General features: G+C 42.3%; 1 pseudogene; it reads left to right on the top strand.

Annotated features, from left to right (window-relative positions):
* The first annotated feature begins 11,121 nt into the window (after positions 1-11,121).
* Positions 11,122-109,072, top strand: LOC125353668 (annotated as a pseudogene).
* The last annotated feature ends 35,107 nt before the right edge of the window (positions 109,073-144,179 follow it).

Raw genomic sequence — 144,179 nt, forward strand, 5'->3', positions numbered from 1 at the left:
CCTAACGTGTCCAAAGAATAATCAAGTTAGAGGAGGGCATGAAGCCAACAGCTGCTTCAGCCCAGTTACAGATCTCCTAAGCCACTCAGTTATGGAGGGGAGGAAAGGCAGAAGGGAAAAGAATCTTCCTTCCTTGGGTTAAAGAGCTATACAATCGAGTCAACTCACCAGAGATCTGAGAGGCAGAAAGCACAAAATCCCAACTAGCATTGCTTTCATTTTCTGAGTTGCAGATATTGAAATAAGAAAATTGAAATGCGCTCTTTGATTTACTTGTTTATCCAAAGTGAACATGGAAAGAAACACATCCATCTTTCCCTGTTGTTTATTGTTATGTGGAAAAATAAAACAGAGAGAGAGAGAGAGAGAGAGAGAAACACACACACCAATTACAAACTCAACTCCTAACATCACATAACCTCTCATCCCAGAAGAACTTAACCACAAAATACAGCAGATAATATCAGTTCTCATACCTCTACCTCTGTCTTAAGATGCTTTGGGATAGTGTCAATGAACAATTGTTTGCTATACAGAAGTTGATTTAATGCCTAACATGCACAGGTCTCTCATCCTAGCTTTTCTTCTTCTTACTGTTTGTAATGACACCACTAAGTGACCTATGTCAGGTGGGAAAGTAAAAAGGTGTGGATCTTTTATGGGTTCCCTCTAGCACACACTTATCTTGGAGAATACCCTTTGCCAAGGTCACCAGGAGTCCCAACCAAAGAGGTCAGCAATGATCAGTTAGTCAACTATTTCTCCAAAGGTAGAGATAAAGTAGTTCAAGGCGAACAATTTATAAACAGTGATCATGCACAGGAATAAAAGCTACATCGATTTCTTTCTTCTACCATAAAAGCCCAAATGTGTCTTTGTCAGCAAGGCCTAGATTAGATATAGTCCTAATCAAATCATGTGATTAAGGTCTCATCTCCAAAGAAGTAACTGGTATTTCCCATGGCAAACAGTGGGGTTGCCATCAGAGATGGAAGAGAGGAAGAACATTGGGATGGAAAACTATGGAATTTATGTGTATGGAAAATTCCCAAGTTTAAGACATGCTAATCTGTTCTGAGTGGTTATGATAGACAATAAAAAAGAATAGAGGGAGGTTGAAATTGATGGTCCTAAAACTAAAAAGTGTTGTTCCCGTATAAGACTATATTTTTTATTTTATCTTTGATGACTGAAAAGGAGTAAAATCAACTGAAGTTCCGTAGAAGTTTATTTCCATATAAAACTAGTAATGCTTAGCATATTGTTGGAGAATTCTAGAATGAGGCCCAGGGCATTGAGATGACCACAGTGGCTTGCGCGTAGGATAGGATCTCTCTCTCTCTCTCTCTCTCTCTCTCTCTCTCTCTCTCCTCTTCCTCCTTCCTTTCCCCTTCCTTCTCTGCTTCCTCTCTCAAATTAAAAGTGATGTTGACATTCTTGGGGAAATCGTTGTGGATTGTCTTTGACTTTACATGTTAACATGTCCTTAGAGGTGGGAATATTTTCAGCTGCATAGTAGGATGTATTTTAAGGGCCCCAATTGGCATTTTGCTTTGGCCTTGATCATTTTTCTACAGAAATAAAGGAAATGACCTGGAGCTGAGGGTGTAGCTCAGTAGTAAGAGCCCTGCCTAGCACCAGGGAGGCACTACCTTCCATTCCTCGCATTTCAAAAAGAACAAACAAACAAACAAACAAAAACCACATATTTCGAATTCCAGTCACAATCTTCAACACAAACTTTGGAGATGATAATGGTAGAGCCTCTTAGCCATCTATCTTGATTTGAAGTTGACTTCCTCATGACTCAGATTTTACAAGGGAGAACACAGGCCTATCTTGCTTTTGTCTGGGAAGGAATATCTGGAAAATCTGAGTGCTATCACTTAGCACCTTTCTGAAAATCAAACCTATCACAAACATGTGTGTCCTGTAGATACATAATGTTTTATACATATTCAAACAAAATTTAACAAATATAGTTTATATATGTATATGTATATGTATTTTCCCCCCAGGCACTGAGTTAATGCTAGGATCAAATTTCCATTTGCTTTGTCAGCTACCAAATCCTATTTCAGGATGCCCCCTGTCTTTTTTGGAGCCCCCAAGTCTGGGCTGCGCTTTTGTCCACAGCATGGAATCGCTCCCCAACGGCCTAGCTCAGCTCTGGGCTCCAGGACCCCTGCCTGGGAGGAGGCGGTGTCTTCCGTACCCCCTGACCGGGTCTTACCCAGCTCATCCCTGGACCCCTGCCTGCCAGCCCAGGCTAAATTCCCCCCAAAATAACCCTGCCGCGAGCCCCCCTTTGTATTAGGAGCAGCTCACCACTTCATTCGGATGGTTTAGGGGCTGGTGAGGTGTGGGTTAGTGGGGACCGAATAGAGGGTTTCAACTCTGCCTGGGGTTGGACAGAGCGGGCCAGGCATTGCCTGGGCCTGGGGGAAGCCTGTAGGAGGTGTAGTGGCCTGGGTCGCGGCCACCAGCACTGGTGTCCAGGTTAGACCCAATTAAAGTGCAGTAAAACCCCGAGAAAGAGTTTGGGGATTTACCTGCGCCTCCCACCTCGCTGGTGTGCTTGGGGGTGCTGTGAACGAGAGCCCCAAGGTTTCAGGTCAGGGTTTTAAGGGCCTTCCCCCCCACCTCCCCTCAGGAACGGCACTTTAATTAATGACTAGAGGCAGATCTGGGGAACTTTCTGGCTCCTTGACTCCCTGGATGGCTCGAGGTTTCAGATTCCCAGTTCAGACTCACAGCAGATAGAGCCGCGTGGGGAGTCCTGGCCAGGGCATCTTTCTCTCCCACCTCACCTCTCTGGGCTTTGCACCCTCAGCCCAGGTCACCAAACATCCACGTGACACGGTCACCTGCCAGCGCCTTCCAGTCCAACGAAGTGACCACTGGCCACTTGATTTTCTTTTATCTTTTGGAGGGGGCAGGATACAAAATCATTAAGATCTTAGACTTTATTGCAACAATTTGCATGACCTTCCAATATTGGTGGGAACTGTTGTGCCTGGATAAACAACCACTGTAGAGGGACATTCTACGGGGGAGAATTTATCTGACCCCTGCTGGGTCTCCACACCCAAACCTAGAAACTTACTAATCCCTAGACCCAAGGAGGAATTGGGTGGTGTCTTCAGGCTACCCCAGGCCCAGCGTCACATCGTAGCACTCTCTCTCTCTCTCTCTCTCTCTCTCTCTCTCTCTCTCTCTCCCCCCCCCCCCCACCCCCCATTCCTCCCCCAGCCTTCTCTCCCCACCCTTTGTAAAGCATGCACACTGACTTTTTGGGGGCGGGGGCGGGGCGGCTGGCTGGGCCGGGCTGGGGAGGGGGGCTTGGTAGATAGTTGATATTCCGTGTCCAGCCGCTCTCCGCGCTCCCATTCTCTAAGCTCAGCCGGGGGGAAGTGTCGCCCCGGGCCAAACATATGCTTCTTTCCAGCGCGCTAATCCACCTTCAGCGTGGAGGCATAATTGCTCGAGTGTCCATGGATTCTCTGCGCTTTGCCCCTCGCTGGCTCCCATCAGCCCTGGCACACGCCATTTCAATCAAATCTTTTCAGAAAACTGTCTCCTTTTATCAAGTCCCAGCCCCTGCGAACCACGGGGGCATTTAACAAAACACCCCACGTCTTCCGCCCATATCTCTGAGCTGGGAAAGCTGTGATTATTACAACAACTTTTCACAGAGTTCCGTCTCTGCGATAGAGAGATAGAGGTAGAGAGAGAGAGAGAGAGAGAGAGAGAGAGAGAGAGAGAGAGAGAGAAAGAGAGAGAGAGAGAGAGAGAGAGGCAACCTTAGCGTGTAGCTGTAAAGCCAAACAGGTCTTTTCTAAGCCCTTTAGTGTCAGGTGTATTGGCAGGAAAGGTCAAAGGTCAGCCTCAAAGCGAAAACATGTTTCATCTCAGTTATTATTTTTTTTTTTCGTTGAAACCTCAGAAATCGACTGCCTCTGAGGAGGGTTTGGTCAGCCCAGTGGGATAAAAAGACAGATAGAAATCGGCTCAGCAAAATGGGCAATGCAAGGGTTTTTTGTTTTTTTTTAATTGATGGGCTCTGATTCTGAAAGCTGAGACAAAAAAAAAAAAAATCCCTTGCACGCATTGAATCTCTTTTGTTTCATGCCAGGCAAAAATAAAAGTTGAATATGGAGATCTCTGACTTATGATGATACTCTGGTAAATATGGATCTCTCTGTCTCTGTGTCTCTGTCTCTGTCTGTTTGTCTGTCTGTCTGTCTCTCTCTCTCTCTCTCTCTCACACACACACACTCCTGACTTAATATTTTGAATTCTTAGCTTCAAGAGAGAAAACCCTTCCAGTGGAGAAAAGAAAAAAAAAAAGAGTGACAGTAACTCTAGAAAGACCTGAGTAGCAAACATAAAACTATTTCTGATGCTTGAGGAAAAAAATAATGAAGGCAAATGCAAAAGAGGAGGTTTGATTTTGTGTAGCAATTATTATGCAAATACAACCAATAGAAAAGATTGTAGTTCTATTATGTTTTGCTGCTTTTTTATAAAATGAGGACATCAGGCCAATGAACACTTTTCTTCAAAATCTCAAATCAGCCTGTATTGAGACTGATTTCAATGATCTAGGTAGTTTTCCTTTCTGCAGCAATTTATTTCATTATGACAAGGGAAACCAGTCAGGGTTAATGGACATGTCCTCTTAGCTGGCAGTTCTAAAAGGCAGTAGGTCTTTGTGGCATGAAAGTGCATGTAGCTTTTTGCTACTTGCTTACAAGGCTGAGCAAAGAAGAATAAAGCATTTGCAAATATCAAGGTCTTCCCCTTGGCATGAACCTTCAGTGCCGACCACACTGGCACTTCTGGAATCAAAGGAATTTCTTGAGGTGTCTTGGGTGGACTAAATTGATGAGTCAAATTTTTATTCATGTCAGATGCCCATGGCTCATGTCTTTAATCCTAGCTACTCAGGAGACTGAGGTCTGAGGATCATGATTTGAAGTCAGCTGGGGCAGGAACTACCAAACAAACAAACAACCCCCTCCCCAGAAAGTGGAGTTGTGGCTCTAGTCCTCAAGCAAAAAAAAAAAAAAAAAAAGCTCAGGTTATAGCATGCAGGCCTGTGTTCAAGCCCTAGGACCAGCACAGAATTTGTCTATTCACTTGCTTAAATTATGATCATTTTAAACTATAGGACAAACAGAAAGACTGGGTAGCAGTAAGACCTCCACCATTCTTTTCTTGTCTCTGAAGTTAGGGAGGAGGCGGATTCAGAAAAAACAATAATATTGGGAAGAGAGAGAGAAAGAAGTTCAGTACTAACCACTCAAGAGCTATTAAGGCAAGGGCTATGGGGATTCCCTATTGGGGAGACCATGCTCAATAAATATAGTTTGTGTTTATTCTCTCCATTTCCTACCACTATCTTTCATGGCCAGTTGGGTCTAAGATAATAGCTCTCCGAAAGGAGGAAAGTGATTCCTTGAACTATCAGGGAGCCTGGGAGTGATGGGTCTTAAAGATAAGAATGTTTCTCCCAAGCTAAAATGGTCTTGAAGATTCCTGTGAAGTCAGAGGCTGAGAAACTTGAGTGAGTTTTTCATTTGGTGCAAAATGAGACATAATCAGATAGTTCCAGCTTATTGGATCCACTGGAACAAGGTGGGCTTAGGGGAGACCCATTAGCAGGAATTGATGACCTGAAGGGGATTTTGAACCAGCCCAACTATACTCTGTGAGAGCTTTTGAAACAAATGCATAGAATGTGTACACAATACAAGACCGAGGAAATGCATGGAAGAAGTAGTATAACAAAAGTCACTGGGAAAGTGTGGGAGAAGAGCAAGGCTTGCCAGAGCATCAGCCACAGATGAGGATGATGGAGAAGGTGGAGGACAGAGCAAGAGCTCTGGCTAGTGTGTGTGTGTGTGTGTGTGTGTGTGTGTGTGTGTAAAGAAAGCCAGTGCTCACTTTTTGTATGTAAATATTTTATATTAATTACAGCTTCATTTACTTTAATGCTTTTGTAGTGTAATTGAATAACCACTACTATCCTCAAGTTCATCTTTGACTAGCATTGCTATCTTCACTAATACGTTAAATCAGAATTTAATAAATGTTCTTTTTTGAAGCATTTTTTCTTTATTGTCAAAGTATATATGTAAATATTTTAAAAAATGATTTAACAGAAAAGAATAGAGAAAAGTTCGGATTAGGAAGAATCTAAAATGAAGACCTCAACTCAAGGCCTCATCAAACCTCACCTATATGGTTGCTTTCCAGTTCTTCTGGGTTGCCTTCAGAAAACCAGGAGAGGACTGCCAGGGACATCATCAGGCCAGAAATCTTGGTGCTTTTCAGTGACAGAGCTTACAAGGAGAGGTACCTGCTGGTTTCCCAGGTGACTATTTGCTAATGACCAAGAGGAAGTTAGGACCTGACTGAGCAGGATGGTTTCTCAAAGGAATCCTGAGTTTGCCAAAATTCCTCTGTATTCCCAGATCCTGTACATTTAGAGAATAGAATAGAATAGAATTGATGAGTAACTGAGATGTTAGAGCTCCTTGGGGGAAAAAAGCATGTCAGTAGGTGTTAGCAAGTTTGAGAAAACTCTTCCAAGGAGACAAGAACTCCAACCCCAACATCTACCCTTCTTGCACTGAGCCTTTTGGCTGAACTCAGTGTTTCTTTGTGTTTCCCTCTTCTGTTGAGAAAAACCTTAAAGACCTTCTACTAGACTTAGATTTAACCACAACCTTTACTGAATCTGGCTTATGAAAACCAGACTTCTCTAAGAGACGGGTCTTCTGGCAGCAATTAGTCTGACTTTTCTTTAACAAAATTCTTTGTAATGCCATTCAGAAAACCAGTCAGTAGGAGTTTGTGGCAGGGTGTGTGTATGTGTGTGGGTGGGGATGGGAGGAGGTAGTTGGGGTGGGGGGTGGTGTTACAGAAAGCCAATTTGTATGATTTGGTGGAAAAAATTCTTAATGTTAGCACATTAACTTGGGGGAGCTGTGAAATATTTAATTAGTGCTCTGGGTGGGATCCTATTAAAACTGGCTCTATTTTTGAAAATTTTGCTTGTACTTTTCCTAGATACATTGCTCTCTTGCCCTGCCATTAAATGATTTTGAGTGGTTCACCCAGGTAGTTTATCTTTAAGAACAGGGTTGCCAAGAATGAGTGAAAGAGCCTATTAGTGAATATTGGAATGTAGAGTACCATATGAGTAGATCATAGGAAGAGAGAACACCTAGAGAGGGAACTGTAGTTTATCTTTAGTCCATATTGGGGTCTCTGAATCAGTGGGGCAGCAATATTTCCTTCCCCCTCCATACACTTAAAAATCCAACTCCACAACACACACAGACACACATACACACAACAAACAAGAGACCTATTCATTCCGTCTGCAAAGCCACCTTCTTCTCGTGGTTATGCAAATACTAAATTGAATCAACCGGCTAGAACGTTCAGCCCATTGCTGAAATATGATAGAAAAAAAAAGTTGAGTGTTGCAAGGAAATAGATTCCAAACAGCTCGTTTTCCATACGGTGAGGAGGTGTCTCGATATCTAAAGGTGGAGACACAAATGCATGTTGTTGGAGTAGAGGCTGCCATTCTGAAAAGCCGCCTACGGTTTTATAAGCGCTCCCCCCCCCCCCCCCCCTCGCTCTGGGAGATAAGAATTTGAACCATTTCAGATGCAACCCAGAAAACTCCCGAGTAGCCCATCCCTCAGGCAGCGAGGACTCTTCTCTGAACTCGCTCAGCGCTAGCTTTCGCTGTTGACAGGAGGCGAGGTCCGTAAGGCCAATTTAATTGAGAGTCTACCCCAGGCGGGAAGGCAGCCAGCTCCCGCAAGCGATCCTGCCGAGAGGGAAGAAGGATTCAGACGGGCCCGCGAGCCCGCTGGGAGCAAGCACTCGTTCTCCTTCCCCAGCAGACCTGGGCACAAGGACTTTCTTTAGGACACTGAAAGAGTTGAGTCTTGTTCCCTCAAACCAGGGCGTTCTTTCTCCTTCTAGGCCTCTGGGGTTTCTGATTTCCCAAACTTTATGCAGGACCTCAGTTTCCCAGATTCAGAGACCAAAGTGGGGAAGTTTCTCAGGGGGTCTGGGGCAGGCTGGTTTCTCAGGAAATCAAAATGCGGGAGGAGGAGCCGAATCAGCTACTCCTTTCTAATCCAAAGGGCTGTTCCGGGGCGCCGGACCCTAGGCAGAGCCCCAGTCACAGCCCAGAACAACCAGGGCGAGACCCAGCGCCCCCCACCCCCAACCCTACCGCCACCAACTCCGTTTTAGGCCTAATTAAAAAAAAAATCTAATCTTTCTTCAACCCAATACATCATTTCAATAAGAATGACTTCACTTTAATAAAGATTTAATACATTAAATCTGTCTTTGTCGCTGATTGATGCTCCTTTGTCTTGCGAACGATTTGGGTTTTCGGGAACCAGAATTCCCGGGGAACTGCTGTAATTCCGAGTCGGAGGTTGTTATGATCGTTTGGGAACACTTTCTGTAGAGAAACACAGTCCTGCGTGCGTCCCAACACGCAGTCGGGCTCCAACGCACCAGAGGCCTGCTGGGCTCTGCTCTCGGGGTTCTGAGATCTGCCTGGGATGGGGAGGAGGTGGGGGGAAGGGGCGCGCCAGGAGGGGAGGGGCGCGCCAGGAGGGGAGGGGCGCGCCGGCCCTGGGGAGGGGGCGCGGGCCTGGGAGGGAGGGGTGAGGTGCGGAGAGCAGCGTCTGTTGGAGAATCATTTGCCCTGAATCACAAATTTTCACGGCTTAGAAAGAAAAGGTAAAAGCTAATGTCTGGCTCAATTAATAAACATGGTAATTTCACACCCGGAGAAGGACATAATTTCATCCGAGCGCTATCGGCGCCATCACAAAGGGTCAGGGCGCAGCTGCGGAGAAGCCGGGTCATTACGGAGTCGCCGAGCCGCTCCCCGCGCCCCGGCCCAGCGCGCGCCTCCAGGCGAGGGATGGCTGCGGGCGAGGCCGAGGCTTTCCCCGATAAAGGACTTACCCACCGTGCGGGAAATGGAGCCGCTTTCAGAGGACCAGTAATCAGCTCGCAGACGTAGTGCCCGCCACGGCCCCCCCTTCTCCATTTACTTAAAAAAAAAATCAAAGATAAAACATGCAAACACCCTCTTCCCTTCGTCCCAGTCCCTCCTCTTCCTTTATGACAATACCACGACCAACACACACACGCATACACACACATTCTTATTTTATTTTACTTTATTTTCTTGGGAGCTGCCTTTGGTTCGCTGTCAATAGAAAGAAAGCTATTGTATCTGTAAATTTCAGGACAGTTGTAGTTGATAAATTTCTGATGTCAAGATTTGGGGCCAGGAGCTGGGAGACAAGATATTAGCTTCAATCTCATAATCTCTTAATCACATTACACTTTAAGTGAGCATGTGTAATTTCACCCATCAATGATTTATTTAAGCATTTGGAGCACAATTACTTGTCTCACACACAAATACTGACTGCAGCATTGTTCGCTAGAAAGAAACCAGGAGCTTTAGGAAACACGACCTATCTTTTCCCGGTCCATGACTTGCTCTACCTCGGAATCAAAATTCATCCGTAATCGAGACCCTCAGGGTCCGTTTCCTCAAAGCCAGAGGCTCCCCAAAGGCAAATCCAGCTGAACCAAAAGGCGGGGCGGCGGGGTGGGGGTGGGGGGAGCGGCTTTCCTCCCTTCTCGGGATTTAGATATTTAAGCAGATCCTCAAAGCTAAAATAAATGTCTATTAAATAGCCGCATGCAAATAGGAAGACTCCGGGCAGCTAAGTACACAAAGGCCATCTCATATAAAACAAAAGCATGATTGAGGGCAACTCGGATGTTTGTGTGCTTGGAAAAAAAATATATACTTGTCCTGTGTCTCAGGTGTCCGAATTATTGAAGAGCAAAGTGCATATTTCAACGAGAGAAGGTGGCCAAGGTGTGGGGCCGGCAGTACACCGTCGAACGTTCCGCGTGGTATATTTGAGGCGTGGGAGACACCGGGTGCAAAGAATTTTAACACATTCTCCTCCTTGGCGGAGGAGGAGGCGATGCTAACTTGACAGCTCTGGGGCAAATGGTTAGAGAAAATGGATCGTTTTCCCCGGCCCAGGGCTTCCCCTTCCTGGCTAGGGGGCGGGGGACGGCGCGCCCCACAGCCCGGCGGACTGCGGGATCCCAGGTCCAGCCCCGACCGGGTTGGGCTGGGGCAGTGCGGCAGCCGGGCCGGGTCTGCATGGCCCTAGGTGCCCAGCAGTCTTTGATCCCAAAGGGTCCTGAGGTCGCTAGGTACCCAGCAGGCTGCGCTCAAATCTCAAAGACAGCTTCTACCTCAGGGGCCTGAGGTGCTGGGTTCCTGGCATTTTCAGGGTCTCTGGATGGGGGTAACTGTGAAGAGGCGGGAGAGGTCGCCCTCACGATTGGGAAGGAGAGCCCAAGTAGGTTGGACTCTGAGCCCGAGGCATGGTTTTGGAGATCAGTGATGGAACGTCACTGTCCTGGAAGGACTTTACTAATGCAGGAAGGTGGGTTACCGACAAGCGGAAATAGATGGAACTTTCCAATATCTAAGAATATGTCTCTTCTAGTCTCAAGTCTTTAGTCTGTATCACCGAGTCTGCTCCCCTCTACTCTCCTCTGCCCTCTTCTCTCACCTCCCCATCTCTCCCTCTTCTTCCTCTTTCCCTTGCACCCCTTTCTCTCAATGTAAATATGCCAGAGACAGGCAGAAACAGAAGAAAAACCACAGAAGAATCGAACCACAGCAATTTCTCCCCATAGTCAAGAGGATCTGAGATATTGAGGAACAGGCTTGATAGATGATGGCCTTTTGCCACTGAGGGAACCCCTAGGCCCCCCATCTTGTTTGCTGGGGGCGTCTCGTGGGCCCGACATTGTCCTCGCCTTGGGGAGAAGCCTGGGTTTCCCAGGCGTCGAATCCCATCTCCAAACTTGAATCCATCTTGCTGCTCCAGTCAAGCTCGGTGGATTCATAATAGCGACGACAAAGAGTAATTACATATTAGAAAACAAAACAATAATTACACCACCAAGTCGACACACTAGACAGCGAAGCGCAGTCGCTCAGGCTGGAAGCGGCAAAGCCCCATGGCGCCCGCGGCGGACTCAGCAAATCGGGAACGCCCCCCAGCCCGGGTCTACACCGACCCAGGCCAACGACTTCTCCCTTCTCTGGAAGGTGGACGGCAGATGCGCTTCTGCCCTGGCTGGGGCCACTCGCTCACAGGCCATAGAGGTCCTCATTAATAAGATCTGATTTGGGAGTTGTGTGGCCGAAACGCCTGTCCTGACCATCAAATACCAGAAGTACTGATTTCGTGTGTGTGTGTGTGTGTGTGTGTGTGTGTGTGTTGATAATGGAGTTTGGAATCAGGGCCTTGCTTATTTTTGTTTTTCTTCACTTTAGACGGTCGCCTTACCACTTGAACCACAGCTTCACTTCCTGGCTTTTTGGGTGGTTAATTAGATGTTAAGAATCTCAGTCCTGCCCTGGGTGGTTTCAAACCTCAATTCTCAGATTCCTGAGTGGCTAGGAGTCACCTGCTACCAGCGGTAACCGATTTCTTAAGAGAGCTGAGTTTTTCTTCTCCCATTCCCTTTTTCTTTTCCCTTTAGGCTATCGCTCTATCACTTGAGCCACAGCTCCACTTCCAGCTTTTTGGGGATAAACTGGTGATAAGAATCTCATGGATTTTACTGCCTGTTCTGGCTTCGAATCTTGATCCTCAGATCTCAGCCTCTTGTGTAGCTGGGATTACAGGTGTGAGCCCCCAGCCCCTGGCTTTGATTTTTCAGTCAAGGTGGACACACGGATTCTTGAGTTTGAACGCGGATTAGAGAACAACAGTCTTGTCAATTTCCCCCCGGCACCTGTGCTCTGGTTCCTTGGATAGGTGACCTTAAGACCCAAGGAGGTGCCAGGTTCCGATTTCCGCTATATTTCCCCAGTTGTCCAGGCTGTTGAGGGGGTTTAACTCCCCTCTGCGGGACCCTGAGGCTAGTCAGTGTCTGTGTCCCATCCAGAGAGAAGCGCGTCCATAATCAAGACCCCTCATCCCTATTTTGCTTGGAGTAACTGTGGATAAACCTCCTCTCTCAAGGGATCTACTCGGCTCATTCGCTTGGTTCGTTTAGGGGACTAGGTCTGGTCGCAGTTTTTTAGGGGATGGGTGAGTGGGTGGGTGGTGTTGGGAAAGACAGCCAGCATGGGAGGTGAAATCATCCCCCACTGCCTGGAGCCCGCTGTGGTGGGCAGTGTGCTCCCTCTGCAGAGACTGTGAAAAGGAACACAATGGGTTTGGACCTCCAATTTCGCTGCCAACATCCCCAACCTGGGTCTGGAAAAGACGCAAAGATCGATCGGGGGTGGGGGTGGGGTGGGGTTCCACTTCAGCCTTCTCCTCCGGTGTCCCCAGTCTGTCTTCTCCTAGGCTAGACCTTGCTCGGAAGTCCAGGCGGCTCAGAAGGGGCGCTCGAGGGCTCCCCGAGCCCAGAGGGTGTCACAGAGTTGGAGCTTCGCTGGTGATGGTCTTACACCCGGCCGCTCCGGGGTTGGGGAGGTGGAGTAACCTTTAGGCCCTAGGTGGGAGCAGCATTGAAGCCCGGGGCCCGGTTTCACGTAGGTTGCGCTTAGCCAGGAATTACCAACAGGAGTCAGATTTGACCAAGGCAAGAAAAGGCCAGAGAGGCTGGGGAGCCGGAGGCAGGCTAAGCCCGGAGGCTGCAGGCGGGAAGACCGGCCCTGGGTCTCGCGCCCTCTACAGGGCCTGGGCGTCCCAGCTGAGCGTCAGCGGCTCCTTCCATCCCCCAGGGCCCAAGAAGGACAAAGGACCTGTAAAAAAAAAAAAAAAAAAAAAATCCAACAACAACAACAAAATATCAGCTTGACCCCCAAAAGAACACTGTTTAATGAGGTGGAAAATTCTTCCACACAAATTGCTTTTTCTACTACTTTATGAGAGTTCATAAATGTTAATGAAATCCAGTTACCAAAAAGTAACATACATCATTGCCGCTGAAGGGAAGCAAGAGGAAGAAAGGTGGTTGGTTAACGGTACAATCATAATTAAAATAACAGCAGCGCAGCAACAATGCAGCCCCATGGCTAAGGTTGTTGGAGGCCCAGCTCGTGGCACCATTCATTCCATGGGATCTAGGCTGACCACTGGCATTTTCACCGGACAGGACAATTGTAGTCTAACAAGAAGTGAAAGGAAGTAACATCACCACCAAAAAATACAAAAGAAAAACCCTCCAAAACCAAACAAAAAGCAAAAACACCCCCGTCAAAACAAACAAAACCAGAGCTGTGCAGAAGCAATGGATCAGAGTGGAAATGAAATCATGAAATGTCCTTCTCTTTTCTCTAGCAATAGGAAGTTTGTTGTAGATGGGGTCGTTTCAAATTGTACGCAGATAATAATAAAGACCAGGAAGAGGAGAGAGGACACTAGTGCATTATTTTTCCAGCTTCAGTCCAAGTATGTTTGCTCTGTGTGTGGGTATGTGTGTGTGCATGTGTGTATATGTATCTGTGTATGTGTAGTATTGGGCCTTGAACTCAGGGTTTTGTTCTCCGCATTTTGATTCAAGGATAGTGTTCTGCCACTTGAGTCACAGTTCTACTTCCAGCTAGGAGAGAAGAGTATCTTAGATTCATCTGCCCGGGGTTGGCTTTGAATCCTCAAATTTCAGCCTCCTTGAGCAGCTAGGATTATGGGTTAGGCATCAGCCTTGGATAATATGTTTGCTCTTTTCCCTCCCTTTGTGCATACCACTGGCAGCTCCTAAGCAAGCTCTCTGGTTCTGGCTTTTCTTTTCATATTCCTTTCTGTCTTTCCTTCTCTCTCCCTCCTTTCCTCCCTCCCTTCCTCCCACTCTCTTTCCTTTTCCCCCCTCTCTTCCCTCTTTCCCTCTCTCCCTCCCTCCTCCTCTCCCTCCTTTCTTTTTTCTTTCTTTATTCTAGAGATGGAAACCAGGGCCTGCAGCCAGTTCAGCACCTCTGAGCTGCATCCTCCTTTTTATCCTGGCATTTCTGTGTTGGGCTGGGTGAGTAGGTAGCACATCGTGGGTCAGATAGGCCTGTCTTGAATAAGTGAATGATGGGAGAGACCAATGACAAAAAGTGAAATAACTTGAGGGATGATCTATTTGATCACTCAAAGATGAGACTTCAGTATTCATTCAAGAACTTTATATTTTCACTCATCAGAAATATTTTTTGTTCATGAGAATATACTAAGCAAACAAAACAAATTAAAATGCCTTCCCTCATGAAACTTACCTTTGATTTGGCATATTTTGGTACATTTATTATCATTTTATGCAGCTGATCAAATGGCTTGTTGTCTAATTTTTGGAAAACATTTACATTTTCATCTTCTTTACTAAATGAAATTGCAAAGAAGAGATGGAAGTCTTCCAGTGAAAGTAATTATATCAAGAAGATATTTTTAAGGAAGATATTTTATATTTTGTTAATGGAACGCATTTGTCTATGACCTTATTGCTGAAGGAGGAAAAAGGACTTATTTAGGACAGTTGGATATTTTCCTGTTCCAATTGAGAGTTTTGAAATCAAGTCATTTAGAATTTATGCACAGTGCTTAATATTTTATGCACTGCCAATACAAGTATTAAAGCTGTACACTGTAGCTCCTATCTTTTGTCAGCTACTGTAGCCAGTGTCTCATAACCATCTCTTAACATCAGCACTATGACTGGGTCTGGTGGCCCGTACCTGTAATCCTAGCTACTAGGAAGATGGAGACCAAGAGGACCTAGATAAAAGGCTCAAGAGACCCATCTCAATAGAAAAGCTGGACATGTCCCCTCCTATAATCCCAGGTACAAGGGAGATTAAATAAGAGGGCAAAATGCCAGGGCAAAATCCCAAGGCAAAATGCTTTTGAAAACTTAACTGAAAAATAACTAAAGCAACAAAAGCTGCCCTGGGGCAGGGCAATAGTGGAGTGGAATTTGACTAACCCATATACAAGGCCTTGAGTTCAAGCTCTAGTACCATGGGTAATTTTTTTTTAAATGTGCTGGCCCCAGGGCTTGAACTCAGGGCTCGAGCTCTGTGTCTGAGCCTTTTTGTTCAAGGATGGTGTTCTACCATTTGAAACACAGCTCTACTCCTAACGTTTTGGTTGTTCATTGGAGAGAAGAATCTCACAATCTTCCTGCCTGGGCTGGCTTTGAACTGCGACTTGAGGATCTTAGTCTCCTGAGTATCTAGGATTACAGGCCTGAGCCACCTGTATCCTGTGAGTTTTAGTGTATGTATGTATGTATGTATGTATGTATGTATGTATGTAATTTGTTTGTTTGCTGAAGGCTGACACTCTACCACTTGGGCAGCTGCTCCGCTTCTGGCACTTCAGTGGTTAATTAGAAATAAGAGGTTTCCATGTGTGAGCCACTGGTGTCTGGTTATGTTGCTTTGTATCAGTAACTGCTAGTTAGTACCATAACCTACTCTAACAGAAGCATTTGCTGTTTCCATTTCAGGCTGAGTATTGTTTGGGGATGCTGGTGGTAATGGGTTTGGTGAGAACCAAGAGATGGAGAAAACATCATTGTTGGAGAGTTGTCCTGCATCTTGGGGGGTCTCAGCATCTGGCAGGACCACCTCCACATGATCTTCTTTGTGGATTTCCTCCCTTCTAATTGCAGGGTCCTCTGATCCGCTTTGTCCACGCCATTAGCCCAGCTCCTGACTAAACTCTTAGTAACCCGGTCCAGGCCCAACATTGAGAAAGGTTAAGTGTTCTTTTTTTTTTTTTTTTTTTTTGGTGAGTAAATTTCCAATGCTGCTTTGAGACAACATAATTGCTACTTTCCATACCTTATTGTGTCTAGTAGAGGAAGGGTCACAAAGACATCAAACAGACAGGGTCTCTGTTACTGCCTCCTGCACCTGTCATCCTTCAAAAAAGTGGGCAAGACCTGGTGGATTTTGAGAACGTTTAATGCCTGTGCACACTAGTCACTTGTCTGGGGCAACACCTGGAGATGCCTTTCATGTTTGGAACTCCCGTCAACCAGTCAAGGAATAAAGAGGCAGAACTCCCGAGGACACACTGGCTTCTTAATTGTTACAGTAATCAGCCTTTGTATTTCATCTTTTTACTTGGTCATGCACTTATTCAATGCTGTGGCATCATATTTCTTAGAAATTCAAAAATCCCATTGAGAAGTTTCCAGGCTGCTGGCAAATGGGGAAGAAATGAGAGAGAGAGAGAGAGAGAGAGAGAGAGAGAGAGAGAGAGAGAGAGAGAGAGAGAGAGAGAGAGAGAGGAGAGAGAGAGAGAGAGAGAGAGAGAGATATAGAGCAGTGAGGTAAGATTCCATGGAGATTTATCTAGAGAATAAGGCTGGGTCAGTTAGTCATTTGGATATATAGAATTCAGCCAAGAAATACATTTCCAATTGGGGTAATAGTGCCCTCACAGGGCCAACAACTGCCTCTGGGGGCAGGGAGAAAAAGAAAAACCAAACAAACCTTATCAGCTATTTCAATGACTTCTGGTCTTTCAAGCTCAACTCTACCTGATATTTTATTCCTTTGTGTTTAGTTTTTCTTATTAGGCTTGAAACTATATTTATTTATGTTTTTCCTCCTCAGAGGAGGTGATAATGAAAATGTAACTCTCACTCAGGCTGAGTCTGCTCAAGGTTACCTCTTTGGGTACCCTTAGTGGTAGAACATTAGCCTGCCAAGTGCAAAGCCCTGGGTTTGCTCCCTGTATTATAAGAGCACAACAAAACAACAGAACAAAACAAATAACAACAAACAGATGAATAGTTTAGCTGTTGTGGTGGAGGTGGACTTAATAGTTGGTTCAAGAGCAGCAATTGATTCAGCTGATTTGTGTAAAAACATTTGCCATTATTTACACATTAAAAAAATAGTCCCAGCTGGGCACAGATGGCTCACACCTATAATCCTAATTACTCAGGAGGCTGAGATCTGAGGATCATGGTTCAAAGCCAGCTCAGGCAGGAAAGATTGTGAGACTCTTAATCTCCAATTAACCACCAGAAAACTGGAAGTGGCACTGTGGCTCAAGTGGTGTAGAGCTAACCTTGAGCTGAAGAGCTCAGGGATAGTGCCCAGGCCCAGAGTTCAAGCCTCATGAGCAACATCAAAAATTTAGAAGACATATATGTATTCCTGGCCAGAGGGGCTCATGCTTATAATCCTAGATACAAATAGACAGAGATTTTAGGGTTATGGTTAGAAGTTAGCCTGGGCAGAAAAGCTTAAGACTCTTTTTTTTTTGTAATTTAGTTAAATAAATTTATTCTTTTAAAATACTTTCAGGGCTGGGGATATGGCCTAGTGGCAAGAGCGCTTGCCTCGTATACATGAGGCCCTGGGTTCAATTCCCCAGCACCACATATACAGAAAATGGCCAGAAGTGGCGCTGTGACTCAAGTGGCAGAGTGCTAGCCTTGAGCAAAAAGAAACCAGGGACAGTGCTCAGGCCCTGAGTCCAAGGCCCAGGACTGGCCAAAAAAAAAAAAAAAAATCAAATAAAATACTTTCATGTAAAGCCTAAGACTCTTAATCAGCAAAAAGTTGGAAGTAGAGCTGTGGCTCAAGTGGTAGAATGCTAGCCTCGAGAGAGCCAAGTGAGTGTGGAAGAATTTGAGTTCAAGCCTCAATATTGGCATATACATACACATACGCACATGCACATGCACACGTACATATATGTAAGATATATGTATATACACATATTTATGTTTTATATATATATAAATGTGTGTGTATCATTCTGGCTAGGGTGTAGCTCAGTGGTAGTGTGTGTACTTAACATGGATGAGGCTCTGGGTTCAGTCCTCAGTACTGGCACACACACATGCACACGTACATTTTTTTCTTTCTCTTTGTGTATACATACCCATATGCATATTCATGTATGTGTATATATACACACATTTAGGTATCTAGAGTGTAGCTCAGTGTTAGAGTGTGTACTTAGCATAAGTACACACCCTCTTCCTTCCATGCTTTATAAAATAAGTACATGAAGCCTTAACTATTCCTCCCGCTTCCTCAGAAATAAGTTGATCTTGCCAACCGTGGAAAACCAACTTTTAGCTTTATTCTTCCTGTTTTGAAAAAAATGCTGCTAGAAGAAACATCTAGTAGTAGTAGGAGGTCATATACAAATGGACTTCCATGTTTTTGCTTACAAACAGATAAATGATTGTTAAATTGGCAAACATGTGCCCTTTCACTTATGCAAAGATTAAGAGATCAACTTTTGTTGTTGTTGTTGGTGGTGGTTGTGGGGCTTGAACTGAGGACCTGGCTTGCTGTCCCTAAGCCTCTTTGTGTTCAATGTTAGAGCTCTACCACTTGAGCCACAGTGCTACATCTGGTTTTTGAGTGGTTAATTGAAGGTAAGAGTCTTATGGGGACTTTTCTGCCCCGGATGGCTTCAAATAATGATCCTCAGAAGGAGATCAACTTTTAATACACAGAAAAAGCAATAAAATTCTTTCACAAGGTTACATGGGATTTATTCCTGTGGTTTGCAATTTATCCTTTGGGCTAACTGAAATTGCTCAAAGCTTAACCTAAAAATTTCCCAGCTCAAGATCTGAGAGACAGTTTGCAAGGAACTTTTCTCTAATTAAAGATGTTTCAGAGCTGGGCACCAGTGGATCATACCTTTAGTCCTAGCTACCCAAGAGGCTGAGATCTGAGGACTGTGGTTTGAAGCCAGACTGGACAGGAAAGTCCGTGAGGCTGTTCAGTTAATCACTAGAAAGCTGGAAGTGGAGCTATGGTTCAGGAGGTGGAGAACTAGTCCTGATCAAGAAACCTCAGGGATTAAGCCTACACTCTGAGCTCAAGTTCCAGGATCAGGACACACACAAAATGAAGTTTAAGTAGTAAAACACAAAAGACGAATTTGGAGAAATGTATGAATAGCTATAAGCAGAAGTAACACTACTGCGTAACAAGAGTGAAAGGTGGCTGGAGATGGAGAAGGGGGTGAAAATGGCCACAAAAATTGCCCCATTTCCAAAGAGTAATAGGAACTCCTGTTCACCTTTTCACCAAAATTTAAAAGAATAAAAGACCAACCACTCACAAAGACATCCTCGGTAATTAGGAATCATTCCAAGAAGCTTATGAACACAATGTGTGAGGGTAATCAAAATACAAAAAAAAGTAAGCAAAAGACAAAATAAGTCAGCTGGAGTTGGTGACTTCCCAAGGGATAGTGTGTGTGTGTGTGTGTGTGTGTGTGTGTGTGGTGTAGGGGGTGGTGGTGGTGAATACTCAACCCACAGTGCTTCTCAGGAGCATTTCAATCCACATAGGTCAGAAGGCCCCTAGCCCCAGCTATGAGTATATAACCTTTCTATAGAAACCCTTCTTGTGTTGGAGCAGTTGCTTGTCTAGTTACATACCATAGTCACATAGATAGGGACACAAAAGCCATTTGTTACTGCTGCAGACAAGGCTGTAGGGGAGGCATGAGAAGGTTGAGCCACATTCCTTAGCCAATGGAATAAACAATTCCTCTCATTCACACCAGATTAGTATTGACTGTTTTATTGTAGTCTTGTTATTGTGGCTGTTATTCCTTTAATGACACCATTTCCAAAGTTTCAAAGTTGACTGCTAACATTTGCTTCACTCTAAATCTTAGTGTTAATACTTTTTTTTTGGGGGGGGGGGAGGGTGGCAGATAGGTGTGGAAGATGCAATTTTGTTTAAAGGAAACTTCTCAACATTTCAGACTTAAAAAAAAATCATAATATGAGCTATCTTTGTTCCCAGTAGGAAATAAGATGAACTTATTTGGAGTTGGCTGAAGTTTGATGGAAAGAATGGACTTGAAGGTTGAAGAATTGTAATTTTTTTTGTGTGTGTGTGCTAGTTCTAGGGCTTGAATTTAGGGCCTGAGCTTTAGTGCTCAAGGCTAGTGGAGCCACTAGCTCCACACACAGCTCCACTTCTGGTTTTCAGTGGTTAATTGGAGATACGAGTCCCATCATGATGGCTTTTCCTGTTCAGGCTGCCTTTGAACCTCTATCTCAGATCTCAGCCTTCTGAGTAGCTGCGATTAGAGGCATGGACCACCAGAGCCCAGCTAAAATTGTCAGTTTTTGATGGTAGTCAACCTGCTTACTGGGAATGCACTTCCATTTTCTCACCTGGAAAGTAGGCACAATAATACTAATAATAATAACAAATAGCATATCAATAATGAATTATGTATGTCTCATGAGATGGTGAGTGGATGAGATGGACTAAAAGCTACTGTAAAACCATAGAGTACCTTGAAAATGTGAGACAGTTATATAATAGTTGGAAAACTAGCTAAGACTTCCCATCCAAGATCTTCTTATCCAGATTCTCTTCACTCCTGTGCACAGTTGGGCTTGTGTACAGTATTTTATTATAGCCTAAAGTCAGATTCCTGAACATGGATCCAATTATATCATTTATTGTTCTACTAAACTCTAACACTTCCCTTTCCTTCCAAACCTCAGCCTGGCAGGTAAAGTTGACTCTGATTCCACCTTAAACTGCTCTTCTGCACTGGTCCTATGAATTACCTCTGTACACCCAGTGCTGTTGCTGACCTAACGGCCTCAGCCTTCAGTGCATTTGGCTCTTCCTGGCTGGTCGTAGGCCTAGAAAGCCTATCTTCCCATTAAAGACAATGAAATAAATTCTTACCCTTTCAATCTCAGTTCCAAAATTATCTCTAACAGTATTGTGTTAAAAGATGAAGAAGGGGTGCCATTCTCCAAAAAAAGAAATGTACTCATTACCTTACTTATGAAATGATAACCCTTTTGTATAACACCTTAATAACAACAATACAATTATTTTAAAAAGCATTGTTTTGTTTATTTTACGATGCTAGTGGTGGAACCTGGCCCTTTGTGCAGTGTTGTCAGAAGCAATTGTCTTTTTCTCACTTTGTTTGGGGGTGAGATTCAGCTTGCCCAATGTGCTTGCTCATAGCTAGTGTGCTACCACTTGAACCACACTTCCAGCACTGCTTTTTGCTGGTTATTTTAGAGATGGAGTCTAGTGGATGTTTCTGTTCAGGCTGGCTTTGAAGAAGCTCCATTTTCCAAATTTCAGCCTTCTAGGTAGCTAGGGTCACAGGCATAAGTCACCAGTGGCTGCCTAGTTTCCTGGATTTTTATAGTATATGTCTTGTGATTTTATTTAATCCTGCTTGAATTCTGTTTAAAACCTCCCGCTGTGAACCTGGAATCATATCATTATTTATTGAACATACTTTATCTTTATCATAAATTAATAAATGTCATAGAGCTCCAAGGACAATGAGGCTCTGTTTAGTAGAGCATGAGAAATAGGGTCATTCTGATTTGTGTTTGGTCAGTTGTTTTTTATTGGTTTCCTTTAGTGGATGACAAGTTTACTGAGGGCAGAACTATACTGTTCTCCATAGTGACCTGCACAGGGCCTTAGGTATAATAGTAACAACAGCTGGGCACAGATGGTTTACATCTGTAATCCTAACTACTCAGGAGGCTGAGATCTTAGGGTTGAGGTGCAAAGCCAGCCAGCCTGGGAGGGAAGTCCATGAGACTCTTATCTCAAATTAACTACCAAAAAGCCGGAACTAGCACATTGGCATGAAGTGGTAGAGCAATAGTCTTTGAGCACAAAAGCTCAAGGATGGCACCCAGGACTTGAGTTCAAACCAAAGGATCAGTGTGTGCACACACATGATATGTTGCAGTCCTCAGAATGCAATCTGATTAGGAAACAGGGTTGTTGGATAATATGTTACTTAATTTGGAAAAAGGGTAGCCTGTTAATACAACGTGACTATGACCTCACAGAAAGATGGGCATTTATATTACCTGGGGAGAGAGGCAAAGACTGGAATGATGTAGCTCCAAGCCAAGGAGTACTGGGGATTGCCAATCACCACCAGAACTGAGGAAGAGGCCAGAAGGGTCTACCAAGAGTTTATAGGAGGCAAAGCTTTGCTTATGCCTTGATTTTGGACTTCTAGTCTTTAGAACTGGAAGATAGTAAATTTTGGTTCTCATAAGCTACCTCATTTGTGGCACTTGATGACAGGAAGCCCTAGAAACAGACACCATTTTCTTTTTCTTTTTTTTTTTTGGCCAGTCCTGGGGCTTGGACTCCGTGCCTGAGCATTGTCCCTGGCTTTCTTTTTGCTCAAGGCTAGCACTCTGCCACTTGAGCCACAGCGCCACTTCTGGCCGTTTTCTATATATGTGGTGCTGGGGAATTGAACCCAGGGCTTCATGTATACAAGGTAGGCTCTCTTGCCACTAGGCCATATTCCCAGCTCCAGACACCATTTTCTGTCTTTTGATTTCTTTATTCAGAGGCCATCAATACCAACACCTTCAGATAATAACATTTTATTTCCAGTTCTGGGGCTTGAACTCAGAGCCTAGGCTCTTTCCCTGAGCCTGTTTGTGCTCAAGGCTTGCACTTTACCACTTGAGCCACAGTGCTACTTCTGGCTTTTTCTGAGTAGTTCATTGGCGATAAGTCTCAGGTACTTTCCTGCTTAGACTGGGTTCAGATGATGATCCTCAGATCTCTGCCGCCTAAGTACCTAGGATTACAGGCATGAGCCACTGGTGCCTGTCTGTTAATACTGTTTATTACTATCTAGAAATCCATGTGCTGGCTTTTTTAATACATAACACATTCACATGGCTTAAAATAAAAATCTATAAATATTATATAATGAAAAATATCTCTGTCAATCTACTAAGTATCTATGTCCATCATTTCTCATCCTAACTGAGCTTGTTTTGCTTCCATGATCATTTATGTGATTAGTTAACTTATGTACATATCTATTAAAGATTGTCACCCTTCTCTTCATAATGTTGTATACATTGTTCTTTACCTCATCTTTTGTTGTCATTTTTGGAGTTTAAACTCAGACCCTGTGCTTGCCAGGAAGGTGTTTTACTGTTGAGCCATGCCCCAGCCATTTTGATTACAATGTTTTTTTTCCAATAAAACATTCTGCAGTATGGAAGCAGATGCATACTGTTTCTACTTCACCATCAAGAAGAGACGAAAGGGGCTGGAAATGTGGAAATGTGGCTTAGCAGTAGAGTGCTTGCCTTGCATGCATGAAACCCTGGGTTTGATTCCTCAGCACCACATACACAAAAAAGCTGGAAGTGGTGCTGTGGCTCAGGTGGTAGAGTGCTAGCCTTGAGCAAAAGGAAGCTCAGGGACAGGGTCCAGACCCTGAGTTCAAGCCCCAGGACTGGGGAAAAAAATAAAAGGAAAAAATGGGCTTCTTCTTCTTCTTCTTCTTCTTCTTCTTCTTCTTCTTCTTCTTCTTCTTCTTCTTCTTCTTCTTCTTCTTCTTCTTCTTCTTCTTCTCTTCCTCTTCCCTCTTCCCTCTTCCCTCTTCCCTCTTCCCTCTTCCCTCTTCCCTCTTCCCTCCTCCCTCCTCCTCCTCCTCCTCCTCCTCCTCCTCCTCCTCCTCCTCCTCCTCCTCCTCCTCCTCCTCCTCCTCCTCCACCTCCTTCTTTGTTAGTTCTGGGCCTTGGACCCAGGGCCTGAGCACTGTTCCTGGCTTATTTTTGCTTAAGGCTAGCACTCTGCCACTTGAGCCACAAACCCACTTCCGGCCATTTTCTATCTATGTGGTGCTGGGGAATCGAACCCAGGGCTTCATGTATACAAGGCAAGCACTCTTGCTAGTAGGCCATATTCTCAGCCCCTCTTTTTCTTTCTGTCAGTTGTAGGGTTTGAATTTGGGGATTGGGTGCTGTCCCTCATCTCGCTTGCTCAAGGCTAGCACTCTATCACTTTGAGCCACAGTGCCTCTTCCAGTTTTCTGGTGGTTAATTTTTTTGGTGGAGATAAGAGTCTCATAGACTTTACTTGCTGGGATGATTTTGAGCCATGATCCTCAGATCTCAGCCTCCTGAGTAACTAGGATTATAAGCATGATCTACCAGCTCCTGGCTTAAGCATGGGGTTCTTTAAGATTGGCTTCCATTCTAGTGTCAAAATTAGGCTTGGCTTTTTTTTTGGTTGTTGTTTTTTAGACCAGTCCTGGGGCTTGAACTCAGGGCCTGGGTGCTGTTCCTGAGCTTTTTTGCTTAAGGCTATAGTCTTAGTGTCTAGTTGTCTGCATGCACAGGCTCATAAGTTATAGAAGAAATGCATCAGGCAAGTCTGGGAACACTAGAGAGCTTTTATACTATAGATTCATGGAAGTTAGGGTAGTCTGAGGCATAAGCTTCAAGTCCTGAGCATCCTCTTGAGGCTGGTGAGTCTGAGGAGGTTGGCCCTTTGTGTCTCTGCCATGGCCTGGAAGTTCCATGGCAGGCTGGGATACGCAGAGGTAAAGGTATTCAGGTCTGGATAGTCATCCAGGTCTGGGGAGCTTTGGGCATTGTGATTCATGCGGTTCATTGTAAGTGTTGATTTTCCAGTCAAAGGCTTGAATTTTCTTTGCTACCTGGATGACTTGGCCTAGTTGCTCCTCATCTTTTGCAAAGTGAGGACTGTCGTGAGGTACAAAAGCGATTATTTGTTTGTGTGTTAAATCTTTACCCGTGATAAATGTCAAGAAGATTAGGAGAGGGTTGAGAGTGTAGCTCCATGGTAGGCTGAGTGCTTGTATAGCATGCATGAGGCACTGCGTTCAAGGGTGTAGGAGAGGGAGAAGATAGCTAAGAAAATGAAGGGGAGGGCTGGGAATGTGGCTTAGTAATAGAGTGCTAGCCTAGCATGCATGAAGCCCAGGGTTTGATTTCTCAGCACCACACAAACAGAAAAAGCTGGAAGTGGCACTGTGTCTCAAATGGTGGAGTGCTAGCCTTGAGCAAAAAGAAGCCAGGGACAGTGCTCAGGCCCTGACTTCAAGCCCCAGGACTGGCAAAAGAAAAAAAAAATGAAGGTGAGATGAGATGTCTAGTGAGACAGCAATAGTATAGGGTGAAAACTTAGCCACTGGCTTAAACTGAGCCAGGGCACAGCTCATTTTGGTTTGGTGCTAGGGATTAAGCTCAAGGCCTTCCTGAATTCCAAGCATGTGCTCTAGCACTAAACTATACCCCAGTTCCAATTTTCCTTTCTGCACAAGTCAACTTGACCTCCGGAAATACAAGCTGGAAGGAAATTGCAGATATGTAAGACCAAGGGGAATTTATATTTGTTTTGACCTCAATTAACTTACAAAACATATAAGAAGTTCTATGCAAATAAGTACTAATTATTTTCTATCTGGATCTTTGGTTGTTTCTGCAATCTTGACACCTACATTTTGCTGGGTCACTTGATCTTCAATGTCCTATGATGAACCTTCATCCTCACTGAATTTGGTGCCCGCCAATTGACACGGACAGCAGTGCCAATTGCAGAGCAATCGTCTTCATATTTATTCTTTGTTCATCTCCTGACTGCCCTCATATAATTCTTCATTGCCTAGAATGAGTGATACAGCACTTCATCAATTAATAAACACGATTGCCTTTTAACACCACATCAGCAAAATGACAGGGGTGGGGGTGGGAGGTGTTGAATCCCAATGTGTGCTCTTAGCAATTTTCAAAGCATCTCTTATGGCTTTGATGCAAAATCTCCATTAAAGCCATATTAAACTGAACTTTAACTCTTCAAAACCCCTTATGTGGCAGCTTTCTTTCTTTTGGTCTCTTTTAAGGGAAAAGGATTCTGAACTTAGAGATCTGGAAAATTGATGTGGGCAAGGAGCAATATAGTAACACAGGAAACACATCAATTTGTCTGATCATACTGATCAATTACTCATCATTCAGTCATTTTTTCACTGGGTGTCTAACATGTGCCAGGTTTCTCAAGGATGATAACCATGAGAGGGAGAAAGTACTGGGATCTCTAGTAACTATAAGATATTTAAGTAATATATTGTGAAAACGAGAAACCTCTTAGGCTAATCAGCATTTCGCATCATCCATGTCATACACTTCTGTTCCATTACAGGGTCCTAGTTACCAGCATCTCCTCAGTCCTAATGCTCCTTAAAGGGCAATAGAGATACTCTAGTGTTGTTTATCTCATCAAGGGAAAATATCTGTGAATGAGATAGCAGAAATGACAGGAACAAAAGGAGCCAAGAAGAAGCCTTTCCCTGAATATGAACGTTGAGCCTCCTCTGGGACAATAATGTTGAGTTAAGAAGAAATTGAGGCTAGGGGTGTAGTTCAGTGATAGAGTATGTTATTAGTACACACACACACACACACACACACACACACAAACACACACACACTTCTCACCCAGAGAGTTGCAGCTGAGGGAGCTTATGTCTAAGGACCATCTACCTACCCATAGAAAGTAAGTACTCTTGATTAAATTTTTATTTGAGGATGGTACTCGGGTTTTGAACTTAGAGCCTCATGCTTGTTAGGCAAGTACTCTACCATTGGGAAAATTGTTAGATTAAGTTTAATTATGTCAGAACTATAACATCATCTGGTCTACATTTTTCTATCAGCATCACAAAGGCAAGAGATATTTTATCAAAATCTTTCAAAAAGTAAAAAAAAGAACAATTATTGATATTGAAAGCATTCTGTAGGTTCGTAATCTTGAATGTGGTAAAGAAACAAGTTTAATCTTGTCCTGAATGTTCCCAGTGAATCCTTACTGACTTGGGTTCTATCTTCTTTATCATTTTTTTTCTTTTCTTGTCAGTCATAGGGCTTGAACTCAGGACCTGGCACTGTCTCTGAGCTTTTGTGCTCAAGGCTAGCACTCTACCACTTTGAATCACAGCTCCACTTCCAGTTTTTGGGTGTTTAGCTGGAGATCAGAGTCTCATGGGCTCTTCTGCCTGGGCTGGCTTCAAACTGCAATCCTCAGATCTTAGCCTACTGAGTAGCTAGGATTGCAGAGGTGAGTCAGCAGCACCAGGCTCTCCTTTGTCTTGTGTGTAGTTTTTCTCCCCTTTTTACTCTCCTAGAATGTTTTTGTTTTTGTTTTTTTGTCCGTTGTGGGGCTTTAACACAGGATCTGGCACTGTCCCTGAGATCTTTTGTTCAAGGCTAGTGCTCTACCACTCTGAGCCATAGTGTCCTTTCCAGTTTTTGAGTGGTTAATTGGAGATAAAAGTCTCCTGGGGACTTTTCTGCCTGGGTTGGCTTCAAGTGATCCTCAGATCTAGCCTCCTGAGTACCTAGGATTACAGGTGTGAACCATTGGAGCCTGGCTCTTTCCCAAGACTTTTTTTTTTCAGTGGATGATGTGCAATTCATGATGTGCAGGAAATCAGCCTTATTTCCATTACTATAAAAAGACTATAGCAAATGTTCAATTTATGAAGAGAAATGGCTTGTTTTGGGTCACAGTTTTGTAGATTTTACTCTGTGATTAGATGGCCTTGTCATGTTGGGCTTATGGTGGCATTGCATTTCAGGATTGTGTGGTGAAGCCAGGAAATCAACAGAAGAGGAAGGAGCTAGAGTCTCAACATCACCTTCAAGAATGCATTCCCAGAAATGGAGGGACAGAGGGTGAACAAATTCAGCAATAGTACTCACTGGACACTGTGTTGAAAATGTATTATGCAACTTGTGGGTGGGATGGAAGAGAAAAACTGGGAGAGAGTGAAAAAAGGGGTGACATTGTCCAAAAAAGAAATGTACTCTTTACCTGACTTATGTAACTATAACCCTTCTGTATATCACCTTTATAATAACAATAAAAAAAAACATGAAAAAGAATGCACTGTCAGTGACCTAAAGTCCTCCCACAAGGCCCCACCTCTTAAAGTTTCCACCATCTCCCCAGAGCATCACTGTAGGGACTCAGACTCTTTAAAAAAAAATTAAATTTAATTGACAAGGTGATGTACAGAGGGGGTACAGTTACATAATAAGGTAGTGAGCACATTTCTTGTCATATTTTTTTACACCCTCCCTCATTTTTCTTTCCCTTCCCTAGTTCAGGTAAGCATATATACAATATCCAGTGTACCAAAATCATATACAGTAACCACGTGGAGTACGCCAAAGGAAATTCACCTAGAACATTAAACATAATGACAACAATAAAGTCCTCCTGTGTCCTTCTCTAGGACACATCTCTCTCATTTTGCTTAGCCTCATCTTATATAATCATATGTACACAGCTGTTGCGTGATTGTGATCCTCTGATAGGTCTATCCTAGACTTTTTAAAAAATGTTTGTTTAGTAGTTGTTTGGTGTTAGATACATAATATAAAGTCTCTGACCTAAACATGTAGGAATACCATTTGAAAAGAAGTTTGTTATTTTGCAGACCTGGTCTCTACTGTTCTCCCCCCCCATCAGTCATATATCAAGGAGACCATGCACCTTTGTTCTCTGTGCTCTAGGCTTGTCTCACTCAACATTATTTGCTCAAGATCTAACCAGTTCCCTGCGAATACCATTCTTTTATCATTTCTAGTCACTATGTAGTATTCCATTGTGTACAGGTACCACATTTTTTGGATCCATTCATCTGTAGTGGGGCATCTGGGTTGTTTCCATATTTTGGCTATTGTGAATTGTGCAGTGATAAACATGGATGTGTCTTTATGGTGTCCTGGGACCTATTGTTCAGGATAGATGCCTAGGAGTGGTATGGATGGGTCATAGGGTATGTCTATGCTGAGCTTTTTGAGGAACCTCCATACTGTTCTCCAAAGTGGTTGTACTAGTTTGCCTTCCCATCAACAGTGGAGAAAGGGGACCAAGACTCTTATATGAACCTTCAGGGACACTTAAGATCCCCCCCCCTCCCCAAGCAGTTATCTTTTGTGAAACTGTGCTTTGAATGGATCTTTCAGGATTTCTTCTGATTTCCAGTACCTTCTCAAGGAAAATGTTGCCTTACTGTTTCATTGTTGAAATTCATTTTGTTTTGTTGATACCGCAAAACATTTTTTTCAATGGTTTTTTAAATGAAGAATATTTTTCTTCCTCCTTTCCTCTCCCCTTCCCTTCCTACCTCCCTTCCTTTCTTCCTCTCTCTCTCTTCTGTATGTGTATTTGTGTATATGTGTGTGTGCGTGTGCACATATACCCACCCACATACCCACACACCAATCCTGGGCTTGAACTCAGGGCCTGGGTACTACTGTCCCTAAGCTTTTGTGCTCAAGGCTAGTGCTCTACCACTCAAACCACAGCTCCACTTTCAGCTTTTGTTCTTGGTAGTTAATTGGAGATAAGACTCTTACTGCCTGGACTGGCTTCAAACTATGATCGTCAGATCTGTGTCTCAAGTAGCTAGCCACCAGTGCCCAGCTGTTAATAGTTGTGTGTGTGTGTGTGTGTGTGTGTGTGTGTGTGTGTGTTTAATCATAAATGTTATTTTCTAGCATGACAGCAGTAGCTACTTTGGATGTGAAAGAAGTTTCAAAATCTACCAATAAATTGTAATAGGCATGGTCAATAACCTTGATGTAAAAATCAACAGCAAAAATGAATCAGATTCTTTTAATGTGAATGTGAACTATCAGAATATGAAATATCAGAAATGCCCTGGCATTGTTCTAAACGCTGGGAAGTCTTTAGTATGCAGAGGAGTAACATGAAACACAGAACCATTGAACAGTGAGCTTGAAAGTGACTCCTACCTGATAGGAGAGATCACAGCTGTCAATGAAGACTTTATTCTGCACTTGCCTATCTCTGGTGGTTGGGACACTCACTGTCTTGTAGGTTCTAGAGAAGCAAGCTTTTCAGGAGTGTTGACACAGAGCTAACTACCACAGGCAAAATGGCAGCAGTAGACATCATCCCCAGGTGAATCAGAATGAGGTGAATCACATGCTGTTGGAGGAGTTCAGGAACTTGACGGATGAAGGACTCAGAGCCTTGGGAAACATAGGTAGACGATGAGCCCAATTTCCCTGCCTCGGGCTGAGGGCGGTTGGGCTGTTTCAACTTGTGCTGACAGTGGAGAACTGTCTCCCTCCCTCATCCCTTTCCCTGCCCTGTGATTGGATGAACCCACATTACCTTCAGCTGCTATGTAACACCAGGGCTGGGTCTGGAACATCCAAAGGTAGGGATTTTCTAGGGCTCTCTGTTGGGTATGCTTGTTTCCCTTTTCTCTGACCTTGAAAATTGGCTCATTTTAAAAGATCTCCTTCCTTGCTATAATTTCTCTCATGAATATTCCAATATCCATTGATCTGATGCTCATTTATTCTCTGGGAATAATTGTCATGGCACATTTCACTGAGCTATTAGTTCATTTTAGTAACTCTGGGTTTTACCTTCCTCATCTGTTTTTCAGTTTCTAATCGCACTGGCTTGATACTATTTACTTTATATATTTTAGTGAATGAATTAATGTATGTTTGATATTTCAATATGTAACCCTTGGAAATTTTAGACATACACACACATACACATATAGGGGATTATATATATATGTATACATATATAGGGGATATATATACACACATAGAGGACACACACACACACACACACACACACACACACACACGTTTCCACCATGAAAACCCTGAGGTTTCTTCCTTTCTTCCCTTAGGAGTCTGCATTGTCGATGTTCTGTCAGCAGGACAGGTTCTTCTGTGGACCTGGGTGTGTTTATGATCACTGATTCATGGAATTAAGGCTGCCAGAGTGTGGGGACTGAACTTGATGTCAAAAGCTAATTGAGGTCCCTGGGTCTCCAGCTGAAACTGACCAATGATGATCAGCTCCAGTACAAAGCAGAGGCTGCTGCCTGTATACCAGAGAAAACAGGATGAGATCAAGAAAGCATTTCTTAGTTCAGGAGTCTCAAATTCACATGGCTGTGAAGATAGACAAGAGCACAATTCATATGATGAGTTTCAATTTTGTATAAAACAGAATCCAGATCAGGTACTGGTAGCTCACACCTGTTATCCTAGATACCCAGGAGGCTGATACGTGAGGATCAAAGTTTGAAGTCAGTATAGGTAGATAAGTCCTTGAGACTCGTATTTTCAATTAACCAGAAAAATCTGGAAATGGAGGTATGGCTCAAGTGGTGGGGTGCCAGTTTTGAATGGAAAAAGCCAAGGGAGAACACAAGGCCTTGAGTTCAAGCCCCAGCACAAAAATCCAGAATCCTTTTGAGTATAAAGAGAGTTACTAAAAACAACTCTTAAAAAATAACAGAACCACAAAGGAGCATGCTGGGACTGTTCCAGGAAGTGTATTATTCAAAATCACCAAATATTTTCTAAATAAAAATTCAGTTGCATTTGTTAACAAAATTATGCACATGAGTTATAAGTTTTATGGAGACCTCCCGAAGCCAGTCCAAGAACCAAACTGGATTTAGAGAGGGGAAACGAAAGCCTCAAATCTGCAATGTAAAGATTCTGCAATTCATTTTGTGCCAGAAACCCTTGGTGTCAGTCATCCTTAGTATGACTTAGAGTGATAGATCATCTTTCTGTCACTATGACATAATTCCTGAGGTAATCCTCTTTGTAAAGAAGAAAGCTTTATTTTAGCTCCTGTTTCTGAAGTCTCAATGTATGGTGAGTTGGCTCTGTTGTTCCTGTGATGAAGTGGAGGAGGGCTCGCCTTGAGTAGAGGAGTCTACTTGAGTGGGAGGTCAAAGACAGGAAGGAGCTGTGTCCCAAAGTCTCCTTTGAGGGCATGCCCTCAGTGACCTAACTTCCATCCACTAGGTGTCCCAGCAATGCTACTCTGAGGATCAAGGTTTTAACATGTGGGGTTAATTCACTTTCTGGGTTCTCTTTGGAACTCATCTTGGTGGATCTAGCAGTGGAGGTAACATCCGAGTAGGGCTTTGAAGGTTAGATGCAGTTGAACATAGTAGAAGGGTGATTGGAGTCTCCAACTTGTGTGAAGTAGATGACCCTTTATATTGGCTCCACAGCAAAAAAGGTAAGAACTTCCCCAAGCTTGCAGACCAGCACCTTGGCCCAGGGTGAAGAATTTAGCTTGCTATTAGGGTGAAAGACACAAGTTTAAAATGTTAAACTGGGTGCTGGTGGTGTGGGTGGCTCAGGCCTGTGATCCTTGCTACTCAAGGGGCTGAGAACTGAGGATCACAGTTCAAAGCCAGCGTGGGTGGGAAAGTACGTGAGGCTCTTACCTCCAAAAAGTTGGAAATGGAGTTGTGCCTCAAAGTGCCAGCCATGAGCATAAATGTTTAGGGAAAACAGCCAGGCCCTGAGTTCAAGCCCCAGTACTGGCACACACACACACAAAAAGTTAAAATAGTAACTTTTAATTGCTATTATTCTTTTGCAGCATGGGAGTTTTCAATTCAAGACTTTATGCTTGATAAGCAGGCACTCTTAAACAACCTTATTTTTTTTAAGTGTTTTAACTTAAAAAAAATTTTTTTGGAGATAAAGTCTTGCTATGTAGCTCAGGCTAGCCTTGAACTTGAGGTCTTTTTGCCTTGTCCTCTCCAGTGCTGGAATTATAGTCATATGCAACCATTCCAGCCTGAATGCTTTAACTTGAAAACATAAGTATTAGTATTTTAATTATACTTATATAATTTGTAATTATATTATATATTTGTGGGGCAAAACATGATAATTTGGTGCACCAATAGAATGTATTGTGATTAAAACAGGCTAGTAGGGCTGGGAATATGGCCTAGTGGTAAAGTGCTTGCCTCGTATACATGAAGCCCTGGGTTCGATTCCTCAGCACCACATATATACAAAAAGGCCAGAAGTGGCGCTGTGGCTCAAGTGGTAGAGTGCTAGCCTTGAGCAAAAAGAAGCCAGGGATAGTGCTCAGGCCCTGAGTCCAAGCCCCAGGACTGACAAAACAAAACAAAAAAAACACAAAAAAAAAAACCCACAAAAACAAAACAGGCTAGTACACATTTTTCATTTCCTTAAAAATTAAAAAATATGGGTTGGGAATATAGCCTAGTGGCAAGAGTGCTCAGGCCCTGAGTCCAAGGCCCAGGACTGGCAAAAAACAAAAAACAAAAAACAAAAAACAAAAAAAACCTCCCAGGATTCCCTGGGCAATAAAAAAATTTAAAAAAAATATTAAAAAAAAATAGGACTGGGGTGAAATCCAGGACAATGCCTATGAGAGGCAAGCACTCTCCCATTGAGCTAAATCTCTAGCTACTCTATGTATGTGATTATCACATAAAACTTGTGCATCTTTATGAGGTGCAGTGTAATATTTCAGTGCATGCGTGTCAACTTGGCTAGACAAGAGACCCTAGCTAATCGAAGATTTATTGTTACGTTACATGAATTTGGTAGAGATAGGTAACATTTATAATCAGTTAACTGTTAGTAAACATGAGAGGCCTCTCTCTGTCCAATCATTTGAAGGCTTTAAGAACAACACTGAGGTTTCCTGGGGAGGAAGAAATTGCTTCAAGACTTTAAGAGCAACTTCTGCCTCAGTTTTCAGTGGCTCTATAGATTTTAGTCTCTGCGATAGCAAGCAGAACTTCTTTAAAAGAAATCCTATTGAGGGATTGCATAGCTGTGAAGACCCTTGACTGATACACCAGGTCTGAACCCAGTGGTGGAATCCTGGCTTTCAATCCTGATTCCTGTACTTTCTACCTGTATCACTTGGGGGCAAATTGCAATCTTTTCACATGCAAAATGAGGTAATAACAAATCCCTCCTAGGGTAGCTGAAAGGATAGAATGAACTAGTGAACTGCAAGCATTTAACAAATAGCCTTGCATGGGTTAGCAATGAGGGTAGGTCTCCTGCTAATTTTAGTTACCTGTTTTGTGCTTCAACTTTATTTGGGGGATGGAGGTAATATGAATTGCACAGCATGCTCACCTGAGCTGTTCTGAGGGACAAGGTGTCATGTCTGTTTGTAGAGGGACTCTTGGTCTTGCATTTCCCAGAAGCCATGTGAATGATTACAGAAATGTCCTGGCTGCTAGTGAATATAAATAGTGGGCAACCCCAACCAAGTTGGGGGAAATGTCCAAATGAGATGGAGACCTGAAGCAGTACCTGTGATGAGTTTGTTGCAGTGACTCAGGGCTCAGGTTAGCCATTGGGATTCTATTTGGGCCAAACACGGTGTGAATAACTCAAGTAGTACTAGACTCAGAATGCATGAAGGTTCCTTACCACTGGCTACAGTGGACCACCTTAGAGTGGCGCCCAGCTAATAGGTCCTATGTTGAGCCAGTCAGTGTTTTCAGTGGGTGACCATGCTGCATTTGTTTGTGTATATGCCTAAAGTGCACAGAAGGCTCTGTATGTCATCAATTAACGGAATGAAAAAACCCAGTGTCCAGTCTATAATATCCAGTGCTGTGGATGCCTTTAGAAAGGTTTGTGCACCCCCGGGGCAAACTGATGGGCAGGTGCCAGGTATCCATCTATAAAAAGTACAGGAATTGGGTTGGAATGGAGCCTTCCTCAGAGAGGACATCTAAGAAAGTGGCTCAGTGCTGCTCTGAGTACATACATGCTGGATGTTTAGCAGAAGCCTGTAAAGAGCTGGCAGTTGCTTTTGATGGTGGTGATATTTACTTAAGGTTGCTTGGATATAGGTTAGTGACATTGTGGATACTTGAGAAAATAGCCTGCCTAAACTGCAATTTTCAATGTGTGTGTGGGGAGAGGGGTGGTTTTAAATGATAGGGTTTGGACTCTATTAAAAGTGGGAATTATAGGTACAAATTATTTGATCCCTTTCCTAAATGCTTTCAATAGTCAATAAGAAGTCAAATGATGATTAGAGCAATTCTTTTCTTGGTGGAAACAGTTGAAATAAATGTGACAAGGTATTTGCTGTAAGTTTCAGCCTGGGTGAGGTATTATAGCATACCTTAATTGTGGCTACAAGGACAGTCTAGCCTGGGTGGGCTTGGGCCCATTTATCTTCCTGGGTCAGGATGGACACATTTAGGATTGATCTTAGGGTAAGTGGTGTTCATAGGTCTATGCAGTAAACATTTCTGGCTTGCTAGCCATAGTAGGTCAAGGAAGCTTAGTTCCCAATGTAACAATATGGAGAAGTAGTGGGACCTTTAAGAGGAGTGGTCTACTGGAAGGTGATTAGGTCATGGGGTTCCATTCCCATTAATACCTCAGTATCTCCCTGAGAATGTTTTAGTTCTGTGGTCTCAAGGGACTGGGTCATTTACTGTGAGAGTAGGTTTTTATAAAGCATGTCAACCTCCTCTCTCTCAAACACACACACACACACACACACACACACACACACACACACACACACTATTGGTATATACTAGCTTTCCTTCTCTTCCAACTATGTCCTGATACAGCATTAGGCCCTTACCTTACCATGCTTTTAAATTGTTCTGCCCTGCCCTGCCCCCCGACCCCCCAAAACTGCAGGCCACATAAGCCTCTTCTTCTTCTTCTTCTTTTTTTTTTTGCCAGTCCTAGGCCGTGAACTCAGGGCCTGAGCACTGTCCCTGGCTTCTTTTTTGCTCAAGGCTAGCACTCTGCCACTTGAGCCACAGCGCCACCTCTGGCCATTTTCTGTATATGTGGTGCTGAGGAATTGAACCCAGGGCCTCATGTATACGAGGCAAGCACTCTTGCCACTAGGCCATACTCCCAGCCCCAAGCCTCTTCTTCTTTATGAGTATCATAGTCTTTGGTATTTTGTTATAGAAACAGAAAATAAGATTAGGCAGTAGTAGTAAACTTCTTGGCTCTTTCATAGTTGAAAGGTCTACATGACAAATTCTGTCAAATAAGGTGGAATGAAAGTGGGATGAGTCATTTCTGAGCTGGACTTCTTAATTACCTACATGAGGCTCTTTGAGGCTCACTTTTCCTCCTGGCTAGCCACAGGCAATTCTGGAGATAGTGTCTTCTTCATTGGTCTCCATTCCTGAGTGGTTACAATGAAAAGAATGTTCTTTATCACCAGAAAATGACAGAGCCAGACCAAGGAAAAAAATCCTTTTTGGAGCCCTCCATGGTGATTAGAGGGTTGTTATGTAGCATAAACTGAGCTATCCTAAATGCTAGAGAAACTGGCCATTGAATCAAAGTATGCAAGGTAACCAAACTTTCTTACATAGCTCAGATGTGTTTGAAAGTTTGTCTAACTTCTACAACAGACCTTTCTTCTGAGCTAAGTCAGGATGGAACAAAGGCATACCTCGAAGCAAGAGTGCAGTTCTCATCTTGTTCTAGAAACAAGCATTTAAGGACTTTCCTGGATTTTAGTCAGGTTGTAGAAGTGAGAAGGTAATTTTTAAAGTTATCAGTTATCAGAGCCCCTTGTAGTCAAAGGTTCAAAACTTTAATTTTACCAAGAAGAAAATTGAAGCTCACAGAAATGAAGACAGGGACTTGGCCAAGGCTACACACAGCTTGCTAGTAGGCTGGACTGAAGAGGCAGGACTAGAACTCAGGTTTGTTATATAGATTTTTTTTAATATAGTACTTTAACTATCGGGCTAGCTGTGAAGGTGTAAAAGGGGACCACTAGACTCTCAATCAGCTCTGTCTACCACAAAAACAATGCAAGTGCTGGGCATCATCTAATGGCTGTAATCTTAGATAGTGAGGAGACTGAGAATTGAGGATCAAAGTTTGAAGCCAGCCTGGGCAGAAAAGTTGTCAAAATTCCATCTCCAGCTGGGCATGGGTGGCTCATGCTTGGCTAGCTACTCAGAAGACTGAGATCTGAGGACTGCAGTTTGAAGACATCCCAGGAAGAAAACTTTGTGAGATTATTATCTCTAATCCCCAAAAAGCTAGAAGTGAAGCTGTGGCTCAAGTGGCGGAGTGCTACTCTTTAGCAAAAAGGCTCAATGACAGTGCCAAGGCCCCAGAACCATCAAAATAAAAATAAAAACACCCCCTACATACGCACACTATCTCCAATTAACAAGCAAAATGCTGAACTTGAGGTATGGCTCAAGTGGCAGAACGCTAGCCCTGCCCAAGAAGGCTGAAGAGGAATTTGAATCCCTGAGTTTATATGCTCTTATCAGCACCCACAAAAGGAGGAAAATAAAGCAAGCTACAAATGGGGCCATTTTTCAGTAGCTTCATAAAAAGGTAGAAAATAGTTGAAATTAATTTTAGTAGAATTTTTGTTTAAACTATCAAAAATAGTACTACACATGTAATTACTGTAAAATTCTTAACGATCCATTGTGCATTTTCATCTGGTCTTTAACATTGTCTTGCAATTTACACTTACAGCAAGTAACCATTTGACAGCACACCTCTCAATTCTTGGAGTGCTGGGGATTTCAACTTAGCTCCCTTTGTTGAAGATGTAATCTTGTGTCACACCAAATGACATGTTTCTGAGTTTTTTTTTTTTTAAATCTGGGTGCCAGACATTATAATCCTTGGCCTCTATAGTCACTTCACAGGGATGTAAAGGTTATTAATGAGATAATGTCTGAGTTCAGCAACAGGTCCTATCTGTCCAAGTTCAAGGGGCTATTCTCTTTTATGGGTCTGTGGGGAAGTCCTATTAGCACCCTTGGGAACTATGTGAAAACAAACAAGTCATCATCAGGCTGGGAATAATACTAGGGTAAGACAAGGGTGGCTCTTCCGTGTGGGTGGGGACTTTCTGCTGAGAGCTGGAGAGTTATAGAGTCTCCTTGTGCCATTACAGGGTGAAGATCTAGCTCCTGGCAGGCTGCTGAGTAGGAAAGGTACACCCAGAGAATGAAAGGCTATTGTTTTCAGCACTCACCTATGTCCACTGTCCCATCTAATGGCAAGGAACTTAAAGAAGGACAGGCACAATATTGTTCTTTCTTTGCCCAGAATGGCTAATTCACATTTTCTTCCTGGTACTGGGGCTTGAACTCAGGGCTTGAGTACTGTCATTTAGCTTGTTATTTTTTATGGCTGACATTTTGCCATTCAAGCCACAATTCCACTCCTGGCTCTATGGGGGTTACTTGGAGAGAAGAGTCTCACAGACTTTCCTGCCTAGGCTGGCTTTGAAACTTAGTCCTCTGATCACAGCCGCTTGAGTAGCTAAAATTACAAGCATGAGGCAATGTCACCTAGCTAAGTTTCTTTTCTTTTGAGACAAGGTCTTGCTGTGACCTAGGCTGTCCTCAAACTCATCCTCCTCCTGCCTCAGCCTCTTGAGTGTTGAGACTACAGGTGTGTCTCCATCCCCCAATGCCTAGTGAGTTTCCTTTTTTTTTTTGGTGGTCTTGGGTTTGAACTCAGGGTTGGGGCACTGTCCCTAGCTTCTTTTTGCTCAAGGCTAGCATTCTAGTGTTTGAGGCACAGCTCCACTTCTGGTTTTATAATGATTAATTGGAGATAAGAGTCTCAAGACCTTCCTATGTGGGCTGGCTTTGAACTACAGTTTTCAAATCCCAGCCTTCTGAGTAACTAGGATTACAGGCATGAGCCACTGGTACCTGAGTTGACCAAGTATTTTTAAGCTCTTGAAGTACTTAAAACTATAGTGCTCTAAACTATAGATGAGTGTGGCTTGTTCTCTCAAGCCAAACTGCATGTGAATGAATTGAGCCACTCTTTATCAAGCAAGTACCTCTGACCAGCTTTGCAAAGTTACAACACCGCCCCCCCTCCGCATGTAGCATGGTGGTAGTACTGTATACTTAGTCATTATGTATAAAGCCCTGGCTTCCATTCCCAGCATTGCAAGCAAAACCAAACCAAACCTTTTTGTCTGACAAAGTTACAATACATACATTTTCTTTCAGCCTTGGAGGAGGAGTAAGAAACTGTGGGGGAAAATAAAGGAAGGGAAGTCTGATTGTACCTGACTCCTGGCTCCTAACAGCTATGTTCATTTTCATACCTTCTCTGTCCAAGTCCTTTGGAACGTACTATTATTTTTCCTCCATACAATTGCCCTTAAAGGCGGTTATTACTATTGCTATCTTGCAGATTAAGCAAGTCATCTGCCATGAATTTACATAACTTGTTTAAGGAGGTAGGACATACAAATTATTTCTTTTGTTATGCCAGATTTCCGGTCCCCAAAGACCACCAAGGAGCCAATACCGATGCAAACACACAAGAGTCTTTATTGCAACCTGGACTCCCAACCGTCACCAACACAGCGGATCTGGATTGAGAGTCCCGACTCTCAGATAGGCAGGGTTTTTATTGTGATTACAACAGGGGCAGGGTACTTCCAACTTGGCAGATACTTGATTGGATGGCATTTAGCAAGCAAGTCTTGTCCTATTTCTATTGGCTATCTACCCTTTCAGTTGTCAGTTTTGGCTTTGATATCGGAACTGGCCTCGATATCAGGAACTGACAACAGGTGGTCACGTAGCACTGATGCAGGGGGTTAGTGCAGGGGGTAGAGCAAGTCACAAATGGGTTAAGCAAGTCATTTACAGAAGCAGAATATTGTGGTCAGGCTGATCTAGTACCAACTTTATTTTAACAATTGCGACCATGTTTTCCCATTACCACTAAGCAAGCTTGAGCGAGCTAGAACAATCCAGTACTCAATCATAAGCAAACCAACCCAACAGTTACCATGGCATTTTTACTACTATTATGGTTATTTCTATAGTCTATGACTATGATCATTTTTTACTGTCCATTACCATGGTTGCTACCCAGGTATAGAGGTGAACAAGTGCTTCCTACATTTTTAAATGTCAACTACAAGAAACTAGTCTCACGGGGGGGGTGGGGGGGATGAAGCCCACTATCATGGAGTCATCACCAGGGTTTAGAAGCTGTTATAATTTTAACACTAAAACTTATATTTAGTTACTCCAGTTTTCAGGTCAGTCCTATCACTTTCATTGCAAAGCATAATCCCAAAGATTATCGCTTTATTGGATGGTTTTATATATCATTTTGCATACTCATTTCTAGCTGGGTGCTGGTGATTCATACTTGTAATCATAGCCACTGAGAAGGTTGCAATCTGAGGATGGAGGTTCAAGTCCAGCTCAGGAAGAAAAGTCTGTGAGTCTTTATGTTCAATTAAGCAGCAAAAACCCAGAAATGGAAGTGTGGCTTAAATGGAAGAATGCGAGCTTTGAATGAGAAAAAAGCCAGTGACAGCACATAGCTTATTGTTCAAGCCCCACTACTGGCACAAAAAATAAAAAACTTAATTTTTTTTTTTTTTTGGCTAGTCCTGGGGCTTGAACTCAGGGCCTGAGCACTGTCCCTGGCTTCTTTTTGCTCAAGGCTAGCACTCTGCCACTTGAGCCACAGCGCCACTTCTGGCCGTTTTCTGTATATGTGGTGCTGGGGAATTGAACCCAGGGCCTCATGTATACAAGGCAAGCACTCTTGCCACTAGGCCATATCCCCAGCCCCAAAAACTTAAAATATTTTAAAAAGCACCACCATACTCATTTCAGCATATCTTTCCTGATAGGCAAATGAATGCTACCTTTTCAAACACTTCTAGTGCCATCTTTATCACCTTACTGTCTTTTGAATTAATGAATTAAATACATTGCTGGCAGATACTCAGGATGCAGTTCTGTGAGAAACAATGTACAGAATTATGGAGGGCTGACACTGGGCTTGACTGGTGAAGTATCAGGTGAGTCTGCTGTGGGTTTGTGGATGCTGGAGGAAGATCTGAGACCTGCGTCAGTGATTTGGGACTTTATGATGACTTTTATATCAAGAAGTACCAACATCAATATAGTTGTGTTGGACTTCCTTGTCCCCCAAGTCCCACGGGAGTGCTGTGGCTAGATCAAGGCCAAGGTCACTCCAGTCAGGAGTATGCACTATGCCCAACTTAGGGAGGCTGGAGCTTTGCCAATGTCATTAAGCCTTCCCTCCCTTTGGTGCACAGAGATACTGTCTGTTAGGTAAGCATCTTTGCAAAGACAATCCAGAGCAAAGGGCATTTAATGCTTTGCTTGTGAGGTACAGAAAGTTGAGAAACTCCTGGAATATTGCCTCTCATCAGTCAAACTTTTTACATGTAAAATGTCATACTTAGGCTTTCATAACCAGTTAGTGGCTGAACTTGGGACCTCCCTGGCTGCTATGTCTGAGCCATTCTGATGAGTCCGAGAAAACCTCAGTGCCACTGTGTGTGACAGACCAAAGAATACTCTATGACTATGGGCTTTTTCAGTCTTTGCCATCTTATAGTGGGAGTAGAAGAAAGGAAGCATCAAAGAAGAGATGGAAATTAGGTGTATTATTCAAGTTCTCTGAGTCTTGACATGTGAATTTTAATAGAGCTCTAAAGCCACAAAATCCTTATGTAATTGGTGAGAAATTTAACAGCAGGGACCACAGTTTCTTCATTTTTTAATCTTTTAACCAGCATGATCCCTACCTAACAGATGCTCACCAAAGTTTTTGTTGGACCAACAACTATATGACTTATCAAAAGAGGGAAAACTTGCTTGCCTGCCTCCCTCCCTCCCCCTCCCTTCCTCCCTCTTTCCCTCCTTCCTTGCTTCCCCCCTCCCCTCCCCTCCCCTCTCCTCTCCTTTCTCTTTTTGTGCCAGCATTGGGGCTTAAACTCAGGGCCTTGCACTGTTCCTCAGCTGTTTTGCTGGCATTCAACCACTTGAGCCACATATCCACTGTTTTTGTTGGTTAATTGAAGGTAAGAGTCTCTGGAACTTTTCTGCCAGGGCTGCTTTCAAACCAAGATCCTCAGCTCTCAGCCTCCTAAGTAGCTAAGATTATAGGTATGAGCTACCACTGCTTGGCTGGTTATTTGCTAGCTTTTTTTTTTGGTTGGTCTTGGGCTTGAACTCAGAGCCTGGGTGCTGTCCCTGAGCTTTTTTGCTTAAGGCTAGTGTTTTATTTACCTCTTTGAGTCACAGTGCCACTTCCTGTTTTCTGGTGGTTAATTGGAGATAAGAGTCTCATGGACTTTTCTGTCTGGGCTGGCTTTGAACTGTGGTCCTCAGATCTCAGCCTCCTGAGTAGCTAGGATTACAGGCATGAGCCACTGGCATGTGGCTATTTGCTACTTTTTTTATTCAGCTTCTTTCTGACCTTTATGACTCCTGCAAATCAAGCAGTTTTCGATGGAACTCATTTATGCCTTTTGCTTCAGCTGCTTGTTCCAATAACTTATTCCATATGTTTATTTCCTTTAGTGTGAAAAGATTTGGCTCACATTTACTTTTTATTTATAGTTTCCGGAGTTTTTGGTCCTGTCTCTGCTTGTTTGTTCTCCTGTCCACACACCCACCCAGGGGGGCGAAGCAGCAGAGTTCTGACAGCTGCAACCCGGATACATTGGTTTTCAAAAGGGTGGCTGTTACAGTCTTCCCAGGCAGCTGTCTCCAGGCCAGGGAGGCCACGGCTTAGCCTGAGGCTGGGGCCCATATAGCACAGATGCTCTGCGGCTGTTCATCTCACAGCACATCCTGCCTCCTCCTCACGCAGGTGAGTGCAGCCCCCATGGTAGGAGAGGGAGGTGGAGACAGACCCACTGAGGACCTGCAAGGGGTGTGGAGGTCGCTGACCAAAGGCCAAGCTGGGAAGAGCATGGTGCGTCAATCTACTAGCCAAAGGAAAAACCGAGATGAGAGAGCTCGCCTAATGAGTAGAAGAGGCCATTTCCAGAGTCACCAGATGTTTGCAGAATTGAAATTGTGAATTATTGCCTGCAGAGCTGAGCTTCTGGAGAGAGAAAAGTTATTTTTGTGTCATTTGTGAACCTCAACATAAATGTGGACCAATGAACACCCCCTTCCTCCTTCCTCTCCTCTCTCCCTTCTTCTTCCTCCTGCTTCCTTTTCCCTTCCCCCTTCCTCTCTCCATCAATACCCCTTCCAGCACCCCGCTGAGGTCATGAGGCCCATAGGTAGGTTTATGTTAGTCTCTAGTTTTCTCTTGGGTATAGGAGGTGGCCGTTGTCATGCAGGTCTAGAGTAGGTACTGACTTGCTTATGCTAGGAGGGCTGTGTGGCTCATCTCCTTCATGACTATATTTTGTTTGTGCTTCCTGAGGGAGGCAGGGCCAGTATCAGGTTGTGTTCCAGTTAGACCAATGCAACAGCACCACAGATTGCTGAACTCTCCAAATTGCAGAAGGCTATCTGCTTAATGTGGGAGACTGGAATAAATTTGGTCAGGAGTCTTTTCTAAAAGGAACCCTGAGGTGTTCCACTATTAAATTCTCCTATAGGAAGGCAGAGTGTTGTATTGAAAAAAAAACAGAGGTCAAAGCCAGGCAGCCTGGATTTGAACTCTGCTGTTTCCACCCTCTGTTGTGAGACCCTAGGCCAAACCCCAGGCAGCAGTTTTCTTATCTGTGAAATAGGAAGGACAATAGAAATATCTATTTCAGGGAGGCTGTGTTGCCTTATCTCCTGGGGTAGTTGTAAGAAAACAAGTGAGTTAATACAGGCGGACTTTATAGAGCATTAGCTGGTCCAGGGTCTATGTAATGAATGCTAACACAGTGCTCTAAACAACAGATCCTGAGTCTCCTTCTGAAAATCGGTGGGGCTGCTGAGCCCTGGAACCCTGGAGATGCAGGCCTGTAATCCTTGCTACTTAGAAGGCTGGGTTCAGAGGACTGAAGTTCAAAGGCAGCCCAGGCAGACAAGCATAATAAATGCTATTCTCTCCAATGAACCAGCAAAAAGCTGGAAGTGGAGTTATTGCTCAAGAAGTAGAGCACTGGCCTTGAGTGAAAAAGCCAAACAAGAGCATGAGGCCTCAAGTTCCAGACCTGATATTGGGGCGTGGACACACGCATGCAAGTGCATGTACACACGTGTGCGCGCACACACACACACACCACACAGAGCAGTGGGTCACTTCCTGCTCTTTCTTATGACCATCACTTTCCCTAGTTGATAGGAACCATTATGGGAACCCCTATGGCAGCCATTTAGAGGAAGAAGCAAAGGTACCCTGGGATTGCATGTTGTATCACTTTCCTCTATACAAATGACAAACCAGACTTTCAGGCTAATCACACACTGTCACTATTGGCAAACCTGGATTATCCACGCTATTATTTCTAAATCCGTTGAGAAAGTGGCACGGCCCTCCTCTCTGAGGTTAACTCTGTTACCTCGGCTCTCTAGTATGTCCTCCATCTGCTACTGTCCCTCTGCTTTCTACCCACAGCAAAGACTCTTTCCTGAAGATTCTGTGGCTTTATGTCCTTGAGCTCCTTCCTCCTAGCCAATAAGCCTTTAAACCCCAGGTCAACTTCAGCCCCTTACTTTCCTACCTAAAGTCCCCCAACCCCCATATCTACACTGCCAAGTTTCTTCAAAAAAAGCAGCCCTTACACTTTTTGCTGTGTGCATTCACTGTCCTGGGGTGATATCACTCTGATTGGGACCTCCCCTTGCCATTTTTTCCCTTGGTTCCACCAATGCTTCCAGTTTAATATAAAACAACTCAGGTCTATCATGTTCTTCTCCAAACAGCCAATCTCTCTCTGCCCCCTCCTCCTCTGTGAATAGTGCTGTGACCACCTGTGCAGTCTCTCCAGCCAGAAACCTTGTCAGCCTTACTCACCCCCTTCCCTCAGCCTCCGCATCCAGTGACTCACAGAGATTCAATGGAAGATAATTTCAGGAGCACAGGCATTCCTTCCTCTTAGATGGGATTCTCAGATCTGATGCTTCATCCCACTGCAGAGGCTCACCTTTTGCCTGAACTACTGCACCAGTCCAGCCAGTCTCTCCCTTCCGTATCGCCTTCCCTTACTAGGGTCTGCATGATTGTGGTCCTCCCCAAGCTTCTTAATCCCCCCTATGGATGCAGGATTTCATAGGTAGAAATTCCTAACCTGCGTGTAGGGTATAAAGAAGAGGGGCTTTGTGGAGGTGGTTAGATCATGAGGCTCCTCAGTGGAAGACCAGAGTTCCTCTCCCCCACCCAGGAGACTCAGGGAGAAGCCGGAAGTGAGTCCTCCCTGGACAGCAGGTGTGCTAGGGCCTTCAGAGAGGAATCTTGAAGTTCTGTGGTTATCTGGCTATTACCATTGGAATGCACCAGGACAAGTCCATTCTCCAAAGTGTTGCCAATGTCATCTATTTAAAATAGAAATTGTCGGGGCTGGGAATATGGCCTAATGGCAAGAGTGCTTGCCTCATATACATGAAGCCCTAGGTTCGATTCCTCAGCACCACATATATAGAAAATGGCCAGAAGTGGCGCTGTGGCTCAAGTGACAGAGTGCTAGCCTTGAGCAAAAAGAAGCCAGGGACAGTGCTTAGGCCCTGAGTTCAAGGCCCAGGACTGGCAAAAAAAAAAAAAAATAGAAATTGTCGAACTCTCCATGGGTTCTGTGATGGTCTACAAATCCAGACACTTAGGTTTCTTGCCTTGCTGTCTGAGCATGCTAGGCCTCTGCAGCTTAGCTTGGGGAACAAGCCCTTTGCATTCCCAGACAGCTGTGCTCCCCACAGCATGGCTCACCTTTCCAGTCCTTTCATCTCTACCAAGTCCCTTTTCATTTCACTGTCTTCTTGGTGAATTCTCATTTTACTGTTTATCAAAAGTGGGTGCAGCAGATGGGGCTGGGGATATGGCTTAGTGGCAAGAGTGCTTGCCTCGTATACATGAGGCCCTGGGTTCGATTCCCCAGCACCACATATACAGAAAATGGCCAAAAGTGGCGCTGTGGCTCAAGGGGTAGAGTGCTAGCCTTGAGCAAGAAGAAGCCAGGGACGGTGCTCAGGCCCTGAGTCCAAGGCCCAGGACTGGCCAAAAAAAAAAAAAAAAAAAAGTGGGTGAAGCTGATGTGTGGCTCAGTAGTATAGCAGTTGCTAAGCATGGGCAAGACTCTGGGTTCCCTCCCTAGTACCACAAAGAGAAATGATACAGTGTGTTGGAATTATTCTGTAACATTTATTTTTGTGTCACACAAATGCTATCATGTGAGCCAAACAAAATAACAGGATTTGTAAACCATGGCAATTTAATAGTAATTAATAGTCGGACTAATTAAATAAACATGATGTGTATAAAAATCTAGTAATTAAAATGTTGTTTTTCCCTATCTTAGGATACAATTCTAATTAATTAATTAATTTTGTGTCAGTATTGGAGCTTGCATTCAGGGCCTAGGCGCTGTCACTTAGCTTTTTTGCTTCAAGGCTGGCACTCACTGGCTATCACTTGAGTCACTTTGGCTTTGTGGTGGTTTATTGGAGATAAGAGTCTCTGAGACTTTCCTGCCCAGGCTTGCTTTGAATCTAGATCTTCAGATCTCAGGCTCTTGAGTAGCTAGGATTACAGGCATGCCATGGAAGTAGCTGGCTCAATAGTAATAATAACTTTTTTTTTTTTTACAGATGGGGCTTATTTTAACTTTTAAAAACTTTTGTTTTTGGGCCAGGTACGGTGGCACATACCTGTAATCCCAGCTATTCAGGAGGTAAAGATAGGAGAATCACAGTGTGATGATCAATGTTCTTTGTGAAACGATTGCCACCATAGTTAACTTATTTGTTACTTGTGACCATTATGCATATGTGTGAGTGTGTTTAAGATTGCCCTTCACAGTGAATGCACAATTCAGCATTATTAAGTGCAGTCACCTCAGTCTGTGTATAAGATTCCCCAGCACTTTTTCTTCTTGTCCCTGAGAGTTTAGATTCTTAGGCCAGTATCTCTCCATTTCTCCATCATTCGGGCCCTTGTCCTCCTTCTCTTGTTCTCTGTTTCTGAGTCCACCTTTGTATCTTGTACCTGTAGGGGAGACTATGTATTAGCCGGTGCTTGTCTTTTTCTGCCTGACTTCCCTCACCCAGGGCGATGTCCTTGGGGTTTGTTCACCTTGTCACAAGTCCCGAGGGATTTGTATGCACTCTGCACATCTCAGCTTCAGAGCTGGGCCCTTTTGCTTTCCCAGCTCCCCACACTCCCTGGTCCTCTAGGCTGCCTGTTCACCTGTGCTTCCAATATCTGTTTCACTTTTTTTCTTTCTTTTTAGCAGTACTGGGGTTTGAACTCGGGGCTTCAAACTTGCTAGGCAGGTGCTCGACCACTTGAGTCATGTCTCTAGACCTTTTTCCTCATGTTACTTTTGAAATAGACTTTCTTCTTCTTCTTCTTCTTCTTCTTCTTCTTCTTCTTTTTTTTTTTTTTTGTCTGAGCTAGCCTAGAACTTCCATCCTCCTGATCTCAGCCCACTAGAGTGGCTGTGATGAGAGTTTCAGGCCACCAGGTCATTATTGGTCGAGATGGGGGTGTCACAAATTCTTTTCCTCGGCTGTCTCAGAATACTATTTCCCCCAACTCAGCTTCCCGAGTAGCTTGTGTGAGCTACTAGACTCGACAGTTTCATTTTTTTAAATGTTGTATTTTCTTTTTATGATGCTGGGGTTTGACCCCAAGGCCTAATTACAGTGCTTTTTGAGATACTTCGCTCAAGTTGGGTGAAAGTATGAGTAGGTAGACAAAAATCAGGTTAATATAACAAATTTACAGGTGTTACCCAGAGCCCAGAGGAATGTTTTGAGTGTACATTTGCAGAAATAAATGGCTACTTGGGAGAATATTTCTCTCACTCAAGACAATTTCTTTTTTTTTCCCAAAATTTTTTATTGTTATTATAAAGGTGATGCACAGAAGGGTTACAGTTACATCCGTCAGGTAAAAAGTACATTTCTTTCTAGACAATGTCACCCCTTCCCTTGCTGTCTCCCAGTTTTCCCCTCCCATTACCACCCACAAATTGTATAATTCATTTTTAATGTAGTGTCTAGTGAGTACCACTGCCGCATTTGTCCCTCCATTTCTGTGTGTCCCTAAGGCACAAAGACATAAACAAACAAGACAAAAAGAAAAGGGAAAAAAAAAAAAACAGCAACAAAGAAAAAAAATCTTCCTGTTTACATTTCCTGGAGTTCATTTTGATAAATATTGTTTCGTATGATCAGATGCACCTAGGCTTTGTGCCTTTGTGTTCCTCTCCTAAGATTTTCCTCCTTTGGTCTCACTGTGTGTTAATCAGGCCAATTTCTAAATGTCACTTTTTCATTTGACTAGCAATAGCCTATGAGACCTAGTTGGAGGCTACCTGAGTTAATACCATCTCTGACGAAAGCTTGAAATATTTGATTATATGAAATGTAAGGTTTTGCTATGCAGCCCAAGCTATCCTTTGAACTTGTTTTCTTCCTGTTTCAGTATCCTGAATACTGAGATTATAGGCATGCGCAACTACACTCAGCTTCTTTAAGTGAAATGCTTTAAAAAAATGCCTCTACCATTAATCAGTACATATCTAGGATAGTCATAGCAGAAGATCACAATAGCTCAATAGCTATGTACATATGAACACATGATGCCACTGTAACTGATTTTGATACCCTAGGTATTGTATATATGTTTATTGAAACTAGGGAAGGGGATCATCAAAATGTAGAGAAAAAGGTAAAAGTTGAATCAATGTAACAGCAATACTTAAAGACAATATGCTATAATCCAACTGTACAACTGGGGGGTGGGAGGGAACTGGGGAGGGGGAAGGTAGGAGAAAAATGAGGGGGGAAGTAACAAGTTTGATAAGAAATGTACTCACTGCCTTACCTATGAAACTGTAACCACTCTCTACATCACTTTGACAATAAATAAATAAATTTAAAAATTCCTAACATGTTCTTTAGCCATATAATAATACATCTTCCCCTTCTTTTCTCCTTCCATCCTTCCCCCCTCCTTCTCTTTTTTCTTTCTTCTCTTTTTATTTTTTTCCCCTGGTACTGGTGCTTGCACTCAGGCCCTAGCACTTTTTCTCAGGGCTCTGTCATTTGAGCCATGCCTCCAACCTGGTTTTTTGCTCATTATTCTGGAGACGGAGTATTTCAGACTTTTCTGCCCAGGCTGGCTTCAATCTGTGACTCTCAGATCTCAGGCTCTTGAGTAGCTAGGATTCCAGGCATGTGTGTTGAATGCCTGGCTCAAAGAGAATAATACTTTTCTGTTGCTGATACATTCCCTACGATTGCAGCACAAATGGACTTTGGCAGAGGGAAAAGCAGGGAGCAAGCGTGCTATCTGCAGAGAATGGTCAGGAGGGCAGTCTGGATAAGAGGGCAGGGTGTCAAGGAGGTTCTTCCTGGGGAAGTGACAGAAATTCCAGCAGGAAGCTGGGAAGTAAGGAGTCCTTTGCTAGACAAGTAAAAACATGTGGGGATGACAGGAAAAAGCTACGAACCAGGAACTAAAACACATTTGTGTCTTCCTGCTTTTAATTTTATGTTGATTTTTATTTTTAAGCTTTTATTGACAGTACCAGGGATCAAACCCAGGGCATGCTGAGCACACATCTCAGCACAGAGCTCTGTTTTGCTCAAGTGTGGCATGCTTTAATGTCTCTGTGAGTGTAGTTTTAAGGACAAGGCTGTCACTCACCTGCTGTGCACAGGCTGTCATAAAAAGAGAGAACTCACTTCATCTCCGTTTGAAGTTTATTTTGCAGGTAATGATGGGTTGGGCATTGTGACCTCCAGGAGTTCACATTCTTAAATGCTCTGAGGTGGTCACGGCAATCGCAGGAGCCTATCTGTTTCTCAAAGACAGATGTTTCTAGCAGTGGATAGCCTGAATCCATTCCAAGAATGCACCTGTCAGATGGGACTCCAGATCTGCAATCAGGCAGTCTATTTTCAAGGGAGCTAAATTGGGTTGCGCGTGGAATTAGTGGCAGGACAAGAAAAAACAAAAACACAAAACAAAACAAAAAACACCTACTAAGTTTTTAGGTTCTTTTCAGCCATTTTGTAAAGTTGGTTACATGAAGATATCTCTGTTCATTTTGTTTTTGTGGATTCAGGGAAATAATGAATACCGAAGAATGTGCTTACTCCTCTTCTCTTCCGGTACTCCTTCCTCCTACTTTTCTTCCTTTTTCAGCTCCTACTTCTCCTTCTTCTTTCCTCCCTCCTTTCTTCCCACCTTTTTCTTTCTTTTTTTTGTTTTTGTTTTTGTTGATAGTCCTGGGGCTTGGACTCAGGACCTAAGCACTGTCCCTGGCTTCTTTTTGCTCAAGGCTAGCACTCTACCTCTTGAGCCACAGTGCCACTTCCATCTTTTTCTGTTTATGTGGTGCTGAGGATTGGAACCTAGGGCTTCATGCATGCTAGGCAAGCACTCTGCAGCTAAGCCACATTTTCAGCCCCTACCTTTTCCTTAAATAAAAAATTAAATTTCAGATGGGAATGCAGACAAATAGTAAGTCAATAAATTGCTAAACGATATAGCTTATTTATTTTTGTGCCAGTACTGGGGCTTGAGCTCAGTGTTGTGTGCTTTTGTTTGTCTTTTTCTGCTCAAGGCTAGCAATCTACCACTTGAGCCACACCTCCACTTTCAGCTTTTCATTGGTTAATGGGAGATAAGAGCCTCATGAACTTTTCTGCTTGGGCTGACTTTGAACCACAATCCTTAGATCTCACCCTCTTGAGTAGCTAGAATTACATGTGTCCAGAGTCCAGCTTGTTTCATAAGACACTGAATGGCAGGATATGTCATCAGGGTTGGGGGGTGGGCACCCAACTTTGTGGTAGAGACCTTGACTAGTTTTCATGAGGCTCCTGGTTTGATTGTCAACACAGGAAACCAATTCAAACCCAAAGGAAAGCCATTGGAAGGAGATTGGGGTGCTATTATCAGCTTTGACAGCTGGATAGGAAAATTAATCTGAGGAGGTCATGACTGAGTGGAGATCTGGATTGGTGGTGGTGGTAGAGAGCATGTCCTAAAATGGTGGGAAAAATGGGTATCAATCAATGGACAACAAGAAAGTATGCTGAAGAGAAATAGTTCCAGGACAGAAGTACAATATGAACCAGTAATCTAATGCCTAGATCATCACGGGCTAAAATAAAGCTCTTGGAAGTTTTTATTCAAGGCATAGTGTGAAGCCATTGAAGAAAATTGAGGAAAAAAGCAAGGTAGTCTGACTAATACATCAAGCAGCAAAGCTAGGTGCTGCTGGCTCACATCTGTAATCCTAGCTATTCAGAAGGCTGAGATGTGAGGATCTTGGTTCAAAGCCAGCCTGGACAGGAAAGTTCATATAACTCTTATCTCCAAATAATCACCAGAAAAGCAGAAGTGGATCTGTGGCTCAAAGTGGTAAAGCACTAGCCTTGAACAAAAGAGCTCAGGGACAGCTCTGAGGCTGGAGTTTAAGCCCTGGGACCACCACCCACCACCACCACCACCAACAGCAACAAAAGAAGCATCCTGTAGCCAGGTGTGGGTGCTCAGGCCTATAATCCTAGCTACCCAGGAAAGGCTGAGATTGAAGATACCATTTTGAAGCCTGGGCAAGCAAATCTGGAGACACTTATTTCCAATGGACTAGTAAAAGCTGGAATGAAGGCATGGCTCAAGTGGTAGAGCATCAGCCATAAGCAAAAGAAAAAAAAGCTCTAGGCAGAGCACAAGTCCCCGAGTTTACCCCAGTCCCAGCAGAAAGGAAAAAAAAAATAAAGGAGAGGCAGTGTATGCTGGCTGGTTTTGGGCAATAGAATGGCTCAGAATGCGTTTCAAGCATGGACAAAGGACTTGATAGCAATGGGTTAGATGTATAGTAGAACAGAGAGGAGTCAAGGAAGAGTCCCAGTCTGTGATCTCCATAGCTGAGATGAGGGTAATTAGGGGAGGATGCAGTTTGGATTGGGAAACTTACTGTCCAGTTTCAATCATCCTAAGGGAGGATGTTGAGTATTATATTGATACAGTAGTCTGGAATGTAAGATAATGATCTGAGCTGGAGATAAACAGTTGAGAATCACAAGTGTGTTGATGGTATTTAAAGCCACCGGTTAAGAAGACCTCACCTGTGGTGGGAGGTGCTTGCCTGGAGGCTGAGACTGAGCAAGGGGCCTTCAAGTATTTCAGGGAGGCAAGGTGCAGCCAAGGAAGTGGGTGGGAGCTCCAAAAGGGTGCAAGGGTCTTAAAACCCATATGGTTTCCAGAAGGGACAGGCAGTCAACTGGGCTGCTCTGGGAAGTTGTGGGGTGGGTAGAATGTACACAGGATGGTGAGAAAGGTTGAGAGGTGATCAGTAGGTTGTATTCACTAATGTGAGAGTTGGAATGTGGGGGATTAGAAAGTCACAAATGTTCTCTATATACACCATGAGTGTCCTGGCTCCACATTAAAAAACACCCAGAAGACCTTAAGTTAAACCAACAGGTCCATTTGGGGGTGGTAGACCATTTGCGCACAGGATGAAGTGTGGGCAGCCTTCCCAGTAGGGATGAAATTAGCCAAGATTAAAGTACAACACAGTTGTTCTGTGCCCTTCCCCCACCCTTCTGAAGATATACATGTGAATACACCATGTAGAGAAGACAGAATCATCCAAAATGAAAAAAGAAAAAAAAGGTCTTATTTCTATATCTTGGGAGTCATTTTGGTGTGTATATTATTTTATATAAACATGAAGAGGTGCTTAGGCATTGCACCTTTGTGATTCTGTCCTAAGAGTATCCTCTTTTTGTCTCAGTATATGTGACTATCTAGACTCTGTGTAATTTGTTGAATCCCAGTTCATTTTAGATTTAACTTTCTCATAACAGAGAAAACACACACCATTTTTCTGATCTTGGCTTACCTCACTTAACAAGATTTGTTCTAGTTTCACCTACTTCCCTGCAAATAACATTATTTACTCATTCTAATGGCTGTGTAAGATGTCATTGTATACAGGTACCACATTTTTTGGATCCACTCATCTATTGTCGGGCATCTGGATTGTTTCTGTATCTCATCTCTTGTGAGTAGTGTGGCATTGAACATGGATGTGCAAGTGTCCTTATCATATTCTGGCTCATGATGTCCAGAGTAGATGCCTAGGAGTATTATGATTGGGTCACAGGGAAAGTTTATATTTTGATTTTTGAGGAACCTCTTGATTGCTTTCCAGAGTGGTTATACTAATTTACAGTCCCACCAGCAGTGCAGTAGGGTTCCTATTTTGAGTAGGTATTATTCTTATTATTTGTGCTTGTACTGGTGTTTGGACTCTATGTGCTTTTTTTTCCCCCTTGCATGAGCACTGTCCCTGGCTTCTTTTTTGCTCAAGGCTAGCACTCTGCGACTTGAGCCACAGCATCACTTCTGGCTTTTTCTATATATGTGGTATTGAGGAATCGAACCCAGGACTTCATGTATACGAGGCAAGCACTCTTGCCACTAGGCCATATTCCCAGCCCCTTGTGTGCTGTCTTTTAGGTTTTTTTGTTTTGTTTTTTGTTTTTTTTTTCTCAAGGCTAACACTCTATCCCTTGAGCCACGGTTCTTTTGCTTTTTGCTGGTTCATTGAAAGTAAATGTTTCATGGACTGTCCTCTCTAGGCTGGCATTTTGAACTTCAGTCCTCAGAACTTAGCTTCCTTAGTAGCTAGGATTATAGATGTGAGCCCTCTGGCTCCTATTCATTTGTTAGTTCTATTCTATGGACATGTAAAATGATCATGATGGAAAATCTAAGCAGTGGCATTTAAAATCCCTGCAAAGAATCTCTTCTTCAAATCAATGAAGCTGCCCAGTGTCATTCTGTCTTGGCAATCTCCTTACTTCTGGGTCTCCTAAAATCATAGATACCCTTTATCATTATTCCCTACCCTGTTATCTCCCTGGTGTCTCACCGTGAAGATGGCTAGGTCAGAGGTTATCAGACATCTCTGATTCATCTTTCAAGAGCTCCACCCAATTCCACTCATATCTATCTGGATTCTTATTTTCATCTACACCCTTCTGACAACTCCCTTATTTTCTCCCCCCACCATGTTTTGTTCCTGACCTCTTCTTCTCCCCCCCCCCCCCACTTCTCTATTGATCCTTTTAACAACTCCTTCTTCTTGGTGGCTGGCTTTAACTTAAATATCAGATTTAGCTCTTTAAACTCCCTGAAAACAAACACTAGCATGATTTCAGCCAGATGATGTACGTGGGATATCATCTACTTCAGTTTCTGTGGCCCCTCTCCAGCGTACCTGAGCCCTCTTAGCTGGCTGGCTTTTTCTCCCATGGCCAGCACTCTTCACTGGAGTCATGGGTAATTGGGGTTTTTTGCTGATTAATTGGAGATAAGAGGCTCTGGGACTTTTCTGCCTGGGTTAACTTCAAACTGTGATCTTCAGATCTCAGCCTCCTCAGTAAACTAGGATTACTGGCATGAGCCACCAGTGCCTGACTTGTTTTCCTTTTATTCTCCCCCACCCCCACTGTAAAGTACTCTTCTGTGAACATCTTTGTGGTTAAATATAAATTGTAATATAAATTATAAATATAAATTAAATTAAATATAAATTATAATGCATTTCTTGGACTACCTTTTCTTTAAAAATTTATTACATGCTTAAGGTATGGGAGTATTAGATTTCTCTTTGATTACTTTGTGTGAGCATGCGTATGTGTGTATGTGTGTGTGTGTGAGAGAGATTTGTTTGTTTTCTTTCTGGAGCTAGGGATTGAACTCAGGGCCTTGAAGACAGCTTTACCACTGAGCCACACCCTCAGTCTTCCGATTACTTTCTTAGAAAGAAATTTCTAGAAGTGGAATCTTGGAGTCAAATTTTACACCAATATTAAGGCCTGCTGTAAAAGATTGCCCAAGTTACTTTACAGAAAGGTTATCTCCATTTACTGCCCTACCAGTAATGTGGGAAAGGTTCCAGTTAATTATTCCAACAATTATGGTATTGCAGAATTTTCAACATCGCTCATGGAAAATTAGTCAGGGGGTTGTTGATAAGTCATGTAACCTTTTCTTTGTTGCTTTCTTCATGGGGACTCCTGTAGGGAGTACAGCTGACGCCATCTTGATTAGGGAAACCAAGTAGGAAATGTTGGAGGGAGTAGATTAGGTCAACCTGACCGGGACTTGTTTGTGCTTGCTCTACATCCTGCATCAGCCTCCTACATCTGTGCCACGCTTGCTTGTTTGTTGCTTGCTCTACCCTCTGCGTCAAGCCCCTACAGCTGTGCCTCACTTTTGCCTTTATAAGGCCCAATTTGAGGACTGCTCGGGGTCACAGTGGAAGCTCCTGAGTCTGCACTGTGTCCTTGGCTGGTCAGCTGCTTTTCTTTCTTTCTTTCTTTTTTTTTTTTTTTTGCCAGTCCTGGTCCTTGAACTCAGGGCCTGAGCACTGTCCTTGGCTTCTTTTTGCTCAAGGCTAGCACTCTGCTACTTGAGCCACAGTGCCACTTTTTATGGCCGTTTTTTTTTTTTATATATGTGGTGCTTGGGAATCGAACCCAGGGCTTCATGTATATGAGGCAAGCACTCTTGCCACTAGGCCATATTCCCAGCCGCTCAGCCTGCTTTTCACTGGTGTAGTTTCAGCTCCCAAGTCTGTGCTGCGTCCCTGGCTGGTCAGTTCACTTTTTGCTTCCCCAATAAATCCATCTTTTTGCTTGAGACTGTCTCTGAGTGGTGGACTCTTGGAGGGACAGGGAATCCCCTCTTTTGAACCCCGTGAGAGCGCCTGAAGAGAAATTTACATATGCCATGGAGCCTTCACACAGGCAAATGGCTGAAACAAAAAGAGAGTTTGCTTGAAGTTTTCTCTTGGGAGAAAGAATGAATTTGCCTGGGTGGGGTTGGGACAGATGAGGGAGAATGATGAAAGGGGGGGACATTGATCGAGATGCATTGTACTTACATGTTGAGTTGAAATCCTTTCGTACAACTACTCAAGGATAGTAAAATAAAATAAATGGAATTCCTGTTGCCTGCCCTTTCACTTTGGCCTCTTTCAAGATGCTTGACATTCGATCCTTGCCCAAATTGCCTTCACTCTTGTTTTCATTTCAGAGTCGGTATCCGTCACATTTGTTATCATCATTCCCATTATACAGGTAATGACACGGAGCACGCGGAAGACTGGAGACTTACTCAACTGGGGAGTGAGTCAGTGGTCAGGAAGGAAAGTGTACATGGGGCTATAGACACGTACACTAGGCCTCAGAGCCCTAGAATTTTCTGCCCCAGGACATTGTCTCATCTTTATCCACAGAGGTTAGGAAGACTAGTAGGGTAAAGTCTTTCAAAATGTTGTTTTCCAACAGGGCTCTGGAGCCTACAGCAGCCGGCACTTTCCCCCACATCATGAGAATGCTTTCTGCCTCTTTTTTCTACTTCTGGCTGTGGGCACTGGGTTCTCAGGACATCTTTGCCAAAGGTTGAAGCTGGATATATGTATGGATAAATTCAGACACTAGCTGGAAACATTTAAGTTGAAAAGAACGATACAATAGCATTGCCAAGGGTGGCAATGAATACAACTTGACTTACCTGAAGAACCTTTACTGAGCAAAAGATTGGTACAGATCCCAGGAAGGTAGTGCCCCAAATAGTCACTGGCACTAAGAGCTTGATGGGCATTGTCTGAATAGCAGGTCCTAGAGGGACAAAGAGAAATACTTCACCGTCCTTCCTTTAAGCAGCTTATTGACAAAGGAAAGAGAAATTCAAGGAAACCAACCTAGCATTAGAGTCTTAAGTAAGAGTTTATACATATGCCAGCAGAACATAGAGGGAAGAGAGATAAACTTGAAAATGGTATTAGGAAAAAATTTCCAAGTCGGAAGCATCTGATAGACGGCAGCTGCCTGCGCCTTAGACCACAGATGTGCCTCTAAATTCTCTCCACAAGGGGGTTGTATGCATCACAGCCCTTCTTCCTCTTTCCTTCCCTCCCTCCTTCCCCCTTCCTTCCTTCCTTTCTTCTTTTATTTCATTTATTTTCTTTCTTTTTGTGACAGTACTCAGGCTTGAACTCAGGGTCTCAAACCTTTGTTTAGCTTTTCCCACTAAGATGAGTGCTGTACCTCTTGAACCATACCTCCACTTCCAGCTTTTTCCTTAACTTACTTAAGATAGATTGTTTTTCTGTTTATTTCTTAGCAAAAATATCTCCTCTTCCTCCTCCTCCATCTCCTCCTCCTCCTCCTCCTCCTCCCCCTCCTCCTCCTCTTCTTCCTCTTCCTCCTCCCCTCCCCTCCCCCTCCCCCTTCCTCCCCCCCTCCTCCTCCTCACTGTACTGAGGATAGAACTCATGGCCTTGTTGTGAGTTATCTGTGTCACTGAGCCCCATCCTTATGCTTTTAGACCTCTTCTTAGGAGAAGACCAACTCTAGCTTACTAGGGCATTGTCCCTAAGATGCTTCTTCTTCTTTTTAATTCAAGCCACCACTCCACTTCCACCTTGTTGGTAGTTTATTAGAGATAAGCCCCCAGGCTTTCCTGCCTAAGCACTCTTGGAACAGCTGTCCTCAGATGTCAGCCTCCTGAATAACTTGGATAATAGGCACAAGCCACCAGCACCTGATGAGAGGACAGTTTCTTAACTGAATAGTCTCAATAGTCAATGATGTTTCTGTTTGCTTGTTTTGTTTTGTTTTGTTTTTGTTTTTTTTTGGCCAGTCCTGGGGCTTGGACTCAGGGCCTGAGCACTGTCCCTGGCTTCTTCTTGCTCAAGGCTAGCACTCTGCCACTTGAGCCACAGCGCCGCTTCTGGCCATTTTCTGTATATGTGGTGCTGGGGAATCGAACCCAGGGCCTCATGTATACGAGGCAAGCACTCTTGCCACTAGGCCATATCCCCAGCCCCGCTTGTTTGTTTTTAATAGTTGTAGGATTTGAACTGAACCCAAGGTCTTTTGCTTTCCCAGCACGATTGCTCAGCATGCTTGCTTGGCTGGCATCTACCACTTAGGACATTGCTTTTTGTTGGTTATTTTGGAAATGGAGTCTTTTGGATTTTTAATTTTTTTTTTTTTTTTTTTTTTTTTTTTGCCTAGGTTGGCCTTAAACCATGATCCTCAGCCTCTTCAGTAGCTTTGATTACAGGTGTGAGCTGCTGGTGTCCAGCTAATCATTTGTTTTCAACCACACTTTATTATTGTCCATCAGGAACAAATAGGCAGCTCTCTTTGGTTCTGTGGAGCTTGTGACACAGAATGGCAAGGAAGAAACAGGCTCTTCTGGATTGAAAAACAAAACCCACAGAAATACTGAGGAGGTAGAGCTTAATTACAACTGCAAAATGTAGCAGATGGCATATGTTATGTGGGAAAAGGTGGGGGGAAACATGTATCAGGTTAGTTTCCTAGTTTTTAACTTCTCTAACAGTAAATGACAGTGTATCAGATTTCTCTGTTATGAGGTGTAGACATGAGAGCTTATGTGTTCAAATGCATTTCCTAACCATGTCCCGAATGATTTATGACATTTGGGAGAACCGTAGGGAGGGTCATATAGAAAACCTCCTAATCTGTGTTGAAGAAAGACATTATATTATGTTCCTTGTCATCCTGCTTGTCTTGTAGAAAATAGTTGGAGAAATCTAGGGTTGAGAACAACAGATGTTCTCTTTATTAAAATGTCAGAAGCCGATCCTAGGAAATTCATATACTAGTAGAATAAAAGGGCTTGGAGAAGGTGCTAGGCAAGAATTGAGTGAGAAAGGAGCTCTGTAATACTTTGGACTTTTATTTAGTTTAATAATGTTCTAAATAGTTAAAGATTTGCTGACTTCTTTAGAGCACAAAGTAGAGGAATTCATTAATGACTGAAATATTCTCCAAATAAACACTTTTGTTGTCAAACTGCTACTTCAAAAGAAATGGAAAACTAAATTTGAAAAGAATTAGACCTGCCAGGGTGTGGGTGCCTCCTGTAAGAAATCCTAGACACTTAGTGGGCTGAGATCCGAAGACTGAGGTTTGAAGCCTGGCCCAGCAGGCAAGTCTGAGAAATTCATATCTCCAATTAACCAGCATAAAAACCTGGAAGCAGAGGTATTGCTCACATGATAGAGCACCAGCCCTGAGTGCAAAAGCCAAGGGAGAACATGAGGCCTTCAGTTCAAATTCCAGTACTGGCAACAAAACAAACAAACAAACCAGTTTTGACAGGTGTCTGTGGCTCCTGTCTGTCATCCTAGCCATGCAGGAGGTTGAGACCTCAAAGATCTCCATTCAAAGGCAGCTAGAGTGGAGTTTCCGGTTAACTAGCAAAAGCTAGAGCAGATATGTAGCTCAAACAGTGCAGTGCCAGCCACGAGCAAAGAAGCTGAGCAAGAGTGTAAGGCTAAAAAGTGTAAGGTGGTGAGTTTAAGTCCTAGTGCCAACATGCACACATGCACACATGTGTTCACTTGCACACACACAGGTAATTAATTCTACATTTACAAGTGGATGTATGAATACTGCTGAATGTCTTAGCAAAGTGCTAACCTTGAGCAAAAAGAAGCCAGGGACAGTGCTCAGGCCCTGAGTCTAAGCCCCAGGACTGGCCAAAAATAAATAAACAAAACAAAACAAAATATTAAAAAAAAAGAAAATAATTAAACTTGGCATTGGTGGCTCCTGCCTCTAATCTTAGCCTTTCAGGAGGCTGAGTTCTGAAGGTCACAATTTGAAGCCATCCTGGGAAGATAAGTCAATAAGACTCTTATCTATAATTAACCACCAAAAGGCCGGAAGTAGAGCTGAGTGAAAAAGTTAAGAGCTTGAGGCCCTGACTTCCAACCCCAGTAGCACTATCCCCCCACGCACAAATAAAAACTAAACTAAAATAAAAGGTACTCAAAGACCACTATAACCCATGATGTTGCATATAAACGTTGAATAATTGCTTTTATTCCAAAGTCCATGAAGCAGTGAGGAGCTTATGGGGGGCTTGGTGGAAGTTTTCCTTAATACACCCCAGATGGAAATATGGGATCTAGAGAGGAAGAGACAAGCCTAGAGTCACAAACAAGTTGATGAAAGTTTAGGAAAAGGAACTAAATGTTCTGAAACTTTCCTACACTAACCCTCATCAGGACAGAGAGCCCTTGTCCCACTGACTTACTCAGATCATCTGTTTTTCTATACTGAGTTATTCAGGAAAAATATGCAAATGGTAAAATTTTGGCTTCCAGTGTTTTCTAGGCAATTCTATAGCAAAATAAAATGAATTATTTACAGTCTTCCCATATAGTTTGCTCTTTATATCCACTCATCTGTGGTTTCAAACTAACTTCAGATCAGAAATATTCAGGGAAAAACATGTGTATTGATCTTGTCATCATTGCTAAACAATATGATATAACAACTATTTATTTAGCATTGACCTTGTGGCAGGTATTATAAGTCATATAGAGATTATTTTAAGTAGATGTGTGTGTGTGCTATTGAAGCATGATGATAAGCTCCTTTTCTAGAAACAAAGATAAACACATGCAAGAAGATTGGATTCATGGACACTGCCTACATAGATCTCTTTAGGTGCACTCAGATTTTCTGAAATGTGGACCCCTTCCTTTTGTATTTTGAATCAGATTGCTAAGTAGATATGAGGATGTTTGTTAGCAGTAGAGAGTGAAGGGGATATGAACTGAAAGCATTTTTAGCTGCCCTGGCTTGTGGATTGCTTGGATTAAAGCCCCACAACAAAAACAACACAAATTAGACTCTTTCCATAAAACAGTGAGTATTTAACAACACAATATTGGTTGCTTTCAGAAACCTGTACACTAAGGATGTATAGACAAGGACCACAAATGTCTCCCTTACTGGTGTGTCCTTGGGCTGTAGAACAGGGATTGCTGCATAAATGCTAATCTAACGAAGGTATGATTGAGCCAATGGTCGTTTAGATCTACCTATATGATCTTTCCAGCTTTGTAGCACTAGTGCAATTCTTATCATGGATTAGGAAAACAATCTAAGTTTTGTTAGATGAGAAAGTATTTCCAAGAAAGAATTCAGTAATTTACTCACTTATTGAAGTTAGATTATCTGTGACCCTTAAAATTTTTTCAGCAGAACCAGCTGCTTATGTTTATAATCCTAGAAACTCAGCAAACTGACATTCGAGGATAGTGGTTCAAAGCCAGCCAGGGCAGGAAAGTCTGTGAAACTCTTATTTCCAATTAACCACCAATAAAATGGAGGGGGAAAAAAAGCTGAAGTAGAACTGTGGCTCAAGTGGTAGAACATTAGCCTTGAGCAAAATACCTCAGGGATTGTTCTGAGGCCCTGAGTTCAAGCCCCAAGATTGGCTGGAATGAGAGGATGCAAGTCTACATGTATATACACACATATACACACCATTCTAACAAAATCTGGGGCCAGTAGCTCATGTCTGTTATCCTAGCTACTCAGGAGGCTCAGCTCTTAGAAGTGCAGTTTGAAGCCATCCCAGTCAGAACAGTTTGTGAGACTCTTATTGCCAATAACCAGTGGAGCTATGGCTCAAAAGGCAGAGCTCTAACATTGAGTGAAAAACCCACTGGATAGATCCAGATCCCAAGCCTTGAGTTCAAGCCCTAATAGTAGCACCAAAACAAAACAAACAAACAAAAAAGAAAAGAAAAGGATTATTTTTCTTCTAACAGAATCATTACATTTGCTTAATGAAACAATTATTATCTGAAAAAAATAGTTGGATTCATTCTGTAGTCTGCATTTACTGAGGGTTACTGTAGGTGACAATATTATATTATCCTTATTTCTAAGGAGTTATGGTTCTAGAAGGACCTAGAGAGAAGTGTCATGTGCTTTTCAATTACACTAAAAGGGAAGAACTTTAATCTGACTGGCCTTACCTAGGTCACCAAAGTGCATATGGCAACAAGTCCCTGCCAGCTCAGGCAGTGTCTCAATGGATCAAGGGTCTCTCCCCTACAAACTTGTTTCTGCTCTGATGGCAAAACAGATTGAGGGCACAGAGAAACTGAGCTCAAGCAGCAGATGTTTGCCCTTACTCCCCAATCTAATGCTAAGTACAGCTAATATGAAGCCAGGGGAAAAGGCTCAGAGTGACTCCTATTGGTGATCTCACAAAAACTTCTGTGGTTGGTGGGCTGGGAATATGGCCTAGTGGCAAGAGTGCTTGCCTCGTATACATGAAGCCCTGGGTTCGATTCCCCAGCACCACATATATAGAAAACAGCCAGAAGTGGTGCTGTGGCTCAAGTGGCAGAGTTCTAGCCTTGAGCAAAAAGAAGCCAGGGACAGTGCTCAGGCCCTGAGTTCAAGGCCCAGGACTGGCAAAAACAAACAAACAAACAAAAAAAACTTCTGTGGTTGGTATTTTATCATCATCATCATCATCATCATCGTCATCATCCTCATTGTTACAAGCAACTGAGACCTAGAGAGGTTAAGTAAATTATCCAAGGTTCAGTAGCTGATAGGTAGAAGAACAAAATCAAACTCAAGATGTCTAACTCCATTGTCAACCACTAAGTTATGTTGAGTTCAGTGTTCCCTGTAGTTGGCAAAATCTTCATTCAGTGAATTTGAAGGCAATGACTTGCTGGAATAGCATGTTCTATTTGGGTTTTTTAAAAAAGGTGCCCTTTCCAATTAGACAAATACCATAGTATAGGACTTTAGGGACAAATCTAGCAAGTCTCTAGTTATAGCCAATAACTATTTAGGGAATGTTTTGAAATTAAAAAGCTTTAATGTAATTGTACATATTTATGTGGCACAAGAATATATATATTTGGTCATGGGTCTTAAACTCTAGGCCTGGGCACTGTCCCTGAACTCTTTAACTCAAGCCTCTACTACTTGAGCCACAGCGCCATTTCCTACAAGGTTATAATTTGATACATGTATACATTGTATATTTATCAAATACAGGTAATTGGCATTCCTTTCCTTTTAACATTTATGATTGCTTGGCATTAGGAACCTCCCAACTCTTGTAGTATTTTTTAATGAAATATATACTAGTAAATTGTAAACAACTGCCATCCTAATAGTACCTTGTATCTGTCAGGTGACTCCCCTGTCTCCTTTCCCACCTCTCTCCCTAGCCTCTACTAATCATTATTCCATTTACTAAGGAATTACTTAAAGAATCCTGAAGAACAGGGCCTGAGAGAGTTAAAAGTATCTGCCATGGTGGTCTCTCATCCTAGGATTTTTCTCACTCTTGTTCTTTCTGGTTGGAGTCACATGGATTACTTTGGAGCATGCCACACTGGTGTGAATTTAGTAGGTCTTATTGTTAACCAACTGGGCACTACTTCCTGTTTTCTGCATTTTATACCTTGAAAATAGATAGTAATTGATACATTCCACCAATGAAAGTGAACACAGAGACATCTATTCGACCTAGCAGAGGCAATGCACACTGAATCAAATCCTGTGATGTATTTTTACCATCTCATGCTATCTTCTTCTTCTTCTTCTTCTTCTTCTTCTTCTTCTTCTTCTTCTTCTTCTTCTTCTTCTTCTTCTTCTTCTTCTTCTTCCTCTTCCTCTTCCTCTTCCTCCCTCCTCCTCCTCCTCCTCCTCCTCCTCCTCCTCCTCCTCCTCCTCCTCCTCCTCCTCCTCCTCCTCTTCTTTCTTCTTCTTCTTCTTCTTCTTCTTCTTCTTCTTCTTCTTCTTCTTCTTCTTCTTCTTCTTCTTCTTCTTCTTCTCCTTCTTCTGCTTCTGTTTCTGCTTTTACTTCATGCTTGAAAGGTAGGATAAGACTGTGCCCATTGTGGCATTTACAGTTGCTTCTTTGACCATGTTTAGTTTGGCAGTTAAGAAAAAAATCAACAGAAGGATTACATTTCAATGGTACAACACCTAATCCTCAGGCAAATGATTTGTCCACGCTTAGTATAAAGTTACTTAGGATGTATTGTGTGATGTAAACACTACTTCTCATAAAATGGTGCCTGAGGTAGAGTTCTTTACCTTGTAATACCCTATTTGTGTTAGCCTGTACACATTAGATATAAAGCCATTATGATAAAATATATCCTCTTTAGGCTGATAAAAAGAAAAAAAGAAAATCAAAGTATAGGACCCATAGCAAGAGAGGGAAGATGCTATAAAATACAAAGGCTTAGGGCTGGGGATATAGCCTAGCGGCAAGAGGGCCTGCCTCGGATACACGAGGCCCTAGGTTCGATTCCCCAGCATCACATATACAGAAAACGGCCAGAAGTGGCGCTGTGGCTCAAGTGGCAGAGTGCTAGCCTTGAGCGGGAAGAAGCCAGGGACAGTGCTCAGGCCCTGAGTCCAAGGCCCAGGACTGGCCAAAAAAAAAAAAAAAAAAAAAAAAATACAAAGGCTTAGCCTAGCACCCATGGCTCATATTTGTAATCCTAGCTATTCAGGAGGCTGAGATCTGAGGATTGTGGTGCAAAGCCAGCCTGGGTAGAAAGTCCACGAGACTCTTATTGCCAATTAAGTGCGTGCACACACACACACACACACACACACACACACACACACACACACACACACACACACACACACAAGAAGTGGAGCTGTGGCTCAAGTGGTAGAGTACTAGCCTTGAGCAAAAAAGCTCAGGGACAGTGCCCAGGCCCTGAGTTCAAGCCCCCAGAACCCCCCAGTCCCACTCCCCAAAGACAAGAGCCTTATGATGTCTTCAACTGGCATCAAAGATTAGCCCTTCAGTACTGACTAGATGAGAATGTTGGAGGAACTCCAGGTTAGTTATTGAAGATACTTGAATCTAGCATCAGGCTGAACCCAGCTACACTTACTTCACAGCTGCATTTGTAAAGTCCTTATAACTGCCTCCAAGCAGTGCCTGGGAAACACAAAGGAAGGTGAGAGGGAAAGCAGGTTCAATTTGGCCCACTTTGATGGCAATCTCTGCTTGCAAATATCTACTTGTTATAACCTTTTTTACTCGGGACCCCATGCTGCTTAGAGGCATGCAAGGTTAATAATAGCAGGAAAAAATAATAAATGCTAGGCATTTCAACACACAACATTCATCTTAGCATTCCATGTATGTGGGGATGACAGAAAGTCACTTTCAACCTTCTTTCCCGCTGCTTAGATCACCTGCGTGTGGTGAGATTCTCCTCCAGGTATTGGAGACTGATTGCTGTTCATATGGTGTTAGAAGAAAGATAGACATATTTGCCATTATCCTCATCTGATTTTATGCTTATAAATCAGCAAAAAAAAAAAATCCACCTCAGTCTACTTCTTTCTGTTTCTGAAGGGCAGATGCTCAGTAATATTTCTGTTCACAGTTCATCTCGTGACTCAGAGAACCTTCTCTGTAATTGTACCATAGGCGAGGGATGAAAAATCACAGGGTCTCAGTAGGAACGACTTGAATTTTCACATTCCCTGCTTGATCGTGTGACTTGTTTCCTACTCTTAAAAGAGTTGTCAGGAAGTGGGAGATTTTCAATGAGTGATCAGATATTCATTAAGTTTTCTTTTTTGTTGGGGGGGGGGTTATAGTCTTAACTTCCTTCCTTCCTTCCTTCCTTCCTTCCTTCCTTCCTTCCTTCCTTCCTTCCTTCCTTCCTTCCTTCCTTCCTTCCTTTCTTTCCTTTCCTTTCTTCCCTCCTTGACTCCTCCTCCTCTTTCTCTCTCCTTCCCTCTTTCCCTTCCTCTCTTTCTTCCCTTTCTTCCTTTGTTTGGACATTGCACCCAGGGCCTCACACATGCTAAGTAAATGCTCTACCACTAAACAATATCTCCAGCCTTAAGGCCATAATTTCTGTTTTTGCTTTAGATTTTTACAAACAGATCAACTACTTCTATCTATGAAAGGATCTTCCTTGTGACTAAAATCTGGAAGTAAAAAATGAGCCCTGGAATGGTCACACAGGAGAGAGAGGAGATTGGATGGATACGGAGACACTTCCTCTGCCTCAGCCTAGTGCTGTTGCTTAACTGTCTCAGAAGTCTTTGAAACCTATATTTATTTATTCCTGATGAAAGCCACTGAGACAAAAGTGGTAGTGACATACAGAGTGACTTCTGTCCCAGTGTGGGCCATGTGTCATTAGACTTCATGAGGAAGGCCATGAAACCAATGCTCTTCTTGCTCCCACTCTGCTCTCCTGGCCCTTTTGCCTGGAGGAGGAAGTCTGAGGAAAGCTCTGGAAAAAATGTCTGGCTCATCCTGGAACAAGTCTACTGTGTGTGTGTGTGTGTGTGTGCCTGTGTGTGCGTGTGTGTGTGTGAGAGAGAGAGAGGGAGAGAGAGAGGGAGGGAGAGAGAGAGAAAGAGAGAGAGCGAGAGAGAGAGCGAGAGAGAGCGAGAGAGCGAGAGCGAGAGAGAGAGCGAGAGAGAGAGAGAGAGAGAGAGAGAGAGAGAGAGAGAGAGAGAGAGAGAGAGAGAGAGAACTTGCATGCATGCCCCAGAGTCTCTCCTGTGCTGGGCAAACATTCTAACACCGAGCCATGCTTTAGTTCCAGGTGTCACCCAGGACTTAGCTAAGTGCTGTAGCCCGTGACTCAGGTGAGACAGGCAGGCCAGGAGGAGCGGTCAAGGCATCTCAGGGCTTCTTCCAACCAGAACAAGTAAGAGTTGCTTTCGCAGGCAGGCCCTCCTTTTCAATGGGGCCCTTGGCAATGAAGCTGAAAGTGGATTCCTGGGTAAGGGGCAAAACTAGAAGGAAAGGTAGAAGAGTAAAGGAAGATACTTTGCTGATGATTGGAAAAGAGGCTCCTCTGTTCCCACAAAAGCTTCTCTTCATGAAGTCCTATCATTCTTTCCATTTTAATTTAATTTATTATTCTTTTGATGGTCCTGGGGCTTGAACTCAGGGCCTGGGCTCTTTCCCTGAGCCTCTCTGTGCTCAAGGCTAGAGCTTTACCACTTGAACCACAGCACCATATCTGGCTTTTTCTGTTTATATGGTACTGAAGAATTGAACCCAGGGTTTCAGGCATGCTAGGCAAGCACTCTACCACTAAGCCACATTACCAGCCCCATAATTTAATTTATTTTATTGTATTATTTGGAGATAGGGCCTCCCTAACTTGCCAAGGCTGGCCTCCCACTTATGATTCTCTTGCCTCCATCTCCTGGGCTGTGGGGAATATAGGCTTGTATCACCTTGGTCCACTTCTTCTTTGTTATTATTATTATTATTATTATTATTTTTTTTTTTTTGGCCAGTCCTGGGCCTTGGACTCAGGGCCTGAGCACTGTCCCTGGCTTCTTCCAGCTCAAGGCTAGCACTCTGCCACTTGAGCCACAGCGCCGCTTCTGGCCGTTTTTTCTGTATATGTGGTGCTGGGGAATCGAACCTAGGGCCTCGTGTATCTGAGGCAGGCACTCTTGCCACTAGGCTATATCCCCAGCCCTGTTATTATTATTTTTAAAACAACTTTCGCCTAATGTATACTTGTGAAACTGAGCTAATTCACCTTTATCAACATCTCCCTCTACTCTACCCTACGGAGCCGGTATCTAGGTTTACTATAAGTATCTAAATATTTCTCAAAAAGGCTCTGAGATGCCACAATAACTCTTATTGACTTGAATTTTGTGACTCCATATGTACTATCCTTGTTAAGTAAGAGAAAGGGTGGACCAGATTAAGAATCTTTTATACGGAAGTTTTTTTTCCCCCCCTCATTACAAGTACTATTTGTGTGTGTGTAAGTGTGTGTATGTGTGCATACACGCATGCACCAGTTTTGGGGCTTGAAATCAGGGTCTGGGCATTGTCCTTGAGTTTTTGTACTCAAGGCTAGCATTCTACTACTTGAACCACAGCTCCACTTCCATCTTCAGTGGTTAATTGGAGGTAATTGCCCTTACTGGTTGGAATTTCAATCCTCAGATAGAAATTCCTTAGTAGCTAGGATTACAGACATGAGCACAATGCCCAGCTACAAATAGTCTTTGTAAAAAAAAATACTATTCCTCTCTTCCCTTCCTCCTTCCCTCTCTCTCTCTCTCCCTCCCTCTGTCCCCTCTTCCTCCCTTTTCTCCATCCCTCCATTTTGCCCACAAAATGGACAGAAGGCTGAATCTTTAATGCACCTGTTTAGACTTCTTGTCAGTCAGTGGTCTCTAGGATATTGCCAATTTCTTTTCTCCCCTGTGGTTTACAAAGCTTTTACATATGAGGATCTTGGTGACAGCCAGTCTCTGGGACTCAGTATTTCATCACTTTCAGTGCCCAGCTGTGGACATTGGAGATAGGAGCACAGCTCATTGGCGCCATGTGTTTGAAGCACTTCTCCAGGCTGTCAGCCATGCTGGCCAGAAGGGAACATCTATTTGTTCTATTTCCTTTGTGAGATTCCATGGTGCCCTATCATCATCCTTTTTAGATGCCAAGGAGGCTTGGGGTGGCTTGTGTTGGAGTAGCCTGTTTGTCTCTGCAGAAGACTAGCTAGCCCAAGGAAGAGGTCTACCCTGTATGCACTGATCCATAGCAAGTCCTCAATAATGCATTGTAAGTTAATATGAAGTCCAAAGATGGGAGGCCCTCAGGTTCTTTGCTAGTTAGGCAGCCAACCTGTTAAAGAAAATCCAGTCTTCTTGTCTAAGAAACTAATTTACCTCACAGAGATCCAGACTATATGGAATTTCCCTTCCCCTGTGTTTTGGCAAAGAAAGCGGAGGTAGACCAATTAGATCAAACAAGCAATTGTCCTTTGATGTCCCCTTCCCAGGACCAACCCCTTAAATATGCAAATAAGTTTCAGTGAGTGGGGTTGGGGAGAAGCCTCTACACAAATTCTTGTATGCTAGGCCTTCCCTAATCAAGAGATAATAACAACATTCTTTATTTTTATTGTAATTATGATTCAAAATGAGCTCAACATCAACACCAATGGCATGTTAGGAATGTGGGTTGGCCTGGAAGATTTAACTTCCAGTCAACAGAACTGGTCACCTGTGAGGGGGAGGGTTGGAAAAGTCACTTGGGAAACAAAGATGGGAGGAAGTTGTGTTCAGTTAGCATCCTCATCCCTCACAGGGACTGCTACCTTTTCTATTGCATTGTGACTCTCTTCTGTTCAAATCTGTGCTGAGCAGAGAATAAATGTGGGGATCCCGCCTCCCTAGCTCTCAGAGCTCCCAGTCTGTAGGGACCTGGTGGGTGATGTCTGTAGTATGTAATGTGTGCTGTGACAGAGGCAGAGATTGCTTTTATGAGAGGGTAGAAAAGACTGTAGACTATTCGGCTGGGGTCCCTTGGCAAGCATGAGGCTGGGGGGTGGGGGGTGGGGGTGGTCAGGGATGACTTCTTGGAGGAGGTGGTACCTACTTAGAACTAAAGGAGCTGAGCGTGGAGTTTGAAGAGTCAAGCAGATGAGGGCACTGTGGCCTTGTGAACAGTGTCTCACCTGGGCTTCGAATCAGATTTCTGTATCTATGCAGGATATATCCAAGATCACCACACATGAGAGCATTAATGAATACACGAGGCCAGTATAACCAACCAATACAGTTGATCCTCAGCATTCAGGAGGGACTAATTACATGCACACCAAAAATGGATGATGCTCAATTCCCTACATAAAAGGCCTTAATGTAAAGCTGGGCACTGGTGGCTCATGCCTGGAATCCCAGCTCTCAGAAGGCTGAGATCTGAGGATTGTGGTTTGAAGCTAGCCTGGGCAGGAAAGTTGGTGAGACTTATCTCCAATTAACCACTAGAAAACTGGAAGTGGCGCTGTGGCTCAAGTGGTAGAGTGCTAGCTTTGAGCAAAAAAGAATCTCAGAGACAGTGCTCTAGCCCTGAGCTCAAGCCCCAGGACCTGTGTGCATGTGTGCGCGCACACACACACACACATACACACACCTACAGACACACACACTGCCTTAATGTTTGTGTATAACCGACCCCTAACTTCCTTATGCTTTAAATCAGCTCTAGATTGCTTATGATTTCTAACACAATTTGAGTCTATTGTTTAAGGAATAATGACAAGAAAAAAAAAGGCAGGGAGGGACCTGGGGAACATTGCTCAGAGTCTAGCATGCACGAAGTCCTGGGTTCAAGCCCTAGTACCTCAGAAAGTTCTTGTAAAAAAAGAAAATCTGCACATGTTCAATACAGGTGCAGTATTTTACCCAAACATTTTTTTGTTCTGCATTTGGCCAGCTCCATCGATATGCAGGGACCATCATATACAAAATCGGGACCTAGAAGTTGTGTGACATAGATAAAGCATATAATTGAGTCCTGAAGGTTCTGTTGGGCAGCCAGCTTTTTTCCGTAGTGATCAACCTCTAATACAGCCCAAGGGTGATCCATAAAGTTCTTCCAAGCATTGAGCTCCCTTTTGAAATCTGTGTGGTGCAAGGCAGGTTGGCTGTCCTGATTCAGGCCAGCTGTGGCCCTCACTCCCTGTTGGCAATTCTAGAGAAAGAGATCTGTACCAGACACCTATGTCTCTGCCTGCTGAAATGCTCCCAAATGCCTTTGACTAAGATTAACTGCACAAAGAATGAATTCCCCCCCCCCCCTACAATCCCATCATGATTTGGGTAGGTCTGGTAAGGCAAAATACAGAAACTGGTTATTTTTTCCCCCTTTTCCCTAGTGACATTTTTTGTTGTTGCCACCAAAAAAAGCACCATTGAAAGAACTGAAAAATATGAAAAATGATACTCAATCTCTCTTCTGGAAAGAGTGCTGCTTGCAGTCTTGAGCTATTTGATAAAAGAAGAAGGAAAAGAAAGAAGACTGGGTGGGGAGGTGGGGATGGGGGAGAAGGGGCTGGCGCAGGAAAGCAGGATTCTGCAGTCTGAATTTAGAAACCTTGCCTGGTTCTCCGGATCTGATTTGGCCAGAGAATGTCGGCATCAGATAAAAATAACAAGTCACACAGTAGAGGACAGATCTCCAGCTTCTGCTCTGCCTGGGGCTGCACATGCCCAGTCTGTGCCTCTTTGGTGGAGAAGCGCAGAGCAGCATTCCCCAGCAGAAGGCCAGAGTGAGAAAGGGCTTGTGTTTGATGTATGAGCTTTGGTTTGCCATCGTGAGTCACCCCAGAACTAGCTTCAGGCAAAACAAAAATCTTTTGTGATTAATTAGAAAAACTGGACAATTATGAATTGACTGCACACAGCCAGGATATGGTAATATAAATAGTAATGACTCTGACGGGGCCTGATGCACACTCGTGTTTATATGAGATCACTGGAGAAAGGCAAAAAAATTTAACATGGAATCTGCTGAAGTAGGGTGATTTCTCATCTTGACAATTTGTGGGTCTTGACTAGGATTCCCCTTGATACCTTCCAAACAGGCTTTACTTTTTTTTTTTTTTTTGATATATGTTTAAATACTGGCTTCTGTGCCAAAAAATGTTTTCCCTTTCTCTGTCTCTCTGTCGCAGTCTGTCTGCCCGTCTCTCTCTGTCCATTAACACAGGCATGGTTTTCCAAAACTGTGAAATCCCATCTTTCACTAACCCCCTACTTGGCTGGTTCTTTTGTCATGGCTTCCACTGTGACATACTTAGACAACAAGGACACAGATAGCATTTGTATTTCTAGGCACTAGCTGTTTTACTGTGAAAGGAAACCAATCACCAGTGAACTATTTTACCAAGGAAAGAAAAGAGCAGAATATTTTAGGAATCTACTGAATTAGTGACTCTCTTTGGGGGAATGTAAAGTAGGAAGGTCTCTGCTGGATAAAGTTGAGCAAAGTTTTTAATAACCATTTGGTGTTATTATTATTAATTGTTAGTATTATTGTGATTCCCTCTTTCTCTTCCCTCTCCCACATATAGAATGGCCACATCCTACAGAATGCAACTAGGGAAATGATGATTATTATTTTTACCAAGTTAGTTCACAACAAAAAATAATTAAACCCTGACAGAGCCTGCAAATGTCAAAATACAAATTTCCTCCAGTGATTGTTTTTTAACCACCGGGGTCAGCAAGGTATCCTTTGTCCTGGGGCAACAAAGAGTAGCCAGCATGGTCATAGGCCCAAGAGTAAGCAAAAGAAAATGCCTTCTCACGGCTTGGGGCCCCCAGTGCCTCCCCTACTTGGTTAAAGCATCTCTCAGACCTTTGAAATTTAGTATCTGCCAGGCAATTAACTTGTCTTAATGGTGCTTTCTATATCTCCAAGTGCCTTTTTGGGGGCTCTGTTTGCACTGGCCAGTCTTCACATTGTTTTCTATTATTATTCAAGCAGGGCCGCCTCAGTAGTAAACCCATTGACCATTCAATCAGAGCAGTAGCTGCTGTGGATAATTAAAAGTTCCCAACCTCCTGCCCCAAGGCCAGGCTAGAGCCAGTCAGAGAGGAGCCAGGTCCCAGCAGCTCAGGGACCAATCGATCAGCTGATTAACCCTTCTTACCGATTGGTTAGAGATGATTGCATCTCTAGTAAAGAAATCTGCTCTGGCCCTGGGGCATAGAGTCAGGGTGTGTGTGTGTGTGTGTGTGTGTGTGTGTGTGTGTGTGTGTGTGTGTGTGTGTGGAGGGGGGGAGGCTGGAGTCACTGTCCTCACACAAAGTAGAGAGAGGGAGGGAGGGAAAGAGACCTCCTCAGTCACATTATAAAGATTTTTATCTGGAACCTCTGTTTTTCCATTAGATTATCTCTGTTTTTATTTGTAGACAGAAAAATCTCCTAGTTTCGGGAAAGGCAGACAAAGTCCTTGGTGATGCATTTGGCAGAGGTGGATTTCTTCTGACCAGCATCCTCAGATCCCCTCAAGAAATGGCCGGGAGAAAGCTTGGGGAGACACACCCTTAATAAAACAGGTCCCTCTCCTGGAAGTTTATTTGCAGACTTTAATAATAGGATTTGTATTTACCACATAGCAAATGTTTTGTGACATCTTGGCATATTGAGTTACATAGACACACAGAATATATATGTATATATAGAATCGTACACAGAATACTTATTACATAGAAGCATTTGAAAAAAATAATAACTGCTCTGCTGTCTTCCAAGGGAGGAATTGAGATGCTATCACACAGGGCTGGTGGCAGCATTATCCTGAGGAGCTCCTCCGACTTTTCTTAAAGACACATCTCCCTGGCTGAGGTAGGCCAGTGCCAGCTGTGCTGGTCCTAGGCTTATCATTTCTACCTGTGACAAAGTGGGGGCAAAATGGAATTGGCAAACATTTTTCCTCTGCCAAGCTCCTATTGACAGCATAAAAGGCAGGAGAGTAGATCTCAAATGCCTTAAGTGGAGAAGGCACCCAGAAAGTTGAGATACCAGTGTTTTCAAAATGCTCACATTTATTTGCCCTTCTTTTGGAATGCATCTTCTGTGTTAGACAGTAAGATTGAGAATTAGAAACCGCTAGGTAACTAGCTAGTTCATAGCAACAGACAGATCTCAGATTCTAAGCGGGTCAATGGTGAGACTTGTGGTTTTGTGCCTTGCTTTGGAGATTGGGGACTGCTGGCTGTGTGAGCTGGTACAGGTACATGAATAAGGAGCTTTTCACCTGGAGAGAGAGAGAAAGAGAGGGAGAGAGAGAAGAGAGAGAGAAGAGGGACCTACTCCTCCAATGAGGCTGAGGGCAAGTGAGCAGAGCAATTTTGGCAAAGAGTTTTAGGGCTCCAAAGAATGAATAAAAGCACCTAGGAGCATAAAGGAGGCTGGCTCTGTTTTCACTCTTGGGACCCAACCAAGTAACCGAAAAATTACATGATCCTGAACATATTTATTAGTTTCTCAAAGGTTTTAGCCTTGTCATAAATTTATCAGAATGTGTACACACACACATACATACACACACAGATTTTTGAAAATTGATTCACAGCTATTCAGTAGCATCTTAAACACATTTTTGCAATCAAAGTTAAATGTATTAAAATTATATGTAAACCACATACCATGGCAAGACACAGAGAGACCTTAAACCTAGGGACTAAGATAGCCGGTTTTCTTAATGCAGCCATTACTTAGTAAGAGCTTAATTATGCTATACTGCTAAGTGTAATAGAGAACCGATCACAAATATCTATTCTCAGCTAGAATATGCAGTGTGATTTGTCTTGTAAATGTTAAAATACTCATGAGGCCACTTGGAATTTAAAATGCTTTTGAATAAAGTGCTTGGGCTTGCAATTCCTAATCTATATAAGATTCCTGAGCACAGAAAGGCAAGGTATGATAAAGAAGATCTTAGAGGAGTAATGAGTAAGAGAGTACTTAGAGATTTGTGGCTGGGTAAGAGTGACTATATTTGGGACATTGGGTCACTTAGGATCATTATGTTAGAACAAAAAAAATTCATTGAGATTCCTCTTTGCTTTTGAGGTGACTATGCAGAAAGATCCCTCACATTGTGCATGAGTCTTCCTTCCTTTCTTTAAAAAAAAATTATTCCACAAAATTTTTTTTTAAAAAAGGAATAGGGTATTGTACAGTATAAGAAAAAGGGTAAAACTTCATTAAAAGTAGGGTGGGCTATTGGGTGCTGTCTTGTCTTGAGTCGTTAAATGTAGCTGGCAATGCTTCTGTACAGCGAAGCTACCTAGAAACAAGTACAAACTCAAACCAGGTAGGATTACTGGGAGGGAAGTGCTGTAATTTGACACTCACCTTAGCCATTTTCTCTGTGGTAAAACAGAGACCACAAAGTACACTTTCTCAGTCATCAGCCCTGGCAGATTTCTCTCAGGATATGTTTATTTTCTGAAGAAAGCTAATCAGGAGCTGGTTCTCTGTAGCAGAGCAAAAACAAGACTGATTTTCCCTCATGATGGAAACTTCTTGGGTATCCCTTAGAAATATTCCATAGTTCAACAATAGCAGCTGTGGAGGTGGGAAGAATTTTTCATACATGTGTAGCAATTTACCTTTTCTCTAGATTTCCCTAAACTACTCAAGGTGTCACACAGCAATCAACCCAACCAAACAGCAAAGTTCACTGTACTTAGCAATCTGTGAAACGAACTGTAATCAGTGGCCCACCATTTTCAATACCAACTTGACTTTATGCTCCTATGAATTAATTTAGAGGAAAACATGCAAGTGACCATCAGATCGTGTGTTTGAGAAACCCATAGTGTACACTGACATCCACCTGAAGAGTTTGAAGATTATTTCCCAAGTCCTAGATGTGGAAATCTAAGTTAAAAAAAAAAGTGTTCCACTGTGCTCAGATTTTCTTTGAAGGCGACCAGAGTGCTATGTTTGGTGTCTGCCTAGGAATTCCTAATGAGTAAACCATTGGGCTTGACAGTAAAATATGGTTATAGGTCTTAAATGCGGGTTACATTTAAGAACCCTATATTGATTTTTTTCTTGTAATTTTATTTCCATGAGCATTTCTGCTTTCTTAATTAGTAGCCTTTTAGGGAGCGATTTAACATACTCTGTATCAGAGGATTTAGCTTCCATGTATCCAGTTTCGGGGGTGGGGTGGGGGTGGGTGGAGAGCAAGAGAGAGTGAAAGCTGCATGTACATGTGCAAACATACACAGACACACATGTGATGCTGCATCCCACTCTCCCTTGCCTGCCAATACAATTAAGATAAAATAGCACTGGTGAACTTGGTGACAAAACTCAACAATCTCCAATTGCACACTCACGCTCTAACGGGAAGGCCTGTTTACCCCACGTTCCTTATTAAACTGAAGTATTTTATTTAATGAGTGTGACTCATGCAAGGTGTTCCCATAAATCATCGGCTGGTTTACAAACTCAATAACTAGGCTTCCTGCTATAACTAGGCTGTGCACACCTTAAATTATTAACACGCCAGGGCCTTAAGGCAGATCTTTGATGATGATGATATAAACACTGTGGAGACAAGGTGCTCTCTCAGCAAAAGATTATTGACTCTAATTACCAGTTACCACAGGAAAAAGAAAAGAAAAGACAATAAAATATGAGGGAGAATTTAAATCTGAGATTTAATTTTATGAGAGCTCTAAAGACCTCCCCCCTTCCTCCCTCTTTCTTTTGCTTTTCTTTCTTTCTTTCTCTTTCTTAAGGTTTTTTTTTTTTTTTTTGCTTTCATTTTCTTTCCTTTTTTCCTTCTTGGTTATGGCTGTCTTATCAGTCTTATGCACTACTAGTATCTAATGATCACTTTCTGGTTGGCCAATCTTAAAAGGCTGACAGTTGTTAGAGGAAAGGAAGGAAAAGAATGGAAACACCAGAAACTCTGCAGCTGTAATATTATGTACACCGTTGAGACGAGGGGGAAAAGGCCAGCAGGGAGAGAAAAATGATAAAACACTGGGAAAAAATTTCAGCTTTTCTGTGCATATATTTTCCGTGCACATATGTAATAAAAAAGGTGAAAGGAACAATAAGCCAGACTGCAGTCATTTTGGGGGCGTAAACTAGACCATCAGGTCAGCTTTTCAAAAGGGCTCATTTGCTTCAGTTTTCCTGCATCCTCACAACACCATCAATTGAAGGATGTAAAGAAGTTAGAATAAGAGAGTAATGCTGGGTGCCAGTGGCTCACACCCTGTAATCATAGCTACTCAGGAGGTTGAGATCTGAGGATGGTGGTTCAAAGCCAGACTCGTAAGACTCTTAGCTCCAATTAACCACTAGAAAACCAGAAGTGGCACTGTGGCTCAAGTGGTAGAGTGCTAGCCTTGAGCTAAAGAGCTCAAGGATAGAGCCTCAGGCCCAGAGTTCAAGCCCTACGAGTGACACAGAGAAAGAGAGAGAGACAGAGAGGGAGAGGGAGAAGGAGAGAGAGAGAGGGAGAGGGAGAGGGAGAGATAGTTCTAATCATAAGAGAGGTTGTTAAAAAAACGAAAATCCAACCAGCAGACAATGTGGCTACAGGAATACTGTTTCCACCCTGGATATGAGGAAGGGACTGGCAGCCAGCAGGGGGTGGGGGAGGACTGGGAGGATAGAATGAAGGGTGGAAATAGAGACTCCATTAGGTTTCAGGCAGTCAAGGGCTGTTGTTTTGCCTTCCTTTGTGGCTTTGCAGATTTCTCATTTCAAGGACTAAATTGTTGGCTTTAATTTCCCTTTAAAAACACTGCATATTGTCATTTTTAATATTTGTTTATGGAATCATACCATGATGAAATTAGAAAAGATGTGTGTGTGTGTGTGTGTGTGTGTGTGTGTGTGTGTGTGTGTTTGTGGTCGTAGGTGGCAGAGGTTTGATCTATGGCCTTACCTGCTACTCTACCACTTGAGCCACACACACTCTACCCCTCCCCCCTTTTTTAAAAAAATTATTGTCTCACACACTTTTTACTCCAAGTGACCTCAGTCAACCTACCTATGCCTCTCTTCTTGCCTGGGATTACATATGTGAGCCACCATGTTTGACCTAAGCACTGCTTCCTCATGGCTTCCCCTCTCCTGTCCTCCCTTTCCTTCCTCCCCCTCTGCTGTCCCTCCCCTCTCCTATCTCCTCTCTCTCTGTCTCTCCCTCTCTCTTTTGTGCTGGAACCAAGGCTTGAACTCAGGGCCTTGTGGTACTTTCACTTGGCATCTTCACTCAAGGCCCCTGCTCATTTCACAGCTTTCAAGAATCTCATGGACTTCCAACTGCTATCCTCAAATCTCAGCCTCCTCAATAGCTAGGATTGCAGGAGTGAGCCAGCAGCACCCAGCTCCAAGAGCTTTTTTCTCTTGTGTTTCTGCACCCATCTCTTCCATCCATCAAGATATTCTTGGACTGCTAAAAGGTAGAGAGTGGGAAACTATGAAAGGCCTTGGGAGCCTTGTTGTGAGATTGTTGGCACATAGGTGCTTATTTTCCCTTCTGGAAAAGACATACGATGTTTGGTTTTCTTGCCATTAGGACCCATTGCCATTGGAGGTGTGGCTCAGGTGGTAAGGGTGCCAGTTTGAGTCCCATCTTGGACCAAAGAGGAAAAAAAAGTCTAATAACCATCAGAATCCATAATAGAGCAGCTACTAGGGTATGCACACCGGACTGTACTTCTCTGGAGAGCAAAATGTAATCCCTATAAAATAAATGACTAGAACCTGCCAATACATTGGGGAACTATCTACACAGTTACTTTTCTCCCTCTAATTCTCCTTCTGCCCAAGCTTCATGCTCTGCCCAAGCTGCAAAACAAAAAGGGTTCTGACCCTCAGGATTCTGAGGCTTCTCTGGATCTTTCTTTGGAGTCAGAGCATCCTGGTCCATTTTGAATTAGGACAGCTTTCCTAATAACCCTACATAGGGTTTCCTTTGAATTTTATTGTATAGTCTTATTTTTCTCATTACCCAGAGTGGCGAGGAAACGCAGAGTCATTTTGCCCTTTTTAATTAAATAATGGCTATAATTCATCTTTCCAATTATATGTTACCTCTGCGGTAACCCTATGTAAATACTGAGACAGTGTAGTAAATCCTAACCATATTTTCTTTTTATATGAGTAAGTGGGCACTCATTGTTATTTTGTGGGAGATCATGAAATATATATGTAGTAGGGTAGAAAGATCTACAATATTGCATGTATGTACACATGTAAAGGGCTCCTGTGCAATGATCACTGTTAAAAGGAAATTCACACATCAGGACTATTTCATGCTCTTTGCCCCAGACTCATTGTCATGCCTGAGCCACAATGGAGCCTCTTCTGGAGCCGAGCTGCCTTTTCAGGGGGCGCTGACAGGGCTCTTCCCGGTAGCAGGGTCCCGCTCTGTGCTGAGAGATTGCCCCGGGCACTGCCCAGCTGATGGCTCTGAAGGGCCTTGCTCAGCAGGGTCGACCCTGGGCTCCTCATCAATCTAACCTGGAAAGGGCCTAACAGAAGAATGTGTGTGCGTATTTGTCTCGGATTCTCAGGAGGGCAGGGGTGGAGGGAAGGCTGGGTAACTTCCAGAGGTCATGGGACTCTGGGCTGCTGGGCCTCACAAGGCTGGAACCATGGCTCCAGGCTTCAGCTGGGAAGCACAGACGCTGCCCTTTATGTTGCACCTGAAGGGACCAGAGCACAGCGTCCTTAAGACCTACTTTCTTGCTCCTGTAAACTTTTCTTTCAAAATCTGGTGACTTTTCTTTCCTTTTCTCTTCCTCTTTCTTTCCTCTCCCTTTCTCTCTCTCCCCTATCCCTCTTTCTTTTTCCCCTCCTTCCTTCTTCCCTCCCCTCCCTCCCTCCCTCCCTCCCTCCCTCTTTCCCTTCCTTCCTTCCTTCCTTGTCCTAGGGCTTGAACTCAAATCTGGGCACTGTCCTTTAGTTTTTGTGCTCAAGGCTAGTTCTCTATTACTTGAGCCACAGCTCCACTTCTGTCTTTTTTCCTTTCCCTTTTTCTTTCTTGTAATTCATTGGTGATAGTGGACCTTTCTGCCTAGGCGACATCCTCAGATTTCAGCCTCCTGAGTAACTTGGATTACAAGTGTGAGCCGCTGGAGCCTGGTTCAGTTCTGCAGTTTATTGTTTCTTTTTGGTGCTAGGTATTAAACCCAGGCAAGTATCTATTGTGCCACTGAGCTACATTCCCATCCCCAATTACACTTTTGTTTCAAAGCAGTGCATGTTTATATGATTTAATTTTTGGAAATTGAACACACACACACAGAAATAATTCTTCAAAAATGTGACTGGGTTCTATATTCTGAGCTTTTTTTTTCTTTTTCTTTTTTACACTTTTAAATAGTAGACATTTCAAACACAAAAGAAGACTAGAAGTTTGTAATCAATTCCCTATTGCTACAGCTGAGTTTTACAAGTTAGCAACTTGATTTTATCTGTACTTACCCCATTTTCCTTCTTAATCTTCTTTCTGTTTTGTTCAGAAGGAAGATTCAGCTTTCCATCATGTTGGTTGCATACATTTCCATTGAATCCTGTTTTTTTTCTTACACATTATGATAGAATATACATCACATAAAATTTACCATTTTAACTATTTATGTATCTGTTGGTGCTGGAGATGAACCCAGGGCATTGACTGCCATAAAGCGTGTGTTCTGTCACTGAGTCATACCTCTGCCCCCATTTTAATGTTTTGAAGACAAGATTTCCCTATGTGGTTCAGGCTGAAACTTAAGATCCTCTTGTCTCTGTCTTTTGAGTGCTGAGATTATAGGTATATGCTACTGTACCTGGCCATTTTAACTATTTTTAAGTTTATTATGATTCTACTAAAGTACATTCATATTGTTGCACACTCATCTATTGCTGGATCTCTACAATAATCATCATTTTCACCATCAACGACGAAAAACTGAACCAGGGGCTGGGAATATGGCTGTAGATTGCTTGCCTTGCATGCATGAAGGCCTGGGTTTGATTCCTTAGTACTATATAAACAGAAAAGCCAGAAGTGGCACTGTGGCTCAAGAGGTAGAGTGCTGGCCTTGAGCAAAAAGAAGCCAAGGACAGTGCCCAGGCCCTGAGTCCAAGCCCCAGGACAGGCAAAAAAACAAAACAAAACAAAACACAAAAACCCCCCAACAAAACCCCACCAACCCCCCCCCCCCCCACCCCTGACCCAGTAAGTAGTAACTCCCATTTCCCTTATTCCAGCCCCAGATAACCATCATGCTACTGGTCAAAATCATAGGGAAGTAGAATTATACAATGTTTATCCTCTCATGTCTAGCTCATTTCACTTAACGTAATGTTTCAAGATTTATCCATATTTACACTATGTGTCAATTTACTTCCCATTTTAGGGTTGTATATTCTGTTTTATAACCTGTTGTTTTATTTAGTAAGAAAGCATGGAGAATGTTTTTAACTTTCAGGTTTAAATACCCCTTTCCCAAGTGGCATTATTTTTTTTTGCTTATTTAGAAAGGAACAGATTTTTCAGATAGAAACTCTTTCTTTTATTTTTCCTGCAAAAAGCCATGGAAGAAGAATATGCCATCAGTGGCCAAAGTCACAAACAGGAGATATTTATCCTACCTGTGTTCACTTGTAAAGTTTTGCATCTGCTTGCCTTTTGTATACACATTACATCCTAACTATGATATAATAAATATAACCCACGCCCAGCTATTTTAGCAGCACAGCCATCCATCCCATAGTATCCATGGGAATTGGTCCCGGTATCCCCTGCCAAATACCAAAATCTGTGAATGCTCAAGTAATGTGGAACAAGTGGCAAAGTATTTTGCATATGACTTATGAATATCCTCTCAGATACTAGAAATCATCTCTCCATTACTTATGAAACAAAAAATTCAAGTGCCACATAAATAGTTGCTATATTGTACTATTTAGGAACAAATGACAGATATTACAAGGCATGTATATCTCCAATAAAGATGCAATAATTTTTGGAGAAAAAGGTCTGAAATTTATTGAGTCCTTATATGCAGAATCTGCAGATACACAGATATGGAAGACCATTGTATCAGGGTGTTTTCTTTTTTTAAATGGATTTAGAGACAGCCTGAGGGTTTCAGAGAACTCCATCTGGTTGTAGATCACATTCCTAATCTATAGCATGTTTCTTTGGAATTCCAAGTCCTTTGGGAATCAGCTCATTAGTCTTCAAAATACCTCAGAAAGATCGCAAAGCACAGATTGCTCTTCCTATTTCATAAGCAATAGGAGCAATAGTAGGAACATGGCTTGGACCTAAAGAAAAGACAAAGCAAGGCATATCCAGGACCTGTCTTTCATCTCTGTAATTGTTGTATCTGCTGTCTTGATGCTTACCCTACGCTGAGCCCTAGTCTCCTAGATGACAGCTAAGAGAGAATAATGACTTATGCCTGTCATGTAGAAGGCCCTTCCTGTTTGTTCAAGAGAAATCAACAAGTGAACTACAAGACAGAGGCCAAAATGACCGAAAGCATTCTAATGCCACTCAGGGACCTTTCGGCAGTCAGGAGTTCTCTGTCTTTTTCCTTCTATTGAGGAGATATCTCTCCTCCCCCAGGAAAGTACCACAGGTGGAGTGATGTTTCAGAAGGAACAATATGTGGGTGCAGGAGCAGTATTAGGCATCTTTATTCTCCTGGTCCCTAGTTCCCAAGGTACTTCTAGTAGGAACTGGCCTCAGTTTGACCCTTTTCCCATAGTTGATGCTTCAGGCTAGCCCTTTGGTCTTTTTCTTTTGTTCTGGGTACTGACTACAGTATCTTTGTCTTCCCTCTTACTTTGTTGAAAAAAGGAGATAATTCCAGTAGATATGGAAGAGCAGAAAAATTAGTACCTTTTTTTTTTTTTTTTTTTTGCACCAGAGAGGTATATGGACACCCAAAGCCTGGTATCAGTTGTTTCTTCCTCTGTTGCCTGCAGTCCAGTCCTACCTACTTCCATGAAAACTTCTAATCTGACCCACTTAACTGATCCTGTGTAATCTGCCTGCTTGTGGTAGTCATGTCCAGTTGCCTTTTGTGTTTATTTTGATCTGTATTGTGTGTGTTTTTTTTTTGTTTTTTTTTGTCTCTGACAATTCACTGTGACTCCCCCAATGTGGTAGTCATTTTCCTCTGGGATTGGATGAGCCCACAGATTCTGCATTTGTGTTACTGACACAGACAGGGTAGATACTCAGGAGACTTAGATGAAATGAACAATGGCTGTTCTTAGGAGGGAATGTGCTTTAACTTAAGCACATGGGGTTAGAGAGAGAGTAGAAGTAAGACTGGAAAGCAGGACTTTCATTTCCTAGCTACCAATCCATTGTCACTGGCCCAGAAGAAAGCAAGTTGGAGCAGGCTTGAAGTTGGCTGGGCCCATAGAAAGATGTTCCATGCCTGCTTTTAAGGTTATCAGTAGATGGAAAAATAAGAATTGGTCAAATCTTCTGAAGCCATTTACATATATAATATTCTGCTGCTGACCTGATGAGTATTTGATGTTAGGATTTTGGCTGTCTGCATTTACTTTTGTAAAGTGGCAATGTCTTTCCAGCCCTGCCCCCAACCTTTTTTTTTTTTTTGCCAGTCCTAGGGCTTGAATTCAGAGCCCGAACACTGTCCGTGGGTTCTTTTTGCTCAAGGCTAGTACTCTACCACATGAGTCATAGGGCTACTTCTAGCTTTTTTATGTATATGGTGCTGAGGAATTGAACCCAGGGCTTCATGTATATGAGGCAAGCACTCTACAACTAGGTCATATTCCCAGAACTCCAGCTCCCCTTTCTAGGCTATTTTTTTTAGGTCCTAGACTAAGACTTGACCTCAGTACCTAACACTTTTGCTCATTGGCCAGTACTCTACCAATGGAGCCATGCCTCCAACTACTCTAGTACATTTAATAGGCTCTAGACATGGTTCACTGCTTGCCTTGCATGTGCAAGGCCCTTGGTTCCATCCCAACACAGAAAAAAATTCCTTTACAGTGTTTAACATTTATCTTTGGATTGCCAATGGTTTTAATAAAAAGGGCTTGAGAACATTAGCAGTGCTTGTTTGAGAAGAAGCTACAAGGCATGAGTAGCTAAGATGCTGCTTAAGGCAGTGGACAATTTACCAACCTTATTTGCTAAATGTCTCTTGCTAAGGCATGCCAACGAGGTCATAAAATAGACATGATAAGTAGTTTTATTTTTATATCATCAGAGAAGCTTAATCTGAATGCAGTAGTTCATAAAACATTTCTGTAATGAGGAATTTAGAACTCAAAATATAATGCTTTTGTGACTCTGGACCTCTTGGGGAAAAAATAAAATGAGTCATTAAGTTCACGAAAGACAATATACCCATTCAGCTTTAAATGTGTTCCCTCTATAGGCTCTTTGCTTTATAGTGGGACTCTTGCTTTACTGGAATAGCTCAGTCCTTCTAGAAGAGTTTATTACTCTGAGTTCTGGTGATCATTAGTCTGTACTTGTTTCTCTATTTCTATCTCAAAACTGTGTTTATCTTTTTGCAATGTTTATATGAGCATCTGCCTAGGCAGATAGGTAGTCTTTTGGATTGTAGAAGTAAAATTTGCTTCTTAGAATTTCTAGCTGATTTTTATCAGCTTATGAACTGAGCAAAAAAAAACCCAACTCCCACCTTTCCTCCACTAGGTTACATGAATGGGGATTAACTACACTATGCAATGTATTTCTTAAGAATTAAATTAATTATAATGCATTTGGATTCCCTGAGCATTTTCACAATTAATTTGTGCTACTGAGTTCTCAAATATCTCTTTCTTCAGGGATTAGCTCCTTTCTGATCTTTTGCACTGGTGTCCCAAGAAGTAATTTTGGACTAAAAAAAAAATAGATCCCTTATTCCAAGGATTTGCTTTTAATCTCCAAAGGTATTCTTGGAAGACTGGAATAAGACCACAGTGGCTAATCTCTTAAGTAAGGATATCTGATGATCCAACAATATAAACCACTGAAATTAGCGATTAAAGGAAATACTCTCCTTCTCAAATTCTTTTTGCACGCCAAGCTCCAACACAGAGCCTACCAGAGACGCATAATTCCTGGGTCCCAAGAATTTTATTCAGTTTCAAATCTCTTGTTTCAGATATTCCAGAAAATACCCCTAATCTTTGTCAGTTGTAGGGCTTGCATTCTGGGTCTGGGTGCTTTCCCTGAGCTCTTTTGCTAAAAGCTAGTGCTCTACCACTTTGAGTAACAGCTCCACTTCCAGTTTTTCAGTGATTAACTGGAAGATAAAAGAGTCTCATGAACTTTTCTGTCCAGGCTGGCTTTGAACCATGATTCTCAGATTTCAGCCTCTTGAGTAGCTAAGATTCCAGGCATGAGCCACTAGCACCAGGCCCTTAACTTAAAAAAAAAAAATCTTAGTTCATTTAAAAAATTCTTTCCATGATATTGCATAACTTCCTATGCAGCACAGATGGCTGCTATATTACGAAAGTGTGCAATCATGCAGGGGTTAGATAGACATCCACTGACGAAAAGGTGCTGTATGGCAAAGGGCTTTGTTTTTTTTTCTAGGTAAATGGTGAAACTGTTAATCCTTTCAAACACTAGCTCTGATGTTAAGGATAACAGTGAAGCACAGTGCTCAACAATCCCTTTTCCCACATTTCTTTACTTAAGGGAATCTAATTAAGGTCTCTTTTGTTGGTCAAAATTAGTAGGTAAAATATTAGCACTGTGATGTCATCAGCAGGAAACAGTTCTCAGCCTAGAACATATAATTACTTACAGCTCACACCTGGAGTCCTAGTTACTCGGGAGGCTGAGACCTGGAGGATTGTGGTTGAAAGCCATCTGAGCTGAAAAATCCAAAAGATACTATTGCTAAAATAATTAGCAAAATGCCTGTAAAGGAAATGTCAAAACTCCATTGATTTAACTGCACATTTTGAACTATGAGTTAAAAAAAATGGTGCACATAACTTTCAATGTACTTCAAATGTACCTCAGTGGTTTTTCTTTGGTTTTCTTTTGGAGAGGAAACTATGTTGTACAGTATCCGTCCTTCATCCCAAGGCAAATTTAAACAGCTTACCTACTTAACTTACCATTCTTTCCCCACTTTGATTGCTTTGTTCTTGGTTAGGGTGGTAAATGGTGGGAGTTTCAGATAAATCAATGACAGAAAACAAAAAAACAACCTCCTCCACTGATCTATAAACCTTTTGCGGTACTGGTTGTTTCTTGTAGTTTAAGGGAATAAAGAGCACTTGTTCCTACACCCCCCCCCCCAAAGAAACTGGATTATGCCACTTATCAGTCATATCACTGCAGGGCCATTCGAAGACACTTTTTTTTTCTCTGGTTTTAGTTCTTTCATGTGTTAGATGGACATAGGGCGGCTCCTCCTCCCTGTGATAGTAAAGGTGATACCAGCTGATAGATGGGAAGCTACTGGGAAGGCTCAAGTTTCAGCCCCAGGCCATAGCAAGCCACAATTTCTTTGTTTGACAAGTATTTTATTAGGGTTCCACTGACTGTCAAGCACTTCAGGGGGACACCTGGCATCCATTTGTGGGTGACAGAGATAAAGCATTCCTGCCCTTGTGGCTCTGCCATTCCAGTGGGGGAAACATCATGAATGTTGAACACATTAGGAGGTATGTTAGCAGGTGTGAGGGAGAAGGGTCAGATGTGGTGGCTAAGACCTATAATCAGGAGGTGAAGGTAGGAGGATTTTGGCCTGAGGCCAGCCTGGGCAAAAATGAGGCCCTACCTAAAAAAAAACAAAAAAAACTAAAAGCAAAAAGACTGGGCAGTATTAGAGGACCTGTTTAGCAAGCACGAGGCCCAGAGTGCAACACCCAGTACTGTTAAAAACAAAAACAAAAACAAAAAAAAGCATGACCTGAGTATCATAGTTCAAAGCCAACCAGAGCAGGAAACTCCAGGAGACTCTTATTTTCAATAAACTACTCAGAAAAAGCTAGAAGTGGTGCTTTGGTCTAAGTGTGGTCTAAGCCTTGAGCATAAGAAGCTTAGGGATGGCACCCATCCCTGAGTTCAAGCCCTAGGATTGGAGAGGAGGAAGAGGAGGAGGAGGAGGAGGAGGAGGAGGAGGAGGAGGAGGAGGAGGAGGAGGAGGAGGAGGAGGAGGAGGAGGAGGAGGAGGAGGAGGAGGGGGAGGAGGAGGGGGAGGGGGAGGGGGAGGGGGAGGGGGAGGGGGAGGAGGGGGAGGAGGGGGAGGAGGGGGAAGAGGGGGAGGAGGGGGAGGGGGAGGAGGAGGAGGAGGAGGAGGGGGAGGAGGAGGAGGAGGGGGAGGAGGAGGAAATGTTGAGGAAGTTAAGGGGAGAGATGCAGGTTGATAGTTTTACAAAAAGATTAAGGTAAAAGGACATAGAGAAGAGGCAAAGGTGTAAGATGGATGTCTGGGGGCGTGATTGCTCTAGGTAGGGCTGGCAGCCAGCGTGGTGCTAAGGCCAGATGTTTGGTGGGCAGAAAATGACTTAGTTGTCTACGGCAATCATGTGTCCTGATCCAGACTCATAACTGGAGCTGACAGAGGAAGGAGTAGAGAATGAGAGGATCTGGACAGTCAAAAAGACCTGACTCTATAGTACTTTCCCAGTACTCTAAACCCTTCACTTGGAGCAGAGTCTCCAGGTTGCCCTGTGAGACTAGACCAAGGATTCTGACTGCTCACTCTAGCCTCTGAGCCTAATAAGGGCTTTTCAGCACCTGGGGCTACATAAAGCTCAAATGAACCAGACAGCTTAACGTCTGTGCTTTCTCTGGTTCAGCATGTGTGTATTGTCTTTGTCCATTCAGTCTTGATCCTCTTATTCATTTTTTTCTTTCCATGTATTTAGTAGGGTCTATTAAGTAGCATGGAAAAGAATGATTCTGGCTAAGATGAGTCAGAGGATCAGAACTCAGTTCCTGTCCAAGCAGTTGACCTACCTGGGTGAATCAGTGGGGTGAGAATGAGGAGAGGAGGAGCCCTACTCTGCACAAGGAAGAGCTGCTGCTTAGGGAAGGCAAACACGCCTGTGACCCCTGGGGCTGTCTACCTGTTTGCAACAGCTGTTTAACAGAGGCTTTGGATGTTGAAGGGGTTGGAGGTAAGGGCATGAGATAGTCTCAACTCGACACAGCCAGGACTGAAAGAACGCTGCACCATCTTTGATGGGGCCCACCATTATGTGGCATGGGACGTTTGCATCATTTAGAAAAGGCATCTGGGTAATCAAGGTGCCAACCCAGCCTGCATGGCCTGTGTTTCTGTCCCTGCCTGCCCGCTGTGCCACACACTCATGCACAGTGTCCAACCTGCACATTCCATCTCTTAAGGGAGAATGTGGCTCTATCAAAAATTGCAATTTGTGCTTCTGGGAAGTAAAGCTTTGCTTTCTTCTTTGTTTGGATGGTTTTCTAGGTGACTCAGCTGTTCTCCTCTCTCTCTCCCTCTCTCTCTTTCTCTCTCTGTCACACACACACACACACACACACACACACACACACACACACACACACCCTCCCCCTTTCCTCCCTTGTCCTTGTGGACTTAGTAATTCTGTCTTGGTGTCTTTAATTCAGAGTCCGTGCACGAGGATTAGATAGGTTTGGTTGGTCATCTGTTTGTGTAACAGCACACACCTGTGTGTCAGCTCTGTGAGCCCATCAGCCCCATCTAGGGCATAGATGTTGCACACCCTGGCAGAAAACACACCTATTGGATACCATTGAGAACAATGGCTGTGCTCTGATTTACATCTTTGTGGGAGAGATTTGGTGTATGGGGAAAATACATGGGTGTTACAGTAAAACTTTCTTTGACAAGTTGGGAAAGAAAGTGCAATTGTGTTTTTGTTTACCAGTGCAGGATTATGTAAGTACTCTGATTAGTGTGGGTGAAGTGCAAAATGGGGGCTGGGATGTGGAGCAGTGGTGGAGCTCTTGAGAAGCATGCACAGGCTTGATCCCAAGAACCACCACTGCCATGCTGGCTCATGCCTGTAATCCAAGCTATGCAGAAGGATGAGGATTGCACTTCAAAGCCAGCCTGGGCTGAAGAGTACATGGGACTCTTATCTTCAATTCACCACCAAAAAGCTGGAAGAGTGCCAGCCTTGAGAAAAGTGAAAATATAAACAAACCATTCCTACCAATAGCAAAAAAGCAAAAGGGAATAGCTCCTGAGTCATATATATCTAGAACTGGTTTCCTTGGTCACTTTATGTCCCATGCCCCAGCCAACAGTTAGGTTGTCATGCTTTCAAATATGTATGTTGCTGCCTTTTGTTCTTCCTACCATCTACATCATGTCTTGGGATAGTACTTATCCCAATTTTGTTACTAGTATCTCAGTTTGTACCTTTGTCTCTCTTTAAGTGACCTCTACATTCACACCAGAACGGTATTTCTGGAAAACAAATCTGATTGCATGATCACAGTACTCTGACCTATGGTGTTCTTTGCAGTAAGCTTTCAGTGACTGAATCCCCTTTTGATACTCAAGAGCTGTTGCTGTGACTCTCTTGAATCTTGGTTAATTCTTCATTGTCTTCTTGCCTCCCTCCCTTCCTCCCTCCTTCCCTCCCTCCCTTCCTTTCACCCTCCCTTCCTCTCTTTTGTGCTGTGGATAGATCCCAGGCCCTTGCTCACATCAAGCACATTGTCTATAACTGAGCTACGCCTTTAACCCCAATATTTCACATTTTCCTAACTAATTATAAGCCTTTTCTGTGACATAAAGTCCTTTCTCATCTTCATTTGACCAGTCTGACTTGACATAAAGAGTGAAGTCTCTGAGATGCCTTCCTCACTTCCTCTATAGACTTAGGGCCTCTCTTTTGGGTGCTTCTTGGGTCTAGTGTGTCCCTACATTAAAAACATATAAGTCACATTGGCATTCTTGGTTCCCACAGTGTCTCACCTGCTATCTGTAGGTTCCTGAGGATACAGCTCTGTGGTCTTCTGTTAACCCAGGACCTGCCACCGTGTCAGTTCCTAAACACTGTTGTATCATTATTATGATAAAATGAATCAATTAGACTGATTCTAAAAATTCCCCTCTGAGAGAGAGGGAGCTTTTTTTTTTTTTTTTTTGAATACAGTTAGTTCCTTCCTTCCTCATCCCACTCTACCCCACCCCACAGTCTTTATTTTGGGAAAAAGAGGTATTATTCCCCTTTCTCACCTTTTTTGTATTTATCCTACCAAGACCTTTCCTCAAAATATTTCTTAATGGTGATTCCAAAATGTGACCTCATAGTGGAGAAGAAAATCCAGAAAGTTGAGTGTTGTTTCATTTTGTTATTATTTGAGAGTCCTGTAGTCTCTCAAGTCAAACTGATTTCATATCTTATCTACTGAATGTGCTTTTAGCTTCTGGAGTCTGAGAAAGGATTTCATACCCATGAAATGTAACAGTCTAGTTTGTCAGAGTGGTAGGGAAACCTTGATGACTTTCAGGATTGGGAGTCACTGGTTGCAGTGTGAAGCAGGGATTTTTCCTAGATGGCCTTATGATTGCTATGCTGGGAGGGGCATCTCTCTCTCTCTCTCTCTCTCTCTCTCTCTCTCAGTGCTGCAATGGAACTACAGCCTTACCCATGGTAGGGAAGCACTCAGCCACTAAGCTACACCTTCAACCTTTGTGTTTTTGAGATAGAAACTTAAAACAAGTTTGGAACAAGACTGATCTTGTTCATATGATCCTCCTGCCTCTGCTTTTTGAATGTGGATGTTACAGACATGCATTTCCAATTCTAGTTCTTTTTCCTTTCAAGTGTGTATGTGTGTGTGTGTCTGTGTGTGTGTGTTTCAGTAGATCTCATGTAATAACAAGATACCATTTCTTCCTATGGTTGATTGTCTAAGCCTTTCCTGAGATCTTGACTCCCCTTTTTTCCTCCAGTAGGCAAATCTCTCATATACCAACTATCCAGCTTTCTTCTAGGATAGTTGATGAACTATTCAAGCTGATGAGAAGTGTTTTCCTTTCCCATAGCTCTAAAGGTATAGCCAGTTGCTCATGATTATAATCCTAGCAACTCAGGAGGCTGAGCTTTAAGGATCATGGTTCAAAGCCAGCCTATGCAGAAAAATCCATGAAACTCTTATCTCCAATTAACCACCAAAAATCTGGAGGTGGAACTGTGGTTCAAGTGCTAGAGTGACTAGCCTTGAACAAAAAAGCTCAGGGACACTCCAAGGCCCTGAGTTCAAGTCCTAGGACTGGCATACACATGCACACAGGCAGGCACCCCCCCCCACATTCATACACACAAAGAAAAAAGCAAAGAGAAAATGTTCTACCAAATGAGTCATCAATTTCAGATGCTCATTTGTTATTTGATGTTAAGCAGGCTCAACATTACAGTTTAACAGCAGAATAGAATCGAGTTGACAAAAACTGCAGTGCAAATGATTTAATTTACTAGCATAGCATTAGTCTACATATTATTATACTGATCAGTCATCATATACTAAAATCACTCATCCTTAATGTAATGATTTGGTATCCCTACAGAGAATTCAGTCATCAGAATGTCATTAGATACAGTAAAAAGATGAAAATCACTACTACACAGCAGTAAACACTATTAACTGTTAGTTAAAATAGCATTTAATTTAGCCACACAAGAGTTTATAAATTTCCATAGTTTACTTGGTCCTCAAATAATTGTCACCCCAAAAGTTAATGACACTTCTGCTAAAGAAATGACAGAATGAGGAGAAACCAATAACCAAATGGTGTTTTTGTATGGCAGATGCTGGATTTTTATTTTTGTGTGTGTGCTGGTTGTGGGGCTTGAACTCAGGGCCTGAACACTGTTTCCAGCTTTTATTGCTCAAGGCTAGTGCTTTACTACTTGAACCAGCTTCACTTGTGGCATTTTGGTGGTTAATTGAGCAAAGAGTCTCATAGCCTTTTTTTTTTTCTCCCTGGGCTGGCTTCAAACCATGATCCTCAGATTTCAGCCTTGTGCATAGCTTGGATTATAGAAGTGAGCCACCAGCTCCTGGCAAGATACTGTTTTTTTTTTGTTGTTGTTGTTGTTGGTTGTGGGGCTTGAACTCTGAATCTGGGCACTGTCTCTGACCTCTTCAGCTCAAGGCTAGTGCTCTACCACTTGAGCCACAGTGCCCAGATTTCTCTGGGCTCTTGGAGGCATGGCACTAGTCAAGCAAAGAAAATAGAAATAGGAAGCAAGGCAGAAGAATTGTGCCTTGGATGAGCTGTGCATCAAGCTTTTTGGGAGGGGGAGGAGATGTGTTCTCCCATGATGCCCTTCTCTTTCTCCAGCAGCTCCACTTCACATTCTAGTTAGTGTTCCTGAGGTCTTATATAAGGCTGATAAACCAGGCTTGCATAAAACCTTCACAAGTATCTCTGGCTGGTAGCTCTCATCTTGCTAAGAATTATGGGCAGGACTGGAACATACGTCGTAGTACACAGATATCACCAACCCCAGCTGTACAAGCAGCACCAGCTTAAGTTGGTTTAAACATGCCCTGCCATCCAATGGCCCCTTCCCATTGCCGCCCAAGTCCCCTATCCCCTAGCTTGAAATAAAACCAGCAGCAGCATATAGGATGCCCATAAGTGTGGGTGTTCTGTGGGTTACTTGGCTATATGCTTTGTCTTCATTCAAGCTGTTGTGATTCAGTTCCTTATTTATTCCATAACTGCGTGTTTACTGAATTTGACTTTTGTGCCAAAAATGTTGAACTTAGGGCTGGGGATATAGCCTAGTGGCAAGAGTGCCTGCCTCGGATACACGAGGCCCTAGGTTCGATTCCCCAGCACCACATATACAGAAAACGGCCAGAAGCGGCACTGTGGCTCAAGTGGCAGAGTGCTAGCCTTGAGCGGGAAGAAGCCAGGGACAGTGCTCAGGCCCTGAGTCCAAGGCCCAGGACTGGCCAAAAAAAAAAAAAAAAAAACATGTTGAACTTAAGTATGGAAAGGGGGCAGTGGGGACCCCTTGGTGTAAGCAGAAGGCAACAAAAAGAAAATCACACACTATAGCACTTTCTGTTTTGCTTATGTTTCTTGTGCCAACTTGATAGAGAGAATTATCACTGTAGTCACAAATTACATTCACAAATGACAACTATCATGTTGGGGAATGTGCCCAGGTTCCTTCCAGGTCTTGAAGGAAAGCGCTCTGTCCCTGGGAATCCTAAATCACCGGGGACACAGTGACACTGCAGTGTCTAGAAAGCTTTCTCAGCTTACAATACGGAGCTCAGCAATCAACTTCCATCAAGACATTTTTTTTTTCATTGCTAGAATCTAACTTCAGGACTTCCCACTTGCTGGAAAGATACACTACTACTTGAGCCACATCATCAATCTTTTGTCATGTATATATATACATATACATATATATGATTTTATTTTTATAAATGGCCTAGAGCTCTTTTTTCTGGGTTTGGACCATAGTTCTCCTTTAATGGCCTCTGCCTAGTTGGGAATTAGGTGCACACCACCATGCCCACTTTATTTGTTGGGATGGAGTCTTGCTAACTTTTTTCCTTTTTTTTGTGCTCACATTGGTGTTGGAACATGATCTTATCAATCTTCACTTTCAAGGTTTTTTCACCTGGCTGGGATTACAGGCATGTGCCACCCTACCTGGCTAGGAATGGATTCTCTATTACACGTGGCATGGTAGGAATAGAAGCAGTTGGCAGAAAGTAGCTTGCAGGATGTAAGCAAACCTAAATGCTTCCACTGCAGGTCTGGTCCAGAGGCTTGGGTGGTGCCCACGAGGTCCTGCCCCGTGGAACATTCACAGATTATACAGAATCCTGGTACAGTGGACTCTGAAACAGTGTTATTCAGAATTATTGGATCGTGTGTGTGTGAGTGTGTGTGTTTGTGTGTGTGTGTGTGCAGGTGCATGTGCAAGCCCCAGTCCTAGGGCTTGAACTCAAGATGTGGGCACTGACTCTGAGCTGTTTATTTTTTTGTTGGTCTTGGGGCTTGAATTCAGGGCCTGGGTGCTATCCCTGAGCTTTTTCACTCAAGGCAAGTGCTTTACTATTTGAGCCAAAGCTCCAGTTCTTTTTTTTTTTTTTTTGGAAGTTAATTGGAGACAAGAGTCTTACAGACTTTCCTATCTGGGCTGGGTTTGAACTATAATCCTCAGATCACAGCCTCCTGACAATTTGGGATTACAGGCATGAGCCACCAGCACCCAGCTCCTTGAGCTCTTTTGCCCAAGGCTAATGCTCTATTACTTGAGACACAGCTGTACATCTGGCATTTTGGTGGTTACTTAGAGATAAAAGTCTCATGAACTTTCCTGCCTTGGCTGGCTTCAAACCATAATCCTCTGAAGCTAGGATTACAGATATGAGCCACTGAACTTGGCAATCACTGGATCTTTGTTCTCTTCCAAAACAATTGAAGAGGACAAATCAAAGTTACTGCCACTCAATAACAATAAAAGAACATGCCTTTGCTATGCCTATCTGACTGAGGGGTTGTCTGAATTTCTTAAGATGCATGTGACCAGACACTATTGTAATAGGATTCTACCCCACTGCTAGAGTGACAGCCCTTATGCAGACTGTGTATTGGAAAAAATAGACACAGTGACTTCTGGGTGAATGCTGGGGTCAAAAGCATGTGAGAACACCTTTCTCAGAGTGTACCAGTATGAAAGACTTCTAGGTTCTTGCCTGACAATACCTGCCTTCCTACCTATAGAGCAGTTAATGCAAAGGAAAGTGAGCGGCTTAGCTCACAGCAGGCAGGGGGAGGTCCAGGTTTGAACTCCAGCTCTACACTCATTAATTATGGATGCTTGAACTAATGAATTAATCTTTTCATGCCTCAGTTTCTCATGTGGCCAACACAGATACTAATGAGGCAAAATATTCAGCACAGAAGTGCTATTTGAGCATTTGTTATGAATAGTATCATAGAGATAGAGTTACATGTATGTAATCTCAGTTCCTGGCTTTCCTACCTTAAGGAACTGAAGCATCCTGAATTGAAATAGTCACCATGGGCTCTGCTACACCAAGACTCTAGATGCATTGTGTGAGTCCATGATGTTTTCATTGGCAATGTAATCTCACTGAGCTCTCCTTTCTTATGGGACAATCCATCAATGGATCCTTCCTTCCTTCCTTCCTTCCTTCCTTCCTTCCTTCCTTCCTTCCTTCCTTCCTTCCTTCCTTCCTTCCTTCCTCCTCCCTCCCTCCCCCCTCCCTCCTCCCTCCCTCCCTCTTTCTTTCTTTCTTTCTTTCTTTCTTTCTTTCTTTCTTTCTTTCTTTCTTTCTTTCTTTCTTTCTTTCTTTCCTTCCTTCCTTCCTTCCTTCCTTCCTTCCTTCCTTCCTTCCTTCCTTCCTTCCTTCCTTCCTTCCTTCCTTCCTTCCTTCCTTCTTCTTCTTTCTTCTTCTTTCTTTCTTTCTTTCTTTCTTTCTTTCTTTCTTTCTTTCTTTCTTTCTCCAGTCCTGGGGCTTGGACTCAGGGTCTGAGCACTGTCCCTGGCTTCTTTTTGCTCAAGGCTAGCACTCTGCCACTTGAGCCACAGCGCCACTTCTGGCCATTTTCTGTATATGTGGTGCTGGAGAGTTGAACCCAGGGCTTCATGAATAGGAGGCAAGCACTCGAGGCCACTAGGCCATATTCCCAGCCCCCAATGGATTCTTTTTTTACACAATTATCAGACAAATACAATCTTTCTACCGAGGATTTTCTAGAACTTTTTTTTTTTTTTTTTTTTTTTTTTTTTTGCCAGTCCTGGGCCTTGGACTCAGGGCCTGAGCACTGTCCCTGGCTTCTTCCGGCTCAAGGCTAGCACTCTGCCACTTGAGCCACAGCGCCGCTTCTGGCCGTTTTTCTGTATATGTGGTGCTGGGGAATCGAACCTAGGGCCTCGTGTATCCGAGGCAGGCACTCTTGCCACTAGGCTGTATCCCCAGCCCTAGAACTTTTAACTATAAGATTAACCTAGGGCTGGGAATGTGGCTTAGTGGTAGAGTACTTGGCTTGAATTCATGAAACCCTGGGTTCGATTCCTCAGCAGCATATAAACAGAAAAAGCCATAAGTGGCACTGTGACTCAAGTGGTAGAGTGCTAGCCTTAAGCAAAAGATGTTTGAGGACAGTACCCAGGCTCTGAGTTCAAACTACAGGACTGGAAAAAAACAAACAAAAAGAAAATCAATATTTTATACATGAGTGTGATCAGAAATTTAATTGTTTAAAAAAAGATTAACCTTGAAGATAGACTTTATCCTATGGCTTTGGATATTCTCTCTCTCTCTCTCTCTTTCTTTTTTGTGCTGGTCCTAGGGCTTGAACTCAAGGCCTAGGCACTGTCCCTGAGCTTCTATGTGGTAAAGGCTAGCACTCTACCACTTGAGGGACAGATCCACTTGTGTCTTTTTCTGAGTAGTTTTATCAGAGATAAAAGTCTCATGGACTTTCCCTGGCTGGCTTTGACCCACAATCTATAGATCTTAGCTTCCTAAGTAGCTAGGCTTACAGTCATGAGCCACTGGTGCCTGGTGCTTTGGAGATTTTTATGCTATTAAACCAAGTAATCAAGGGACCATTTGTTTGGCCAAGGGACCTCCCTTTCATTTTTTCAGTTTCTTCATCTTTAAAATAAAATAAAATGAATAACTATTTAGAGGGCCGGCCAGATGAAGTTAGGGATGTCTGGGTCTTCGGTACTGTCTGCACTGATGCTTCTCTGTTTATCTCTGCAGCCTCTGAGCACTCAGAGCCCTCTTGCTTTGTACCCTAGCTAGATGACCAGGAACAATACTTACAGATGTGATCGGGCATGGTGATGCCAGCCTGTTATAGGAGCACCTGGAAGGCTAACACAGGAGGATCAATCTGGGCTGACCTAAAAATCCCCCAAGTATTCTTGTCTATTCATTCTTAGTTGGTCAGCTGATGATTCTTTAATCTTGACACATTTGAATTCCACAGGCAACTGCAATTGAGCATTTGGAGCTATGATTTCATTTGTGTGTCCACACGTTACTTGCATCACTGGCCCATGTGTGTCACATTGAGTAGGACCAGTGGCTGGATCCAAACAGGCAAGAAGTGAGGTAACAGAAGGATTCCCCCTGAAGGTCCCCTGACTGCGGGGAGACCTGAGACTGTCATTCCAAGCAGGGCCTCTAAGAAGCCTTTTCCAGTGAGACATTGGGCATCTTTATTTCTGATCCCAGGATTATTATCTTACTATTTTCGTTTTGGGTTGGCCAGGCAGAGAGTGAGCTACCATGTCTTTCTTGTGTGGCAGAATTATGTTTTCTTTATTTTTTTTCTTTTTTTGTCAATTGTGGGGCTTGAACTCTGGGCCTGGGTGCTGTTTCTGAGCTCTCTTGCTCAAGGCTAGCACTCTACCACTTTGAGCACAGTGCCACTGTTGGTTTTCTGGTGGTTAATTGGAGATAAGCGTCTCATGGACTTTTCTGGCTGGGCTGATTTTGAACCATGATCCTCAGATCTCAACCTCCTGAGTAGCTAGGATTACAGGTGTGAGCCACCAGTGCCCAGCACCCTTTTAATAGGTAGTTTTCTTTGTGAATTTACAGCTATTATTTATTTCTGGAGCATATATGAATCCTCACTTTCTTACTCTGAACATACACTCTAATCTTGGTTTTCTGTCTGTGTATTTATTTAAGCCACATCTACAAATGTAGCTCATAAACATTAGCGAAAATGAATTCACGTTAGAAAAATCTATTAATCTAACCCTCCTCCTTCTCTAAGTGAACCAATAAAATAGCAAATAAATCAAACTATGTGAAACAATAAAACAATTTAACCAGTACCATTTAAATAATTAGCATCACTAGCAGTAGTGACAAAAATCTAACAAATGAACACTCGGAAGACCATCTCATTGTAATCTTGTCTTTCTATAAATAGCAAAAGACTTCAATGGATTTTGGAAACCATTTGAGAAAAAGAATGGGAACTGAGGTTTTGTGACTTGGCCCTGGAGAGAGATCTGAACTATCTTTGAAGGAAGGTGAGCTTCTTGGGTTCCCAGGCTTGCTTCCTTCCAGTTGTTTTTCCTGCCCTAGCTTTCAAGAGCGCAGGCACCTCATCATCAATGCCAGGAGACTGACAACCCCATTTTCTCTCTTGGAGATGCACCAGACAGTTCACTGGAGGGCCACCAGCTGCAAACGAGGGTGTGTTCTCCTGCTTGATGATTCCCAGTTGGGCAACTTACCTTCTTCTGGCTTCATGTTTGTTTGTTTGTTTTAATCTGTAAAATTAGGAGGATGGTAGAACTTCATCTGAAAGTGACCCAACGAGGTAGTGAATGCCACCTTCTTCCCAGCTTCCTACTGTAACTGTTCAGCAAATGGTCACTACTACTGTGTACCTTTTTTGGGGAGGGGGGTGGTCCTGGGACTTGACCTCATGGCTTCACTCTTGAGACATACCTCTAGTCCTCTTGCTTTGGTTATATTTGAGACAGAGTCTTAATTTTGTCCTGGTTAGACTGAACTGTGATGTCCTACTTACAGGTGCTTGAAAGTGTGGCCAGCTGTTGGTGGAGATGGGCTCTGTTTTTAGTTTGGGATGGCCACAAGTCACAACCTTTTCTAAATATCCTCCTCTGGAGCCAATAAAGTTGGCATGAGGAAAAGTATGTATCTTTATCTTTTGCTTGCTCTATTAAAATACATAGTTTTGGTGGTAGTGGGGTTTGAACTCAGGGTTTTGCACTGATGAGGTAGGTACTCTGCACAGGAACCTTAGCCCCATTTTCTCTAGTGATTTTTCAAGTAGAGTTTAGCCTGGGGCTGGTTTTGGATTGCCATCCTCCTATTTATATTTTCAGCATAACTGGGACCATAGGTGTAGACTACCATATCTGGCAAAACAAAATTTTTTTTAACACTCTATTTTGCTCTTGAGACGGAAATATTTGTATGTACTCTGGTTGGTATTTTGGGGCAATGCTGTGAATGATACCTGGAGAATCAATTCTAATTAAACTCTGGCTTTCTATTAAGTAGAAATAAAACATCTGTTTCAAAACCTTTCCATTCCCACATCCTGCCAATTCTATTATTATTATTATTTTTGCTTAACAATTGATTTTAATTAACAAACCGTTATATTTAATCATTCATTACACTTCAGCCACAGAGATCTGATTCTGATAGTTGTTACAATTCACCTTTTAATTTAAAGAGAATTGTAGATTGATATGCAGTTGTAAAAAGCCATTGTTACTCATGCACCATCTTGCAAAACTATAACACAGTATTGCACTGGAATATTGCCAGCAATATGGACCTGGTGCAGAAGCTCCAATCACAAAGGTTTTTTGTGTTAACTTTTGTGCTGGTGATCAAACTTAAGGCTGTGCACTTACTATACCTGTAGTGCTCTACCACTGAACTATACCCTAGTGCTATCCCTTTGTAGTCCTTTTATTTTCTCCCATTCTTCATTATACCTCAACATTCATCAAGCTGTTCTTTAGTTGCATAATTTTGATAGCATATTAATAAATCAGATACTGTAATTTACAATCATCAAGACATTTTTTTGCCACTCAATATCAACCTTCAGAGGCTGTGACATACACATACTCATATATATATATATATATATATATATATATATAGAGGGTTTATGACTATCATTTCCTGCTATGGACTTACCAGACTGTTTAATAATTCATTAGTTCTATGATATTTTTGTAGATTTATTGGTTTCTTCTGCAAGTTTTATTCTATAGCTTATTTCTTCCTCTAATTCCTTTTCTTGTCTTCTTGCAGAGGCTAGACTTTTTAGCAATGCACTGAATAAGAATAAAGAGAGTTGACATCATTGACTGGTCCTACCTCTTAGGAGAAAAGTATTATTTCTTTATCACTATACATATGTGACCTTGTATGCCCTTTTCCCCTTAATATATTTTTATTGCTAATTTGAGCAAGTTCCACTATTTCTAATCTTCTGAGAGTTTTAAAAAATTATGATTAAGTAATTTTTTCAAAGGCTTCTTCTGAAATAATGTGTGTAAAAATATGATTCCCTCCCACCTGCCCTAGAGCCTGATTGATTTCCAAATACTGATAAAGCCTTACAGGTCTAGAATGAATCACACTTGGTTATGGTACATGATATTTTTTAATATTGACTAATTCTACTTGTATACAAGTATATATATATATATATTATATATTATATATATATATATATTTGCCAGTCCTGGGGCTTGGCCTCAGGGCCTGAGCACTGTCCCTGGCTTCTTTTTGCTCAAGTCTAGCACTCTACCTCTTGAGCCATAGCACGACTTCTGGGTTTTTCTGTTTATGTAGTACTGAGGAATCAAACCCAGGGCTTCATGCATGCTAGGCAAGTACTCTACCACTAGATCACATTCCCAGCCCCTTGTTAATATTTTGTTATAAAATTTTATGTTTAAGCTGGGCACTGATGGCTCACACCTGTAGTCCTAGCTACTCAGAAGGCTGAGATCTGAGTACTGAAGTTTGAAGCCTAGTTTTCAGCCTAGGCAGGAAAGACTGTGAGACTCTTATCTCCAATTAGCCACCAAAAAGCCAGAAGTGGAGCTGTGGCTCAAGTAGTAGAATGTTGTTAGTCTTGAGCAAAAATGCTCAGGGACAGTGCCTAGGCTCTGAGTTCCAGCCCCAGGACTGACGCGTGTGTGTGGCGTGTGCACGCATGCACACACACACACACACACATCTACATTCATGAAAGTTATTACTTTGTAGTCTTTAAAAAATTGTTGTCTGGTTTCAGTACTAGTGTAATAACGGTTCCATAAACTGAGTTGGAAACGTTTCCTTCCTTTTCTATTTTTTTTGAAGCAATTGTAGAATTAGTGTTAATTCTTCTCTAAACATCTGGTAGAATTCACCAGTAAAATCATTTGGGCCGGAACATTTCTTTTGGAGCATTTAAATCACAAATTCAATTTCCTTAATAGACACAAAGCTGTACAAATTATCTATTTCACATTGAATGAGTTCTAGTAGTTTATCCTTGAAGAATTGGACTATTTAAATCCGATTCATCAAATTAATGCATATATTTTTGTTGATAGCATTCTCTTCTTATATTATTGCTAGGCACAGGGTTTTGATAAAGAAAAACATCATTCTGGGGGGATTGTGGAGGAGGGAAGCAGGTACAAAAATGAGGGAGGAGGTAACATGTTTGACAAGAAATGTGCTTACGTATGTAACTGTAACCCCTTGGACATCACTCTGACAATAAAATTAAGTTTTAAAAATCATTCTTTTTTTCTTATTATCTTCAAGTAGTGATACAGAGGGGTTTCAATTTGAAAAGAAATTCCTGAAATTTGTTAAAGAAAGATGAGGCAGATTTTATTCATGGAAAGCTGTTATGTGGGTTTTGGCTGTTATGAGGCTGTTATGCTCAGCTCTGGTTACATCAGGCCAAGTGAAGATTTATAGCCAAGAGGCTGGATGGGGTCAGTAGATGAGAAATTATCTGGAGGCAAGTCCAGGGGTTGGAGATGTGTGTGTGTGTGTGTGTGTGTGTGTGTGTGTCTGTGTGTCTGTGTGTGACTGTGGTTAAAGAGACTTAATAGGATTACTGCTGAGGGCAGGTTGGGATGATGAGCTATTGAGGGTGGAGGATAAGGAATCTGATCAGATATTAAGGTCGGGCAATTGCACCCAACTAATGGCAACTCTATTCTTATTAAATCTGGATTAAGCAGAGATGAACTAGAAAGCCCAAAGTTAAGGCTTAGTTGAGAAGAGAGTCCAGTTGAGCTTCATTAGAAAGGAAGTTTCTTAAAGGTACTTATTTCAAGTCTCCTCTTCCACTTCCACTCCCCCCCGCCCCCCCCCAATCTCTCTGAATCTGTTTCTCCTTTCTTGTGCTTTGTCTGGACATTTCCAAGTGCCTTCTGTTTGCTACCAAATGTCCACCCACCAGCCAGAAGTAATCTTGTCTCTCCCAAATACTGCTTTCCACGTTGCCAGTTTGGGTGAGTGGAACCAGTCACCAAGCATTGAAGCTTCAATGCAAAGTTTGACAGAGCTCAGCACTTCCTTGTCAGTTTCTGCTAGAAAGCCATCAATTCCTTATCCACCCTTCCCCTTTTTGGCTCAGACAAACTTTAACTTTCTCCAGTAGCTCCCTAATTGGTCTCCTTAGGCCAATTCATTTCCAGTGTAATCAGTTTTACACACTGAGGAGAGATTCATCTCCCTTTACTGGCTTTCCGTTCAAACTTAATTTTCTTTGGTAGACACTTCACTTCTGTGATCTGCCTCTACCTACCTTTCTAGCATTATGTCCATTGAAAGATAATATGCTTCTCCAAGACCAGAAATATTGACTGTTTCTGTCCCCCTGCTGCCTTTCTTAAGGTTCTTACCAGTTTCTAAGCTCTATTATACATAAATATTATAACTTGACTTCCAGACTCTCAGCTTAGGGTTGAGATGGTTAGGCATTGATTAGTTGATTGTTTCACATAATCATTTATTAAGAGTCCTTCCTTCCTTCCCTTCCTTCCTTCCTTCCTTCCTTCCTTCCTTCCTTCCTTCCTTCCTTCCTTCCTTCCTTCCTTCCTTCCTTCCTTCCTTCCTTCCTTCCTTCCTTCCTGGATTGTGGAGCTTGAACTCTGTGCCTGGGTACTGTCCCTGAGCTTCTTTTATTTTTAAAATTTAATTTTATTGTCAAGGTGATGTACAGAGGGGTTACAGTTACAAACATAAGGTAGTGAGTACATTTCTTGTCATACTTGCTACCCCTCCCTTGTTTTTCTCCCACTGTCTCTGAGCTTCTTTGTTCAAGTCTAGCGTTCTACACTTTGAGCCATGGTGGCATCACTTCTGGTTTTCTGGTGGTTAATTGGAGATAAGAGTATCACAGGCTTTTCTGCCTGGTCTGTTTTTGAACTGTGATCCTCAGATTGCAGATTCTTCAGTAGCTAGGATTATAGGCATGAGCCACCAGTACCCAGACATTTATTTCTTTTTTAAACACTTTTTTTATTACCACATATTAGTTATACAAGAGGGATTGACTATGACAATTCTATGGTAGCACACAAACGCATGCCCTCTATCATGTTCTCTCCCGAGTGTACCCTTCTGCTTCTTAAAACCAGTTTCAACAGGTTTCATTGTCCATTTCATGCATGCACATAAACTACAACCATATTCACCCTCATTTACCTTCTCCATAGACCCTCCTCTCTCCTGCTGGTATGTGTCCCCAAACAGAGCCTGCTTTGCTTTCCTGTCATGTATATAATTATATTATAATAAAGTTGTATTTACTTTATAGATGAGGATGTTAAACATTTCTTTGTGTATGTACTATTTGTAGTTCTTCTGCAAACTGTTTATTCATTTGCCCATTTATCAGTTGTTCATGTATTTTTAAAAGTTTTTTCAATTTTTTGTTTACTCTGGATATGAATATTTTATCTGTTGAATGATTTCTTGCTTCTGATTTCTTTTTTTTTTTTTTTTTTTTTTGGCCAGTCCTGGGCCTTGGACTCAGGGCCTGAGCACTGTCCCTGGCTTCTTCCCGCTCAAGGCAAGCACTCTGCCACTTGAGCCACAGCGCCGCTTCTGGCCGTTTTCTGTATATGTGGTGCTGGGGAATCGAACCTAGGGCCTCGTGTATCCGAGGCAGGCACTCTTGCCACTAGGCTATATCCCCAGCCCCTGCTTCTGATTTCTTGATTCTGGTAATTGTTTCATTTGTTGGAAAGAAGCTTTTAAATTGGTACAGTCCTAATTGCCATTTTTTTCTTTGATTTTCTGAGCAATTGAAGTGCTATTCAAAAAGCCTGACTGATGCTTATCCTCAAGAATTTCTCCTGTGCTTGCCTGTAGTGATTTCAAGGTTTCAGATCTTACATCAAGGTCTTTGATCTCTATGGAGTTGATTTTTGAGCAAGGTGAGAGATGGGGGTCAAATCTTAAGCTCCTGCATGTATATAACCAGTTTTCCCAGCACCATTTGTTTAAGAAGCTGTCTTTTCTCCAGTGTACGTTTTTTGACTCCTTTGTCAAATGTTAGATGGCTATAGCTGTGTGGTTTTATTTCTAGGTCTTTTACTCAGTCCTATTGACCTACAGGTATCATTTTCCCCAGTACCATACCGTTTGTATTGCTATAACTCTGTAGTATTAGTAGAAGTCCAGTATTTTGATACCTCCAGCACATTTAACAGACTTCAAAGGCATGCTAGGTTCTGTGTGGGGCCCTGGAGATGTACCAGTAAATTATACTTACTAGGAGAGGGGGGCTTAAGGGTTATTATACCTTGCTTTTATTGTTACATCTGTTTTATGCTATAACAGTGCTTAGGCCTGGATCAATGCCTAACATACAGTAGGTTCTTTCTAATAGAATGTGTAAACTAGTAAGTATATAAGATATAAATATTAAAAAACTGTAGAGTGTCTTGAATTTTAACTTCTATTAATGAAGCCTTTCCAATAAAAGAAAATAAGAGAGAGTGAGTGGGGCTGGGGATGTGGCCTAGTGGCAAGAGTGCTTGCCTCGTATACATGAGGCCCTGGGTTCGATTCCCCAGCACCACATATACAGAAAACGGCCAGAAGTGGCGCTGTGGCTCAAGAGGTAGAGTGCTAGCCTTGAGCAAAAAGAAGCCAGGGACAGTGCTCAGGCCCTGAGTCCAAGCCCCAGGACTGGCCAAAAAAAAAAAAAAAAAAGAGAGAGTGAGTTGAGTGAGAGTCAGAGAGAGCCGAGAGAGAATGTGAGAGCTTATAGAGGTAACATTTATTAAAATAAATGTAAAGGCCAGGTTCTGGTGGTTTATGCCTGTAATCCTACCTACTCAGGAGGCTGAGATAGGAGGATTACAGTTTGAAGTCAGCTGAGGCAGCAAAGTCTGTGAGACTATCTCTATTAAGCTACCCAAAAGTGGAAGTGATGCTGTGTCTCAAGTGGTAGAGCACTAGGTTGGAGCAAAAGAAACTCAGGGACAGAGCCCAGGCCCTGCGTTCAAGCCCCTGAACCATCACAAAAAGAAATGAAAAAAATGCAGAAATATATATAATTTGAGGCTTTGGATCAAGGCTATAATGTAGTAGATGTTTCACAAATGATTACAATATTTAAAACATTTTGATTTATTTCTCATCAAGGCTAGTTCTCAACCATTTGAGCCACAGCTCCATTTCTGAGTTTTTTTTTTTTTTTTTTTTAGTTTATTAGAGATAAGAGTCCCATGGACTTTTTTCTGCCTGGGATGGCATTCAACTGCAATCCTCAGATCTCAGCCTATTGAGTAGCTAGGATTACAGGTATCAGCCAACAGCACCTGGCACCAGTGTAATTTTTTCTTTTGTGGCATCCTGCCCCACTTATAAAATGTGTCTTCTGCTTATTGAGGTTTCTTTTCTTTCCATCTTATGGCATAAGCTTCTGAATTTATTTATTTATGTATTTATTTATTTATTTATTTTGCCAGTCCTGGGCCTTGGACTCGGCCTGAGCACTGTCCCTGGCATCTTTTTGCTCAAGGCCAGCACTCTGCCACTTGAGCCACAGCGCCTCTTCTGGCCATTTTCTATATATGTGGTGCTGGGGAATCGAACCCAGGGATTCATGTATACAAAGCAAGCACTCTTGCCACTAGGCCATATTCCCAGCCCCGAGCTTCTGAGTTTGAACCAAAGAATTTCTGATAAAAGGAAACAGCAAGCCAGGAAAGCGAATAACACATATGGATGTTTGTACTTTCTGTAGAGCCTGCAGAATGTTGGTATGTCAACCAGTGTGCAACAGTGGCTTTTTACGCCTTGCATCTTAGCAGTGTTGTTCTACGTCAGCTGTAGAAATGTAAGGCACAGGCAGCTGCTATTCTAGTTCCCAAACATCACACTCCCAATGTTGTCTCTGCTCCTTAGAACATTGTCATCCATTATCCATAGCCCGCAAGAATAAACAAAGTCACCCTAAAGACTTGGTTTGCTTTTGTTTTATGCTTTTCCTTAAATTCTTAAGTTCCTGGATGTTTCTGAAGTGTGTGTGTGTGTGTTCGTGTGTATGTATGTGCATGCATGTGGTAATAGGAGTTTGAGTTCAGAGCCTCACACTTGTTTGAGTGTTGCTTTACAGCTGACCCTCATCTCTAGCTTTAATTTTTCCTGGCTGATTGTTGAGATAAGGTTTCTTTTTCCTCCCAAGCAGGTGCCTGAGATCTGCCAGTTCCTCTTGTTACTGGGACAACAGGCATGCACCACTGCTGCCTCCTCTCTTCTTGGAGGGAATCTTAAAGACTTTTCTGCCTGGCCTCATACATGCTAACCACATACTCTACCATTAAGCTACTCCCAGCCCAGTAGATATTGTAACTCTTTTTTTTCCATGGGAGCTTGAGAACTACTTGTTCTATCTTTCCAGTGGTTTGAACCAGATCTCTATGTATTGAGATGATCTCCGGTGTAGCAGCCAGTCAGGTTAGTAGGTAGCATAAACATGTTTGAATAAGAAAGGCAGTTTTACTGCCCTGTTCTATCTAAGTCAATTACTGGGTTTGGCTTGAGGTGGGGTAGTATAGAAAGATAGATTATCTACCTTCCTTCCTGAAGGCCTTCCATGAAGAACTAATCTTAATTCTTGACACCAAGTTTTCTCAACGATTGAATTATATTTAAGTAGTTTAAATACAGTTCAACATGTCAGTTTATAAGTACAATGCATCTCGATCAGTGTCACCCCTTCCACCAATCTTCTCATTTCTCTCAACCCAGAGACCAGTTTTGGTGATAGAGGAGAGACCTACGTTTTCTGAAGTAACAGAACAAATTCTTAGAAGGCCAATTTTCCCCCTTAATCACTTATCCTGGCATTGAGATTTGGCTTGGCTGTCTTTTAAAAATTTATTTTTGTTTTGATAAAAGACTAAGGAAGACATGTAGATATTTTATTTTGGTAGGAAATGCCATTTAGCAGCCAATGATGCTCATTGTGCCTGCCAATTTGGCTTCAGGACAGATTTATTTGTATTTCAGTGCTAGGGGAAGGGATAGTTTTGTGAGGGAAAAGCTTTGGACATCAGAGAAAACAGAAATGATTCACATTGCCCAACAGAACAACTATTGCACAAATTCAAAATGGCAGCTGGCACCAAGGTTGCATGGATATGTTATTGACCCAAATGCTAGAAACCTCCAAATTATCTTTAAGCAACAGTTCCTCCTTGCCCCATAAGAAGGAACTGTGACTGTCAGTAGCAAAAACACTTGCAATCCTGCCCTACCTCGATCCATGTGCTATCGGAAAGGGAGGTGTTAATTGCTGTGCTAATTACAACATGATTGCTTTTCACTTGTTTTGCACTTGTAGGTGATTAAATTTTTAACGAAGCATATTACTTGGCACTGTTAGCACAGTTAACACATCTCTCTCCCTCCCAGTCTCTCTCTCTCTCTCTCTCTCTCTTATGCCTTGGAGAAGTCCTGCATCCACAGACACCGTCCCCTCCCCCCCGCCCCCCCCCCCCCCCCCCCCCGCCCTGGCTGCAGATCACTGTTGGGTTTGGAGCAGGCCCCTGCTTAAGCTGTGGGTTTCAGGGACTCCAGCTTCCTGCTCAGGAAAGAGCAGCAGCCTATTACAATCCTACCCAGCTTGATGGCACTGGCCAGATGCGAGCCCAGAATTCACAGAGGTATTAGCTAAAAATTAGGCAGCTCTGCCAATGTCAGCTTCCAGACTTCATTTAAAAACTACAGCGACTCCAGCCAGCCAGGCTGTGGAGTCGGAGGGTGTTAGCAGGAAGGTAGAGAGATGACAGCAAGTTCCATGTGATTTATTTCTGCTCTGCAGCCCGTGTTCCCAGCTGAGGCGGAGCACAGGAAACTTGCATCTGTTACATGGGCAACGGTGTATCTCTGGCTGCGAGGCTCTGGGGAGGCCGAGTGTGTAGTTGTGCGCCTGCGCACTTGCTCCTTCCCCCTTGTTCCCTAGGCCTCCTTAGGCCTGGGAAAATGAATGTGGTTGGAAGAGAAGATCTGGACAAATCTGGAGGATTCCCAACAAGGGAGCTGAGGCTCAGGGAAATGACATGTAGCCAAATCATCTTGAATGCCACATGTCAGCAAACAAATGCACCCATAAAACCAGAGAGGTCCAGCAGCCAACTTTTTATGATGGCTCTTGTGGCTTGGCAGTTTTCACAGAAAAGAGACTGGGGGGAGGGTGGTCTTAGGAGAACTGGGGGAACAAAGGAAATAAAGGAACCAGAATGAATAAGAAGAATCTGAAAGTAACTTTTCTTTTGCTTTCATTAGCCCAGGTGATTAGGGTAAAGGGAAAACCTTATTAATTCTCAAGAGGAACTTAAATTCTTCAAGGACCAAGAGTTAAGATTCAATTTTTCCCCCTCTCTTTTCCTTCCTTCCTTCCTTCCTTCCTTCCTTCCTTCCTTCCTTCCTTCCTTCCTTCCTTCCTTCCTTCCTTCCTCCCTCCCTCCCTCCCTCCCTCCCTCCCTCCTTTCCTCCTTCCTTCCCTCCATTATACAAAGGGTTTCAATTCAACACATACCATTTTATGAATACAACACATCTTGGCCAATATAATTCCTTTCATCTTTCTCCCCTATCTCTCCGAGCCCTATCAAGATTCAGTTTCTGAACCGTGATCAACTTTATAAGCTTTATCAGTCCAGATGAAAAAAGTTGGCTTTGTGCTACATCATTTATAGCCACCCATGAGGAGGTCAATGTAGAAAAAAAAATGCCTAAACTAAGTTTGAAGAAATCAGTACAAGAATCTACTGAAAAGAATCCAGGGACTACTTGTGACATAATGGAAGATTTAAAAGCATCCTCTCTATTGACACTCCCTTGACTAGGTTATTATTTCTTATAATATACAAATTAATCCCATTTTGAATGATCAGTTTTGCGATATAATTCCATGAAGGAAAATCTTTCCTATTCTAATGAACGAAGCTGAGTTTTCTCTTTCTCTACTTTTTGACTACTGAGTTTAATGACTTATGTTTGCAAAGTCCACCCTTACTAGCAACTTTGTATTTCTGAGGCATATGTTGATTGCCTGGCTTCCTTCAGCTAGCAGCATCCTGCTGATCAAAGTAGATGAATGGGTAATTTGCCAGTGTATTTATACCCCCAATGCAAACTAGAGCATTGAAGCCAGCAACTTCAATATATCACTGTAGGTGTTTATTTCTCATGTCGGGGAAAGTGATTTGGGGAGAGAGAATCATGAAACAAACCCAAGCACTCCGAAGAAGCCTATAGCATGGTGCATTTCAATTCCATTTAAAAATATTTTTAGGGAACAGTACCCAAACGTTCTGTTCACCAGTATACCAGGGGTTGGAAGGAACACACTACAAAAAGAACTTGCCTGGAGAGCAGGATTGAAGTATATTAGTGTGGGAGATTTAGCTGGAGAAGTCTGATCAGCCGATATCACAGAATCTGGCAAGATGGCTTCTCCCAAGAGCATGCTGGAAGATGCAGAGAGGATGGTACAAATCCTGAAGGATGTCGGGATTACAGAATATATGCCTAGAGTTATAAACCAGATGTTTGAGTTTGCTTTTTGTTATGCAACCCCAATTGTAGATGGTGCTAAGATTTATTCAGGCCATGTTAAGTAAGGCACTGTTGATGCAGATGATATATGATTGGCCATCCAGTGTTGGGCTGACCAATCCTTCACTTCTTCCTCCCCCAAGACATTTCCTATTAGATATTGCAAAGCAAAGAAATCGAACCCCTTTACCATTTATCAGACCATATTTAGATCATTGAATGCCACCTGATGGATATTGCCTACTAGCTACAAAAAAAGGCATCTATTCCTGCAGGAAGAATAATTATTCTACAGTTAAGTGTTGGCTTAGTCAGTAGCCAACCAAGCCCTCCCATACTGGGCACAGCAAACCCCCCCCCCATGTCTATTTCAACTAAAGTGGGGACTCCAGTGTCTCTCCCAGGGCAAATGTTGACAGCACAGACACCTGCTTCCTTTGTTGTAAAAGCATCATTTCCTGCAATACTGGCAGTTCAGAATGTTTGGATCAATCCATCATTTATTGGTTCCAAAAACATTCTTATTTTACCACTAAAATGATGCCACAAAATGTAACCAGTGAGTTGTCAAATGTACAGCAAAGAAAGTGTGATGATGATGATGATGATGATGATAATTTGTAATCTATCCTGACATATGTAACATGTATCCTTGGTCTTGAATCTGTTGTACTGAAATTAAACAAGTATGAAGGATGCTTTCAAGTTGTATTTTAGAAACTAAATAATATTAAATGTACAAGTTATTTGTAAAAGCTAATTATAAAAAAATGTTTTTAGGTAGGCCAGCATGCCCAAGGTCAATTGTCTGAGCATGCATTTGAAAAGTTAGCATCAAGTTTTCATCTGAACAACAAAAAAAATATTTTAGCCAAACTCCGGTGGCTCATGCCTATAAGTCTAGCTATGCAGGAGGCTGAGATCTGAGGATCACAGTTTGAAGCCAATCCAGGCAGAAAATTCCATGAGACTTTTATCTACAATTAATCACCAAAAAACTGGAAGTGGAGCTTTGGCTCAAGTGGTAGAGAACTAACCGGGCAAAAAATGCTCAAGGACAGTGCCCAGGCTCCGAGTTCAAGTTCCAGGACTCCTACACACACACACAAACAAGTTTTTATTAGCATAAATTGATTGTATAAAGGTGTTTCAAAGTGATATTTGCAACATGCATATAATGTACTTTGATAAAATTCACCCTATTTATATCAATCTTTCTCAACTGCTCTCTCTCATTCCACCTCCTTTTAAATGTTTTTTTGGAAAGTTTCATTATACTATTTTATACTTCTAGAATATTCATCATCCTACTCCCACCCTTTCTGTTCTCTCCCACTCACTATTTCTCTTCTATACATTCCCCCTACCTTTACCATCCTGTCATATTATTATTTTGGGTCTAGATTTCACATTTGAGTGAAAATGTGATATTTGTCTTTTAGAGTTAGCTTAGCTGATTTTTTTGTTCTTTACCTCTTTTTTTTTTTTTTTTTTTTCTTTCTGGTACTAGGGCTGAACTCAGGGCCTAGGAGCTGTCCCTGAGCTTCTTTGTATTCAAAGCTAGCACTCTACCACTTGAACCACAGCACCACTTCTGGATTTTTCTGAGTGTTTTATTGGAGATAAGAGTCTCATAGACTTTTCTGCCTGGGCTGGCTTTGAACTGTAAACCTCAGCTCACAGTTCAGGAAGTAGCTAGGATTACAGGCATGAGCCACTGGCACTCATATTTGTTCTTGACCTCTTTAGCTAATCTTCATTCCTTCCTGCTTCCATATTCCCATTTTCATTCTCCTTTCTCCTTCCCAACCTGCTTCCCCTACTACCTGCTCAGCTGGTATGTCCACTGCTACATCAGGCACAGGCATCTAAGGGGCTCCTCACCCTCCCAAACAGGCCAGTCCAAGCTGACCCAGCTCGGAGGGCTAACCCCCTGAGATCCAAGATTCTGCAGCATTAGCAGAAATCAGGCTTTTTAATTATGATTTCCTTTCCCCTCCTTTATTCATTCTTTTGAGGTCAATTGGAACATATGCAAACAGTAACTTGCAACCTGTTTTGTTTGTTTGTTTTTGACAGATGTGCTAAGACCCACATTTTCCCTCACTGGTAAGAGACAGGAGTTGCATGAGGCATGATTCATTTGCTTTCTCAGCAGCTGTGTGAGGGCAAGCACACACAAAAGATTTCCAAGAAAACCATTCTAAGAGTGGCAGGCTCAGCCAAATATTCTGCACAAGTACAAGAGGATCAATTATATATACAAAATATGTGTTATATATTATATATGTGCAGGGGAAATATATAAACATACACAAATATGAATATATATATACATATATGTATATATGTATGTATGTGTATATGTGTATATTATATTTCCTGCTTCAATCTCCCCATTTCTGGGATTTCAGGTGGGTACCACATTTCCTGTGCTGTCCCTTTCTGTCTTTTCCTCTCCTTTTCTCTCTTCTCCTCTTCCATCCCCTCCCCTTTTCTTTTTAGGAATTGTGCCTTGCACATACATAGTTCATGCTCTGTCACTGAGCTAAACCCCTAGACCCTAAACTTCTTGAATGGGTTGATGACCTTGCATAATTTTAACTTCTCATCCCATAAAAGAGACCTTGTCAATGTTAGAGAATGGAAACTGAAGGAAGTGAGAGATTCAGAGAGTTCTTGAAGCTGAAGCTTAATCTAGGTGACAGTGTCCACATCCCATTCAACATGCTCTTCATCAAACATAAACCTATAGGCTTTGAAGGGCAGTGTGGTCCCCAAACTCAGGACCCATTGGGAAAACCACATTCCTCTGGATTCCCCTTCTCTTCTGGGGTTCAGGTGGGATTCAGCCTCCTGACCTGGCCCCACTAGCAAGTTTGAATCTGACTTCTCAGGGTCTCCATCTGCCAGTTTCAAGTTTCATTTATCATTTCACCCAGGGATGCTGGCATCCTCTCAGAAACCTGTTGTGGGGTTTTGTGGTCCAGGAGGAGGCGTGAAAAACAGGGCAGCCGGGGCTCTGCTTCCTAATGACTTTGTCTCTTAAGATCTTTGCGAGGAGAGTCTGTGTTCCACTCTTGCTCCCCTGTGGTGGGGCAGGGCCTCACTGTTGGTAAGTATTTGGTGGTGTTGCATTGTATCAGGGCAGCTGGCATGCTATCTGTGGTGTGACGTTTCCAGGTGGGGCCGGCGCGTGCAGCTGTGGCTTCTCCATGGATGGCTCGGGGCTCCCACCAGAGGGTCTGCAGAAGGGAACTGGCCCGGTGCAATGCTCAGGCTTATCAGCAGGACAGGCACAGAGTAGTGGCCTTGTCAGAACAGGGGCAACCATTTCTTTCACTAGACTGTCAGCCAACCACATGGTTCCACCGCAAACACATCACCAGTACCTGCATCCTGCTTGGGCTGTCATGTTATATTCATGACATCAGCAAACTTTATCTCCAAAAGGCCTAAATTTTCAAATACTTGATGGGACAGCCGATGACTTAAGAAAGTGTACGTTCACAATCAGATTTAATTGGCTGTGTGTGCTTGAACCCTGTAAGTCCTAGGAAAGAGGAAATTTCTTCAGAGAAACCCAAAACTGGGGGTTTTAGCAGTGTGTGTGTGTGTGTGTGTGTGTGTGTGTGTGTGTGTGTGTGTGTGACTCCGTATCTCTGAGTTTTCTCATTTGGCCTTTTATTCATCCACTCAGCTATCACTCATGTCCTCCACTTTCCATGCCTGCTTCTAGGTGCTACGATAGCACTGCAAAGAAGATACTTGCCCATGTGAAGTTCAAGTGGAAGAGTTGGGCAATGAACTAACAACACATGCTTTGTATGTTTGTAAATGCCAGAGAGAAAAAACAAAGCAGGGAAGGGTTAGATACAGGCAGAGGGGAGGACTGATTGGTGGGAGATGCTGTGTTTAATCCACAGGGTGAAGGAAAATCTCACTCTGTTAGTCAGACACCAAGAAATCCAGAAGGAGCTGAGGGAATGCTTCCTAGTTTAGGGCAGGACATTGGAGCTTCCAGGGAAAAGATGTGCAAAGGGCCTGAGGCAAGAAGGCTGCTGACTGTGCTTGAGAAATAGAGGTGACTGTGGCCAGAGGGGATAGCATGAGTGGGAGAGAGGAAGAAGATGAGAAGAGCCAGGCAGAGGGGTCCAGGGTTCCCCTCAGTCATTTAGCCACTACAAGTTAATTTTTGAGTCTGTGCTATTTGCAGAGTATTAGGTGTTGGAGTTTGCATTCTTTTCTGAATAGGGTATTTGGAGATAAGAACTTAAGGCCAGAGAAGGGTAGAATCTGGAGCCTGCTGGGCGTACCAGGGAGAATGAAAACCAAGGAAAGATGAATTTGCTGTGCTGGAGATGCAGAATTCCCATGGGGTTGAAATGACCCACATGGTGGGAGAGGATCCTTGAAAGAATAAAGGCTGCCCAGTGGTTTACATTTGCACCTGGTTTTGGAAGGCAAAAATCCAGTTACCAAGGACAGCCTTTGCACTCCTTAAGTAGATTGTGTTCAATCTGCTCAAATCTCTGTGCATTGCACAAAGGAAGGATAAAATAGCTCAGAAGTTTGGGGGTAGAAGGGAAATCTCAGAGCAGATCATGGTGAGGTGGGTGAGCCACCGTGGGGTTGGGTAGGGTTTGGTGAGGCCCTTGTTCCTGGATCTAAGGTAGCCAGTGGGAGTTGGGCTCTGGGCCTCTCCCTCTCAGGAGCAAGAAGGATCCACAATACAAGGGATGGCTGAGCCAGTGCCTTTAACATAAGACAACTATTTTTATAATTAGGAAATAAGGGTGATATGTCCTAAATAGTGAGTGCTGATCAACTTGTAGCCACTTTCTCACTATATATTTTTTGAATTTTATTTTTTATTGTTATTATAAGTGATGTACAGTAAGTGTTACAGTAACTTAAGTCAGGTAATGAATACATTTCTTCTTGGACAATGTCACCCATTCCCTCCCTCTCTCCATACAATTTTTGCCAAGGTAAAGCAAATTTCTGAAGAATGTTTTGCTCTTTCCTCTCTTCCTCAGCCCTCCCTCCTCTCCCCCTTTTCACCTCCTATTTCCCCTTCCTTCCTTCCTTCTTTGCTCCCTTCTTTGCTTCCTTCCCTCCCTCCCTTCCTTCCTTCCATCTTTCTTTTGTTTTTTTCTGTCTTGGGGTTTGAATTCTGAGCCTTGGCGCTGTCCCTGAGCTCTTCAGCTCAAGGCTAGCACTACCACTTGAGCCATAGTGCCCCTTCCCATTTTTTTTTTTGTACTTAATTGGAGATAAGAGTCTCATGGACTTTCCTGCTCAGACTGTCATTGAACCTCAATCCTCAGATCTCAGCCTCCTGAGTAGCTAGGATGACAGGTGTGAGCTGCCGATGCCTGGCCTCCTCTCCTTTTCTAAAGCAGCACTGAAGTTTAAACTCAGGGCCTTGTGCTTGCTAGGTAAAGTGTTCTATCACTTGAGCCACACCCTCAGGCCCTCCCCCCATTTTAGCTTATTTTATTTATTTTTTAAAATTTATGTATTATCAAAGTGGTGTACAGAGGGGTTACAGTTTCATAAACCTTCCCCCTTTTAAATCTTTGTTTATTTTTGACATAGGGTCTTGTATTTTGGCCCAAGCTGGTCTGGGCCATGATCTCCTTGTTTATACTTTCTCCTAGCTAGGATGATAGGTATGAACTACTATATAAGATTTGTTTGTTGAGACAGGGTCTTTCTAACTTTTGCCTGGGCTGACCTGACCTAGAACCATGATCCTCCCTGCTTCCTGTAGAAGAAATAACAGGCATGAGCCACCAAGCCCTCTGCTTGTTTCTTTGTAGCACCTCCCTCACATCCATGGATTGGAGCTCAGCCTTATCATATATGAGTCCTGAAGGAAACTTGACTTGCTCTAAACTCAACACGTCTGCGTTCCCTCAATACTGTGAGAAGACTAGCTCCATGCTGGGATTTGAGCTCTGTGTACTTTCTTCACTAGGGTAACAGTTGAGGTCTGGTTATCTGCTTCTCATCCTGCCTAGAATTTCTGTCCAGGAACAGGCAAGGGGCAAGGCAATGTGGTCTCAGCTCCTCTTCATGGCAGCCCTGTGTGACCTGCCTGTGGTGATTTGGTAAGCCGGGGCCTGGCTCAGGAGCAAACTGCACAGCTGCCAAGACCCACACTGGAGCCTTGGTCTGTGTTAAAACATGAACTCTGCCACTGCATTTCTCTCTCTCTCTCTCTCTCTCTCTCTCTCTCTCTCTCTCTCTCTCTCTCTCTTCTCTCTCTTTCTCTGTGTACCAGTGCCAGCACTTGAACTCAGGGCCCTGTGCTCCTGTTCAGCCTGCTTTCTTGTGCCTGGTGATCTACCGCTTGAGCTATGACTCATTCTTGCCTGACTTTTTGCCGGTTAATTGGAGATGGAGTCTTTCAGACTTTCCTGCCTGATTTCCAACAAGGTCTTCCAGGTCTCAGCCTCCTGAGTAGCTAAGGATTTCAAGCATGAGCCACTGATGTCCAGCTTATTAATAATGATAGCCTATCTAATCTAGTGATAATATTATTTCCAATAACATAAATGTATGGCATCTCCATAGTCTATAGATTATCTATATGTTGTAACATGCTAGCTAACATATAATAATATAACACATTGTGAAAGTGTCATTTCTTTGGTTGATGATCCTGGGGTTTGAACTCAGGGCCTTGCTCTTGCTAGGCGTTCTACTATTTGACCCACGCTTGTAGGCCTTTTAGGCTTTAGGTTATTTTCAGATAGAGTCTGGACTTTTTGCTTGGGACAGTGGTTAAATGGCCCCCTACTTCCTGCTCCTTCCTCCACTATAACCAGAATTACAGGTACCTATCACCACCGGCAGGCTCTAAACTGTAATTTCTAATGACATTTTAGGTAGCAGCCCAACAGTGCAGTTGTTCACAAAGGTAATTGGTCAAGTCATTGATTGTGCAGCCTGTTGTGTGTGGGGGTGTCAACTGTAATTTCCTCCCATTTTCAGCCCTCCAGCCAGAAGACCCTGTGGTCTCTCTTCAGCAGTGGTCCTGCACAATGATCCTCTGAGTTCATGTACTAGTCCTGGTTTGGCTGTCTGACCTTACTGACCAACACCTTTTTGGGTAGCAGGAGGCTCTCTGCCTGTGTTGTTCCTCTTCTAGCAAAACTTGCCTTCCTACTTCTTCTCTCCTTCACTGCTTAGTCGAGAGGTCTCCTCTTCTGCCTCAGTCTTGAGTATTAGAGAGATTTCTCTGAGTCACCACAGTGCACCATAGAAATGACCACACTGCAGCTCATGGGACTCATGTCCTAGTTTTCTTTCCAGAACGTTAGAGGGACATAGGAACAAAGGAATGTCAGTGGGGCCCAGTCCAGTGTTTCTAAGAGGGTAAAACTTCCCTGCTTTGTGTCCCCATGGGAGTGGGCCTGGTCTTGATCACCAGGCTGGTGGAGATCTGGGTTTTGAATTCCAATGCTCCTACTTACCCACCCTGCTCTCCCTTCTGACCTCTGACCTCATTTCCTGAGGCTGGTTCTGGGGAATGCATTTCTGGTGTGGGCTTGATTTTCTCTTGGATCTAATTTCTAATTTCCATTTCTAATGAGTCTACTTCTTAGCCTTCTGGGTGACACTTCTAAGTGCTGGAGGAGTACCTGGGTTCTTACCTCAGTACTGACTCGTTCTCAGGCTGGACTGTGTGGAGCAACAACCTTTGTATGTGTGATGTGTGTGATGTGTGTGAGTGTGAAATTCTAGGGGTAGTCTAGTCTATTGTATCAACAATATCAAGTATATCCAAATTTGATAAAACTCAGCTTCCGGTAAGGTCCACCATTATTTGACATTACTCTTTGCTCCAATTAGCTCTGGCTAAATATTGTATTTAAGGATTTTTTTTGTTTGTTGTACACAAAGAAATGGGTTGTTTGCATGAGTAGGGACTTGAATTCTTGGGTTAAAATTCTAATTCCCCTGACTTCTAGTAGGGTGACCTTGAGCATGTTACCCTGTCTATTTACACCTCATTTCCTTTCTCCATTAAAAGAAACATTGCCCATAAAACTCTTAGCAAAAATTGCTTGTTATAAGCACTTAAAGGTAGCTATTAAAAATTCTATTTCTTAGAATTATTGTGTGAAATACCATTAGTAGAGCACAACATATTCCTATTGAGATTTTTAAATTGGGCTAACTGAATGGACTCAGTCTACCTAGTGGTTCCCTGCATGTATGTGGGGTAAAAATTCATGACACAGAAGCTGGGTGCTGGTTGCTTACACCTATAATCCTAGCTACTCAGGAGGCTAAGATCTGAGGATCCTGGTTCAAAGTTTTCTCAGGTAGTCACTCTCTGAGAGACTCCTTATCTCCAATTAAATGGCAAAAGGCCAGAGTAGAGGTGTGGCTCAAGTGGCAGAGCATCACCCTTGAAAGAGAAAGGCTAGGGAGAACATGAGAATTGAGTTCAAGTCCTAATATTGGTATGCATGCACATATACACACGTATTCACACACATATGCTTTACGTTATGGAATAAATAGAAGTCCTTGCACATCACAGACTTTCAGAGTCATATAAAATGGTTAGAAAATTCTGTGTCTGATCGGCTAGTGACAAAGATCGACAATCTTTTCTTCTGCTTTGTCCATTGGAAAGAACAGCTGGCCACCAGGCTGTGTGTGCTTGTAAACAATTATTAAATTAGCCTGTAGACTTGTCTTCTCCAAGCAGAATAACTCAGTTCTTTTAGCCTTTCCTAAGCATGGTTTTGATTTTCCATCTCTTTAATCATCTCAGTGGTTCTCTTCTGAACCTTCTCCAAGCTCTCCGTGTCCTTCATTTTGCTGTGGAGCTCCCAATTGTTCAAAATGCTCAGCAAAATGTTTACATCACATGGACTGAAACCACGGCCTTTGGTTTAATAGCAAAGGTCATTTTTTAAAGGTCTCTCTTCCACATCATTTCCTTGGATCTCATGCTATTGTGCCTCATTCCTTTGATCATGATAGTGTAAAGAGGTAGATACTGTCACCCACTTTTGTGCAGGGGTGGTACTTAGAGATTTGAAGGAGTCCAAGACCTCTGTGAATCTAGGTTGCCGCTAGATATTATGGCTGATCTCCCTGATTCCAGCATTCTTTCCATGGTGTCCAAACTCGTGCCTATAACCATTTCTAAAAGTACATGGCCATCTAAATAACTTTCTGCTCTACTTCCCAAGAACTTTTCTTTTCTACTCTAGATGGGGTGATCCACTAATCTCTCTCCTCCAAACCTTTCCAGAACCTCCCTTTGGCTTTCCAACCCTTTCTTGCTTTGCCTGATGTGTATTAGGACTGAGTAGCTTGTGCTGAGCACAGTCCATGAATAAGGATTTGGAGAGATGCTTTTGGAATTGATTTTATTTTAAAGGCACTAAGTTTTATCTGTAGTGATTCATATTGTGATAAATTTTTTTTTCTGGTAGGATTCTTTGCTCACTGTTACCATTAAAAGAGGATATTTTATTAAAGAGAGACTGGGGGTTGATCACAAGCCCTCCCTGGGGTTGAAGCCTGGATAGCTCTCCTACTTTCTTCTGCATGTGAACAAAATCTATGCAGAAAGATGAGTCTGGTCAGGTGTAAGGCTAAGAGGCCACATTTTAGTGTTTATATAGATTTTTTTAGTGTTTATACAGGTTGATTTTCCCATTCTATAGGATTGATAAATATTGAATTTGCCTTATACACACAATACTAATCCAGAATCCAGAATTCCTTATGATGTATATATTCCATCATCAAAGAGGGATTTTTTTTTTAAAAAAGCCTACTCACAACACAACACAACACAACACAACAAAAAGCTTGCTCACCAGGGTATTTAGAAAAAAATAACTCACTGGTTGTTTGACTGAATTAATAGGTCAATTAAAATATTTGAATGCATTCCCACACCCATTTGAAACAACAGTTAAGTTAAAAAATTGCTGAGAAAGGGCAGTTGATAGGAGAGATTAGAGAAGAGAGGAAACAGCTCAGTGTTTCCAGATCTTGTCTGTTCAGAAATATTACCTGGGCGGGGAAAGAATGTAATAAACCAGTCTCTCCTGACCTTACCATTCTGACTTAATTCATTTGGGGTGGAGCCTTGGATTGATTTTATTTAATGCTACCCAGGTGACTTAAGGCAGTCTTGGTTGAGATCTGATGGGTGAAGGAATGGAAGAGGTTGGAGTTTGAAGGCCATTGCAGGCAAAGGCCTCCTTTTCCTGTCTCTGGTTTGCCCAGCTTTGATGGGACAGCTCTGGTGTTGGGTAGCAATAACAGGCCAGGGCTTGAATGAGGCTGATGTGGGAAGTGTATGGATGGCTATTATCAAGATCACCATCTTGACTATGTTAGAAGCAAGTCAAGTTCTTTAGATCTTGGATCTGTTGACCTAGTACTATAGGACCTGCTGTCTCTCACTGTCCGGGAGACCTAGAAAAGATGGTGGAGCTACTGGACCTTGTGCCATTGGCTTTCAAGGGAAAGGTTATAGACCTTTTCCTCCAATTCATATGTTGAAACCCTAACTCTGTGATGGCAGTAGGAAGTAGGGCCTTTGGAAATGAAAGAGGATAGGAAAGTGTGACCCTCTTGACTGAAATTAGTGCCATAATTTTGTTTTCTTTCTACTGTGTAAGAATACATTGAAAAGATGGAAGTCTAACAAGAAAAAGGAAACAGGAAGAAGGACCTTACCAGAGCACAACTATCATTATTTTCACTTTCCCCTTCTGTTATACCTTTTGCCCTCCTCCTCTTCTACTTCTTTTTCTTTATTTTTAAAAAAATTATCTTTATTGAAAAGGTGATGAGCAGGGGATTACAGTTATATAAGTTAGGTAATGATTACATTTGTTTTTAAACAATGTTACCCCATCCATCATTTTCTCCCACTTACCCCTCCATACTCCCTTCCTCCCAAGTTGTAAGGTAGACATCTGACCTATTGTGAAGTGGGTATCATTGTTGTATTAGTTTGTCCTTTGACCTGCTGGTCTGTGTTTCCCTTTCCCTTCCCCTGGTTGAATAATCTTATATACAAGACACAAGGTACAGAAAATTAAGAGAGAGGAAAGAGAAAAAACAAAACTAAAAAATAAATGAATTAAAAAACCTATGTACAGTACATAATAAGAACCTCTTGTTTCCATATCCTGGAGTTCATGATTGGTATGTTTCATTATATATAGTCCTATGCTTTAAGCAATTGGAATAGACTCTTCAACAACTGGTACTGACAGAATTGGCTAAACTGGCTAAACGTGTGTAGAAAACTACAGTTAGATTCTTACATTATCACCTTTGCCAGAATCTATTCCAAATGGATCAAAGCAGATACCCTGAAAACATTATGGGAAGGAATGGGAGAAACACCAGAGCTCCTTGGAACAGGTAGAAACTTTCTCAATAAAGACACAGAAAGAACAAATCAAAGAAAAGCTAGACAAATGGGATTACATTAAACTTCAGAGCTGCATGGCAAAGGGAGAAGATCTTCACTAGTCATACAGCAGACAAGGGCCTTATATCTATAACATAGCTACAGCTCAAAATACTTCCAAAATAATCCTCCAAAGGAAAGAAACCACCCCATTAGCAAGTGATCTAAAGACTTAAAGAGAGACTTCTCTGAAGAGGAAATACAAATAGCCAAGAGATATATCAACATCTTTGGCCATAAAGAAATGCAAATCAAAACAACATTGAGATTCTAACTCACCCCAGTTAGAATGGCTATGATCAAGAAATCTAATCACAACAGATGCTGCCGAGGATGTGGCCAAAAGTGAACCTTACTACACTGTTGGTGGGAATGCAAACTTGTACAACCACTCTGGAAAGCAGTATAGAGGTTCTTCAAAAGACTGAACACAGAGCTCCCCCATAATCCAGCAATCCCACTTCCGCATTTACCCAAATGTCCACAAATAAGGCCATACTAAAGTTACCAGCACAACCATGTTCACTGCAGCATTATTTACCATAGTGAAGATATGGAACCAACCCAGATGCTCCTCAGTAGATGAATGTATCAAGATGTGGTATATATACACAATGGAGCTCTATGGTTCCATAAGAAAGAATGACATTGCCCTATACATGAGGAAATGGAAAGACCTGGAAAAAATTATATTAAATGAAGTAAGCCAAATGCAAAGAAAAGTAGGTTGCATGGTTTCCCTCATTTCTAAGAACTAAAATATGTCTATGATATTCTATTTCTTTTTCATTTCTCCCAGTTTTAGTAACATGTTAGTTTCAACATGACATTTCCATATATGCTTACAACATGCCTTGATCAACCTCATTTCCTTTGATGCTTTCTTATTCCTTCCTTTCCCCTCCTTAAAGCAATTTCAACATGCTTCATTGTTCCATTTTTTATGCATGTGTATGAAATTTTTCAACCATATTCACCTTCCTTCACTTTCTCCATTCACCCACTCTTGTAATAGCCACCCTTGAACAAGACATATTTCACTTTCCTGTCATTACTTTTTAAAAATTATCTTTTAATTGTTCAAAGGGATTTCACCATGGCATTTCACACATGTGCATATTATACAAATGAATCCCATCTATTAGTCTTTCCTCACTTCTCCAACCCCCTATTGCTCAACGGTTTTCAGTGAGGTTCATTATGCTATATTCATATGCAGATGCAATGTTTTTCAATATTATTCACTCCCCAGCATTCTTTTCCAGCATTCTTCTCTACTCAATCTCCTAACTACAAACATGTTTGTAATTGTGGGATTATGATCATGTATATATTAATATATGTTTATCTTTTAAGTGTGGCTTCCACATATGAAAGAAAACATGGTTTTTGTCCTTCTGAATCTGGCTTACATTGTACTCTCCAGTTTTACCCACTTACCTGAAAATGACATCATTTCATTTTTATTTATGGCTGAATAGGACTCCATTTGTGCATATTCCTTATTTTCCCCCTTACTCATTGTTAATAGGCACCCAGGCTAATTCCATAGTTTGGCTGCTGTGAATAATACTGCAGTAAACACGAGGGTGCAAAGATCTCTCATTTACTTCAATTACCATTTCTTTTTATATGTGGACAAGAATGATATAATAGGTTAATAAGGAAGGTGTATTTATAATTTTTGAGCAGCCATCATATTGATTTCTATGGAGGATGCACTAATTTACATCCCCAGAAATAGTGCAACATTGCTCCCAGCATTTATTACTGTTTTGTATTCTTGGTAATTAGTTTTTGAATTCAGGGCCTTTCACTTGCTTGGCTGGCTTGATCAAGTGGTTGGTGCTCTTTCATTTCAGCCTTATTTCCACCTTGGCTTTTTTGCTTGTTATTTTGAAGAAGGATTCTTGTAGACTTTTCTGCCTGGGCTAGGTTTGAAGTGTGATCCTTTGTATCTCAGCCCCCTGAAGAGCTAGAATCACAGGCATGAAGTATTGGTGCATGTTCTTAATGATAGCCATTCTGACTGGGATGAAATGGAACCTCAGTGATATTTTTTTCTTTTGGCTCAGGGTGTGTGTGGGGGTGGGGATGGGATGGGGGTGGAATTACTGGGGTTTTAACTTAGGGCCTTGCACTTGCTAGGCAGCTGCTCTTACTTATGAGCCCTACCTCCAGCCCGTCAAATATATATATATATACATATATACACATATATATACATATATATGTATATATGTATATATATGTATATATATGTATATGTATATATATGTATATATATATATATTTTGGTTTGCATTTCCTTCATGGTTAAGAATGTTGAAAAAGGGGCTGGGAATATGGCCTAGTGGCAAGAGTGCTTGCCTCCTACACATGAAGCTCTTGGTTCGATTCCCCAGGACCACATATATGGAAAATGGCCAGAAGGGGCGCTGTGGCTCAGGTGGCAGAGTGCTAGCCTTGAGCGGGAAGAAGCCAGGGACAGTGCTCAGTCCCAGAGTCCAAGGCCCAGGACTGGCCAAAAAAACAACAACAAAAAAAGAATGTTGAAAAAATTTTAACTCTTTTATCTATTTCTCTAATTATTAATTGGGTTATTTATTCTTTTTTTGTGCTTATACTGACATTTGAATTCAAGGTCTCATGCTCACTTGCTTTTTCACTTGTAGATGATATTCTACCACTTGAACTATGCCCTCGCTTCTGACTTTTTGTTTGTTAGTTGGAGAGGACGATCTCAAGGATGTGCTGGAAGTGGCTTTGGACCATGACCCTCAGATCTCAGCCTCTTGAGTAGCTAGGATTACAGGTGTGAGCAACTGGCTCCTAGCTTATTTATCCTCATAGTGTTTATTTTTGGAGCCCTGTACACATTCTATATAAGAATTCCTTTCTGAGAATAGCTGACAAAGTTTCTCTCCCATCTGTAGGTTTTTTTTTTTTTTTGATATTTCTGCTGTGTAGAAGCCTTTTAATTTGATGCAATCCCATTTTAAAATTATTTTCTTATTTTCTGAGCAATTGTAGTTCTATTCAGCTAAGCACTAACAATGCTTTTATCTTCAGGCTTTCCCCTATGTTTTCCTTTAGCAGTTCCAAAGTTTCCACTCACACATTCAGACCTTCGATCCACTTGGAATTACCTTTTGTGTGGAGTCAGAGATGGTGGTCCAGGTTCAGGCTTCTCCATGTGGATACCCAGTTTTACCAGTAGCCTTTCTCGAAAAGGCTATAGTTTCTCTGATGTATGTTTCTGCTACTTTTGTCAGAAATCAAGTGACTGTAGATGTGTGGTGTTATTTTTGAATCTTGTGTTCTAAGAGGTGAATGTCTTATAGGCTGCTTTTCCATATTATCTTTACAAGAAGTAAACACACAAATTCCACCATGAAGGGGCTTGAACACAATTTAAAAATTTATCAGCAGAGACAGTGAGAATACTGGCTAAAGAAATATTCTAGGTACTTGTTGCTCAAGTTTGTAATCCTGGCTACTAAGCTGAGATCTGAGGATCACAGTTCAAAGCCAGCCCCAGCAGGAAAGTCCGTGAGCCTCTTATCTCCAATTAACCACCAGAAAACCAGAAGTGGTGCTGTGGCTCAAAGTGATAGAGTGCTTGCCTTGAGTGAAAAACCTCAGGGACAGTACCCAGGCCCTGAGTTCAAGCCCCACAACCAATAATAACAACAAGAACAACAACAAAAAATCAATAAAGAAATAGCAAAGAACTAGGCACCAATGGTTAATGCCTGTAATCCTAGCTACTCAGGAGTCTGAAATCAGAGGATGGAGTTTCAAAGTCAGCCCAGGCAGAAAGTCCATGAAACTCTTATCTCCAATTAACCACCAAAGACTGGAAATGGATCTGTGGTTCAAGTGGTAGAGCCCAAGACTTGAGCACAAAAGCTCATGGACAGCGCCCAAGTCTTGAGTTCAAGCCCTTGGACTGGCACAAAACAACACAAAACTAAGCAAAAGAAATAGAAAAGAGGGACTGGGGATATGGCCTAGTGGCAAGAATGCTTGCCTCGTATACATGAATCCCTGGGTTCGATTCCCCAGCACCACATATATAGAAAACGGCCAGAAGAGGCACTGTGGCTCAAGTGGCAGAGTGCTGGCCTTGAGCAAAAAGAAGCCAGGGACAGCAGTGCTCAGGCCCTGAGTCCAAGCCCAGAACTGGCAAAAACAAAAACAAACAAACAAAAAAGAAATAGAAAAGAGCTGAGTGTTGTGATACAACATTTGGGAGGTTGAGTTTGAAGGTAGCCTGGGCTACACAGCGTGAGACCTTGTCTGGAATAAAGAAGGGCAAGAAGTAATAGCGACTAACAGGTTGATTTTATTAGTAAAAGCAGAGCCTGCTGATTATTTGCACAAACAGGCTACATAAATCCTCAGGGTAGCCTCCTACCCCCCCACCCCCCATCTCCAAGAATTACCCACTTTCTGTAGAAAAGTCTTGCTGACAGTGCAGGCATGAATCTCGCAGGGCAACTCTGCTCTCACCCTTGACCCCTGAAACTTGCTACTTCCTGTATTATGGGGAGAGTTTGTGATAAGACAATTAAGCCTATTTGATTAGCAGCTACCAATGGCTTTGTGTTAAATAGTTAGGGATGTCTTCTTTTGATGTCTACTTCATAATGAATGGAGAGTTAAAAAAAATAACAACCACCTTCTTTATTTATTGGAGATCTTTATTGTCAAAGGCTTCTTTTCCCCAAGGAACATAAGGTACAGGGAATGTGGGAGAGGAGTGAGATGTCATCCTCATTTCATTTTAAGAAAGAATGTAGGAAAACCAGATCATACCTGTCATTAGAGTACTTGGGAGGCTGAGGCAGGAAAATCTTGAGTTTGAGATCAATCTGGGCTATCTAATGAGACCCTGTCTCAAAAGAGAAAAAGAAAAAGAATGAAGGAAGGAGGGAAGAAAAGAAGGGAAAGAGAAAAAGGGACGGGGAGGGAGGGAGCAAGGGAGGAAAGCAGGAAGGTCCTCAGAATGCTCTGGTATGTGCCAGAAAGAAGCACTGCATTGTCAATTGGAAAAGAGGAGGATTATTTGTGCCTTCTTCAATAAGTCAGTTCTTATAAGCCATATTTTCCCAGCCAAAAAAAAAATACTGACAAATTAATCTTCCTGCCATTAGATTAAGACATGGAACAGCCAGAGTTGGGATGGAAAGCAGTTGTAGCCGTTCAATGAGCTGGTAAAAAGAACCTGACTTGCACAACATTAAGTCTCAGAGCAGTGTGAGCTGGGCCGGGCCAGGGGGCTGGTAGGGAGCGCTGCCTCTGAGGTACTGCTGGAGATATAAAGACACTGCAACCCCAGGCTACCCGCATTCACTACTCATCTAACTTGTCTGTTACTTCAATTTTCTAAAGCAAAGTCATGCACTTACCAATTAAGACAGCAAGGGGACAAATTATCTGGAATATATAGAGTTTAAAAAGGCAATCTTAAGGATTTGGCCCTATTTGAAAATGATGGCAAAGGCTAGGGCCTTTTGAATTGTAATTCAAAATATTCTCAAAAATCTTAACTATGAAGATGAAAACTGTTTATTGTATTCAGGATGATATTGGAAGTTTGGCCCAAGATGTAGGTATTGTACCATTTTGAAAGAACCACCAAACCCTTAATGAATCCTTTGAAACTTTCATTTTTAGTCCCTAGAAAATTGTGAGGCTAAATGTCTAGTGTAGGGCTGGAACTACCCACCACACCTAGCAGATTAGGCCAAAGTCAGCGAGAAAGGAGGGCTGTGACTCAGTGACTTAGTGAGTCAAAGAGGAGAGAGGTGGGAGTCTGAGAAAGGCTTTTGTCACATCCTGCCTCAAGCCACACTATGGCCTCCTGTCTCCTCAGACAGGCTGAGACTGTACTTGCCTCTATGCCAAATCATGGCTTAGGCCTTTTTGTTGTTGTTTTGACATTTGAGGTTTGTCCATTTTGAAAGGGATAGGTATAAATTAAAACCATCAGCTCCCTCTATTTGAGATGGCCCTTTTGAAGAAGGAAGAATAACATGTGCATGGGGATCTGACTAAAGTAATGTGAACATATTACTTAGTCTCAAAAAGACTTGGCTCAACTCATAGCCTCTCACGGCCTTAGTCAAATCATTCAACTTCTTTGTGTGACAGATCCCTGTGTATAAAATTAGAAGTTTGTAGCAGCTGGACTCCAAATTGCCCTCTGGCTCTAAAGATCCAGACTTAAACCCAATAGATCACATTGTAGTTCAACGCTGGCCTGTCCTTTCCCACTGTAACAGGTCAAGTTACACATCCTTCAATCCCCAGCCCTGCCTGTGTGGGAAGGAAAGACAGAGTGAGGGAGATCAGAAGGCCATGTAAGAAAGGCAGACTTTACACAGACTTTTTTTTTTTAATTTCTAGGAGCACTATGCTTTGGATTTAATCCTTCTTGAAGATTCACTTTGTCTTATAGAATCAATAATCTCAATCTTCTCCATTGGTAAATCCCATACATGGAATGGTTTTCTAACATCACTTCCTATTTACCAAGTCTCCATGTTCAAATCCACACTGCTCAATTCTCTTCCTTTCTTCTTTGCCCCATCCATCAAAACTGTCATAGAAACCTGTTTCCTGTTATCTACCCCTCCAGCATTGCCCCCATAGCTAAATCATATGGAGATTATAAGGGGGTTAGTTAAAATCTGGTTCTAAGCATCTGTTCACATTGATTGACACCTGGATCCTTTCGTTCCCCAGGGATCTTAGCAAAACCTCATCTTCATTGTTCCAAGATGATTGTGTAGCTATATTTCTGTGATTCTCAGATACCTTTCTATACCCCAGAGATTTTATGTGGGATCTAGTGTTTGGCAAATTACACACTAGCAGAGTTTGAATGAATATTAATTATCCCAATAGGTACAATTTCAGGTACCATCCAAGTTCCACGAAATCTTTGCAGGTGTGTGTGTGTGTGTGTGTGTGTGTGTGTGTGTGTGTGTGTGTGTGTGTTTAATCTGTGTGAAGCAGTACATTCTAGGAGCATTTGTTCTGAATGACTGGCATTTCTGAAAGCAGATACTATTGTAAAAAACACAGCTTAGGAGAGTTCCATTTATTTATCAATGCTTTCATGCAAGACAAATATTCAGTTAAAGACAGCATGCTTCAGGCTTCTGATTAGATCACAGAAGTATAAATATCACAGGACTTTTATGTGTTTGCACAATGGGAAGCAGCAGAGTTCTTTCCTCTGACCCCCTTCTTTTTAATATAAGCTGTTTACAGAAGCATATGATTTTTTTTCTTGACACTCTTCTTGTTCTCTGGTTTGCATTACTTGAATGAGAAGTAGGTTTACAGATCCTATCGAAATGTGCAAACCAAACAACCCATCCACCTTTTAAGACCCAGCTCTGCATCATTGATGGACAGGAATGCTCAGTCTCAAGGGGGTCTAGGAATGGAGGCTAAAGAGGGGTGATGTGGACCAGCACACAGATCCAAGGTGCATCTTACTTTATTGTCTAGTAAGCTCTCTTCTAATAATAATGGAAATGTTAAGACTCCTCGGCTAGATGTATGCATTAAAAAATATAATGGTTTGCATACTGTGCAGTGATTTGTAAAATGTGAATGCCTACAAAAACCGTGGTTAGCCAGCATAACATTATCTTATTTTTAGTTACACAACCAGTAAAACAGCTGGAGGTCTAAAATCATGGCCTAGCACTAAATGCATTACTACATTTTACCCATGCAGTAAGGGCCTGTCCTCTCAGTGAGGCGATGGGAAAAAAGTGGAGTGATTACAGACGAATTAACACTTCCCATTTTAATAGAGAAGCCGGGTCTACATAAAAGCATTGGAATTAGAACATGAGCCAGATAGATATCGTAGGGCATCTAATGTGCAGCGAGACCACACTAATAGACATCTGTGTTTTCGAATCAAATGAACCTTTGTTCATTAGTCAAGAGATAATATCTATCCAACTTGACTAAAGAAGTTACCAGTAAAATATTTTGCTTTAAAGCTTCTTGAACATAGTTAATAGAGCCATCTTGGCAATAATAGCAAAACAGAATTGGCACTTAGGAGCTGTGCTTATTTTTGTTTTCTCCATAAAAGCATGAAGTCGTCGGTTACATGTAACTCCTTTAGCTTCACAACTTGTCTTTGTAGTTTGGTCAGTAGCTTACTTGTTACAGTCTCAAAAAATATTAAATGCTGTCATAGGACAAAATCTATCGAGTCTGATCTAAGAAGTTTCACCAACACACACACGCACACATGCACACACACACATATACACACACACCCCATGATAAACATGCTCATGATCTGAAACTGATACATTCATTTGAGATAAAGGTTGTGAAATTTTGCTGGGTGCTAGTGGTTCACACCTGCATCCTTACTACTCAGGAGGCTGAGATCTGAGGACTGTGGTCTGAAGCCAACACAGGCAGGAAAGTCTGTGAGACTCTTATCTCCAAGTGGAGATGTGGCTCAAGTGGTAGAGCACCAGCCTTGAATGAAAAAGCCAAGGGATAAGAGTCCAGGGCCCGAGTTCAAGCTTCAGTACTGAAACCAAAGGGTGAAAAAGTGTGGAATTTTCAAGTGAGCAGGCTTACTTGTCTCCCATCATGGGGCTTGTGTGTAGGAGCTGTTTGCAAGAGCAGGTGAGTTCGGATCTGGATTGTCACCCAAAGGCCCAGGTGTTAAAAGCCTGGTCCCTGGCTTGACTTTGTTGGGAGATGGTAGAATCTTTAAGAGATGAGCCTATTTGAAAGGGCCTAGATTACTGGAGCTCTAATCTTGAAGAGGCTTGTAGGGCTTTCTTTCTTTCCTGTCCTAGTTGTTAAGTGACTGGGTTTGCTTTGCCACAAGCTCCCAGCTTCCATCATTATCTGTTGCTTCTCCACAGGCCCAAAGCACTGCTGTGGGCCATGGACTGAAGCCTCAGGATCAATGAGCCAAAGGAGCCTCCCTCTCCCCTTCTCCTCCTCCCTTTCCCTTTCCCTTCCTCTCTCTTCCTCCTTCCTCTCCCTTCTTCCCTCTCCCCTCCCCTTCCCACTCCCTCTCCTCCTCTCCCTCTCTCCTTTCCTCCTCCCTTCCTCTCAGCTCTTTCTTTCACTTCCCTCTCCCCTCTCCCTCTCTTCCTTCTCCTTTGTACCTCTTTTACTCTCTTCCCTTTCTCCTTCTCCCTCTTCCTCTCCATCTCTTTCCTTTCTCTCCCTCCCCCTCTCCTCCTTCTCTTCCCTTTCTTTTCTCTTCCTCTTCTTTCCTCCTCCCTTCCTCTCTCCCCTTTCTCCCCCCATCATCGCTTCTCTCCCCCTCTCAAATCTATCTATCTATCTATCTATCTATCTATCTATCTATCTATCTATCTATCTATCTATCTATCTATCTATTTGTCTGTCTGTCTGTCTGTCTGTCTATCTATCCATCCTATCCATCTATCATCTATCTACCTACCATCTATCTATCTACAGATATATATCTATATATATCTTAGCATAGTAAGGTTAACTGACATAGAATGGTTAAACCTACTCTACCTGTTCCATCTGCAGCTCTGCCAAGCCAAACTAAACCTCCACAAATACAGACAATCCCTCCTTACAGGGGACAAGTTTATGATTGTTTGACTTTACCATTTTGAATTTGGTTTTTTTTTTCTGCCTAGCAATATGAGGTGTGCTCTTTTTTCTGGATGCTGGGCAGTAGCATCAAGCAAAGGTCCTAGATAATGTGGGTCAAGTGCAGTTTTAGCATATAATAATTTCAATGTATGATGAGTATACTAGAATATAATCATATCCTAAACTGTGATCCTCTGGATCTGAGTTTCCTGAGTAGTAGCTAGAATTACAGATGGGAACCACAAGTGCTTGGCTAAAGCATATATATATATATATATATGTTATATGTGTGTATATGTATATATATATGAATTTATTGTCAAAGTGATGTACAGAGGGGTTACAGTTTCATATATATGGCAGTGATCACATTTCTTAGCAAACTTTTTATCTCCTGCCTCATTTTTCTCTCACCTTCCCCCCTCTCCAACCCCCCTCCCCCCAAGTTGTACAGTTGGTTTACTGCATATTGTCTCCTAAGTATTGCTGTTGCATTGGTTCGGTTCGCCTTTTACCTTTTGTCTCTCCGTTTTGATTTTTCCCTTTCCCTTCCCTTAGTTTCGATAAATGTGCATACAATATCCAGGGTACCAAAATCAGTTACAGTGACATTAGGGGAAGAAAGTCAAGAAAAAAGGTCAATATATTAAAAAAATGTTTCCCTACTATTCGTTTACTTGTTTAAATCCTCTTTAAGAAGTTAAAGATGTTCATGTTGGTTTTAAGTTTGTTAACTTTTTAAACTACTCCTCCTGAGTATATTCAGATAACCAAATATTTTTCAGGAATTCAAGTGGCAAATTAAACTAATCAATTTTTTAATAATATTCCAAAGATAAGTCCAATCTGGTCTGTTTTGTTTTTGCTTGTTTGCTTTGACATTGGATAGCCCTGTTTGGCCTTGAACTCATTTTAAGTGTGTATCACCTGGCCCAGTTCTGGTTGGTTGATTTTAAACACATACCTGTATTTTAACTTTACAATTTTTATTTTCGTGTGTGAGATTTGCCTGTAGTATCCTTTTCTTTGGTAATCTCTGCCTGACAACAGCAGATTTTATTTTGTTTTCTTTTTCTTTTTAGCATACATTAGTTATACTAGGGGAGATTTTATTGTGGCACTTCCACACATGTTTAGAATATATTTCACCCTGAAAACACTAAAGGAAGGAGTAGGAGAAACACTTGGGCTCCTTGGCGCAGGACGGAACTTCCTTAACAAAGACCCAGAAAGGCTACAAATCAAAGAAAGGTTGGACAAATGGGACTGCATCAAACTGCAGAGCTTCTGCACGGCAAAGGACATAGCTCGCAAGATAAACAGAAAGCCCACAGACTGGGAGAAGATCTTTACCAGCCATTCAACGGACAAAGGCCTCATATCTAAAATACATGCAGAACTAAAAAAATTACCCTCTTCCAAAACAAAACCACAAAGAACCAATAGCCCCCTCATCAAGTGGGCTAAAGACTTACAAAGAGACTTCTCTGATGAGGAAATGAGAATGGCCAGGAGACATATGAAAAAGTGCTCTCCATCACTGGCCATAAAAGAAATGCAAATCAAAACAACATTGAGATTCCATCTCACCCCAGTAAGAATGTCATATATCAAGAAAACTAACAATAACAATTGTTGGAGGGGATGTGGCCAAAAGGGAACCCTACTTCATTGTTGGTGGGAATGTAAACTGGTTCAGCCACTCTGGCAAGCAGTATGGAGATTCCTCAGAAGGCTCAATATATAGAACTCCCCTATGACCCAGCAGCCCCACTGTTGGGTATCTATCCAAAAGCCCACAAACAAAATCACAGTAATGCCACCAGCACAACAATGTTCATCACAGCGCAATTTGTCATAGCGAGAATCTGGAACCAACACAGATGCCCCTCCGTAGATGAATGGATCAGGAAAATGTGGTACATATACACAATGGAATTTTATGCCTCTATCAGAAAGAATGACATTGTTCCATTTGTACGGAAATGGAAGGACTTGGAAAAAATTATACTAAGTGAAGTGAGCCAGACCCAAAGAAACATGGACTCTATGGTCTCCCTTATTGGGAATAATTAGTACAGGTTTAGGCAAGTCATAGCAGAGCATCACAAGGCCCAATAGCTATACCCTTATGATCACATAAGATGATGCTAAGTGAAATGAACTCCATGTTATGGAAACAATTGTTATATCACAGTTGTAACTACTTTCAATGTCCCATGTGTATCTGTAGCTTCTACTATTGATGATGTTCTTGTATCATCTTCCTGTGGTTGTACCTACACTATCTCTGTAATCTTATCTGAGTATATTGGAAACCGTGTATACTGGTATTGGAACTAGGAAATTGAAAGGGAATACCAAAATTGAGAGACACAGGGTAAAAAAAGACAAACAACTACAAAAGCAATACTTGCAAAACTGTTTGGTGTAAGTGAACTGAACACCTCAGGGGGGGAAAGGGTAAGGGGGAGGGTGGAGGGGGGTATGAGGGGCAAGGTAACAAACAGTACAAGAAATGTATCCAATGCCTAACGTATGAAACTGTAACCTTTCTGTACATCAGTTTGATAATAAAAATTTGAAAAAAAATATATTTCAATCAATCTCACCCCTTCTATTGTTCTCCTTTTACCCCTCTCCCTTCCAAAAACAATTTCAACAGGTTTCATTGTTTTATTTTCACACACACTTTGACCATATCCTTTTATTTCACAAGTGATAAGTTCTTTAAAAGTTCCTAAATTTGCCATAAATCAGGTAGAGCTTATTGTCTTTATGAGAAAAATTTGACTAAATTAATGACCATTCAACTACTTTGGCTTTCTGGATCTTTTGGAATTAATGAGTTATATTTCTTTCTGTGAATGTCTCCCTTTGGTAAAATATTTGAAATGTACTGGCTTTTTCTTTTATATTTTATTATCTTTTAGAGCTTTCTAGCATCTATAGTTAAGTATCTCTATTCATCCTGCTAATATTTTGTCTTTTCTTATGACTACTCTTACAAGAGGATGTCAGCAGAGTGGGCTTTGTTGATTTCCATTGCATGTTTGATCTTGTTTTATTGGGTTCTTTCTTTTATTTGATTTCTGTTCTATGCTTCTACTTTGCTTTTATTTTATTTAATATGATTTTATTGTCTTTTATCTAACTTCTTGACATTCCTGCTCCTTCCTCCATGTAAACATTGAAAGTAAAACAAAACAAACATTTCTATTTCAGTTATATCTTCTGTTTGAAAACATATACTTTAATTTTATTTTCATTTTGATTTTCTTCTAATTTTCATAATTACAAGTGTATGTAGACACACACAGGGTCAAAGGTTATTTAGAAGCTTGCCCTAAGTTCTCAAATCAATGTTTTTTGTTTGTTATATTTTAGTTTCCTTTTTAAAATTTCTTCCCAATAATGAGAAAGAACTTTTCCTTATGAACTCTGAAATGTGTTGAGACTTGATTTATGATGCTGCAATGGTCCATCTAAAATATAGGCCTTTTTAAAAAAGAATAAACGTACTTTTCAATGCTATATATAGTATATAAATCCAAATGTGTCAGTTAGATTGCTAAAATATCATATATTTAAATTTAATTTTTTTGTGTGTGGCTTGAACTCAGGGGCCTGGGTGCTATCCCTGAGCTTTTCTCCCAAGCCTAGCAGTCTGCCACTTCCAGCTTTTTTTTGTGTGTAGTTAATTGGAGATAAGAGTCTTATGGACATTTCTTCCTGGGCTGGCTTTGAATTGCAATTCTCAAATCTCAGCCTCCTGAGTATTACAGGCATGAGCTCTCAGTGCCTGGCTATTTTAATTTCTTTATTTGTTGTGGGGTGCTGGTGCCCATCTTTATTTGCTTGATTTAACAATCATAGAAAGGACTATGTTGAATATCCTATAAAGATGGTTAACTTGTGAGTTTATTCTTACAATTTTGTTAAGACTGTTTCTTCTTTTAATATTAGCTATATTTTAAGATCTTCTGTGAAGGGGTTGGAACTCAGGGATCCACATGCTTTGAAAGTGCTTTTACATAACCTACAGCTTTAGCTCTAGGGGTGTGTGTGTGTGTATGTGTGTGTGTGTGTGTGTGTGTGTGTGTGTGTGTGTATCTTGGGGCTTAAACTCAGCACCTGGCTTCTGTCTCTGAGCTTTAGTGCTGAAGGCTGGTATTTTACCACTTGAGCCACAGCTCTACCTCTGGCTTTTTAGAGGTTAGTTGGAGAAAAGTCTTTTTTTTTGTTGTTGTTGTTTTTCTCTTTTTTTTTTTTTTGCCAGTCTTGGGGCTTGAACTCAGGGCCTGAGCACTGTCTCTGGCTTCTTTTTGCTCAAGGCTAGTACTTTACCACTTGAGCCACAGAGCCACTTCCAGCTTTTTCTATATATGTGGTAGTGAGGAATCGAACCCAGGGCTTCATGTGTATGAGGTAAGCACTTTATCACTAGGCTATATCCTCAGCCCTGAGAACTTGCCCTGGGCAGCCTTGGAACCATGGTCCTTAGATCTCAGCCTCCTGAGTAGCTAGGATTATAGGTGTGAACCACTGGCACCCTACTTAGAATTGTTCTATTTTATTTTTTTCTGTGTAATCTGAAGCTTTCGCTAATATGAAGTGGCTGTAGTAGTTGTTTAATAACAACAATATAGCTACTACCTTGTCTTTGGGCTGACATGCTCCTTCTCCTGTCAATCTATCTGTAATATTATGCTTTAAGTATGTCTTACATGAAACAACAACCTTTAGATCTGTTCAGGTTTATTTTTTCTATTTTGTATTTTTTTGTTTGCCACACTTTTTCCATTCTTTTGAATTTCTATGTTTTCTTCTTTGGGATTGGAGCTTTTTTCTCTCTCTCTCTCTCTCTGGAGTACTGAAGTCATAAATTACAACTTAAAAAATTTATAGTCTTACTTACCCTAGACATTTGACATGTCTACTTAATAAGTATCTTTACTTCCTTGAAAGTACTACAAGTAATCTGATCATTCTATTCCTATTCCTGGGCTATTTGGATTCTTTCTACATTTTTAGTATTGTAAATGAGATTCTTCTTCTTCTTTTTTTAATCCAGTCAACGTTTGTTTAGATTTCATCAACTGTTAACCACTGTCAATTTTTTGGGTGTGGGGCTTGAACTCAGGGCCTGGGCACTGTCCCTGTTTTTTTCAAGGCTAGTGATCTACTACTTTGTGCCATAGCACCAATTCTGGTTTTCTGGTGGTTAATGGGAGATAAGAAGAGTCTCATGGGGACTTTCCTGTCCATGCTGGCTTTGAACCACAATCTTCAGACTTCAGCCTCCTGAGTAGTTAGGATTATAGGTGTGAGCTACCAATGTCCAGGTACCGCTTCTTGTTTTGATTCTACAACTTTTTTTCCTTCTGATATCCTTCTGTGATATACTGACTGAGTTCCTTTATTAAGGAATTGTTGATTTTAAACTTCCTCATTTTTTTGTTCATTCAAAAATGTTTTTTCATTGGTTGGGTCTGATTTAGATATAATTTACACAGGTCATCCAATTTTATATGGGCAATCTCTTTTTCTTTCCTTTACCATTTGATGACTCTAGTTTATTTATTTCACATTTTCTTTACCTCCTGACTATGTAATAATGGTTTTAATGAGAAATCTTTTCTCTTTCTGTCTCTTAAGACTTATCTTTTATTATTCTGTAGTGTCCTCCTGTCATTATAATAGTCTATGTACAGATTTATTTTTATTTATCTGCTTCAAATTTATTTTGGTTTCTGAATCTGAATTTTGTTCATCAGATCTGGAAATTTGTAGCCATTTTGTCACTAACCATCATTTCTCTCTTTGCTTTTCCAGAGCTCTGACTAAAGGTACGTTGGGTGCTCTCCAGCTGCTTGGCTCTGTTGTTCCTTAACCCCTTATCTATTTGTTTTCTGCACCTGGGTGATAATTTAGTGCTGTGCTGCTGTATGCATTCTTCCTTCCGACTTGTCTAATTTCTTTTATCCTCTTTAAGAGTTCAGTTATTACTAGGTGCTGGTAGCTCACCCCTGTAATCCTGGCTACTCAGGAGGCTGAGATCTGAGGATTGCTGTTCACAGCCAGCTCAAGCAAGAAAGCGTATGATAGTCTCATCTCCAACTAACTCCCCCCAAACCAGAAGTGGAGATGTAGCTCAAGTGGTAGAGTGCTAGCCTTGAACAAAAGCTAAGGGACAGCACCCAAACCCTAAGTTCAAGCCCTAGGACCAGCAAGATGTAGTCATGCTTGTTCTGCATGGTTTTGGTTCTCTTGAGTTCAGAAGGTCACCCATACTTCCCTTGTGCAGACCCAAGTGAGGGAGTCAGTGGTTAAATGTCCTCCAATTCCTGAACCATAGCTCAGACAACTATCCTTATCTGGACCCATATGCTGGGAGGGGCATTTTCCACAGCCAAGCAAGTGGGAAGGAGATAATGATTCGACTGCTTCGCTACCTGAGGTGGTACTCTACCGTCTGAGCCACTGAACAACTGAAGGGAGTTAAGTCTTAGAGGGCTAAGGCAGATGTTTCCTTGATATCTTATTCCCAGGATTATTTCCGTTCTTTTTTTTCTGTCTTATTCTATCTCAGACCAGCTTTCTTATTCCAATCCATTTGTCTTGATCTTTAATCTAGGGAATTCTCAAGCCTCAGTTCCTAGAATTTTTTTTTTCAATCTATAGGGTCCCTTAGTATCCAATGAGGGAATGAACCCAGGAACCTTTGAAGGATACAACAGTTCACAGATGCTTGGGTCCTTTCTATAAAATGTATGAATATAGCTAGGCATCTGTGGCTCATGGCTGAAGTCCTAGCTACTTAGGAGGATGAGACTTGAGAATTAAGGTTCAAAACCAGCCTGGGTAGGAAAGGCCATAAGAGTCTTATCTCTAATTAACTACTCAAAATCTGGAAGCAGAACTGTGGCTCAAGTGCTAAGAGGACAAGCCTTGAACAAAAAAGCTCAGGGATAGTACCCAGGCCTAGAGTTCAAGCCTCAGGATCAGTACACACACACACACACACACACACACACACACACACACACACACACATTCTATACATTTCTTTAGATTAGTGACAATATCTAATATAATGTAAATGCTATGCAAATTTTTCTTATACCATATTTAATGAAAAATGTCTATATATGTTCAGGACTGCTGTAATTTTGGGGGTAATATTTTCTTTCACTGGCAGCTGAATGAACAGATGTGGAATCCATGGATATGGAAGACTGACTGTACTCACTCTCTTGATGGCTTTGTCTGAGGTCATCCGTGCAAGTCCATTAATACACTGGTCATCCTCCATTGCTATCTTCAATCCAGACCTCTATCCACCTTCACTTTTCCAGATGGACATCTAAGATCTCAAATAGAGTATGTTATTACCACTCAAATTGATTTTTCTTTTTAGCTTTCATCTGGTGGCTAAGGGCAACTGTATCTTTCTAGTCCTTTTAAAGTCAGTCATCATGGACTCCTCTTTTTTCTCCACTCCACACCACATTTACTTCAAAATAAAATCTCATCAGTTTCACTTTGAGACTATATCCAGAATCTGACCAATTTCCTTTTCACTTCAATAGTAACCAGTCTCATCCATGCCATTATAATACTTACATTGGGATTACTGCAACAGACCTAAATGGGCTGGGGGTGTGGCATGGTTGTAGAGTATTTGCCTAGCATGTGAAAAGACTGAGGCTCCATTCCCAAGCCTTGAAAAAAAAAGTCCTAACTGCCTTTTCTGTTTCTGCAATTGCCCTTTTCGTTCCTTCCTAGCCCAGCAGCCAGGGTGGTCCTGTTAGGATGTCATTCAGATCCTATCATCCCTCTGTATACGCTCCTCCAGAGTAAAAGCCAACGTCTTTGCAGTAGTGTAAGGCCGCGCAATCTGGTTCCCATTACTTCCATGACCTCATTTCCTGCTACCATCCCCACTCTGCTCCAGCCACACGGTTCTCCTGGCCATTCCTTGGCACTCGTCCCCTTTCAAGGCATCTGCTGGGTGTGCTCATCTACCCCCATCTCTGCAGAGCTCATTTCTCATTTCCTACAGTCTTCCACTCCACCGCCCACTCCACAGGGGCGGAAGTGCTTTTAGCCCACTGCAGTTAAGACAGTCCAATCTCTTCTTTCCCATTCCCCACTTCGCAGGTCTCTTACAGGTATCTTTTCAGCTTGCTTCTTTTGCTTAATAGCTGACACTGATAGAATAGAAACTTCCTCAGGTGGGACATTAAATGTATTTTATTCATCGATAGTATTAGCAGCCAGAACCTAAAACAATGATAAATACTAAGCTTTCAACATGTAGTTGTTGAGGGGATGGATGGGAAAATAGAATAATTATTTGTGGAGAAAAACTGACAGATTGAGAAAACAGGATACAAAGTGGTAATTATAAGGACTCAGTTATTACCTTCTTTCCATGGAGAAAGGGGATTAATAACAAGGGATATATATATATATATATACACACATATGTATATATATATGAGGTATGTGATATACCTTGAGATGCAGCTATTTATTAAAAATAAATTTAGTGAGTGATTACTCTTTTCAAGTACTCTGGGCCCTTGTGGTGGTTTTCCTTCTGCACGCTGTTTTAAGCTATGGGAACAAATCTCTCATTTGATTTTTTTTTTCTGACTCTTACCATGACTGTAGTTATTTATTTCTCAGTTTTTCCATTTTCTACATGTCTTCCTCCTCCTCCTCCTCCTCCTCCTCCTCCTCCTCCTCCTCCTCCTCCTCCTCCTCCTCACTTTTGGTACTCAAATCACAATTTTATATCAACAGATTTGATGAATACTTTGATGATTACTCACTTAAATTTTATCAGTTCCATTTCTGAAGCAACTTTTAAGAATGAACTCTTCTTAAGTCATCCGTGTTCGCCTGGACAGTCAGACTAGTTGATCTTCTTTCTCATGTTGTAATTATTATATTTTCCTATTAGTTTAGTATAGCAAGGGTATAACTCGCACCACAAACTTGAGTGTGCAAAACACATAACTTTAAAGATGAAAAAAAATCCTTCACTTGATTTTTAAATTGGGCCCTAATCCACTAATGATAGGCTCTAAAGCTTACCCAATTAGGGGGCAATTCTCTGCGGAGCTTCATTAGAGACTCAGAGCAGAGCTATGGATTGTCAGGAAATCCAAGGGAAGAATGGCTGGTTTTCTATCTCATGCCCCCTTCACACAGTGGTTGTGGTCCTCACACTGAGTTCAGTTCATCTGATTTTCAGGCTTCTCCTGGCCAATGGGCTCTCTCAAGCCTTTTTCCCTCATGGGACCTGGGAAAGCTTGAGGTAGAGTCAGAGGCTCTCTGGAGCTCCAATCAGGAGCCTGGTACTCACACATGGGCCTTCTTTGGTTGACACCCTATGCTGGCAAAAGTGACTTCTTGAAGTTTCTCAACCTCCCAGCTTCCCCTCGTAATCTCAGTGTCCCCTGTGCTCAGATTCCTCTTATTTGAAATGTCTCTCTACTTCCTTCCTCCAGAACTGCCTTTAAGCCTTGGTCACAGGGCAGGCTAGAGGGAACTTTCTTATAAATCTGCACCACCATCTGAATGTAGTGCTCTCCCTTCCTAATTCCCTACCTTAGCAGATGGAGCCATCATTGAATTGTCAACGGTACCCTTGCCAATCTACCATGAATGCCATAAACTTGATGCACTTCAATAGGCCTTGCCTGTTGAAACTCAGAAATTCAGTTTTTGAAACCAAATCTTCTGTTGTCGTGATTATCATCTCTGCTGTCAGTCTCACAGGTCCATATTGAAATTCAAAGTTGTGTCTGATTGGGTTCCTTCCTTCACTCTGGTATTTTGGAAGACAGTGACCCTTCAGATTCCCAGGGTATCTAGGAATGAGGGTGGAGAAGCAAGGGCGGGGGGGGGGGGGGTAGGGGCAAAGGTGAACAAGTAGGGGAACAAAGGTCTTTGGGGGTAGAAGTGACTTCCTAGATCACAGCATCTTTACAATAGACTGTCATAAAAGTACTTTGCTTTTTAATTATACTGTCCATGAGGTAACTAATTTCTTTACCTGCTGTTCTTCTGTGTACAGTCTCAGTTATTTACTTATCTTTATTTAATTATTTGGTTATTCTTTGTTTACTTTTCCAGCATATGAAACATTAGAGGTGGATTGTTACTGGGGCTCTTATTCAACCCTCAAGTGCTTTGCTTGGCTTTTTCGTTTAAGGCTAGCACTCTACTAGTTGAGCAACAGCTACAGTACAGCTTATTGCTGATTAATTGGATAAAGAGTTTCATGAACTTTTCTGCCTAGTCTGGCTTCGAACTTTGATCCCTGAATCTTAGCTTCCTGAGTAGCTAGGATGATGGGCATGAGTCATCAGTGCCTTTCTTATAGAACATTTTTCTTTATTCAACTATAATTTTCTCATATCAGAGGAGTGTGGGAATACCATTTCAATTCTAGTAAAGAAAACTGGAACTAAAACATCAGCAATCAGCTGTGTGCTTTTTTTTTACATTGGCTTTTCTTTTTTTTAATTAAGAATTACTTTTTGATTGTCAAAGTGATGTACAGATGGGTTACAGTTTCATACATAAGGCAGTGGGTACATTTCCTGTACAATTTGTTACCTCCTCCCTCATTTCTCTCCTCTCCCTCCCCTTTTCCCACTCCCCCCCCCATGAGTTGTTCAGTTGTTTTAAACCAAATGGTTTTGTAAGTATTGCTTTTGGAGTTGTTTGTCTTTTTAATCCTTTGTCTCTCGATTTTGATATTCCCTTTCCCTTCCCTAGTTCTAATACCAGTATATACAGTATCTAGGGTACTCACATGAGATACAGTGATAGCTTGGGGACAACCACAGGAGGGGATACAAGAGGATCATCAACAAAAACAGCTACGGTTTCACATGGCATGTTGAAAGTAATTACAACAGTAATATAACACTTGTTTCCATAACATGGAATTCATTTCACTTAGCATCATCTTATGTGTTGATAAGGGCATAGCTATTGGGCTCTTGTGATCTTCTGCTGTGACAAGCCTGTGCTAATTATTCCCTATGAGGGAAACCATAGAGTCCATGTTTCTTTGGGTCTGGCTCACTTCACCTATCATAATTTTTTCCAAGTCCTTCCATTTCCTTATGAATGGGGCAATGTCATTCTTTCTGATAGAGGCATAAAATTCCATTGTGTATATGCATCACATTTTCCTGACCCATGCGTCTACTGAGGGGCATCTGGGTGGGTTCCATATTTTAGCTATGACAAATTGTGCTGCCATGAACATTGTTGTGCTGGTGGCTTTAGTGTGTTCTTGTTTGTAATCTTTTGGGTAGATGCCCAAAAGTGAGGCTGCTGGGTTGTAGGGGAGCTCTATGTTTAGCCTTCTGAGGAATCTCCATACCGCTTTCCAGAGTGGCTGAACAAGTCCCCATTCCCACCAACAATTAAGTGGGGTTCCCTTTTGGCCACATCCCCTCCAGCATTTGTTTTTGTTAGTTTTCCTGATAATGGACATTCTTACTGGGGTGAGGTAGATGTGTGCTTTTCATAACATTTTAAAATTGTTATTATAAAGGTGATGTGCAGAGGGGTTGCAGTTACATAAATCAGGTAAAGAGTGCATTTTTTTTTCGGACAATGTTACTCTCAACTGTGTATTTAAAGAACTGATGAACAAGCGCAGCGTGGGAGGCGCCGAGCCGCCCGCATGGCCGCCGCGCCGGAGCCCGAGGAAGCCGGGAGGGGGAAGTATACTCAAATACTAACATTTTAAATGGACAGCTAGCTTCCTTTTGAAAAGCAACGTTACTGGAAGTCTTAAGTCTTTAGCTTTTAAAGTAGTACTGGAGACAGAACCCAAGCAGTCTACCACCAGAGCTGCATGTCCCGCCCTCAGATTTTGGGGAGAGAAGGTGCTGGATGGAGCCCAGGCCAACCTTCAGGCTCCTAGGAATTTTAGATGTTGAGAACATTCCCTGTGCTCGGGAGTCAATACTGTATGGTTCATTAGGATCTGTTGTGGCTGGACTTGGACATTTTTTGTTCACCAGTAGAATTAGAAGATCATGTGATGTTGGAGTAGGAGGATTTATCTTGGTCACTTTAGGATGCTGGTTCCATTGTAGGTATAACTATGCAAAGCAAAGGATCCAGGAGAGAACTGCTCCAGAAGGAATTAAGAACAAGATTTTATAAGAAAGCACCCACCTGGACCCTGAAAAGAAACAATCCAACAGCACAACTAAGCAATCCTGAGCACAGGCCAAGTTTCAAAACAATGTATGTACTGTAAGGAAGCGCTCAATGTAGTGTTTGATGCAGCCTGCCTTCTTCATATTCAAACCCACCAATTCATTCTGATCTCCCACTAACAGTACACTATGCCCGTGATATGTATGTTGGAACTGTCCTGCCAGAAGAGAAGTTAAAGTTATGTCTATGTCAAGAAATAAAACCAGGAGATTCATTACCTTCTAAAAAAAAAAAAAGAACTGATGAACACCGAAGAAGAAGAAAAAACTAACGTATTTACAGAAAACAGAAAAAAATGCAACAGTAGGTAAACATGTATTTTTGAACCCGTTTCTTTTGGAGAAGATGTTTTCATTTTCTGCTTGCTGGTTATAAAACTATGAACTAGGGAACCTTCTAGACTAAAAGAAAAGAAAAGACTAAGGTTAAGGCTGCTATGCTGCAGATCTTTGTTGCCTTTCTAGGAGCGACAGTGAGTCCCACTTATCCCCTGTGATCTTGCCAGGCCATTTGCTGACTCCGAACTTCAGTATAGCCTGGGCACATGGGTGTTCTGGGAGAATCTGTGGGTACAAGCCTGACACACATGAGAAGATATCAATCTTCCTGCAGGCTCCCTTTAGCATCCTCCCCTCTGCATTTACTGCCTGAGAGCAGTAACTGTCTACAGCATGCAGACTCTTGGGAGTGAGGGTCTGGGTGGGATAGAGTGAGAGAGAAGCCAAGAAGCCATCCATTCTCCATCCTCCAATGTAACCTTCCAAGTTTGGAAGGCATTTGATAAACAATGACACCTGTACTGAATGTGTGCAGGCCTTTTTATTTGTCATGATTCCCTAAGCAACAGAGTAACAATGATTCACACCATATATAAGTTGCAGTAGGTATTAGAAGTCCTCTAGAGATGATTTAAAGTATACAGGAGGATATGTGTAGTCTCTATGTGAATTCTGTGTTTCCTGTAGAAGACTTAAGCATCTTTGGTATTCACAAATTAGTTCCAGAACCATCCCCCAGGGATTTTTAGGGATCCTTGTGTGTACCTTTTTTTGAAGATATCAGTGAACCACCCATTCCTTCTAAAATGGAGGGAGTTTGAATTTTCCCTAAGTTGCATCATGGGGAAACAAAAAAACAACTCAGCCAGAAAATAATTCAGAAAAACAAATTACTTATTGTGTAAGGGACACAGTATTGAACTCAATTTAAAAAATCTAATATTGTAGTCATTAAAAAATTCTCTAATCTTTATTCTTACTCCTGCATTCTGATAGAACAACTAAGACCACGAAGATTTTAATCACAGCCAGAAAAAAGTTGGGACAGATGCTGCTTTGATTTAAATCATTTCAAAAACTACAAATTTTGGAGGAGAAATTCACAGTACCAGAGAAAAAGCAAATAAAAGTTGGTTAAAATAAAGCTATCCATCTTTGCCCTCTTCTTTCCCTAATAACAGAGCATTTATTGGACTAAACAAAGTAGGATCTGGCATTTCTAGAGTGTGTAATGTACACAAGTCAGATCTCTAGTTTCAGGGTTCAAATGTGTGGTCTCACTGTAATCTTTATGAAGGCCCCTTCCACAGCTTAACATAAGAGTTTACATTTCAGAATTAGTCAAAGCAAAATTGTCAAAAAAGATGGTAAAGGCAAATACAAGCTGCTTTGAGGCTGTCATTTAGATGTTATATGTTTGGCATTATAAGAAGACCTACAAAGGCACCTGAGAGAGCCTATCTTCCGTGTACAGGGACTTGTTTATGACTGAGCGAGCGCTGCTCTGTCCCCAGCTGTCTGGACCCTGTCTGGACATCTGTTTTTAATAGTTTCCAGGCCTGCTGGAGGGGACATTATCACATGGAATGGGAGGGAGGATCAGGCAGCTCATAGATGCTCAATAGAGTTTGGAGAGTTCTTCATTTTACACGGCCTGAGATCGCAGTGCTTTGTGGAAAGGGAGACCCTGTAAATAATGCCATGGCATCTAAGATTACCAGTGGGAGGGTGATATCTTACTCTTTTTTTTGTTGTTGTTTGTTTCTGTTTTGTTACTGTACTGGAATTCACGAGACTGGGCAATTTATGAGGAAAGAACTTTATTCTAGAGTTATGTACCTTCTAGAGGGTGGGAAGTGTAATGACATGGTACCTCAAGTCACAGTGGATGCAAGAAAAGCAGCCATACCCACTTCATAACAACCTGTCCTGGTGGTAAGCAATCTAGTCTGTGAGAGCAACAACTCACTCCTAGGAAGAGAGCATCCATCTCTCTTAATGACTCACTCACTTCTTACAGATCAGCTCCTCCTCAATAGTAAGAATATCTCAGCATGAGTTTTGAAGATGA

The sequence above is a fragment of the Perognathus longimembris genome, chromosome 6 (genome assembly GCF_023159225.1).
Source record: "Perognathus longimembris pacificus isolate PPM17 chromosome 6, ASM2315922v1, whole genome shotgun sequence".
NCBI classification, from domain to species: Eukaryota; Metazoa; Chordata; class Mammalia; order Rodentia; family Heteromyidae; genus Perognathus; species Perognathus longimembris.